The sequence below is a fragment of the Danaus plexippus genome, chromosome 14 (assembly GCF_018135715.1).
Source record: "Danaus plexippus chromosome 14, MEX_DaPlex, whole genome shotgun sequence".
NCBI lineage: Eukaryota > Metazoa > Arthropoda > Insecta > Lepidoptera > Nymphalidae > Danaus > Danaus plexippus.
The window spans coordinates 6,467,397-6,611,575 of record NC_083546.1 but is presented as its reverse complement, the minus strand read 5'-3'; the positions used below and the strand labels follow the sequence as shown (position 1 = coordinate 6,611,575).

At 31.3% G+C, this 144,179-nt stretch overlaps 2 protein-coding genes across 8 annotated transcripts; both read right to left on the bottom strand.

The window, feature by feature from the left end:
• Positions 1-103: 103 nt before the first annotated feature.
• LOC116769659 (uncharacterized) lies at positions 104-4,956 on the bottom strand. 5 transcript variants are annotated; one of them, XM_061522585.1, is made up of 5 exons: positions 4,856-4,956; positions 2,137-2,426; positions 1,339-1,493; positions 1,058-1,135; positions 104-392 (listed from the first exon to the last, which is right to left on the bottom strand). In XM_061522585.1, exons 2-5 carry the CDS (start codon positions 2,303-2,305, stop codon positions 363-365), a joined length of 432 nt encoding a protein of 143 aa, XP_061378569.1. In that variant the 5' UTR covers positions 2,306-2,426; positions 4,856-4,956; the 3' UTR covers positions 104-362. The 5 variants fall into 5 exon arrangements, with proteins under 5 accessions (XP_061378569.1, XP_061378570.1, XP_061378573.1 ...); XM_061522586.1 differs by having other exon boundaries at positions 2,137-2,412; positions 4,856-4,954; XM_061522589.1 differs by having other exon boundaries at positions 2,137-2,324; positions 4,909-4,954.
• Positions 4,957-23,772: 18,816 nt separating this feature from the next.
• Positions 23,773-139,180, bottom strand: LOC116769833 (serum response factor homolog). Of its 3 annotated transcripts, XM_032661029.2 has the most exons (7): positions 138,635-139,180; positions 122,263-122,505; positions 91,362-91,400; positions 26,315-26,439; positions 25,793-26,037; positions 24,512-24,650; positions 23,773-24,333 (listed from the first exon to the last, which is right to left on the bottom strand). In XM_032661029.2, the coding sequence occupies exons 1-6, from the start codon at positions 139,037-139,039 to the stop codon at positions 24,514-24,516; spliced, it is 1,194 nt and encodes a 397-aa protein (XP_032516920.1). In that variant the 5' UTR covers positions 139,040-139,180; the 3' UTR covers positions 23,773-24,333; positions 24,512-24,513. The 3 variants fall into 3 exon arrangements, with proteins under 3 accessions (XP_032516920.1, XP_061378428.1, XP_032516921.1); XM_061522444.1 differs by having other exon boundaries at positions 23,773-24,650; XM_032661030.2 differs by lacking the exon at positions 91,362-91,400 and having other exon boundaries at positions 138,635-139,178.
• Between the last annotated feature and the right edge of the window lie 4,999 nt (positions 139,181-144,179).

Here is a 144,179-nt window from a genome sequence, read left to right as displayed (position 1 = left end):
ATTTTCTTTATAAATTTTATTACATTTTATTGTAATTTATTTAAATATTTAAATAAATATTACTATGTATAAAAATTAAGTGCAAATTTATAAACCTGTTGTTTCAGATAACGGTGTCACAAAGATTTAATTTTGATAGTAAGAGACGATGCAGAAATAAATTAATATTGATTTTTTTTTATTAAAAAACAACTTTAAACTTTTCATAAAAAAATATATGAATTATTAGTAGCATTGTTATTTATGAATGTCCAAGTAAAATAACTGTTAAGGTCTAAGGTGTCATTATTAATTTAATATTTTTTTAATATTTTTTAACTAATTATCTTATCATTACTATCAAATTCCTGGTTCCGTGGAAGTCAAAAGGCTTGCTTCGTATCTTCTTGGTTCTGTAATTTTAATAACACATTTTACTTCCCACATTTTTATGATAAGATGAATTGTCTTGTTAAGTAGGACTTCCCTTTATAATCAACGTAATTATATGAAATTTCACGCATTAATTGACTCAGAATGCCTCGCCTGTGAAAGGCTGAATATTAATGAACTCGTTCTAATAATTTTCTTCGTAATTCCTATTAGATAGATTGAATCTCACATATAAATTAATCTTACGTCTTTTTACCGATAGCTATGAAATAACTATCAAAAAGATTATCAATTGCTGTAAGAGTTAAAACGGTATAAATATATTAATATATCTGTGGCGCCATCTATTGAGGAAACTTGTGAACTCAAATTATCCCTGAACCAACTAAAGTATGGAATAATCTTTAGCAAAACGTGTCAAGCTAGCTTAAAACTCATATGCTGTAAGCGAAATAAAGGGAGAAACGTCTTTTGTAAATAAGAAATAAACGCAAAAGTATGAGATTTTTCACATACATATATCAATTAGTGTTGCCACTTTATATATATAAAACATTATGTACTAATATATGTTTGTCAAAAATTTCTATATATTAAACTTTGAAATTCATAACTGACAGTCATTTCATAATCACAACCAGAAACCTTTTGTTAATTAATATGTAAAGTTAATGATTTAACTTACTCTGTTGTTTCCGTTTTCGAAGGCTTTCATCATCCCCTGGGTCTTTTTCTGTGCGGAGGCAGCCCGTTGTTGCAATATCTGAATTTATATGGACATAACATTTTACAAAGATTTGCGTTAGCCTTCAGAAAGATTTTAATTTTATTTATAGGTATTTATATCAAAAAGGCATTCATGAATCTTACAATAAAATAGAATGAAAATACGTTTCCAAATTAAGGTTTAATTTAAAAGAATTTTATTGTTATTAGACATGAGTAATAAATCAATATGTTCCTCACCATTAATCTCCGTTGTTCTGCTTCAGCCAATTTCTCTTCTATGTCTGGAAGGCTGATGTCAGGCGCCGGATGCTGGAGTAATCTCTGAAGATGCGGCGGTGGACTCAAACGGCGAGCTCCGTCGAATTCCTCTAAAGGTATCTCATAGGCCACAGCTGAATAAAATAACAACTCCTTATATTCTTATTAATAACTGTTTTATACTGATACATATAAAATTCATTTACGTAGGTACGATTTCGAAGCGTTATGCTATTTTAAGAGATTTAATTTCCCTGAAAATAGTTTCGTTTAAATTTTTTCTAAATGTTAACAAACAGCCTCATGTTTAATCCAAATTATAAAGGCAGCTAGCTTTAATTTAAATAGTTTGAACAAGCGCAAACATCGCCGACAGCTCTTTGTAGCGGTCAAAGAGGTTTCAACTTCAGAATTTAGTGTATTTGCTATTTTGGTTGCTTTTACAAATTGACTTCGCCACACAATATGTTTATATCATACTTTTCATTGTTTGATTGCTTCATGAGGATTTTTTTAAATCGGATATGAAATCTGTGAGTATATTTTTGACGATAATTATGACGTACTCAAGTACCTTGTTGCAGCTTTCCTGCTGAAAGACTTAGTTCTCCAATCCGTAGCTTTAATAAGATTAAAATATAATCCCGAGCTATACGAAAGCTATAAGTGGATTGCAACTTGAAAATATTTTAAAGATATATATTACAGTGTATAACGTGTTTATTATAAACGATTTATTAATTTTGCATTGTAAAAAACAATATTAATTACACTCACGTGGTTTAGGTTTGATAGGAGTTTCGGGCAACAGGACGGTGGGAACGTCATCGTTATGATGGTTCAAGCCATTAGTGCCGTGACCGTTAGTGCCATTTCTGGCATTGTCAGTGCCAGTTTTGTCATCTCTCTCCGGTTCAACCACGTGGCCCGATGAACCGCAACCCATTATAAGAACATAGTATTCTCTATGGATACAATATCTCGGTTTTGTTAAATAGATTTAATTTTGATATTAAAACCACCTTAATTTTAACTTCTCCATGTTTAAGAACACTAGAATTATATACCTAAAGAAATTTATGTAAGCGATCGTTTATGAAAATGTGAACATATTTTTATAGGTCATTACGTATATGCAGGGTATTTAAACGAAACTGTGCCTTTAATTTTATTTCCCACGTATTTATTTCATCAGAAGCTCGTTATCTTCGCACGGTTTTGACTTGAATATTATTGATAAAACCTCACACGAAGTCTTGGACCAGGTACTAGATAATAATGGTGAACAGCATACCATATAAATCCTTTTTTTTAATTAATTCAAAACTCCAGATGATATGTACGTTTTTTAAGAGCCTATTAATAATGTCGGCTTTAAATATAGGTATTAAAAATATGTTCTGTGCAGGTTATATTCAGGTAATTTTTTTGTCTAAATTAATGTCAAAAAAATATCTAGAATTAGATGTTAGTGTTATTGTTACTTATCTAGTTCAGACATAAAAAGCCTTAATTGTATGGTACCGTCGTTTGCTGGTACGACCGGCCTACAGACACTTTTCAAAGGACAATGCCTTCAAAAAACCGCTTGTTTGACAGCGAATATTTTTAACATATATGTACACATACATTATCTATTTTAAGTGTGTTTTATTTTTATTTATTATCTTTTCAATGAAACTAAGGTTTACGGACACATAATACCTTACAGCAGCCGTCATCACGGGCAGACGTGATGAAAGTTTAATTATGTAGGTATAAAATAATAAAGAACGCTTAGTGTCCGAGAAACTTAGTTTCATTTAAATGAGTACACGCGAAAATCTAAGATAACTTTTCCCCGCTACATAAATCGCATAAGAGACGAGATTAAAGCTAAGATGCGTTGTCTACCCGCAAGCCTTAGTTATGAAAAGGATATAGTATATATGGGGTTGTACTGAACATATAAAAATATAAGGAATATTTACGGTAATATTAATTATCATAATAAGAACTATAAAGATTAAGTTACGATTCACGTTTATTTAAGGTTATGTTTGACATTCGAAAACCGATGCTTTTAAAACATTTTGTATTATAAATATTATATTTTGATTAAATTTGACAAAAAAATTACCGGTTTTAGTAATGTAGTGTTGATGAAGACACATATGGCAACTTTTTATTTAAAATAATGTTATCGTATTATTATTAATAATATAAATCATTGTATATAAAACTAGTGAATGTTGTTGTCGTGTTTATTCTTCTTTGTGTATGATAACTAACTATCATTATCTTTATATATTTTCGTTACTTTTTATTTCCACAGATGAGTAATATGTTTTTAATTTTTTAAATACAACTGAAATGCATTACATTTTTTTTTATATAATTATTACCATAATTTATTGAGTGCTTTTCCGAAGGCTTATTAGAATTATTGAAGGTTACTTTAGAGTAAACAAATTAAGTTACCTTTGATATTAAGTTTTCTTTATGAAAAGAAAAACTATATAAAGTATAATCAAACTATATGAAATATGAATTTTATATAGTTTGATATAAAAATTTAACATTAGATAATAGTGTGTTCTAACCCTTACATAGTTAGTACACTTAATAATCAATGATAATTAATACTTAATAAATTATTTAATTAAATTCATTTTACATAATACCGGACAGATGTGGTTTTAGTCGTGTATGGATATAAATTTATAATTATTTTTGATCAGAATATTATTTTATATATTGGTACAAAAGCAATTAAATTTATGTACGTTTATACTTTGTTGCGAGTTGTTTATTTAAGGTTACATTGAAGAGACTCAATTAGAATTTTGTTAGTTTAAAAGTTCTATCAATATACCTACATATTCTATTAATGTTTAATTTTTTTAATGTGTTTGTATGTGTCTTAACGAGACAAAAGTACTGAATACTATTGCATATAGTTTTTGTTTTAGAAACGTAGAATTATTGAAAAATACAGACGCGTGTGGATACTATAAGTGTTTGAAATTAAGATTAATATCACTCTAAAGAGATCACATATCGAATGACACTGAGTTTAATGTCTAAGACTTTTGCTAGTATTAGTTAAAATAAAACTAATATTGTCATGTACTAAGAGTTCGTTACTATTTTGAACTACATACTACCGACGTTTCGGTTACTTTGCAACGACCGTGATCACGGTCACGAGATGACAATTTTATTTTCATCAGTCCAGTCACATGGAAATCGAGTCCGGTTATGTTAGGTTACTTTTCAGTTTTAACGAGACAACTCCTTTATTTCAACATAAATGCGATGAGCTGTTAACAAACGTAATGAAGGATTCAAACGAGTTCTAACTAATCGGACATAAATTATGGAATTGATGCAATTAACATTGACTTACAAAATTACAACACTATATATAATTCGTTATTTTTTATCAAAGAGCTAGTATACGAAATTATTAATCGTCTCTATTATTCCAAGTACACACAACATTATTATATATTACCGGGATCTTAGTGTTATGGTAGTTCGTTTTAGCTTTGACTTCAATAGTATTACCAGAAGGTGCTTTTAGCAGTGATTCCACCCGTGCGCTGTGGTTCACATCGGACGCGGTACTATCCCTTCAATTAATATGGGTTTTGTGTTCCACATTCATGTAGAGCGACTTAAGGTTATGGGTTTTGATATTTTACAATAAATATTTTGTTTGTGTTCAACTCAGGTTATAGTATGTGCAAACCATGAACAATTAACTTAAGATTTATATTAATTATACTTTTATTTTATTTTATAATTTCGTTTTTCTTATTAAATTCATAAAATAAAATAAAACGGTGAGTAATTCATCTCTGATTTACATAATTGTGAGTCGCTACTTCTGCGTCTTTGACATATAATTTTCTCTTTACCGTTTCACTTAAAAAAAGGTTTTATATATTCCGTGACAGTTTTTTTTCAGTATATTAAACAAACATCAAGACTATTCCGTCCTACTGCATTCAGGATTAACAATACTTACACAGAAATTACGGTCCGCGCCTGACACCCGAAGGCTTGAAGTGTCACTGGACTGAGTTTTTATAGAGTCGATGTTTGCTATCAAAACATTTATATACATTTACTTAAGAAATACGCATGCTATAATGCATATAAATATTAGGACTCAAAAATATTTCATAAAAAAACAAAGCACATATATATAAAAAAAATAAATAAAACATTTATATCGTTTCACTCAGCTGAATTTAATCGAGAGTGCGTTACATTAAGAATTATTTTATTTAAATAAAAAATATACAAAACAAATGATATTCTTTTCTAATCACATATATAATATTAGTAAAGGATTTTACTTTAATGAAGATAAAATGGTTTGTGGTCTATACTTAGTAGGTAGTTTGAAATAATCAGTCACTTGTATAGGATATATCGAAATTGCTTATATTTGATAATAATGAATATTTATCATCAGATTATTTATCGTGTATAAATCACAATTTGCATGGATTTCACTATTTAGTAATTAATCTGATATAGTTAGTTTAACTTACTAACAAATAAATTTAAATCATAGTTTTTTTTGTGTAGACTATAATTTTTAATTTCTTCTATGTATTTTAAACACATTAAGAGTACTGTACAGATATAATATATTATTTATATTTTAAAAATCTCCATAAGATCCCTGGACCGCACCTACTTCTGTATGCAAAAATTAACTGCTTGCAAATATGCTAAAGCTATTACCCCGTGACTAGCTTGAAATATCCTATAAAACTTTTGCCTCAGACATTTTCTCCGGTTCGAATAAGCAAGGGGAAGTTTTTCATTTTGAAGTATTCAGCAATATACAAGAATGGAGAACTTATGCTATACAAGGTAGTTACTCCTTTGTTAAAGTTGCAGAAGCACAAAAAATAGCTAATTTGAATGTGATTTAAAAAACTTTCATGACTAAATGATGCAGCATATTTTATTTATCTCAGATGATAAGCGGATAAAATGTACTTATAAATTTTTTTTGGAATTATTTTAAATTCTATCCCTTAATGTCGTTCCCTTTTTTTTATGAAATGAGAACTATATCGGTTATTTTCGCTGTCGCGGTGCCATGAAAGAAAGTTAAAATTATTAATTATCCCATTTTCCTGTATAAAATAAGCAAGGTTAAAATACTTTTTCTAATTTAAGTCTACTCCATTGAATAAAACCGTTCAACAATTTGATTGCTGCTATATAATGCATGTCCCCCTGTTTTAATCACGCCTCCCTATAACGCGATGTATCGTCACTCGTACATCGATTTTTATAATTGTCCTAAGCATTGTATTCGTTACCTTTGATATAACTTATACATTATATTTAGTAACAGACTCATTAGCTCCAAAACAACAGGTGCCTGTTAGAATATAATAGCAATTTTTTGTATATACGTCTTGTTATTTGGTAATTATTGAAATATATTTATTTTAAAGGCGGATTCTGTTATATTCCTTAAAAGTGATTGATGAATGTAGCATGCTAGGAATATAAAGCATTTTATCACAAAACAACTTATCAATACGTAGATTTCATATCTCTCGACAGATTCATCGCTAGTTTTACAACAAAGTGTTTATTTTATAGAAAAAAAGATATGACTAAGTCAATATAACTGGTTACGCGACATAGAATACAGTGACGGTATCGCCACAGTAAACAAGCAATATCGTGTGTCTCATCTATTATTGTTCTAATAGCGTATACACATGACATTTTTTTTAAAACTAAATTGTTTCAAACTTATCATAAACACTGATATAGGAAGAATTTGTGATTCATCGTTAGTCATTATTCATCAAAATGTTAATAAATTACGCAGCAAGTAAACAAATTACTTATAATTTTAATTTCAATAAAGCGCCATCTAGCGTTGATTTGCTTGACTAATATAAACTTAAAAATAACTAAGTGTTCCTTAGATGCCGTCTTGCTTGTGATAATCGATTAATGCTCTAATACCAGAAAATCACTAACAGATGTCTCTAGCAGTTTGTATTTGATTTTCACCAACCCCCGAAAACAGCATGAACTTCTTTAAACCAATGTGAAATCTAACTATTGTTTTGGATTTTTCGCCAAACATTAATTTCTCTCAATATATTTTTTTATATGATTGTTTGTTGTCCTTATTTGGAGTTTCTTTAACTTTGCTTAATTTGACCTTTGACTCTTTGTTTCCTGCTTGTCATGCCTGTATTTATTTTTGATATATACACCAAAACTAGCCTAGTTAACTTCAAATGTTTTTCGATTTTTTAATTATTAATTTTAGATATACTAATGGCATATGAAAAGTGTACACTCATTATTTAATTAAAAGAAATGATCCTTAAATTTAGTTTATCAAATAATTTAAATTCAACGAAATATACATAAAGCACAACAAGATTTATTGTCTTTTGATTTTAATTAATTTGTTTATTTGTTAGAACTGCTTAAGATTTACTAATTAAGTATTATATAGTAGGCAAATAAATAATAAAATTTATAGTGGTTGGCCCAAAATTATATATAATTTTAGCTGATTAAAATGGAATATAAAGTGAGAGTATAATAATTTTCGTATCCTGACATAGAAATGGGACATTAATACATTAATACCTTTTACTTTTTATCATTAAACTGATCTTGCTACGACGGAGATATCTTCCAGGACATAAATCATTTAACGTAATCCTGTTAAATGAAAATAAGGCTGATCCCCTCAGAGAATTTTTCTCGTGAGGATATCTCGAGACCTCTTAAGAACTATGGCATTCATCTTATTGCGAACTCTGCTATCCTTTATAGTGATTTACTGTGTTTATTATGAGATATAAAAGAACTAAGTTTTTCAGACAATCCATTAGTCTCTCTTTTAGCAAGTACCTTTTATATTGTTATAATTTACGTTGAGCGTTAGATGAGATTGATGAAAAATGTGAAAAGGGATTAAATTGAGAGACAAGGCTCTATCATTGGAGAATCATATTATTTTTCCAACTCGATCGAAGGCAGTACAGGTTACCGCTGATGCTTGGTATTCCTTTTAAAAGAACTACAAATATTACGATTTTTTTTGTTTCATTTACAAGTTCAAGTAATATTATAAAATCTCACTTGAACTTATGTTTTATATTTGTCATCATGTTTTTTGGACTTAAACAAATAATGTTGTGGTAGTAAAAAATTGACTATATCTATAATAGCATTTTATAAAATAATTTTCTACGAAATCAGCAATTTTACATGAGATAAGATAAAAATTTGATATATTATTTTTTTAGTAAATTTATATCTACAAAATAGTAAAAATAATACTGTCTGTATGTTTATAAAAGATATAATATACAGAAAGGAGATGTTTTATTAAAAAGTTAAAAAAAAATACTCATGATGAATTAAATAACTAGCTAACTAATTTTTTTTAAATTTTATTATAAATATACATTATACATCACAGGTTAAATGTATTGACAAAAACCCGCGTAGGCTGACGGACCACGCTATCTGTAAAAGGCATTTTTAGGGCCAAGACTTTGGCAAGAAGTCGTTGACCGATTAACGGTTTTCGGGGTAATAATGGTATAAAAAATTTTATATATTGAAAAACAAACTCAGCCTGACTAAAATCCTGACAAGCTCTTAGTCACGAATTGTGTTTTTTTTTTTTTAGGGAAATATATTTAATGCTTTAACTGTTAAATGCATATAAACGGAATACTTTTGAAGATTTGCCAAAAATATCTGGCTTTCGTTTCAAATAAAGTACTGGTTATAAGATATTTAAGTTTCACTTTCTATCACTTCTTCAAATGAGTAATAGCAATTAATTTGTTTCGTAAGGATCATAGATTATATAAATGTCCCATACTGTTGGGACGGGATTGAGATGAATGGGATAAGGATCAGAGAAATTTGAATACAATAACAAAACCACTATCTTAAAATCAATATTACTGTCATAGCTTTTCTTTGTTTTAGCAAAGAAACTATGGGATCAAAAATAGAAGAGAAAAAAGTATGGAGATCGCTTTTTCCTTTTATTTCCTGCATATAAAAGAATGTGTTCTTATTAGAATTATATTATCAATAAAACAGACATAAAATTTTCAGATTATTATTATTTTTACAGAAAATCAAAGGTTTAACAGATTTTATTATTTGAGCCAAGCCTTGAATAAAATTCTTCATGATAATATATATATATATATAATTAAAATTATATTTGATTATCTAAATATACCATAAGAATTGTATTAATAAATCAACAAATTAGTTAAATTTCAAATTATTAAAATTAAAGTTAATTTTAAATAAAAAAGAAGAATAACTTTCTCTGTGAAGGTGTTATATACAAAAAAATTACACTAATTATGAAACAGATGTATAAGATTTATGATACAGATATTATTAAAATCATTTGGTTATTTGTTACCGAATAAAAAATACATACAAAACTTTAATTTACTGATTTGAGAAAGCAAACTCTAATAATATAATAGGTTTATTAGAAATTAAGTTCAAACCTAATTCTACAATAGGAGCTGTACTGACGCCAACGGAGTATACCAATAAGGAAATTTACGATCAACACAGTTTTTAGAAAAATAAATAATATATAACGGAACAAAAAGAGGTTTTATTTAACCGTAATGGCGTCGATGAATCGAAAAAGGAAGGACGAGTTAAACGTTCTCAAAATCCTGAAATAAAGCAACGTTGTAATACTTTTCTTTTGAAGCAGGGACGTAAAATGTGTACTTATTGAATCTATTATGAGATTTTTTTTAAATTAATCTTGGCATTGATTCAATCGGCAGTTTACTTTTGATGTGTTTCTTTTTTTAATAACCGAAGTCAAAGTTACCAACTAATATGTGCTATTGTCGGACAGATTTTTTTAAATATTTTAATTAAATTCTAATTTTACAACTTAATAAAGCGTTTAACGCGCGTTAGTTAGGGGCCCCTTAAACCTACACCTGGGTCGCAAGTCCCAGGCACTGTTGAAGCTCCTCTCCCTGCAACGCAATGGACCTGGCACCCGCACGGTGAATCCATTGAATGCTAAGAGGTTTCGTCTGTCTGTAAACTTTTTGCTATAATCACTAAAAAGTGATTACAAAAAGATAATTAAACTACATGGATCATTAATTTATTTATATTGGAATTCCATGATATAACAAAATTTTCTTTCAAAATAACTTAGTTTAAATATTGTTTCTTTTAGTTACCATTATTTATTATAAATTAATGTCAAAAATTTGTGGAATTCCGAATTCAATATCCATTATAGGATAGCAGGATACTATGCTTTAAAAACCTCTACTATATACAGGAAAATATTCTTAAGAAACTTGGACTCCGAGTAGTTTTCATTACTACAAAGTTGAAAGTTATAACAGTTTCAAAGTAATGAAACACATTTTGCATTTTTTTAGCAAAATTTTCTAAGAGATGTATAATATGAGATGTATAATACAGGCACATATTTTTATAAATTTAATAATTTTGGAAACGAAATAAAGAAGAGAGGAATATAATTTTTGGGACGTCACCCTTTCATAATTATCAAACTCAGTCTAGAAACAAATGAAAGCTATTTTTTATATTCTTTCGACTGCCGTTTGTCTATTTAGTTTTCAAATTTTTTCATACTCCTGCAAGGTTCACAAAACAGTGAAAATTTATTTCATTTAGATTTACTTCAATAAAGAATTATCTTCAACACATTATTAGTTATTATAACTCGAAGAAATATGTTTTGAACGAGAAAAATCTCTGTTATTATATAAATTATATTTTATTATTTACATAATAAGAACTCGTGTCTTTGTAAAAATTTTTAACCGTCTGTAGGTATTTTTGGATTGTCTCTACTAATTTAAATAAACAGAAACGGTTTGTAGACTTATAGATGACTTATTTTTCAAGAAATATTTAGATTTTGATCTCTATATTCATAAGGCCCTGAAAGAAAATAAAAATACAACAATATACTTTTATTAATATTGTCAATAATATTCAAAGTAAATTTAAAACAGGCTGTGTGGGCAAAAATAATTGTAGTTGATAACTTGGTTAGCGAAACTAACTATAATACCGCCTCTTATTTTTGAACGTAAACAATAACTTCGTTGTAAAATATTTAACTTATATGTTACGTCATTTAGTTATAACATAATTAGTGAGTTGTCACCAAAAAAAAATAACACCATATAAAGTACTCCTAAATATTATATTTAAACATTGCTTCCCTATTTGGCGTCGAAAATTGGTTTGACAAAATGGTGGCAAGTGTGGTTGACACTTCGTATTTCAAGGAGTTTACCTTGGTCTGTTTAAAAATATAAAATAAATAACATATATACTAATATTAACACTCGAAAGCAAAACACGTAACGGACAGAACATAATTTTTCATTAAACATGTTAAATAATTCAACATTATACATTTAAAGTGATATTTTAATAAAACAAAGTTCACGGAACTACGTGGGTGGCTTCTGTGTAATATAAACAGCACAAAGAGAACAATTGAGGATTAAATGAATATTGATTGATTTAAACACACATATATAGTGTTTTCTTACAGACTTGCTTTTTAATTACCTGTCTCATATACTTTCACACACAAAATAAAAATAATTTTTCTACCATACATTAAAAAAAATAATCAAAAAATTGTAATTAAAACTATTTTCTTAATTAAAACTGGTTAATTTTATATCGTTTACAACTTGTTGGTAAACCAATTAAAAAGTTATTTAATCTCGGTAGCAATACTGGGGTACAGTTAAAATTTAAGTTAGAAGTCTTAAGGTCAACAAGCGAGATATCAAAGTTGGTTTAAAGACAACATTACGGAGCACTCGGAGTTTATAGTAAAATTAAATTAAACCTTTATATGTTTTGATCACGACAAACATTCGTGACGTGATTAAATTTCCTTTCGAATGCCATTAAAAAATTTCAAAATACATGAAAACAAATTGATTTTTAACTCAAAATTATTCATTAGTGAACTGATATTGTCTAAAAGAAATGTATCTCCCATATTCCAGCCCTACTTGATATAAACTTTACTACAAGTAGTTTAACATAAGTAGCGATTAACATATAACTCGTGGGAATACCACGACACCATAATTATCACGTGGAGACGATCCATCGGTTCCTGTCATGATTAGCATGACGTTTACTTGACAATTGTTATTGCCATATCAGAATACGATGAGGCGTAAAAGGCCACGTATTGTATAACACCGCATTTGGGAACGTGACCAAAAAAAGATTATTCCAGCTCTGGTTCTTAAGCCATACGTAGGTAAGCTATTTAAGTGAATGGTGTTTATGGATAGGAGCCAAAATTATGGACGTACTCAGGTAAGGCAGTGCACGTGGTGTCTGCGATCTCCTGTCTTGAATGAAAGTGTTTTATATGGTTTTTGCATGTTTGGGCTGATGGTCTTATAGAGCAGCCAATGTTTATCAACCTAATAAGGGGTGACTCCATTTATACGTTGTGCCCCACCGATTGGTTGCCAAGACTGTGGACTTTGTTTATTACGAGGTAATATATGTTACTTGGGGGTCACGCTTCGACAGTTGTCAAGTTAAGAACTCGTTGCTACTTTATTAATTGTTATTATTAATTTATATCATTATATCGTTTATAATATGTCATAATATCAGTACTGTTTTCTGTGCCCTTTGTACGAGCTTTTTCACTTTATCTGCGATATGTTTATAATTAGCTCCGCAGTTTAAAAATTTTTGTCAAAAATTTGATATTATCGAATATTTATTTTGCATTATACGGAAAATTCTTACGAGTTACGCTCAAAAATAACAAGGATCACAATTAAAAATAAAACCGGCCTGTCTGATTCAGTTCCCTTATATTTCGTCTGAATTTTTACAACTAGAGCGACGTTTCTACGTTTCTACGTTTGCAGAATGTGTTCAACACTGTAGGAAAATATACATTAATAAGCAAGTAATAAACGCTAGTTAATTCCGAAATAAAATTTAATTTAAATGTACATTAATCATGAAAACCATAACCACTAATGGAATCGTTAAAAAATCAAAGACGTCGTCGACCTTATATAAAATATTAACAATTATTTCCTACAAATTTCCTCTCCAATCTGTAATAGTAGTAGATTCGAGTGAAAAATCTCCTCTGTTCCAGATCAATCGCTACAACGGGACCTAAATACATTTGAATTTTCTTTGAGTTCATGCCAAAGCCAAGTGAAGAAAATTTAGTGACGGCGCTTGCATCTTTTAAGATTAAATATTTTATCAGTCTATGTTCTACATTATAAGTATTTTGAAATTACACAAAAGTTATGCAAATTGCCTTTGTTTATGTATTAATATTCTGTCAATTAAATAAGAATATATTTGTGAAAAGTGACTGATATTTTACTAATTTTGAGACTGTGTTATAGTTATCTGACAATATATGTGAAAATTTTCGTAATATTGCTCTTGGCGACGGAAAGGAAAAGTGCGTGTAAGAGTAAGTGAGATTTTATTAAATTATATATATATATATATATATATATATATGAGGTGATTTTGAAGTAAGGATAAATACGCTAGCATTTGATAAGATATGTTTTCAATGTGTGAAAATTTCACAGGGTTTTTGTCGTGTTTGTGTTAAGTTACTATTGAAAAGACGATTTTTTGGGATATCGATTACGAGCAACACACATATATTCAAAATTACGAGCTTATCTACATAATAAAAAATAATTATTAATTGTATTTGATATGATAACTGACTTTATTGGATTTTAATTTATAATAATCAAACAGTGAATGTATAAAATAACGATACTTACCAAAAATAACGTAGGACCAAAACAGGGCTACACTTCATGAAATAATTACATTATGAAAAATAAGAAATTGGGTGGAAATCATTAAAAATATTCCAAAAAATCTGCAAGGAATAGACACTTATCGCTGTAGGTATTTATCGTGTAAATTATTTTCCTAAACACCATGTATAAAGAGATCTAAGATTTTTGCGAGTATTCATTTAAATGAAACTAGTATTATTCGGATTTACTACGTGGGTTTTATTATTTAAAAACTACATAATCCCGACGTTTCGGTTACTTTGCAGCAACCGTGATCACGGGCAGACGAGGTGTGGTGATCATCTCATTATGTGAACCACCCTGTATAAATTCTAAAATCTATACATGTGTTACAATTTTTTTTAATACATTTATATATTGTAGACGTCGGTACTTACCTCTCACTTATACATAACTTTTGTTATAAATAAATTATGTACTACCGACCTTCTTTAACCAGTTAAGGTCCTATTAATTAAATAGAAATATATTATGTATAAATAAGGTCTTAATTATCGCATTACCTATGTCTTCTTATTTTTTATACAATATTTGCTATAATACAAATAAAGAAGTAATTATTTTTTGTGTTAATTTTTCAGTCTGACAACATTAAAAAATATATATTTTTTTATGTGTAAAAGAAATATATTAATTCACATGTGCTGAACATTTCAAATACAATATAGACATGTTATCACCGAATTGTGTTGCCAGTAACATTATTACTAACATAATTCAATGTCAATTACAATTTACATTCAGGCCCCGCGCCCTACGTGATATGTATCCGATATATCACAGACCATTTATTTATTTTCCCTTCCGGTGGCACAGGAAGGACGTGTACAGTTACTTTCGCGCCAATTGCATAACAATAGTTGCCATCTTGTCGACGGATGCGCCACGCTCATATGTCAAAATTTCGTACCCAGCTGGCATACATGCGACCTCCTTACATTGATTAAAACCTAAAGGCATAGTGTTTTAATTATATACATGTATACATATTTTTTAAATGCTTTTCAAATATAATATTTAAAAACAAATTATAAATTTTCTTTATATTAAGAAACAGTGGAAAACAGTATTCTATTAGCAGTTGTAATTAAAATAAAATTAATAACATACTTAAAATAATGAAGAAGGACTGTTCAAAGGAAAAAAAATTTAATCGCCATTAATTTCGTTTATTTGTGTTCAGTCGATGCTTTCTGTTCGCTGAGAAAAACCTTATTGTTTCTAAAAAACGAAGAAGAGCCCGCGGTATTTTTATGTCCTATTTGTCCATTGTAGGATTTTTATGTTGAGAGTAACTTACATGTAAAAATATTTCTAGTACGTGCGAAATATTTTTTGAAAAAGTTTTTCTTATAAATTCACAACAAATAGGATACGTGCAGCTATAAAATGACGCATACAACGAGCAGAGCTGATGACATAAGTTATTATTACCAAGTTTGGTTTGTAGCTATTCTGCAATTAAGTTTAAACTTAAATTTGTTTACAAAAAAATATATAAATCAATTCACTTGTAGTGTATATATTTATGACAAAAGCAATTTTATAAGTAACGATACACAAATTCAAAAAATTAAATCATCGTAATTTATCTCGTTTTTAAATTAACAATAAACATATATTATAATACATTATATTGTTTTGATGTGGGTATGTATATTTAATATTTACCGGTCCCGTTGTAAGTCAATAGGCACGTAGACCTAAACATCCGGCGGTCAGTGGACCAAGTTGATAGCTCCCTTATATAGACGACTTCGACAGCCTTCCGGGTCAAATCAAGATCAATACTTCTTGGATTACACTGTTGTACTTGCTTGTAACAATTCCGGGACGATGGATTTACACAGAACATTATAATTTTTTTGCCTATATTTACCATCAAAAGTGTATTTTTTATCTTAAAATTCTTAAGGTATAAGTTACTTATAAACGGCACAAATTATGCCAGCACTGTGTAAATTATTTCTTAAAACAACAATGCATTGCAATTTAGAAAATGTCACTCTAATTTCCTATCATTAACCGATATAGGTTGTATGCGGGTCGATTCCGGGCGAGTTTGTTTTTATCAGTCCCGTCCTTCAAAGGACACGAAGGTATCCAGAATGTAATTTTCTAACAAGAACTCATCTCAAATGTGTATTCATATTGTTTTATTATAGCACCGAATTAGAAGGACAAAAGGTTACTTCTTGGTAAATTTTATATAAAAAAAAAACTATGCAAATCAGATGTGGGTATCTGTAAATAGTATGATTGCACACATTTCCATAGTAAATCAATTTATTAATATTTGAACATATTAAAGAAAATGCAGTTAATGCATCTTCATACAGATTATATCCCTTGGTTATTAAAAAAGTGTTCTTTATACAAATCACTAGCCGATATCCGTGACTTAGCATGCCTGATAACTAGGTAAAACTACAAAACTAAATGTGTATTGTGTCCTTAGTACTTCTGATATATAAGATAAGTTACCTTAAAGTTAAAGTTTGTTTAAATTGCTTTTAATATTTTTAATAGTAACACATACGTCCTTATATATTATAGTTACTTTTCCGTAAACATTAATTTTATTACGTAGTTACATTTTGAACTGCTGTCATACAACCGCCAAGGCAGAAATATTCTCATAATTATTTACTATGACTTCACGATTCATATATATAAAATTTTAATTAAAAGTCCGTACAAAAACTCATAAATGATAAATAATATTAACTATGTCTAGAGGTGTGTTCGCTCCGCCCTCAACACTAGAAATTTAAAAATTCGTACATGTTTTTTTTTTTAAACATCGGAATCTGCCGTAAATTCCGACGAATGCATTAAAATTGTATAGGATATCGGTTTTTGTGGGGTGTATATATATAATTGCAATTAACATAAACTGTCTCGTAATAACGGCGGAGTGTGCGCGCAACTAAAATGGTCCTGCCAAGTTTTTGTAATGATCGCGTACTCTGAATATCATAAGGTACGTGCGTGTATTGTACACACTACAGCATTTTTCCACATTAAAATTAAAAAAAAAAAATTATCATCAGATAGCCGAATATAATAAACATTACATTAAACTTGTATGCAAGTTTAACTCTATATAACTGATACCCAAAAAAATTTTAAAGAGTGTGTTAATTAACTATTAATAATTGTAAAATGAGAATGATTTTTCATATTGAATAGTATACAAAGTGATATTTTTTTTTATAAAAATATCTATATATATATTACACGAAATGATAGAAACGCATTGTGTGTTCAAGTATTCGTTGAAGGGAGACAGAGTTACGCCCTATATGCCTCTACTCAGGACTATTACAACTTCAGGCTCCTTTTACAACACACGATACGACATCGTCACGACCGCTACACGATTTTTTTCGAATGTCTACTGTTTGTTAGGTTATAAATGTAGTGCAGTATATGTGTAAATGTTATGTTCGTTTGAAATGGGAACTTATTTAAATTTAAATTTCCCGCAGCATCCGATGTATCGTAAGATCTAATTATACATACATCCCGATCCTTACAACTCGACTCGTATTTGTTTTTTTCTGAGCGCGTAACACGATCGATCCATCTCATATTTTTAAAGTTTTTTTTTCACCAGCTCCTTATTAAGGCGGCCAGGCCCTGATTGCGATCGGATCCCGTCTGATTGACATGCTATTGCCATGAAATGTATTGATATTTAAGAATTTCTGACTAATCAACGGCATAAATTATTGTCGTGTGACAAAAAAATTTTTTAATGTCCCAAAGGAGATTTTGATAGTGAACAAAAAGAAAAACATATACCTATCTTGCTATAATATTAATGATAAATGATGATTGTAAAAGGCCGTATTCTCCCATCATCATAAATCATTCCAAATATATAAAACGATGTTACATGTATTTGATATTGATAAATAATATGAAATAGGCTCCGGTAAGTCTGCCACCTTCCGCGTTGAGTGTTTTTGTTCCTTGGATCACATATGGCGTTAGAACATGCCAACCTGTCGCTATGGTCGTGGGATGTGATGGGAACCTCCATTATATTTATGTTTTTGAAATATACTAGACGTAAGAGGACTTCTCGTGAAATGCCAATGAAAAATTGCTTGGCAGTTTTATGGTTGGTAGAGAGATTTTCTATAATTATACCAAATTTTACTATTTACGGTGAAATCTTTATCGTATTCGTTAATTTTTTTATTAATTAATGTAATTTCGGACATATAATGCTTAAATTGCATTTTGCATCTGAACGTTAATAGGGCGAAGTATCCAAAAACAATCTGAAAGTCATTGTCTTTTGTTTTTGTTAGGAAACTGTTATCTAAAGGAAACTATGACTGTAAATAACAATTATGCGATAAAATTTATCAATAATTTAATTATTTTTTACTCTAATATTGTTTTTATATATGTAACTGACGAATGTAAAAAGAATTCGTGGCTTATTAATGAAAATCGTCCTTCAGACAGACAATGTTCACGCCCAAAAGCGGAGCGGACGCGACTCTTATGGGCGAGCGCGTGCGCAGGCATACTTAATAATGTACAGTGTATATAAAGTACTTGATATGTTTCAGTAACATTAAGAATCCTCTATATATTAAAACTTGGGAGTCAAGTCTTTGGATTCCATTTCTAAGACAAACGTGTACATATTTTTTTTAAGCCGATCCAAAGACAGACGTACAGCTTTCTATTATTTTGCATATTGTCGTTTTGTGTAAAATGGAAATCACATTGAATTTAATAAATTTTCGACGTTTTTAATGTCAGCCAGCTGTCAAAAATGATGTTTTTGATTCGGGATTTGTGTCAAAATTCGTCAAAGTGACATGTAGACAATATGAACGTCGAACACTGACTATTACAGTAGTTTTTACTGCCATTTAAGATGTTATTGTTAAGTGATGCATCATAATTGTTGAGGTCAAAACAATACCAAGCAAAATCCATGGTCACCCCATGAAAATTTGACGCGCGAAACCAATTATGGAGCGCATTATTAAAATAATGTGTCCATAGAATGATGCCCGCGAAATGTTTATGTACAAGCCTTGCTGAATATGTAATGCCTGTTTTTCTTGAGGAAAATTTCCAACGAATCCGATTAATGTCGGTATGAGATAACATAATTTTTTACTCCTTAATTTCTTTAATATACGAGCATTTATATGTTTTCGAGAAGTATCCCGATTATTTTATTTTAATGTTTCGCAATTTTGGCGTCACTTATTTATAATTTTAAGAAACTCTTTGTTTATTTCAACTGTAAGTAGTTTGATATGAAATAAGACCGGGTAAACATACAACAGAGGCGCGCAGATTGTGTTGATTAAATTAAACTATTAGTTATTGTGTATATAGAATTCGGAAAACTAATACGAGTTTTTTAACTACGTGGATAATTGATTTGGTGTAAATATACATTTTATACTGCTTTCACAACTTCCTACTAGCGCCATCTTGTAGAATTATCATATAAAGTTATTTCATACACAGCTGAACCTCCGTCGTTGCGTACTACATACGAAGAGACGTTTCATTTATCTTCTATAAATTTTTGGTTATGATATGGGATGACAGGGCTCTCAAGGAAAGCGGATTGAGAAGGGGTCATGAAATTAATAACGTTCCTGTGCTCTATGTATGCATATACGCAACATTTTAAAAACCTTGTGATGTTATAACTCTTACACATTACCGGTTACGGTATTAGGGTTTAGGCATGTAAGTATGTACTACGGTTTAGGTATGTAGGTATGTAATGTTTTCTACATTCAAGTATAAAGTCTGAAATTCGATCCGACATCTCAGGAATTAAAATTGATTAATAAAATTCTTAGAATAAAATTGATTTTGTATCTAGCATCAATTTATAATATCGATATGAGTCTGAAAGTTTCTAAATGTTCCTATCGGGTTGCACAGGCCTTGTTCATTGAGTTGAATACTATGAAATTGTACCAGGAAAGTAGGAAACTATGATTTCCATATCCTTCATTGTTTTAAGTTAATTTTAAATAGATTTAATTTTTTGTAATAACAATATTTGTAATGTTATATTGAAAAAAAAATTAACGTGTTTTGATGTTTTCCTCTCAAGTGAACATAACTATCATTGTATTATTGTAAAAAAGTATGATTAAGTAGCTTATTCATTAGTATATAATATTAAGCATCAGCGTGCGAAGATGCGTATGTATATAATAAATTTGAAAACTTTGCTTGCACACTAAAAATTCCTATTCAAATACAGGACACAAATATGGAGGTTACGAGTGATGCGATTTGAACTATTCCCTAATGATACACATACGGAGATGTGAAAAATATTTTTGCTATTTCAAAAGTTAGATAAATAATTGATTTAATCATACGTAAAAGTTTACATTTAGAATTTCTTTAATATATGTAACTCAGATGTCCTTATTTAACCTGACATGGAGATGGATTAAGCCAATAAGAATAAAGCTCTCCTTCTTCAGGGATAAAATCCTGAAGATGTTAGTTTAAACGGGATTTTAAGTTTCTTTTTTTACTTTATATTCGAGTTTTTCAGTGAATTTTGTTTTTGACATTTGTTATTGATAATTAAAAAACAGTCTTATGGACTGAATTACTCGGTTTGGTTATGTCATTCTAATTTAAATTTAAGTATTGGCTAAGAAGTAATATATATTTTTTTGTCACTGTATACTTGTAGCCATTAGTTAGTAAAAGTTTTCTGAATGATTGTATCTTGACACGACTTCCATTACGACGTTAAAATGCAAAAAACGCAAAGTTTTCCCTGAAATACTAGTACAGAAATTTTCAAGGAAAATAAAAAAAATGAGAGAATAATTTTTCATCAGAAAAAAGCATATCCGTTGGAATAGCCACTTAAATAGCAAAACCAAGATAAACTATGAATCCTTGTTATAAACATCGCAAATGCAATATAACATCTCAGAGCTGGTTCTCATCAAAAAATCGTTGTGAACTGTGATGGTCCCTTATGTATTATGCTATTTTTTAATCAACCGGTTACAAATACTATAAGAAATTATAATTTAAATAAGGTTTCATAAAACTGTTGAGATACACGTTATGCTGTAACGTGTATCGAGACTGATATGGCTCAGCTTATTACAGCCATGTCCTTAATGTAGCATTTTTAATTATGATTCATATATAAAATACATCGATAAACATCTTATCTATGCCCCGTAATATAATTAATCGACGCGTGTTATGGAAAATCTACTTTTTCACTAAAAATACTGTAAATAGATATTTATTAAAATCGTTTTAATGATACTGAGCTTTTTGGATACTATGAGTTTTTTTTCTAACTACGTAATCCCGACGTTTCGATTGCTTTACATAATATTAAGAAAAGCTTCGTTTCAATCAAATGTGTACACGCGGTAATTATAGATAATAATTTTTTTTGTATATCGGTTGAAATTTTAAGAAGCGTAGGTTTATTTATTACTAAAATACATATGTATTATACTTGCATAGTACTATGATATTATTTTAAAAAGAAAATTTTTGCTAGGCGATTGATCGTTTAAGAAAACAATTGCAACGCGAAAATTCCTTGTTAGTGACAAATGTTATCACTTATCAGTAACTTAAGATTCAAGAAGTGCTGGTCGTTAGTCAGCGTCTGTATTTATTGGATGTCTTTAATATTGATGGTGGCGACCTCTGCCGGTTACAAATGTACTAAAATGTTATGAATTACATTTACACAAGTTTCCTTATGCCGGTTGTGCGCTGTTGGAAACCTGTGTACGTTTTTTTACGCGGTTATCTGTGGATTTTTTTACGCGGTTATCTGTGAAAAACTCAAGCTAATGTACAATTGAACAAGGCATGTTTTTAGAAACACCCCTATCTTCTAAAGTTTGACGAAGGCTTAAAATTTTTATAATATGAAGAAGTAATTTGTGTTTTATTTTTTATTGGTATAATTCTGCAACATTTATTTATATATGTACGAGTATATACATATACGTAATAAAGGATTCATTAAAGTAAATACATTCATTAGTAAAGACACAGTTAAAGAAATCAGTCAATTGCATTACAAATAAATAAATAAATAGTTTTAAATGTAACCTCATATTGGTTTATAACTGCCCTTTTCTTCGCAATGTGCTAAGATATGAAAAATACACTTGTTGAACTTTTTCCTCCATTTCCCATGACGCAATTTACGTTCCAATACAACGTGAACCATGAAAAAGGTAAAGATTTTTAGAATTCCTTATTAATTGACTTAATAGAATGCTTTGTGTGAAGTTAGGTGAAGGCTGTGTTTTTTGTGTTTTTTGTCGTCCTCGAGACACGGATCATTTGCAATTCGGAATGTCACTTGTTTGTGTGAGTAATTTATTGACATCAATTGCGTTTTGTCAAAAATTCTTCTTGAAAATCAACAAAATCTTAATAAAGGAAACATTGATATAAAATGAATTTAAAATTGCACTGTGAGAACTATAGTTTAGATTTCGTTATTAATATTCAACTGAAATACAATTATAGATAAAACGTGCTGCTCGTTAAAACATACACATGAAAACAAAATGTCAGCATCGATAAGAAAAAATCATGCCCGTTCAGTTTGCAAATGAATTAAAGACAAATGTTTCATTATATATATATTTTTTTCTCATTTGTAATGCAATACGTTGTAGGTCGATGTAAAAAATAATGATCTTATACGAATAAACGCTTATGTCATTGGCAGAAAAATAAAATTAAAAGAAATTATTCCATTACGACTCCATGCTTACCTAGATATGACTGTAAGGAGGCTTATTGGCTACGAACTGACCAATGAATGGACATCTTAATGAATATCTGCCATCTCGGTTCACCGAATATACTATTAGAAGCACCAGTTTAACGAGACCCGCCAGACATGTTCACTGTTAAATAAACATCGAATAAAATTATCGATCATAAAAAAACTATTCACTCAATCGATATTTATCCTTAACGCTATTAAAATTGAATTAATATTTGCATCACTACATTTCAACGAACAATCGTATGGTTGTGCTGTAGTTTTGTGGTATAGATCTGTTTGTGGTGGCCATTTATCAGACTAGCGGTTGTTATTGCGAGTTTTTTTGATAACTGGTGAGATCATTCCCTAGAGACTCAATTGCGATCTATTACTTTAGGTATGCAGACTTTTTAGATGGCAATTAAATGACTCAGTAAACACTGGCTATCGTGATGGTATATCTTAATTTTCTTACTGTAATTATATAAATTATTTTGAACGACAATAAAAAAAAATTCAAGAATTTTATTGAGATAATAATTGTGTATACGAAATGTTTTAATTCTGTCAGTACGTTGAAACTTTAATAATTCTACATTTTCAATATATATTTTCTATTGAACGAATACTAGTGAGTTTTTCCTCTAAAGTTGAGTTATGATTGCATATAATAGTGTTAAGGGGATGAAATAAAAGAATATAAACACTTTAAAATGTTTTATTAATTTATAGGAAACGAAAAGGAACATTATTGACCTTAATATAAATATGCCTATTGTTGTTGTTATACAAAATTCAGCTAGAATATTCTGTTATACTCGTCTTAAACAGACGATGCCTTTGATTATAATAAACAAAAATGAAAAATCAGCTATTATTATAAGAACAAATAAATGCCTTAGACCAAAAACCTTGACTGACCATTCGTATGTTTATTTTAAAATTAATTTAACTTCCCTTCGCGCCTTCATTACAACGGTACAAAATATTTCAAATTTAATTCGGTACAAAAATATTATCTAATTAATTTACAACAATAAATTACGTATATTTTTTTTACATCGTTTTCAAAACTATTACAACATAGAAAGGCAAGGTTACAAACGTTACAATACAGCCACTAAAATTGCTTCTCACGAGTATAGTACTTATATATAACAGAACAAGAATATCATCCAATACTTGACTTTGGTACAAATATATATTTTAAAAATTATATGCAAAGAAAACTGTTATCGTACCCACCATAATGAAATTGCAAATCTGTGAACAAAAGGCAATTTATATCTCTCGGCTAACATTATAAAGTTTTGTTAAAAATATTCTATCTAAATACTTATTGGAAGAACAACAAAAGGAGTCAAGTAAGTTAGTATATAACATTCTGGTGGCAAATATTTGAATTATTTTTTTAATATAGAACAGCAATCTTATGTCATACCATCACTTTCTGCCGGTGCTCAAATCCTGAAGCTCACTGCTGTCATCGCTAGAGGCGCTGGGGCAACCGTTTGTAGCACCAGAGGCCATCATCGACAATGGTATGGTGATGAATTGAGGCTGACTTGATGATGAAGAAGCTGGAAGGTGATGAAATATATACCAATTCAGATAGACAGATATGAACTGTTGCGATTAGTGCAGCAAATTTTTAGTTGCTTTAATATTTTATCAAATACTAAAAGATGAAGCTGTGTAATAAAACGCATTTTTGCAATTTTGTTGAACGAGGCGGTCCCTTCTTCTCTCTCTTTACTTTCAACACATTTTATTTTAATATTATGTCCGACTTAAAACAGTGTAGATCGAATTTTTCAAATATATGACAGGCAAAAAAAATGAAAATAATCATAGCAGCAAACGTATTTCTAATATTAGATTACTGTTCAAAAATATTTTAATTACCAGTTATATAGGCAAGAAGTATTCGTTTATTAGATTAAAGTTCTTAACTAAACTCAGCAAGACTCCCGTCTTTGGTTGATATGGAAATAAACCTTTGTGACTAAGGTTATAAACATTTTTGAGGTTAAGGTGAAGGTTATATAAATGGAGAAATATGTGTTTGAAATAATGAAGATGAAATTAGCTTCGAAGCAAAGTCTGATTAGGCCTTTAGCATATAATTCCATTTTATTAATCTTATCAATAATTCAATGCTCACAAGTTAGTGAAAGCTATAGAAATTGTTTCGAGACAAACTAAAGTAAATGCTATTTCAGCTGTTTAAGTTATTTTTGAAAGTATACACAAAGTGACTTCGATATAATTTCCCTAAAGTAGGCTACAATCTGAGATATGCCTTTGTTAGTGATTACTGCATTTCACGAAATACGAGGCAGCTTAGAAGAAGTAATAACGATTTATATAATTATTTATGCAATCTTTTTCATATTCTAGAGAAAGTAATGAGTTTTTTTTTTATTCCCAACACACACTCATTCTTCTTAAAATTTCTACATAAAGAAAATACTAATTTATTTAGACGTAACCGTCCAGGGTGAGGCTAAACGGTATAAATATTTTTTGAAGCCGGAAAATAAATACGTTTCAAAAAAATATATATAAAAATTGTTACACAATATATGATATATATGATAAAAAACTTAAATACGAGATATTAATATTTATAAAAGGATTTTTTCGTCATCGCATTCATTCATAAAAAAAAGGATCAAAGGATCGACATGGCAAATTAATTTAATATATCTAATAAAATTACCTCCTTCTTGTCCTTGATTAGCCAAACCCAATATGAAGTTATGAGGATATCCCATAGCCAAGTTCCCTAGACCAAGATTGGTACCGATACCATCCAAGCCTACACCCAGAACTCCGGAGTGGTACAGGATGGCGCCCCCAGGAAGATCTATTTTCGGCAGAATCTTGGGTAACGATGGTTGGCTTGGCTTAGATTCTTCGACGTTCAATGATGACGTTGAAGGCATATTTTCTTGTGAATTTTGTCTGCAATGATATCGGTTTTAGTACTCTATACAAAAAAGGTGTTGCTAAATACACTGAACTTTTTAGGTAATCCTGTTTATTCGACTTATAAATATGTGGGAGTTAGAAACTAAACATAAAAAAATGCAGTAGAAAATACTCAAATAGTCATAAAACGCTAAAAATGGTCGGATATAAACATTAAAAAAAAGTTTGTGTTTGTTTGGAGGTATCAAAAACAACTAAACCTGAAATCGGAAGTTCAGTTTGTGATTGTTTTAAATTTACTCCTTCTTACCTATTGTTAGCATCTTTTTCGCGGTCTGAAGTCCATTCCTTGTGGTTCTGCATCAACTTCTCTCCCGGAGATTCAGGATCACTGCCGCTCTCATCGCCGCTATCCCCGGATGAAGCTGGTTCATCCTAAAACAATATTTGGTTTATATTATATATCATCGGTGTGTCTTAATGCTAAAAGACTTAACGACGAACCACATTTGATAAACATAGCTTGTATATTATTGGTATAGTTTTGTGCTTATTAAATCGTTGTACGAAGATGTCTTTAAAGCTAAATAAAGCTTCTTGCTTATCCATCTCATCCGACAGTATTTCTAACAAGACGCTTTATATAAAAAAGATTGGTCTATGCAATTACATCGGAAGCGTAATGTACCAAGAAATATTCACAATTATTAAGTAAACTATTAGGGACAGAACATTTTTTTTGACAAATTAGAGAGCAAAGTTTCCTATAAGTTTATTAAATTAAACCGTGAATTACATTAAGCATTGAAATATATTTGGAATACAATAAAACGATATCTCTCATGGATGTATTGTGAGAGGAGTGTGGGTGTGCATTGTCTGATCCCACTAAATAATAATTGTTGCTTACTACTGCTTAACGCATTCTATAATATTCATCTGATAAAGAGAAAGAATAGGGAGATATTTAAAAGAATTGTATTTGTGTTTTACGATCGTATTAGTGAGCTGCTGGCTATTTATTTTTGTAAATGCTGTAGCAAATTCATTGAAATCTTTTTGATTCTGAGTTTGAAAAAAATTAAGCCAAATTTTGCAGAATATTGATGTTTATTTTTAGGCATTCTTTATGTTATAGTTGTCCAAAAATGCATGCCAAATTTCATAAATTGAAAGTCGAATGGGCAATTTTAAACTGAGGCAAGTTGCCTCATTATCCATTATGAAACTTATTTTTCAAAACTATACCATTTTCTAAAGTTTTTTTTTTTGTATTTTCCAAAAATTAATTGTTATTTCTTTAAATCATATGAGAAATAAGGTCAAAAATTTATTTTATTCCCTTGTTTAATTAAGAGATTAACTGTCAAAAAAGTAAATATGTCCTTAGAGATCTTAACTTCCTGCATTCTTAACTCAACTATAACCGATTTTGCCGATCTGTACAAATAAATACAGACAGAAAATTATTTTAATAGAATAGTTAATTAATTAAGGAAATTTTTATATATTCTTTGGCGACTGTACAATGGCTGACTACAATCTATCTCAAACCTTTTTTGGGCTACAAGTCGTTTTGTCTGAGACGTCACAATGGCCGATATGAAGTCATTGTTAGTTTTAAATAGCATAGCATTGTTATTTATGAAAAAAATATTCAAACACATCATAATCAGTTTCATATAAAATGCTATTCTGATATTAATATTATATACACTTGTCAAGTGCGATATTTTTTGTCTATTTTCAAATTTTCAAATTTTTCGAACAAGACAAATAATAATTATGCATTAAAAATTTTACCATGTTTCATTACAAGTTAGTTTTCAATTACTGTCAGAGCTTTTGTGTTAAAATTTTATATTTTTGTATTTAAAATATTCTATATATGTTTTTAATATTTTCTAAGAAACTGAAAGAATATCAAACAAGCTTTAAGGTTGTATAGATTACGTGTTAGTCTAATATATTAACTAATGCACCTTTTCATTTCCTACGATTTTTATGAATTTCAGATGACATATTCATATTTATTCTACCGGTATGTATAATAAAAGTATAAATGATACATTTCGTGACAAAATAAGATATAAATCACTGAAAAACAAGGCAATGTTGGTCCAAAATGTCGTCATTACCGTGAAATTCAATACGCAGGTGAGCTGCGCGGGCGCATCTATACACGACGAGGAGTGCTCCTGTTTCGTTAAAATTCAATAACATATTTAAATTATTACTATGTATTATAAAACAGTCTCTTCTTTTAATGAACTTTATTTAAATCTGTTATCACCACGTATTAGAACTAGGTTTAAGTGTTTATTTTAAACATTTTAAAGTATTTTACTGAATAATAACCACTAATATTATTATAATCATTTTAAAAAATTAAAGATTTCATACTTACAAAATATTAATTTATTACGTTTGTAGTATTTACGTAAAACTTAGAATTATTCGAGCAGATATAAAAAATATGTAAATTCTATGTAATTAGAAATAAATAAATAAATAAACTAAGCAATTTATTAAGTATAGCGTCGAGAGGCGGTTATTTCTTTACCTATATAAAATCCCGTAATACGATAACACCGAGGGTACAATCGGGAGATAAGATCGCCGGCGATCGTGTAGGATACCACGGACACGCGTTGTGATATCGCATCAATAATGAGACCGAATTTGTTCGAATAATGGCGAGAAACTACCAAATTACCAGCTCATTGTTCTAAAGTGTAGATCCCTTAATGATCTGATGGCTGATCTTAACCGTTAATGACATAGCAATTTAATATCACAGAAACTAACATTGAATCAACATCACACAGAGCCCTGTATCAAACTCTAATGAGGCCCTATATAATTTCAACAAAGAATTATACTTATTGAAAATCAGCAGTATTTACTAACCTTAATCCTAAATTACAACCGCCTATTAAAACGAGAACCGGGTTTTAAAAGGACTGGTACAAAGGATCTTGAAACCCTATTCACGTATCGTCGCGCCTCTAACAATATAGTTATTTACAGTCCAATTACAAAGCCTTGTAAACGTAATAGTCATTCTATTTGGGCTAGGAAATATTGGGATGCTAAATTCTGTGAGCATTGTTGAACCAACAAGGAGTGACCTCTCACCATCGTTCCTAATTGATAGTATTCATTGTAATCGTTCTTCAAATGAGTTGTTTATTTTCTTCATGTAGAGTATTCATTAAAAATATATATATTGCTAACCTAATTCGAATAAAATACATGAGAATAAATAAAATAAACGCAAAAGCAATCGATTGAACATAAACATGGCTATCATATTCATAAGTAGGCAACAAAATTGAAAAAAAAAAAATCTTAAACACGTGCCTGAAATAAAGCAGGCCGAAAATCTCCCAAAACAAATCTAAGCTGATATTTTCTGTGTAAATCATTATTCGTCCATACAAATGTCTCACACGAACATGTGTATAGTGAATACCTATTATATCGCGAGGAATGCATCTCCTTGATTTTGAATGCCTGCTTATTATGCACCCATTTACACCCGAAGCTCGGGGACGGGGTTAGATCATATGGAAGAGACGTTGCACCGATATCACTAACATTGCACGCAATATTAAATGCACCAAAGTGTTTTAATTGAAAAGTTAAATCGATCTAAATAATATAAAGTAGTTTTTATGGCTTGCTATTTTGTATAACTGATTGTTTCGATCATAATGTAACCACCCACTCCAGATAATGATCAAGATAAAGGCACCATCTAGATAATTTACATCCCTGTTAAGATACGCAAACAGTAGCCTTTGGGCGTACGATACGCATCTCGAGGGCAAGTTAACAAGCGCCTTGTAGCTGTCAATCGTGCTAATGTTTGCTTACAATTGTATAGCCTTCATGCGTGGGCGAGACGATTAGATCCTGTTACAGCGATATTTAGTGTATAATGATTATGCACCGAAATAGTAACATTTTTTTTGCCATTAACAGATAATATATTGAATCATTTTAGGGTCAGCGCATCCTAACCCTCGCTGGTACTTCAACCCCTCACAGCAGATCCATGTTAAGCTACTGGATTTCGTAGCTTACAAATTATAAGACTAAATACAAGGAAATAATGGACATTTTGTTTCAATTCTATTTTTGTAACTTTCCCCCTTTATAATCCCAAAAGCCTTCAGGATGACGTAACTCTCGAAGTGGAATTATGTCCTCGAGTGAAGATCACTCAGCATCAGATGGGCTTTCTTGCTATTCGTAGCTCTATAGCATAAAAAAGGCGAAGATACTATGAATCTTTTTAATAGTAGGAACCCATTGAATCACTAATAGCAAGATCTCGTCATCTTGATATCGTAGTGCCAACACACGTCCATTGTGACGCTGTTTGATCCCCGACTCCGGTGGACACGACATTTGAATTTTAACGTTGGCGAATGTGCCAATTACTCGCGACTTACTGCTTGATTTGAGATATGGAATCTAAAGGTTACACTTGCGATCGGATAAATAAAATAACTGGAACGTAAAGAAATTTATTACAGTAGAAGTATGGGAAAATATGATTAGTCGTTTTATGTTAGATGTAAAGAGAATTAATGTCTGATAGAAGCTAAAAGTCCGATATTCTTTCAATCAAACAGCTACTTTTTTACTGGGATTTCGTTTTAGAAGGTACAAAGCTGGTTAAAAGCTTCCATAGACGAGCAGTCCATTAAAACCTGTCGCTACAATTAGTATAGTAAATAATAAGCCTTTAGACACTAACTATATACATGTTTTAATATAAAGCAATATACAGTTATCCTTATAAAATTCAAGTTGATCTCTATACAGTATCTTCTAGCCATTAATATAACAGAATGTTTTACATCTTATACAGAAGTCCCTTAAAATAAATAACCTTGTGATTCATATTCGCTTAATCTAAATTGTACAATCAGGTATCGGTGATATCACTGGCAATATTACTAATACCAGACAGGTAATCTTAGTATTATACTGGTAATATCAATCATATGTTAACAACGTTGTTATCGCTTAAATAACCATATAAAGTATTATTGATATTATCCATTGATTGTGCTGAATTATTTTGTCTGTTTGTTATAAGCGGGTTACTTTCGTAATGTTCTATGCAATGACAGAACAATAACGTCTCGTAACTTATATTGTAGTCATACTGCGTACTGTATAGTTTTGGGCAAAGTGCAGTCAAAAATGACGTAAATATGGTGGATTAAAGACTTTGCTTATATCAGAATCGGTATAAAACGGGCATAAAATTGATGAGTTTTAATTTATATGCATAAATTATTATATAAAGAAAATAATTTTGATAATATATTAATAGTTTTTCGCAATTCAGAAGCTGTCGAAGGACACGGAAGTGAATACAATGTCGGCGAGATAAAAGCTTTGTTAATATGCGTGACGTAACGCCGCCTATTGGACTATGAATTGTTAAAGGATTTATTTATTGAAAACTTCGGCCCTCGGGATTTAAACCTAATGGATATTAATGGAGGCTTTTATTACGAGATAAAAAGATTGACATATTTATGTGCTATACCATAATTTTATTCAAAATTATTTACGGTGACTACTTAATGAATATAAGGAACAGTTTTGATACAAAGATAAAAAGCTCTCTGTTGCAAAGAGCTTTTTATGGCGAAATACTGTTTGATTAATTTATAAAACTCCTAATTTTATAGCAGTTCGACGTCTGGTGATAAGAGGTATTGCTTTTGGTTAGTTCCTGAAGTTATAGAAACAAATTGGACTGATAACATATCAGTCTGCACAGAATCAATACATCCTACTTGATATCGGATACCTATTTACCAATTATTTCACATACATTCTTGTTTATATGAAAAGATAATATGAAGTATGCTTTCAAACAGGTTGCATCATTTAGATGCAGTTGATAGTGTATTTTAAACACACACATTTATATATATCGAGAAGCAGTTGTACTGGTTAATTCTATAAATATATTATCTTATATATCATATTAAACCAGTCATCTGCTATATAAAAACAGTTGTCACTAACAGCCAATAAATCGGTCAACATCCGCGGCCGGTTCGTGACAGTACAAAATCGATCCAAACAAAGAGCAAACATCGGTCAACCAAACGAAAGCTAAGAAACCGTGTTCGCCGCGGGCTCTGCTGTTGGATTTTATACACTGATTCTAAAGCTCTGCTAATAAAATTTCTCACTTGTCATAATCACATAAATATTAATTCAAATTTACAATCATTTTCAAATGTGACACGTTTATGTGTTATAATTTTCTTAGGTAGATATTAGATCAGACATAAATAGAAAATAAGCAATGTACTCAAAACTAAAACGTGGTTTGATTATCAAAAATATAGGTTTATATTGGGAATCGATCGCCTCTGATTCCTATGTAGTTCACACTCGAATGCTACACGGTAAGTAACTGTTAGCTTGACGATGAGCACGATGACTGACGATGAGTTTTAAGGGTTTTTATTGAATTGCCAATGCTTGTTAGAAAAATATTTATCTGCTTATTTATTTATTGATATATGACTTAAATAACACTCATATATGTATATATATTTTAACGTATATCTCAACTAGCTGTGTAGCGTCGCAGGATAATAATTAGATAATAGTCTTATCTTTGCTTTTAATGTTATAAAAATGTCTTACTATTATAAACGAAGACAGTTACATATGACACGCAGCTACACGTGGGAGAAGCTGCATCGCTTTCGGCGCTCAGACCTCAAATTTGTTGATCACGTTTTAACTTTGAACCCGATTCTAACCTATGCGGATAGAGAACCATGAACTATTACTACGTGCATACATAGATAATAAATCATTTTGACTTAATGTGTTAAAGAATTCCTACAAAAAATTCAATAATTTAACCTTAGTAAAATCTAGAGCAATCACACTAGACTATATTTTATAGTTTTAAACTCATAGAATTTCTTATCTTAAGGTCTATAAGATGAATGTTTTAGCTGAAATTGGCGTAAAGAAAGGATAGATCGTTAAATCTAAGCATCACTCCGGCTCTGAGAACTATAACACAGTGTAAGGTTTTATCACACTGATTATAAAAACGCGCGTTTATTTTTAAACGTACGATATATTTATAAAATAAATGGTTTTACAAATTATATACTTATGTTCAAATTATTTCTGATATGACTCACATTATAATTAAAATATATAGATTTTTGTAACAAATTTCGGCTTTTATTTCTCTGTAAAAATTTTGTTTCTTCTCAATGAAATTCGTAATATGTAAATGTATTTGTAGCGTATTTCATTTCTAAACATATATACTAAAATGTACTATAAAAATTAAGAAAAAATGTGAGGCTGGAATATACTTGCTTATAGAACATTTTTCATTAAATACATGATTTATGACTAAAATTCAATAACACAGTAGAGTGAAGCTTAAACATACAAAATAGTTTTCAAAAACGAGCGAGTAACGTCCACGCTGTGGTGCATACACAAATATCTTACCCGCGGGCTCTTGGCCTATCACGAGTTAAGAGATCTGACAATTGCAGACGCGGATTTAATGCAGATTCAGACCATTTGTCAATACGCCCCGGATTATATGTCGAATATAAATAGATAGCTTCCCCGTAAAAAAATAAAATATGTACTATATAAAACAAAAACAAAAAATTCATTAACAGAGAGGAAAAATTGACACGAATGTTAGAAAAAAACATTAAATTAGACGCTCTTTTTTGTAAATTATTTGATAAACATAATAACTTTGATGTGACAAAATATTAACAAATTAATATTTAATATTATTGGGAGTATACTACGTAAACACCAGCGATACATCACATCGCTGACTTTTTAATGACTATAGCACAAAATTATAAAATTCTATTTCACTTGATACATTTTTATCTTTACATGAACGTATTTTAATCGTCCTTAACACGTTTGGTCATTAAATCATATTTGGTATATAGATTCAGCTGCAGTCATCTGTAATAAACAATATTGATAGTGTTCCAGTATTGTCATGTTTGTATAATGAAGCCTCGGATGTAGTAATGATTGGGCGATATTTAATATAGTGAGGCGTGGTAATGGCTCACATTGCAACATGACGCACTCGTTTCATACAGTTTTTAGTATATTACATGAAGTTATTAACACAGATATTATGAAATTTTCAAAGTATTTAATTTTATGACGTAATTTTAATAGATCTTGTATGTGTTTAGAATGTTAGATTATATATGTATGTTAATATGTATGTGTAAATAATTATTTATAAAAAAAAAATGTAAAATTATATATTTACATATACTTTGAGGCGGACGTTTTTACAAAGCATATTATAAACTTAACATAGCATTTGCAATTCAAATGCTATTTATTGTTTTTTAAACTAATACTTAAACTGAAAAAAAAAACTAACTTTATATATAGGACATTCCAATCAACATTCCACAATACTAAGCCTTCCTAGGCCATTATACTTAATGCTTACACACTATGACCATTTCCTTGATAATTTATATTAATTTAATATTATTTTTAATGTGACTGAACTATCAAAAAGCCGTCAGTCGTGTCATATGAAATGCTATTAAAACAATGGTCACATTTGCAATTCATGTACGACAAGCAAGCTTAGTTATTATATATTTCATAACAAGATACTAATAAGGGCGATCACAAACCAATCACGTCCATATCACAATATAAGCAAAAACTCGTTCAAAAGCAAAACAATTTAAATTAAATCACAACGCAAACCGGTAAACTACTACGATGGAAAAAGCTAATAACTTACCGGTCAACAAAAACCACGATGATATGGCACACCAGTTTCTCACGTGCTACCGGGAATCGAACCCGGAACCGTGCTTGGGAACGGACATTGGAACGTCTGGTTCTTACTCTAGGAACTATAATTGGTTTGTTACAAATGTGACAAGCACGCGACTCTGTTCCAATACGTCTGTACGTACATTGTTGATTTCATAATAAATCTCCTACTATAAACTACGGCGGGTTATCAATAAAAACTCTTTGGACGAATATTGATGAACATTTAAATAAAAATTCATACGAAGCTGAATATGTCGTGCAATCGGAAATTGTGTGAAAAACGAACACATAGAATTCGCCGTTTGACATATCGCAGTGAAAATTGGCAGAGCGGGGTCCGTCCCGGCGGGGTCGCGTCTAACGTAATAGATGTAATAATTCGTCAAACAAAAACCGGTAACAATCGGCACGCACCGGTCGATCGGCTTTCATTTAACCGATAAATAAATAATCGTTTTATTGTACGGACACGTTCCCCCACGGAATCCCGCCTAAGGGTGTCACCTTATAAGGATGAGGAAGCTCGCCAGTACTTTATATTCGAGGCTTGTCTTCCCGCAAAAAAATACGATTCGCGTACTCCAGCGTAAGACAGGGTTGCCGGTTGCGAATTTACTGTTCAGGGTTGCTGCTTCGTGGAATGGCATCAGTTGTAGTACCAAGAAATTTTAATGCCATCAGAATATATATTATTTAATACAAAAAAGACCTTTTCTGGGAAATCTTAAATTCTTATTCATTACCATTTAAATTTAACATACAGCGTGATCAATAAATTTAATTTAATAGTGCATATAATAAGTGATCGAGACGTGATACTAAAAAAAAACATCAAAATGTATTGGGGGTAAGTGACAGCCCTAGAAAAAAATATTTTAAGAAGTAAATCGTCGCGGTGAAGTGAAAACCTAATAAAGAACATTTGTATTTTATTTTGGTGAAATATTTATCACGTACACTCAGCTTCCCTAAAATAAAGACTTGTCTGAACTCTTTTTACTTCAGACAAATCGGAATATTACCTTAACTTAAATAGTATATCGAAAATTTGACATAATTATAAAGTCCCACCTTCCTATAACAGTTCATTTGCTTCATCTTGAAACAAGCAAATACATTCAGATTATATTTAAGATTTTCGTAAGTGAAAACGTGTTTTATTTATAAACATTTTTATCAATTTCCAAAAAACCAAAACATGAAAAATTTCAACGAGAATTTTTCTGTTTTATAATTTCGTTGTCCAAGCTTACAACAACTATAACTTGTATCGAAGCCTCCCGACAATTATCACGCACTACGATGACTTACAACAGACGGCGCAGCGCTCCGAGACGATACAATCGCTTCCCGAAACCGATTTCAAAAGTCAACGCAAAAAGCCTGACAAACCATCACAATACAATTATAAATGATACATTCACCGTACAATTCAGCGGAGCTCACATCAAAAATGTTTATTGCTTTTTGTTCTAAAACAAGCAAAGTTATTCTTAAGTAACGTTACGTTATATATACATATCTTTGAATTATTTTGTACACCTTAATGACGCATCAAGCGATGCGGACTAGGAATTATATTTATTAAGGAATTTATCTACTTCCATATATGTAAGTACGCCCTAACGTAATATATTTATATAATTTAAACGAAATTTATGCCGTGTAATAAGGGAAACATAGCTGCATAAATTACTTCGATTACACATATATGAACGGTCTGGCAACTGATTGGTGGGACATTTTAATCGACTTCAAAATAAAAGTTCTCAATTCAGTATATTCCGTATACGACGTGACTTTTTGTTAATCTTATCCCAATTTTGCTATGATCACAAACAAATCTTTCCAATAATTAAATTGAAGACATAGCATTTCATACAAAGTTTATATATATATTTGTTGAAACTAATAAATCGATAATTAATTTTTCAAATTCTTTCAATAGTAACACTTAAATTTATTTATCAGTGACACTTGTATCACAATTTAAAATGTTGTATAACAACAATAAATTGAATTTTATTAATATTTGAAATATATATTGCGGAACGGACAGTACTAGACTCGATTATTTCAACTTCAATAGTACAATAGAAATGTCATTATGCTTGACATTTAGTGACAGTACATACATTGAGGAAACTTCATGTATTGACGTATAACATTTGTGTGGGCGTATGTCAAAGTTACGGTAGTGTGTGTTATCTCAATTTTTTTTTATATTAATCCTGATGATAAGCTTCTCTAAGAGCAAAATACCATCACAATCAGTTCAGCCGTTTTTGCGGAATTGATAAGCAAATACCATAAGATAGAAATATTATATCCCTTTACAAACTAAATCGTTACTATTTATTTAATAAGGGTTCTAAAATGAAACTGTCATGGGTCTCGTCTGCCCGTGATCACGGTCGATGCAAAGTACCCGAAACGTCGGGAGTATGTTGTTTTAAAAATAATAAGCTAACGCACAGTAATTTAATTAAGATTAAAATACGTTACATTTTTGTCTAATATTGTAATTGAGTTGTTTGTTTGTCTTGGTATTAAACAAGATTTGAATCAATTTTAACTTATTATTTATTATATAAGATTGAATTCAGGCAGTAAACCGTTTTTTAAATCCTTATTGTTTTTTTTATTCATGCAAATCCTGTCATTTGAGGTGTTAGAGCTTAGCTGGGGTCAAGTTACTGCAGCCCGAACATGGGTTGGATCGACTGGGGCAGTACCACTCTCTCTCAGAAGATCGCCTTGAAGTAGTCTTTACTGGCTGCGTTTCGTCATATGAGAGAGAGACCTGGTTGTCCTTTCCCTTTTCGCACCCTTTCCTGTCCTTTCCCTTTTCCTTCCCTTTCCCACCTTTTCCTCCCCCTCATCCCCGATCAAGGGTGGCAACACATCCGCATAACTATGTTGCGGTTGTCCGTGGGCGACAGTACTACCTTCATCAGGTAGGCCGTCTTCGGTTACCCCCTTCACAATAAAAAAAAAACAGTTTTACTTTGATATTTTGTTACTTGAAAGAATATAAATCATACAGATTATTTGCATTGAAAAATTAGTAGTAAATAAAATTTGCTCTAGTTGTTATTTTAAGAGAAAATACAACAATATTATAGAGTTTTGATATTTTACGTTATTGTTTTGCAATGAAAAACAAACTAATTTTTAGTTTGGAATTGTAAAATTAACATATTATATACGTAACAATACGTACTCGAGCAAGTTGACAGTATTCCGTCATTTAGTTTTTTTCTATATATACATATTTACCGTAGGTACATACTTTCTTTTTATTCTTTATAAATAGATAAACATGCATAGAGTTATATTTACAATTCAATTCTTCAATTATATACAGCCTTGCAGGGCTCCCTGTTGCGTATACAGCAAAAAAACTATTTATTACGATAGAACATATAAGGCCTGAATAGTCTATAACAGGCCTAGAACAGTGAAAAGAATCATGTTTTAAACAAAGGAAAATGTCAACATAACTTGAAATAACATCCATTAATTATGATCGGAGTAAATGGAGTTATTGAAGCCATTCAAATATTTTTTAATAATCTTTGTTCTTTAAATATACGGCTTCAAAAACTACGTTACTTTTCACGATTTTCCAGAGCAATGTTTGCATATTATTTGCATGTAAATTACTTCCCCACATTGTACTATCAGTATTATTTACTGAAATAACAGCAAATTGTGCCCGCGTTCGTCCATCGAGAGCCTAAAACAATAATGGAAATTGTACAGTAAAAATAAACAAGAAACATTTGGTTTGTCTTCCACAAACGACCAGCTTCTGAATCGAGGAAACGTCTCTATTTCGGATAATCAGGTCCTAAATATTCCTAATACCTAATTAACATCACCGTTTTGGAATACGCGAACACCCACAGATAAGTCTAAAGCTTTAAAAACTTAAATATCTAAACAATGTTGGCCCCCATCCATATTCATTCGTATCCAGAAAACTAAAGCGGTGGGCTTACGTGGCGGGATTCCATCACCGGTTCAATAAGTTTTTCATTTGTAATTAACCTTTTGTAATGCGGCGACGTTGCCACGCGTTGGACGCGCGTCTGACCTACATGGACACTGCACCTCAACACACCACGGTTTTGAAACCGCTTAAATTATTTAACAGACGCATCTTTGAAAGGACGTATGATGGCACGGGAATAAACGAATCTGTACGCTGAATGATAATAAAATACACATCAGTATAGAGACACGAGTGGGAATATTGTCACACTATGTACATGTGACAGTGAACTTAAGATTGCTGTTGGATGTGAAATTGATCGAAATTCCTCTGGAGCTGTCTTTCTGACGTTTTAGATCTGAGACGGCAGCAAGTCTGAAGGCCACGAATACCGATCCTGAGACACGATTTAGTTGAAAATAGAGCATCATTAAGATAGGTGAGGTGTCGTCGTGACCGAGAAAAAAATTAAGGATCCATCCGCTGCTAGTTAAGATGAATCGGATGTAATGAGTGGTTATGTTCGCGATGGCAGTGGCGATTCAGATGACATTAAACAGTCCACTGTCAAACGTGATGGGCCGTCACGATTGCTTTGATTGAACGTTGATTTGACACCGCTGACACAGCTGACACAACTGACACCGATAAATGTATTTCTGGTGACACTCTAGTGTCACAGACGTTTGTCATCTATGGCGGTGTAATTTACTGTATTTGTAATCAACATTAAAAGACCACCGATGACTTTAATGAGGCTTTGAAGTGAGCGCTAAATGCCAGTATTTTATTAATTGCTTACATTAAAATTATTTGCAAACATCTAACTAATATATATGTAATATTCGATCGGAATAGAATGTATTTGTTATGATACAGAATTTCCTTACAATTCCGAGTTGCATCAACATGACAATGCCTATACGCGGCTCGTTCGGACGGCTTGTAAATACGTTATTGTATCTTATTGTATCCAACGATCGTCCGTCCGTCTTTCTGTCTACTTGATTTGTTTGCCGCTCCTGTATAATGAAGGTGCAAGTCTTTGACAGTGGTTGCGATTCTCGATGATCGATTTCTCGATTAAAAGCGATTGTCGAAAGCACAATCGATTATACTCGATACCGGGTTGCCGGCTTAATTATTTTTGACTTTGATGGCTCGGATTTAGTTGTAACTGCGGTCACTGCAAAGGAATGCAAATTAAAAACAGGACAACTGAATGTATTATAATCAGAGGTAAAGACATTAATATCAACTTTATATAAAGTCAGTATTATTTTATGCGATATCCAAAAATTTCATTGACATTTTGTTAAAATTAGGCCTTTAAATGAGGTTCAAGTTTAAATGTTGTTTTGAGATTTAATTTCGTTACGTTATAAATAGTTACACGAATTTCGGCACTCTCCAACGGTAAAGCTACGTCCAGATGCGCTTGCGCATCCTATTAATCACTCTTGTTAAACTCAAGATTGCGAGATAAGTTCGAAAAATAACACCTTTTGCAATGAGTTATTCGCCACTTTGGTTCATACAAATTAACTGTTTGGCTTATGGCTATTAAGGATATATTTCTTATCGCGATATTATCCGAAAAATAAGTAATGATGGTTATTATATAAATCGGTCGAAAGTAGTGGGGACGTAAAATTTTAAGAGAACTGTTAAATTTAAATTAATCGTTTTCATATTGTTAAAATATTTTAATAAACTGCAACTTAAAAGGCCTTTACAAATATGTCTCTTATGATTATAATTTAAAACAATGCCAAACAAAATGAGAACTTCGTTCACATTTGAAACACATAAATCAACTTACAATTGTTAGGGTTTCGCAATGCCTTAAACGACATAAAAAATTACACCTATACAAACAAAATGCGATCAAATCACCATATTTTTCAATGAAAAGATTTAAAGAGTCGCTTCATTGATCAGTGTCAAGAGTGACATATTTATGTGTTAGATTTGTGTTGGAAAGTCATAATAAATTGGTACTAGAGAAACCGGCGCCTCAAACAATTTGATGGTACCAAAAAATATACATACATTATTATTGTGAACAATAATTATTAAGTTTAAATAAGAGTAATTGAATTTTTTAATGTACCGATTTAATTATATTTGAGTCGCTTTTCAAGGATTATTAATTTTAACATCGAATTTAATATAACGGCCATTTAATGTCGTATATTAAATTGTAAATGATAATGTAAAATGTATAACGCTTTCGTCTGACGTATAATACGTATTTGAGAAACGTGAAAATAGTCGTTAAAAAACCTACGAACTTCGTCTGTGAATTTTATCGCTTAAAGTCCGCTTCACTAAAACTCACTGTCAGATTGCACTAACTTTTATATACGAAAAGTTCAAAATGTTTGAAACTTTCATACCTATGTCAGTTTTTTTATCGCTTTGTAGCACAAAACATATTCATTTTAAATATTAACAGGTTTAAATATTTTTATATCGACTTACCGAAAAACCTAATGAGGGTAACAATGAGTTTCAGCGAATGTTTTCGTTGCTTACCCATCAATCTTGCTAAGGATTTCATCAATTGCAACAACTACAGCTAAGGCTGAGTGCACATTGAAGCATTAAACCACATTGACACTAGAATGTTCAAAGTATTCTTGAAAACTTTATATAAGAAGCTACGAGGTAGAGTGGTGTGAGCGTAAAAATATTTATGAATATTACATATAACAACTGAATTAATACTCTCACTCCAACTTTATATCTAAAGAGGACTTGTTGTTATGCGATTATTGAATTCTTATCTGCTATTTATATTCTGTAGTTTTAAAATGTAACCAAACCTTAATTTGAAATTTATTAACTTGTTTCGAAATGAATCGATGCTGGACTCAAATAAAATCCGTTTTTGCGATCAACTAATTCGCCATTCGAACCCAAAATAAATAAACAATTGCTAATTGTTTGGTTGCAATACAAAGGCGAAATCGATTACGACGCGATTCAAGATAATATAATTCTATGCGAAACAAATGATCGATTAATAGAGATATCGATTACAGATCTAAACTGTAAAATGATGAAAATCACTATTTAAACAAAATACATTAATAGCTCATCGAGCTAATATATCTAGAATAAAAAGACGTAATTCAAAAGAAAAAGAGCAAGACATAAAGAACAAAGATAATTATATATATATATATATATATATATATATATATATTATTACAGCAAACAGAAGAAGATAAATTATATAAATATTATAAGAAATTTCCTTATCTAAAAATCATTCACGGTTAAACATCTAATTCTGTAAAAGTTTTTGCCAAACATATCTCGGTCTAGACAAAGCCGAGTATAATCTTATCAAATTATTTATCGTTTTATTTGACTTATCACAGAGAGCCAACATCAGAGCATCCAGTGACAAAAAATGAAAGAACCTCTCTGATATTCATAACTGATATTCTACTGATGTTATAACAATAATATTAGATCAGTTTTTGTCGTTGCATCTGCGGCTTATTTAATCTGTGATCAATGAAATTTTTCTAGTCCAAACAAAATAAACAGAAAAGACCTAAATAACTTTCAAAAAAGGAACATGCGTATATATTTCTTAATTCATTTCACGAAAATAATTCCGTAAAAAGAAATTTATTCCGTATAAAACTGACGCTATTTTCGGTTGTAACAAAATAAAGATTTCATGCGAACTTTAACACAGACCTCAATGCATACTCGTGTATGTAATGGATTCAATATTCAGTACACAAAAAACAATACTCCGATTACAATACATTATTTCAATAACACACGTTTATGCAAAAAGTCCAACCGCACGCTGGTTATCAGACAATGGACCTCAATACGGGAGCTGTGACCTCTGGCACGACACGACACGATATCGTATAGTGTCATCTCAGCTACCGATCCGACCCGATGACCCTTACAGTGGACATCAGTTTATCGATTGCCGGATATAATCCTAGAAAATGTATGTTCGCTCACCATCTGTCTTCTTCACTCAATGACGTCTTCTTGTAATTCCATCATTGTCTTAGTCTATTTTAACATCAATATTAAAAACACCAAATAAATAACAATAAACTGAAGAACTGTTAACATTATACTTTAGCTTATCCAAAAAGGTAATACCTACATAATAATATGCAAGCTATGTCTTCATTAAAGTGTCGATTTAGATGTCTTGGGAAGCATTTTTTCTGGGTAGAACGAGAAGAATGGAACGAAATTTTTACCACATACCTCGGTTTAAGTAGTTGAGAAAGACGAGTAAGAATTAATGACCGATGTATAGCAAATACAAATCATGGATATACTACTGCAAGCTCTTGTTATTTCAATGCAAGCCATTGTATCCAGCAGTGTGCTGTATTCATAAACATCATGAGGGACCCTTCCGTCACCTAATACATCATGCATTTCATACATTACCGCATCGCTTATGTTATTCTATAAAACATAAAACAGAACGAGCAATGATCATTAAAATAAAAAGACAAAGCTTTTTAAATATTGATGATTGTATTGTATAATAAATGTAGGATCCGATAGATGTATATTATATACGGCTTCTTTGTTTCATCTAAATGAGACAAGTGGCTGAGCCACTGACGTTAAAAGACACGGCACAGGGGTAAAAACTTTGTTTCTGATTGTTATAAATCAAAATTATGACGTTTATATGGACAGACATCTATACTGTAGCTGTAGTACGAGTTCACATCGCAAACTCAAGACTGATAGTTAAACGTTTATCTTAAAGATTTCCAGGTCAAAACTATTATGTACCAAGTTTTGCTTGACAACTCTGAAAAACTCTATGCATAGAAATATAGTGTATTAATTACCGATTTAAAATACTCCTATGTCAGATGAGAACTTTTTAAAATATATGTCATTAAAACTAAGAATGTGAGACATAATTTTAGGAATTAAAAAAAAAATACATATAAAAAACTGTCTCCAAAATCAAAATGCCCGCGATGATTGAGTGACAAGAATCGAAACGATTCATTTTCATATTATTAATTCAGTTCGGTATTATTTAATGTATTGATTATATTTTACCTTTCATTCAACTGACAATGTTTTTTCGCGCAAACGAACACACAAATCATGATTATCTTAGCACTGTGACAAATGATTGATGATAGCAATGCTATTACTAAGAACAAAGCTGAATAACAAATCTGCTCCACGAATATGTACCCTGGACTGTTACGATAAAAGCCTAAGAATTCCCAAAAATATTCCTTATTCCATACAAAAAAATATGAAATATGATTTGGCTCTCTTAAATGACACAAATATTGTCGAAAAAAAATACCCTGCATCGAATTTGATGATAATTGTTCCAAATGGGCACCCGATACTGCGGATACACGATTTATATGTTACATTCATGAAACTTACTGAATTAAAAAAAAAAAGAAAGATATTTAAGGAGGTTTTATTTAAAAGAATGTCGTGATTTTAATTTTCGCTTTCTTTTATAGTTCAACAACAATAAGGTTTGTTTATAATTATTGTTTTTTTATTCACTACTGTTTATTGTATAATGTGCCCTTTCGACTGGTTTGTTACAATCTATGCAAAATTGAGATATTAAATGGCTATGTGGATGAATGAAGGAATCGAGGTAATTGAAATATTTAAACATATTTCAATAGAAAATACTGTATATTTTATTATAAAATTTGTCTTAATAGTTTTATATTTTCTTCTAAATATAATGAGAATAATTACGAAACTTACCAATAAAACTACATATTTTGATATCATCAAAAGCCATTAAGATTCTTAGATTACCAGATTTCATGATCGTTTTGGACTACACCCAAGTCACTGGACTCTTGGGATGTCAGCACCCTGTGTGGTCTCCGGTCCTCACAAAAACCTATCGATTCGCTTTTTACAAACAAACCATCATATATTTGCTGCTCCACATGAAGACCACGCGACGTTTTAAACCTTATAACGTAAACTTAACGTCGGAACAACAACTAATTGGCGCCGTAATGATATTTACAGAGTGCCTAATATATATATATAATTGCTATATAATCTGTCAGACGAATGTCGCAACGGCCATACTAAATTAATTGTCGGTCAAATAAAAGTTTATTTGGAATAATGAATTGCGATGGATTTATTTCTTCGAAGACGACCTCCCTGGTGGTGCCATAGGGTGATGGCTTTTGACGGGATCCGATTAGAAAAATCGGCTACCACAAGACGTGTTCTTAATAAGCCTAAAGGAATCCATTTTCGTCGTTTTAAATTACACATAGTTTTATTTATATTTCTCTACGCATGCAATTTAATATTCGTTTTTTAATTTAATATCATATATAAAGAACATATCACTTTTTAATAAATTTGAATTAAATAACATCAATAAATTTGAACAACCAGCTTGCTGAAATCTCGCATATGATGAAAAAATTAACTGCAATTGATAATAATGAATCAATCGTTCTTGTTATTCGTTATAGCGGCGAACGACATACGTAATACGGTAGGTTGATAGTTTATTTAACACACGTTTTGCCAAACCTCGAGGCGTCGCAGCGTGGGCTGGAAATGTACAAGAAATTTCTTGAATTTTTACAGCAGGCTACTTACAAGCAATTTAAAATTAGGGTTAAATAAATTAGAACACAGTGTGTGTATGACGAATTTATACCTAATTTATTTATTCGGAAGACTAGAATATTAAATATATTATTTTTCTTGACATTACTCGCTATATCTTATAAAAATAAGTCCTATTTTATTTTTTATGTGTTTATAGAACGAAATCTTCTTTTTACGCACATGATATGTTGCTCGTACTAAAAAATTTAACAAACTTCTCTTCTATACGGAATTCTCATTATTTTGGTTGATTGAAGAAAGTTACCAAAACCAAAAACAGCTAGAGATTGAATACATGAACTCAGCAGGGTAATGAATGAGTATTACGAGGCTACTTACAATTATTTTTTTTAACTGAATAAGGAAGTCTTGGACCAAAACGTCATTCCTATGAAAATTCTTCGCTGATTCTGTTGAAATAAAATAAAACAAAAATTTTTCGCTCCGCTAATAAATATTAAATTGAACATAATCAACATTTCCTACATAACCTGATAAAAATTTTATCACGATTCTAAAATTTATTGCAAACGTAGTTATAGTCCTGCGTTGTTTCACTATCAAAAACCTATCAACAGCATACAAATATTCGACTGAACACGACAAACACGGGTGCAGCCGGGATAAAAAGTTATATTAGTGATGTCTAACACGCGGGAACATGTTGCAATTTTTTTAGACCATGTTGGAACATGTCTCATTATACACGAGTGGATTTGTGGTCGATTCTCAAATACGTTCGAGAAAAATTATATCGTTTAGATTATACGATTTTGACTTCCAGTTTTGATCTGGTATTATTAAGTATACATACATATAAATATATTACAGAAAAATAATTATTAACAGCTATTCAATTAAGCTAATTTCATTTTAACATATGAATCTAGTGTAGATACTTAAAAAAAAACTTAATGAAATTTATGTAAAGATATTTTAGTTATGGGTTACGGAATAGCCACCTTCTCCGAATAATTCTATACCCGATCGCCTTAGAGCATCAGTATTACGTCCTAAGCGTCCTTTTTGTCTCTCCGTTTGACAATACCGGTATTAATGTCGACGAATTCTTGTCAAGGGCTACTGTTTCAATTGTTTTTTTTTTTTACTATTTTTAACTCGACGTTTTAAATTTATGTTATTAGACCGAGAATACACACGCAAAAATAGAATTTTAAATTCCTTTGTAATGTCTAAATAAAATAATACTTAAATGAAACTAGTGTTATTCGGATTTACTACGCGGATTTTATTATTTAAAAACTACATAATCCCGACGTTTCGGTTACTTTGCAGCAACCGTGATCACGGGCAGACGAGGTGACGTATTAAATCCGAATAACACTAGTTTCATTTAAATGAATACTCGCGAAAATCTTAGATCTCATTAAAATAATACTCATTGTTATAAGATACATCAAAGAAATGTTGTAAAAAAAAAATAGTCTGCTCGTTCTTATATGATACGTTTGTCTATGAACAAATCCAAACTTCTGTATAACATAGATAAGAAAAATTAAATCTTATTACGTTTCATAACAAAGTATTGACTGTCCCATAAAGTATATGAAAGTATTCAGTAATGTAGATAAGTTAAGGAACAGATTGACTGGGAATAAACTCGGTATGATTACGAAGGCTTCATTAACATCGGTACATGAAGTAGCGGATGAAGGTTATATATAAAATTCAATCAATCCGTCATCGTGTATTAACAATGTGCTGAATGGCTGTTATTAAAATGATTTCACACCGAACACCGCTGACCATCGGAAATATATATCAGTACAGCAATTATCACTGGTCATTAAGATATTATCAGACGAGTGGAACGTATTTGTGTGCCTTTATTTTTATTCCGATATCTAATTACGATGTATTAAGTTTAATAGAGTGGCGTTTTTTTTAAACTGTTGCTATAATCCGACAGTAATTTTTATGTAAATTTATTAGTTTTTACAATACTTGCATGTAAAACGTTCGAGAGTTTTATAAATGTGCTAGAGAGTACGGGAGAATAAACGGATAACGTAGAAACTAAACATAAAATTTCCTATGAGCAGTCATGTGACTATGCTTATATCAATCTAACTAAATTACTGTCGGTACAGTGGCCCAAAAAGTCCAACGTTATTATATAAATCATTAACCGGTTTTTTATTTAAAAATCTCACATTAAACTATTAAAGTCGCTCATTGTATGGGAAAGCGGAGACGCTTTGTATGTAGTGTATGCAAAGTTGGCGTAAGCATAGTGACATATAGCTTGATTGAAATAGAATTAAATGAATGCCATACTGATTTGAATCCTACTTTCAATAGCTGAAATTACATTTTTAAATGCACAAGAATAGAGTCTATCTGATATTTTCCCATCAATATAAAAATTGATTTTAAATGTTTCAGTGCATAAGTCTTATAAGAAACACAGTATCATAACCAATTTTAGGAAATATTTGAGATATAATAACTAATTTAGAATTTTGACCATACATTTATTGTAAGTGGGATTCACATTTTTCTTTACAAAAAGAATATAATATTCATTAAGAAACATACTTATAATGTATAATACATGCAGCGTTAGGACGTATTGCTGTAGTCTTAACTTTGCAGCTTGGTTTTGTGATCATCTGACTGTAAATCATTGGCACACAACGTTTGATCTGTCAAAAATTACATTAGGATATTATTACTAAAAAAACTATAATTATAACGAAAGAAACGATATCAAAAACAGTAACAATAGTATTGCTTAGTAAATTCACGTTTCTTTGATTTTATAAATGTTTAAAGTTTCATTGCAGCACTAGCATTAAAAATGTTTTGAAATTTAAATTACCCCTGTTTCTTATGGAGGCAAATTTGGCACAGCCGTGGTTGCGTTCTCTTATACACCTGTAATTTCGTTTTAAGTGATTTATTTTAAACTTTTTTTTGATTATAATGCTAAATGTTTTAATGAATTACGTAAAATTACAAACATACATTATTATTAGATATTATAAGTCATCAGGTGAAGTAAAAAGGAACATGCTTTATAAAATAAAATGTATCGTATTTTTTTTTTCATTAAAAAAAATACAATATTATAACGTTAACTCCTTCTCTTTTTTTAGAATTAAGTATATAAAAGGTGTTATCATATCGTATCATAAATCTTTAAACAACGAGTTAGTTTGAAGTAGCTTGTACGAAGAACCGACCTTACTTTATGGATGTATTATTAATTAAAGAAAACTTGCTTTATAAAAATGCTATTCTTTTCAACGTATATATTTCAATTTGTATCGCAACTTAAGCTTACTTGACTCTTACTATTGATGTCAGGGAGTGTAAAAGTAACTAGGGATTTATCCCACTTTAGCAAGCGATATAGACTATGATTAGCACTATGAGCGGTTGATTTACAAGTCACACACTCCAACGTAATTCTTTATAATATTTGGAGTAATTTTCAGATTTTTCCAATTTTATTCCGTTTGTAGAACCTAATTTCTTGATCAGATCTTACGCTTGTTTATATAGGACTAACTTAAAGATCGTCAGATTCAATTCAAAAGCTCCGGATTAATTCCAACCAACATTGACAGGTCAAATTTATACCTCACTCCCTCGAAGTTGGTAAATAATTATGAATGTACAAAAAAAACCATCTAATATAAGTTTAATTTACATACACTCTATTAATTCAATTAAAGAAATTCAAAAGTAAAATGGTCTTAATTACCATTTTAATTGCTTAAACGCTTAAGCCTATTAGGATCGTTGAAGACGGAGGTTTAATGAGGAACGGGACCAAGAAAATTGTTTCAGCAATCAAAGTGAATAAAATATACTTTGTTATTAAATGCATTGAAAATTTAGCTTTATGAAATATAGTTGTTTAAATCACGCAAACTCAAATAAAATATCTTCATTCTAATAAGTAAATTATATACAACAGATTGTAATAAGATCTCAGCCTCCTTTTCCTTTTATGGTAACAGACAGAAAACGTATGAGAGAAATAATAAAATAAACTCTACACTGTTATAATTAAAGATTCAAATGGCTCGATGACTGCTAACGTACCGTGTGCAAAACACCAACGCATTCAACTTTATTATGAATAATTACTTAAGGTATAATATTAAAAACAAATTATTATTTTTTTTAAGTTAAGATTTATTCTGGAATAAATTTATTAAAGGATATTATGAATTCTGTAATTACACATATATATACACACAGATATATAAATATTTTCTAGTTTTTTCCCGAGACTTCGTCTGTGTTACTTTCTAAATTAGAAATGTATAGCTGAAGGGGCGAACTGTTCCTCCTTAAAAGCAGTAAATAAGAAGGTTTTAGATTTTATAAATTTTTTTTTTTCGGTCGCATGAGAAGTATCCTAGGTCCTTTATCTGGTACTGAGCTATCTCTCCTCCAATTTTCAGCAAAACACGTGACGCCGTTCTTAAAGTTAGAATTAGTGTAACTAATACGACTTTCTTTTATATACAAATATACTTATATATATATATATGTAAGTAATGGTCTAAGCGTCAAACTATTCCCCAGTTGTTACTTCCTTTGTCAAGAAATTTAATGTTCACAGTTAATCTGTAGTTAGTAAACAGTTCCATTTAACTTTGTACCAACATCTTATAATAAAATAATAATAAATTTGACAAGCCCTTACTTGTTATATAAAATGATTGTATTGGAAATCTCAAATATAATAAAAACAGAAAATCTAAACGTATTACGTGAAAATAAATAATGTCTTTACCTTTTCACGCAAAGTTAAACTTTGGGTAATATACGAAATATTATAATTAATTTAGATCATATGAAAATACGTAAACAACGAAACATAGTATTAAATATAACTTTAACTTAACTACTATAAATTAACTGTAATTATTAATTGTAAATTTAGTACTAAGGCCAGTGATTTGTTTTCATTTATTATAGGCTAAACACGTCTCTGAGTTGATTATAATCTCGTCCTAAAGTTTTTTTCTTTAGTTATGTCAGTCACTATAGTTAGTTCATATCACTAAAAGGTTTTGCCTCTTATACACTTGGAACTACAGTTACTTTGAAATAAATTCTTAAAACCAATTGACAAAAAGGCTACGAATAAATTACCATCAAAGTTGTTCTACTTAATTATGCATGTGTCTCTTTCTATCTAATGAAAGATTGTATACATCCATCTCTGTTAACGGATCTGAAATTCCATTTTCTATGACGAGACGATGGACATTTGCCGTACAAGTACATTACGTCGTTTATGGTTTTGGTATTTGTAATTATATAGAGGGGAAAGTACAGTGCCCTTTATATTAGATCCCATCGGAAATAAGATGTAAGTCATTATTTGTACGTTTTTACTATATTTATTATTCAGGTCAACTTTCCTTCACTAATGTTAATATTATGAGATCTAAGATTTTCGCGAGTATTATTGGGATTTACTACGCGGATTTTATTATTTAAAAACTACATAATCCCGACGTTTCGGTTGCTGCAATGTTAATATTATTGTTTTATATAAAAAGGATGATAAACACTATAGTTTCCTGAATATTCTATTCCAACACTCTTCCATATATAATCATCATCATCATCATCATCAGCCTATCGGAGCCCACGGCTGAGTGAAGGCCTCTTCTCATATGGGGAAGGCTACACGCTTGCTCAAAGCGTATTATAAGGCTCGCTTTCCTCAAGAAGTTTTCCTTCACCGCCTGTCCGTGGTGTCTAAATACTATTAAAATGTACATATGACTCGGAAAAATCACATTGGATCTTACCAGGTTTCGCACCCGCACCCTCACGCACGAGAGGCGAGCCTTTAACCTCTAGGCCGCCACGACTTCACCATATATAAAAAATATATATATTATTTATTGCACAAGTAAATTAAAGTACTGGAGTAATGTAATTACCACCTTGTTAAATTTCACGTCATTGTATCGTCTGGTAATGGAAACAATGGCGTAGTGTCAAAAACCTCGTACAGAATATGTTTATATTAATATTGGTGACAAAGTTTAAACTTCCTTTCGTACCGGAAGTCACGTGTTAGAGATTATCGCCTGCCAAAAATCACCTTTAAAGGTCAACAACTCCTAAGTCAGTATCGCAAATGTATTCTTTTTTATTGACAAATTTATGACGTCTTTGTTAAAAGGGCATACAAATGGCTAGTAAATAATATAAAACTAAAAGCAAGGACTGAATTAAAACTATATAAATACAAAAAGTAAGAAACATTCATTTAAATTGTCCCATAATTTATATTATTGCCAATCAGTAAAAGAATTTCCAATATCACAAAAATTCTTATATATAATGAGATATAAGACTTTAGCGAGTATTCTAGACTTTTAATATAAGATATATATTCTGGACTATTATAGAAGACTATTATATTCTAGACTATTATATTAATTAAGACTTTAGCGAGGATTACTATGCGTTAGCTTATTATTTTTAAAACAACATACTCCCGACGTTTCGGGTACTTTGCATGAACCGTGATCACGGACAGACGAGATCTCGTCTCGTCGAAATAAAATAATACAAGCAGTTTCATTCTGATATTTACATATGTAAAAATCAGTGATCCGGAATAATTGCAATTTCCAGTATTTGAAATCATTTCTCATCTATTTATTTCTACATAAGTATTAACAATGCAACTAAGTTATTAAAATTACTTTCATACATAAAACTTTTTATGCTTTAATTTGATTTTCCATGTAATAGTGAAGACATTTTTGTTCGTATAATTGTAATATTCTCACATAAATTTTCCTATAACCGTTCTGGTCTAACTCAGTGTTAATTTTTCCTAAATTTAATGCAAAATAACTCATCATTCTTGTTTTCCACGTGATAGGCAATCGGGACCATTCACTACCAGATCACATTAGCTTCTGCTGACGTAAGGTAAGTCGATATTATTTATTGCAATTCCAATAAGATGAAGAAGAATAAGCGGAAAGAGTTGTTCAACAAAACCTTGAAGTAACCATTGAAGAATGCGTCATCTAGCTAACGAGCGCAGCTTTTCGACAACGAGGGTCATTTTAAAATGGATTTTATTTTATTTTCCGACAAACAATTCCCATTTCATTATTATAAGCTTTTTCATATAAATAAAGTAAAAAAAAAACTGTCGAAAGAACATCTTCTTCGATAAGAAATCTGCCATGATTGACAAGAGAAAAATGTAGTAAGGCATATATATACAAGGGTCGCTTTTTTTCAACAGCGTTTATATCTTTGTCCAGTTTTTGTATTAAATAAAACGAATAACCACACATACACTAACTTTTACCTATCGCATGTATTGATAATGAAGTTATAAGAAGGTTGTATCAAAATCTTTACGTACAGTACATCTATAAGATACTGTCAATCATCAAACACGATAATTGCATCACCAATAAATATTCAAAGTAGGTCCCTGCCAGACAATAAGTACGAGCGATGACCTAATAGTCTATTTGACTATTATTACCAGACGTATTTTGTATTTGCATCAGGCTCTCAACACAATGCAATATAAGTAATGACTTTGAATAAGTAATTTAAAAAATTAACGTCTTTTTATTAACAAAGCATTATTTTGTTTTTTAATGTCACAATAAATTTATCATTAAAAACTAAATTTCAGTCAGTATTTTATTAAAAGCAGCGATAGCAGTAAACTAGAGATTTAGGATGAAATTGTTTAGAGTTATTTTAAATTATTTCATGATGCATTGTAATGCAGAATGCAACAGGGCAATTAGAATGATACGGGAACGTGACGACTGGACGACGACACGTGACGTGAAATGTAAATAACATTTCGGGGTTGTTGGAGTTATATTGTATTTAAATAGTTTAGTTTCGGATGCGCTCGAATTTATGGAAGTAGTAAGAATTAACAGTATTATAGACAGGTTGAGATGTTGTTCGTTTCGGTCTTGTATTAATAATTTGTAGCAAAATAATATTCTAACATTGATGATCGGTAATCACAATGTTGTATGTGCACCCTTAACACTCAGCCACCAAAACTGTCAGAAAATATAAAAGAATTGAGCGTGACTTTATTAATGAAAAATAATTGTACAGAAAAATTTAAAGATAATTATTTTTGATTAAATAAATTGTTACGATTAAACAGTCATTCTAAGTTTACTTAAAAAAAATATTTCGTATTAAATCTGAACTTTTTTTTTCATAAAATATATTAAATATACCTCCAAACTTTGACAACAAACGCTGAAGCGAATTACATGTGATTATTATTCTAATATCACTATTACATTAGATCGTAACCTGATAAGAGTGACCATGTCAAAATAGTATGAGGAACGCACGTCCGAAAGGCTTCCGTTAAATTTGGTCTGTAGGATGACCATAATTTTTTATTGTTTTTTGTTTATAACTGTGCATATAACAGTTCTTTTATTCGTATAATATATATTAAAAAAAATCCAAAATAAAAGTATCATATGTCATTTCTATTAACATTAGCTAACCGCGAGTAGATGCCCCGTGAAAATCGGTCGTTCCGTTTCAGAGAATAACCGTAAGAAACAGACAGGCAAAGATCGTAACAATAAATTTCGATATACGTATCGTGTATATAGAAAGACGCATTTTTTATAAAGCTTTTATATTTATGTTAAAAAAATGCACTCAAAGTTTTGATTATATCTTTGTAATCGCGTGATAACTCAGTAATATAATTCATATATATACACTTAAGTTGACTTACGATTATATATCTACTTATTTTATTAAATATAAATTATTACTTTCAGGCCACTTATCCGATTATACTATCGAGGAATGGCCACCGTATACCGTGGTAGTTAAATCGTAATTCGGGGTAGGACTTGCATTTAGATTTTTCCCATCCTAAGTCAACGACCGTCTCGTAGCCGGAAGGGACGTCTGCGCGGAAGTGTCCATTGTGCATTTTATTTTATATATTTTTTTATATCTATTTTCGTCATTCGCAGGATATGGTTTCGGTGTATTGACCCAGCCACCGCTTTCCTATTACACGTGGCTCAGAATGCACAATGTGCCACTCAAGTTAAATTCATAAAGTACTACACAAAATTTGTAAACTAATTTTGTTTGTTGCAATGTAACAAATATGAAGAAAAATATTCTTTTGGGCGTAATATATCAATAAGATCAATATTATTTTAGTCATAATCAAACCAAATAGCTTTAGAGGTGTTAATGACAGTTTGATTGGCAGACAAACTCAGAATATTTTAATGTATTATATCCATATAGGATTGTTGTGTCAAATTAAGTCGCTAATTATGAGTAAAAAATTTCGAATGTATTAAATACCGTTATCGGGTATATTTATATATATTTTTTATACATTTCGCAAATTCCTACACAGGTATGAATCATTATATAAATTAATTTAATGAACGTAAGTTACTTGTTTTTTTTTAATATGTTGAGATTATATTCCAGATGAAATCTTAATGATATTAATTAAAAGACCAGCATCGGTCCAGAGCGCAGCATCTCATCGCGACGCTGGCGGCCGCTGTGTTATAATAAAACTTTCACAAACAATTAAAAACGGGCGTGACAGGACATTTACGTCGATCTGTTAAAATGTGGCGCGTATAGACACAGTAGCCACCCCATAAATGGTAAAAGTCGTGTTTATTTTTTGGCCTAAAACCCACTTGTTACTCCCTATTTTGGAAGAACTAAAAACTCTTAAAATAGCGCGTGAGTCAACCGCCTACGCTATAATTTTACACTTGATCAACCTGATGGTACAATCTTTGTTTACATTTGCTTACTAAATACCGTGGCTCCGTCTGAGTTACTAGAACACTGAAAAATATGATCTTTAACTTCTGACCAAGAAATGTATTACAAATTAAATAAAACATTGTAATGATTTTAATGCCGTCTAATAATTATTCAAGTGTATCATTTCCTGGCTAGGACCACCCAGGAAAACCTAGCTGCTAGACTGAAACATCCGGCGGTCATGATCAAAGGCTGTACTTAACAAAACTTGCGCATGCGCATTGTATTCCACAGGCATGAATTAAGATAAAAAATAATATATTTTTTGATTAATTTTTTTTTTAATGTTAATTAACATATAAATCAATAATATTAAGTTAAGAATGTTCGTGTTTTATGGTTTTTGAACTAAATTAAGGCAAATCACGTTTATCATACTACAATAAATATATTTTAACTATATTATTTGCTCTATATTATAGCAATGTAAACATTACCTTCTTTCTCATTTATGAAGATTGCAAAATTTTTAGGTTCAGTGTGAATGTATGAAATTATATAATAATGATATATGTATGTATGTTGCATACATATGTACATGTATATCAAAAACAACACTACATAAATTTATTTGCATATTAATCGAATATAGTGTGACTAATAAATAATAATTTGTTCATATGGATATGAAACTAATATTCAAAATTAATTTTAGATTTTGTTCCCGACTAGTTTGTTTATAGTTGACAAAAAACGAAAAAGATCTGTCCTCGTTTAAATCTTAGAAATCATTATCCTATGAGTCATGTTATGTTTTTGTTTTAGATGCTGTGATGTTTATAAGTTTGTTATTATAAATAGCCGTTCTGTTATGATATCTGCTCTTAATTTGGTTGTAATTTGATATGACGGTACTAATACGTGACCAATGACCGTTACAAAGAGCGACACAGCTTACACACAATATATTGACAAATTGAAATATTTTGACTTGTAGTTTTAACTGTACTCTCCTGAATATATAGAAGTAGGAGTGAGAGTATTTTTTGTTTTATTCAATAATAACGTACTTCGATAATGTGTTAAATTTGTAAGAACTAGTAATTACAGATTAAAATAAGTAGCCAATATTATTCCTTCAGTGTAAAGCAATAACTTCAATTTATTGTTCATACAATGATTATTGTTAAATAAAAACTTACACATTGTTTAAATTACGTAAAATCTATAAAAAACTGAAGGTATTAATGGAATCGATAATCACAAAGGTCGATGTATCGATTAACGTTCAACTATCGAGCTATCGACACCCCACTCCGAAGCCTCAAATTTCCCAGTTTCCCGAGCGAAGTGAAGTCAGCTGCAATGGGCGGGGCAAGGGCGGAGCGCTGTGCCTCTGTGGCCTGTGCTTGTCTGTGTGTCGTTTACTAACTGAACACCTCTCGACATGCAATCATCTCAATAGAGCCTTACATCTAACTCAGACCCGTTCAGACATATCAAAACTTACACCTCACTTGGTACTGGCATAGTAAATTTTATTACAACAAAGCAATGTTAATTCAATATTACAGTACGAATCTATTTCATGTCTATAAATGGTTTGTTTGATATTTACGTTACAGAAGCAATGATTTCGTTCCAGCTGACAAGACTAGTTTTTTTCCACACCCCGCTCGCCAATCGAACGAGAGAGCTCAACGCATCTATAATAAAGTGACTGACCTTTACCCACACTATTTGTCGTTGCTCATGGTTTATTCATTGGAAGCGTTTTACGTTAAATGCGTATACGCCATACTTTAAAATAAATTGCGACAGCAGCCAGGCGACTATCGATCTTATTGGTTCAACATAAGATATCGATACTTTTTTAGTGCTGTTTGAAAATGGCGAATACTGTCAATGTATTGTCTCGTTTGAATTGTGAGCGAATGGTATGCGCACGCGCATAAAAACATCGAGTCGCCGCGTATCGATAGATTATAGTTTTTGTTCTCGTCACTAGTTCAACTGCATTGTTCCGGAGATGTCAATTAGATATAATGAAGCATTAAACATTCGTCTGAATAGAATGACTTAACACTAGATTAAATCAAAATACTTATTCCTCTATTATAATATGCATTTAATATTAAATAAAATTATTGAAATTAAACTAATATTTTCGGATTACTACGCCTATTTTATTATTTTGACCGTGATCACGGTTGCTGCAAAGTAACCGAAACGTCGGGAGTAGGTATGTAGTTTTTCAAAATAATAAAATACGCGTAGTAATCGGAAAAATAAGAGATTCCTTTAAATTAATACTCGCGAAAGCCTTAGCTCTCAAATTGATTAGTTAAAAATTTAAATTAAAATATTTATTTAAATAAAATAGAATTGTTTTATAATTACAAAAAACATCGTTATACAAATTACGAAACAATTAATGTCTCTTCAATTATGAAAATGAATTTATATCAAAACGTTATTTTTTTCAACACCAACTCAATCAGCGTAAATGAAAATTAAAACGAAAATTTTGCTAACAAAACAGTCGTAACCTACTCAACAACTTAATATATTGAATACCGATTACAGCATTGCGAAAGGGATAATTAATTTAAGGTTAAATTATGTGATATTGTGCAGAGCTAATTCACCAGCAATCATGTGATCAATAAAGCACGGTACTTAACAATTGCACGAAATAATTGGCATACGTCTCTATCTAACGAACATTTAATTTATTGTCCGCGATAGTAGACGCCCGTGCAGTAAATTGCGCGTGCGCATCTAATCTTACAGCGCTATCTAGCGGCACCTTTGCAAACTAGATGCTGAGAAGCCGACTGGCTCTATTTGCATTTCTTTTATCAGTAAAAGTGCTAGGTGGTGATAAGGATTTAATTGTGTGTGATCAGCAATCTCGAATGCTGGATTGCAATCACGTTATGCTTTATTGGCTGTGATGTATTGGTTGGTAATTAAACCTTTTGTGGTACTTATGATTTTTACTATTTTGAAATTCATTGTGATTAGCTACTGTGAAACTGTATAGATATATTAAAATATATTTATTATGTTTAAATCTGTATATTGTAATCACATATGTCGAAATTGTCCGCGCTATCCAATCAATTAAACCGCTGTAATTTTGAGAGATATTTATTTGGCTTGCACTCGCTTACATACATAAACAATATATACGAGTGTTTCACAATTACTAACATGAAGATATATAATCTACAAAAGCCTAATAACAAATATGTGAAAGTTTGTAAGACGACTTACAAAAGCTCATTTTACAATGACCACTGCAACAGTCATTCAAGAATATGGAATCGTTTTAGGTGGAATTAAAAATATAGAAATTCATATTTTATAAAAAAAAAAAACTAATATATAGCACATTTTTTATTCTTTTTCGAACCAAATTCTGTAATTTTAAGAACTGAAACAATATTAACCCACTACACTAAACAGTTAGTAATGGATTTATAGAAAAAATCTTATCATTATATTAATACGCTAGCGAAAACTTACTAACTCTTTTTAAGAAAACCGTACGAACTCATGAAATTGGAATTCAACACAGAGACAGTTTTTATTGAAAAAAAGGGCTTCTCTCAAAGCTGTTCCGTATATATATTACTTTATTTTAATTAAATATTACACACACTACCATGACTTTGACACACACATATCAATCCGTGAGCATTCTCCATATGTGTGTATTTTCAATAAATATCAAACATAATAAAATATATATTGTATTGAAGTTGAAATAATTAATTATTTATTGACGAGTATCGACCGTTCGGCAGAATCTAGTTAAAAAACATAAATTGCTATAGAATAACAACGGTATCGCATTTTATGCAATATAAACTATGTACTACTAGGTTTTACATTTAAAACATAATCTTAACCATGCAAAAATATGCTTACGATAAAATGAATTAGTGACGTGCGGCGCATGATTTAAAGTATCGATACAAAACTGTTGCCGATGGTTCCGAACGCGGAGCTTTCATTAGCGTTTCGATTACACTGTTTATTAACGTCTTACAAACAAGTCCCAAATATCGATATCTCTGTACCGCTACTTGATGATTACCGAAGAAAAATAGACTTTAACACGCGAATTTGCATTGAGATGACGTTTTATATATTGCGGTATTAATTTAAGCGATGAAAGCAAAATCGATTTTTTTTTTTTTAATTGTTAACGATAAATCAAACGCGATGTAAATTTCTTTATTATTTTTTGATTAAACAAAAGCCTGCTTCATAACATTGAAATTTGTCAGGTTCGTATAATTTTTATGAGTAATAATTTTTTAAAATCGATTTTTTTATTATATTACATTTCTTTAAATCTCGACAAACGATGGATTATCTTGATAGTTTCTTTACAGTTGTACAGTTTTAAAATACATTAAATGAAGCTGTTTGATTATATTGATATATTTTCCGCACGTTTTATGTTATTGTTTTTTAAAAATAGTTATATTTAATGAACAATGCTACAAAGAAACACGTCCGGTTTTCCTTGAATTGAAACGTGACCCACTGCTTGGCGGGGCTGCTGTCATATAATAATAACATCAGTTACATCTGATGAAATTGCTTTTAGGGTAAATTTGGCACCATCTCAGCGGCGGTTTTGATGTTTATGTAAAGTAAACGTGACGATAGTCGTGTAGTAAATTATATAGTGATGTGATATATCGATAACTTACAGCAGAATAAGATTTATGTTCGATAATAATTTAACGTTCCCAAAACAACTTAGTATTTTATGTAGGCTGTGATTATAATTACTGTACATTCGTAAAACAGATGAAGAGATTTCTTCGAAATATTTTCAAGCACATTACAGAAGTATTACAACAAGACGAGACATTATAACCAATGTGCTATCATATCTGTGATCTTATAGGGTTGGTCCGCAACCGTTAATAAAGACATCACTTATCGATATAATCACATCACTAGTTCGATAATTGAGAGTGCATTTTGTTCCGGCCTCAGGCGTTACTCGTAACCAGTAATTCTTTTCTTCTGACACCACTTTCTTTCGGAACGTCTTCGTGAAAGTTGGTATTCATTAAAAAAATATCACCAGCGTCGGTACATTAATGAGGTTAGCATTTAATTGTGCTTAAGGCCCATGATTATCTTTAAAATGTAGACGCATTGTTGAAGGACAAATAATGTAGAATAATAATGAATGATTTGTATAAATTCTAGTATATTCTAGATGTACGTAAAACTGACGAAGAAAGAGTAAATGACAACTATAAGTGTACTTATTGTTATACATTTGTAAAAAATTAGGAACTTAATGAGATCTAAGACTTTCGCGAGTTTTATTCATTTAAATTAGGAACTTTCAATAATCCTAAAAAAAAACTTTAGTTACGCGAAAGTTAGGTCATAAGGGTGAAAAAACTCCTATTGAATAACCCTTTTGTAAAAAGAGCACATCGATCTATGATGTAGATAAATATATTGAAGGTGGCATCACGACTTCCTTGTGAGGGGTGTTATTAGATAAATTGATACCTTTGGGTTTAATGATACAGCCTCCGCTCCCCCCACCCCTCACCCCACAATACCTTCACCGCTGTTTGTTTAAAACTATCAAGCATCACACTTATGTATGTATCTCAAGTAACAAGTTATAATCCATAAGCAATTGTATTTCTAGAATTCAATAACAAGAAAGTAAGTTAAGACACAGCTGAGTTTTGCATTACCTGTCTAAAATTTTTATATAAAGACAAAATCATACAATATAAATGCTTTGTCTTGAGGCTATCCTTGTTTTATATGTCAATGAAATAACGAGCGAAAAATTATTAATAAGAAAATAATATTCTTAGAATTTAGAATAGGAAGCCTATTACAATTTTGAAACACATTATGTGAGAGCTCTCTGAATTCTTTTTTTTTATAATATGGTCTAATCCGTGCAAAGACGTGCACAGTATATTCTGCCAGTATCATGTAGAATTCTTTACGTACACTTGCAATGAAAAACTTTAGAAAAAAAAAGCCTCTGAACTCTCTTACAACTTGGACCACATCTTGTCAATTTTGACGAATGACAAATAAGAATCTCTGATTGTGGGTTATAGGTTCATTACACTTTAATTGATTCAGCCATCGTCTAAGTTACTTTTTAACTCGAACTTGTAATGTCGATTTATTTGATTGATTTTTTATTGTTTGGTTTCATTAAAATATTATATATTACATTCAAAATTATATGTATTTACTACATTATAGCATTGAATTTGTAAGTAAATATTAATAGAGAAATCGATTACGTATCGATAAACATCGATTATTCATAATAATCTGTTATAGCAAAATCTAAATTTTCTTATACTTTAGGTGACTAAGATACGTTTATTTGATATCTTTAATCTTCACAGAGTGTCTCGATGTAAAGCTCTTTAATACGAAAATTATTAATAAGTTTAGTCTCGGTAGAGATTAATTGGTATCGATTAGCGAAATCTAAACTTGATTGATGTTGTCAGGGCTAGGAGGTATTAACTAGACTCTTATTATACTACTTATATCACAAAACAGTAATCCCATTTAGTTAGAAATTTGTATAAGCGGTGAATAAAAAAAAAATATGACTAAATGTTGCCATATACTAAAACAGATAATGGCTGAAAATATTTCGCTATTGTTGTAACTGTGAAAAAAAAAACAACATATATATTATGATATCCAAATTTTAATTAAATCCATCCATCCGATATAATCCATACAATGTAATACTAAAACAAATATATATATTATGGAACACGGTCGAGGAATCGAGATCATTAAACAGTCAAAGCGTTGCGTCGACGTAAAAACGGCCAAACGAACCGTGTAAGAATGCACACGTCAGTATTTTGTGAAACTGTAAGCGTTTTAAGTAAAAACGAGGATGGATTGAGAATAAATCGCGGGAGCGCCCGCTGGGTTTAACAACTCCGCGAGACGTATTCTGGGAAATCAAATGGATGAAAATGTGTGAGCTTGTGTGAATGTCTGTGAAAGTGCGTGAAGCTGTGGTCCTCGTGAAAAACAAATTTCACGAAAATGATTGCATACGATTTTTTTATGTAATATATTAAAATAAATAAACACTATTATTTATTTTTTTGGTGAAATTATCTTTTTTACAGATAAAAATATAATAAAAAAAAGACGTAATTCTATAATTATAGTGTATTTTATTTAAAACAAAACTAATTTATAATTTTGATAAAAAAAAAATAATTTATTAAAACAATTTAAATGAAAATTTCAAATAATTCTAGAATAAGGCTGTATTCCCGGTGGTCGGCTAACAAGAAAAGCGTTAGCAGATATTGCGCTGTCAACTACTGCTACTAAAACATTTATATTGCTGCTTTAATTATACCAAACGATTATAAAAACATTGTTCGATCACAATAAATAAATAACAGAGTATATGCCACAGGACGGCACATGTATTCGGAAAATTTCAAGCAATCATATATTCATAAAACAAAATTTTTATGTCTGATTGTGGAAATCAAAACTAATAAAGAAAAAAGTAACCAGACAATAGACCTAAAACGTTATTAGTTACAACAGATCATTTCAGAAATCAAAAATGCGTCTAATAAAAACATTATGTTTTTTTTTTCTATATTTTTCTGAAGGTTTCTTTGTTCTCTTAAGTTTCGTAATGTATTCTAAAACTTTAATGGCCTAAATTAAATGACTCATGTCACAATAATAACCATTAAGGCGTGTGACGTCATGTAATCGGCTGCGCAGGCGCATTGTGCGCCCCAATATGGTGCAAGTATCGTTACATGCTAAGTCACTAATTGCTCTTGTTATTGTCTAAACATATCTCCGAAAGGTATGATAAATGTTTAAAATGTGTACTGTTTCAAGTCGACTATATTTTTTTTATACTACATTAGGAATCAAACCTATATAGCAGACAAACTTGAGGTAAACAACTAATGAATTCTAGTAAATAATTTTCTTTAGACCCAAATTTTATTTTGAAACGCAAAATTATTCATTTTATTTTTAGACTATTTTTATATACTGAAGACGTTTGCTGCGATCAGCTCATATATATAAGTATATTTTCGAAACAATATGTTTTTAAATATAAATGAATTAATCATCACAATTTTTTTCATAACTCACAATTTTACGTCTAACAAAGACATGAAAACTGTTACGAAAAATAAGTCTCTAAAAAGCACGAAGTTATGAAAAACAGCTTCGTACCAAATTCCGTGAAATTCGTAAAATTTTGTAATTATTTAGAGAACGCCTTAACATTCAAGCTTCACTAGTTTTTTTGTTCGTTTCAAATGCGACGTCGCACTACGTGTAGTTACAAACTTTCCTACTGTCATTCATATTAAAATTACTTTTGATAGTGAAAATAAATAACTTTTATACGTTTTAATCTATTGTTGTATAATCGTATATTTCCGCAAATAATTACAATGTTGCTGTACGATGTGAATGATAAAGTAAATGTACCCCTGCGTCCGCCCCGGGGACTGTAGACCCCACAAATACTACAGACGGCTTAAGAAACTTTTAATCATTCAGGACTCCAACTGTGTTATAAACCCGCGGTTTTTCTTATTAAGCAGATATATGTTTTGTTTGTACATGTGATATCGATCTAACTGGAATGCGAACCAATTAAAGAAAATTCAAGTTACGTATTCTTTAATCAATTAGAAATAAATTATCTTTTTTTTTCATATTTTCACTAACTATTTAACTTTAAAATGGCTAGTGCATTTTGTTCAGCATTATTACAAACAGAAAAATCCTACTGAAAGACCACTCCAAATAATAAAATACACTATGATTTTTTTATTATAGCCTTTTTTAAGTAAATACTAATCTAAAAGATACTTCTTTAATTAAAATTGAAAAATATTTTCTACAATAATGAAGTCCTTGTAAGCATTTCTCAAACCGAATATCGTGTTTACTGAGATCAAAGTGAATTATAAACAGACAGGAGCTAGCTTTAGCTTTAAGCTTATAGCGAACTTTGTTAAAACGCTTACACTTCAAGAAGCAAAACTTACACAAGATCACTTCAACTAGAAACTTCAGCACCAATTTTAGGCATTAAAACTTTGTAATGCCGTACGTTTTGTTGAGTTGGATTTTAACATGCATTATTTCCTTTGACTTTATATTAATATTCCCCCTTCCCCCCTTTATATTAACATTCCCTCATTTAAGTATAGGCAACATCGATGATTTTTCTGTATTTAATATTTATTAAGTGTTCCTGACATCATTGTATCACTTTAGAAGTGACTTCTGATTATTTACACTTACAAAAAAAAAGGTTCAAAATTATATAGAACCGGTATAATTATTATATATTTATAAATAGTATTTCGATTTAATAACCAAAGTAAAGATAATATCCTAGAAAACTAGCACAGGTATGATTTAAATATTTAGTAGAAAAATTAAATACCGGAAAAAAATATTTTACTTTAAAATCAAATGATAAATATTTTTTACATGTCTTTGGCTTCCTTTCATCAACCCTCTACACTTGTGTAACATTGAACTGTATTTAAATTAAAGTCAAAACTATCTGAGAAACATGAACTGTTAATAAACAATCGTCTTTAAAATTTATTCAAAAATATATTTGCTTTAGATCCTAAGGATTGATAAAACATTCACATGGTAATCATAACGTAAAACCCTTGTGTAATACGTTATCATCCCAAGCGATTAATTTGCTTTATAATGAAATACTGACAAACACAAAAAAATCCCATTTTTATGATTCCCTAATTGACTTTCAGCAAGATTTTTTCTAGGCATTTTATATAGCGTAATCATCGTCAGCTATCAGCCCACAGCTGGGCGTACAACTTTCCATATCACTCCACTGAAGTCAACCTTGAGCTCTTCTCCAATCTCTCACAATCTTATAATAATCATCACCTCACCTATGCAGCTACAGAACGTCCAACATTTCATTCAAATTTTTTAAATCTGACAAATCTAAATCAATCCGATTAAACATTACTATGAAATCTTTATTTTGTTATAATAATATATTTTAAATGATACATAAACAAATTATGGGAGAAAGTATCTTACCCAATTCTTATCACACACGATCGGCTTACGTAAATTAACATTAATTACTGACTTGCATAACAACCTACTGTTTGAAGGCTTTCAGTTTTAATTGTGAACCCTTAATTTAAATCAAGTTATCACGTGAATTGCTCCAGTTTGCTCACTTTTTAGGGTACCCTGAGAATATAGGAAAACCTTAGAAGCATTGTAATAATATAATATAAATGTCTTGTTATACAAAGGCTCAGGAAAACTACGTGCTTCTATCTGTCATCAACTATTAGGCACAATAAAAACAATTTTATAAACAACTCAGAGAGCTATCAAGAAACGAACATGGAGACGGGAAAATTTCGTAATTATTTTATTTTTTACATCTCAAAGTATTAGAATCTTAGAAAAAAATGGGGGTAGAAAAGTTTTTTTTTATTGATTATATAATAACTTAGAAATTTAATTATAGCAATATGGATGAAAAATATTTATACTGAATTCTTATACTAAGTGCAATTCGCTCTTAAAAAATTGTAGGTAAAAGCTGAAACAAAACTCGATACGGTTTAAATGTATTGTCGATTTTAATTACTTCAAAAACGGCATATATTTATATTTTAATTATATTATTGACTCGAGATATAAAGAACTGATAGCGGCTTAAAAATATTTAATCTGTTTTTTTTTTGGATAATGCAGTGTAATGTGTGAATGTTGTTATCATTGTTGAGAAATAATATGTGTTAAATTATGAAAATCTTATTTATGAAATTTTTGTTTATATATATGCTTTTTTTTTCAAAATTAAATCTTGATCAGTCCAATAAGGAAGCTGTAACAAATCAGTGAACTAATTTGTATCTATTAAAATCATTTTAAACATGAAATTAATAAAATTAAATCACTCAAAATTCCGTGTGTAATTTTATTTTATTACAATATGGCGTCGAGTCGAGTGTCGGGAAAGCGAGGTACTGCCACTTTGGACAGGTTTGTTTCGAGTTGACTCTGATTATATTGTATTGGGGCTTTTTTATAAAAAAATAATAAAAAAAAACCTCTTTTAATTAACGGAACATAGATATGAGCAAAGCAGAGAAAATATTTATAAAATTAAATGTTTGAGATAATAAATATAACAACTCAGAATGAAAGTTGAATACAACATTATCATAATTTAATGAATAAAATAATACATTCGGGCCAATTCTCTCAATCAGAACTACAATTTCTCAGTGAATTGCAAAATGTCGATGTCTACCAACTTTTGGCAGCCTAATTGATTATTACGGGGGGCCGAGCGTGAAACAATATCTTCATACGTTCGACACGCAGTTTTTACACAGTACAATTACTATGCTCGTTTCCATTAACAACAAATTCAAAAACGAACCCTGGTTTACCAATACGAATCATTTAGGTGTAGCCTCGCTGTACTCTATTCATAAAGTTATATAAATTTTATATTTCAAGAAGCCAGTTCCTCTAATAACAAAATAGCCCATACTAATTCATACAAAAGATTATAAAAAAGTTTTTTTTTCTCTCAAAACCGCCAGATCCAAACAGATAATTTGCTTACAATATAATCGTACAGAGATTGCGCCGGCTCAACCTAAGGGGCAAAAAGGGAACTGCAGGAAGGGGCTATTATATTCAAATTCGGCCCGGTGGAGGCAATTTATATGGATTTTATTGACAAGACCAAGGACCGCGCGAAATTCCTAAAGAAAATATCTCCAGTGTACCTTAATTGAGCGTGGACAATATCGTTAGGACATTTCTACGTACACCCGCCAATAGACACGGCCGTTTTAAAGCGAGGACGCTCAGAGCGAGGAGTAACGGTTCATTCGATAACCTTTTTATTTTCATTTCTTTTATAAAAGTGCGCGAATGCTAAAAGAAAGTGGCCACAATGCGGGATTTCTTAAGACAGATTACAAAGAGTTGCATTAATATGGTGGCATTTATTCCTCACGATATATAAATATTCATGTTCAAACAAATTCTCGTCTTCGTAGGGTTATTCAAAAATAATTCTTTGGAAAATTTTCTGCTCACTGCCCTAATATAATAGGAAAACAAAAATACTCACACTAATAGTTTAGGCGTTTAAACGATATACGGACAGTTACGAGTTGGTCATTCATAAATCTCATTATATAATAGGATCTACGTAGTTATATTAATTTATTACCGAATGTATGTCTATTGCCTCAACTAGCTCCGCCGTGATGGAGGTATTTATGTATGGACGACACGACAGACAGTCGTACGACAAATCGTATCTGAAAATGTCGTACGTTGTAAATCAACTGATACACGCTCATGTTTCGATAGCAAGATAAGATTGCGATCTTTCGGATATTGCTCGCTATAATCATATGCGGGAGCGTTTATTTTTCGTTCGTAGGTCCCGAGCCGCAGGTAAAAAAACCATTTTAGTCTGTTAGCAATTGTAAGTTTATATAATGCATTATAATCGGACCTTTAAAATATTTTCGTTTAATCTTAAAAATTTCTTAATTCATATCTTGTTTGCTTTAATGACATAATTGCAGTTATTTCGAACCTGATAATTTTAAAGAATATTATATTATAATAGCACTTTTTTAAGTCAATAAATTTTTGCTTAAAACGTAAATATCGCGTGGAACTAGTTGTACCATGTGTTTTTTTTCCATTGAATAAATTTATTTCTGTAATAACTAAAGGAACAATTTTATGGGAATAATTAGGAGAATAGCTCAAATCCAACGATTTGAGACTGATTTATTTGAAAGTTTTTAAGACGTTTATGATTATATATACGTAAAAATATACGTATATGCTATTGATCAAATTTCTAACCTCGATTGAAAAGTAACTCTTGCTCCATAAGCGAACATTGAGGCACATCATTTAATTCCGTTTCAACCAAATATTATTCACTCAATTTGATTTTGAAATAATATATCGAATTAAGGCAACCCTATTCATGATTCCTCTAAAGTCTTGAGTCTAGACTAAGCGCTATAGATAAGTATTTATTTATTAGTAATGTATTTGACATAAATAATACCATTTTTACCAAAACGTAATCTGGTAGATTGGAAGTAAGGTTCTATTGAGAGGGGGGCGAATTATTAGTATCGCCCTAAGGCGCGCACGCGCATCGATTTACGCGCTCCAATATTAGTGATGTACCCCATCTTGTTATGTTTTATGATGCTTCTTATTTGTTCTACACTTCTCATATTAAATATCAGATGTGATGTATGCGAAACATATTTCAGATAAAGCATTATTAATACTCCTCAAAAAAAGTGCCGTTACTAACACTGTTAAATAAATTATTATGTATATTTTTTTAATTAAGTAGGTACATTAACATATATTATATAAGTTAATGAATTTAAGAACAAATAAACTATTAAAAATACCAATTATTATTTTACATATTTATTTCATCGATTCAACAATGCACATCACTAGATCGCCTCTAGCCAGCACGCGTTTTATCGATGCGCTAAAAACAACCGTGACCCCGACACTAACCGAATTATTCTCGCTCCAACATCTCTGATGTCTTATCACGTGACAGACAAATTAACAATCATTCTATAAAGATATCCCGGAACCGCAGAAGGCCAAAACTAACAACTGCCCATCGGATCGAAACACCAAGCTTCACTTGGTTATAAAAAAAAAATTAATAAAAATAAAAAGTGACATTAAAAGAAATACGGATAAAGAACAATAAATATAAAGCCATTAATTAAAGTTACATATTTCATAACGCGAGTGTTTATCTGAATATATAAAAATATCAAACAACGTCGCGAGGCTCGTAATGAACGGCTTTTAACGACACGCGGACGGCCGCCACGCCTCAGTTTTCATTAGCCGCATTTTGATACAGTTTAAATTACATTTTTTTGTTAATTAAAATCATTAATTGTAACAAAAATTGTCTTTTATGTCCAATGTTTGCCGACGTCAGGTGCTTTAGATGTGAGAGGTAGCGGGATTATTGTTCACAAAATAATTAAATTAGGTCATACTTATTATATTAATCAATTGTTTTTCTCAAATATTAATTCGAAAGATTTCGGTGATATATGCATAAATTATAATTGACTGTTTGTTTGTCTATAAGTCTTATTTAGAAAAAAAATCATCATCATTCAATATAACTACAGAACTTTCTGTTTGACAGTGAAATTCAGGACGCCTCTCAAATTAAAATACAAAAATTACTTTTAAAGAAAATATGTAAAAATATGTAAAACTCATTCTACATTATTGTGGAAAAGCAAACAATGCGCTTGTGACTTGTATCGTGCAGGCAAACAACGAGCTTAAGCCAAAGCCTGTAATTAATATTAATATAAAATATTAATCAGTGAATTACATTGTACTTTCACTGGTTATCGAAGTAATGTATTGATATAGCATTAAATAATTTGTTTGTTGTGTCCTTATACGATTGCATTAATCCGATTTAAAGGATTTTAAAATAATACGTTTAAAACGATAACAGAATAAAGACTGAAATCCTGAAACTAAGTGGGTGCATTTCTGATTTCTGATTGGATGTTTAGACAAACCGCGTCACTGAGTCCTTGGATAGCTCCGTCTGTGTCTGTATACAGAAACCCTGGACGAGGATTTATTTAACGCTATGACCGGATATTCATAATAAAATATATTTTTTAACTTTTCCTTTTCAGCTCTTAAACGCGACTACAATTACATGTACTTTGTCCTTAATCTCAGAAAGCAAAGAAAACTGTATACGTAAGCATATTTTCTATATTGTCAGTACATTAATATTTGTATTTACGACGAATAAATAATTACTTTTACAAATATAAGACAGTTTGTTATATCCTATAGAACTACTAAGATGGTTTTCATGAAATTTTTACAATCATTCCTAATACCAAGGAGAAATCAAAAGCAAAATCGCAGAATAAGTACAGACTAAGCACTCAGACTAAGCACAGACCTAAGCATTAACAAAACACGAGCGATATGCAATCAAAGGGAATAGAATCCGGGAGCAGAACATAGTCACATTCAAAATGCTCTGTAAATAAAGAATTCATAACAGAGCTGTGCACGACCGCCTTATGATTATTTTTATTGTCCTTGCATACATTACGATTGTTGCTGTAACCAATGTATAAACATTCATAACTTTACAAAAATGGACAAACCATAGATGGTACCGGTTGATATTATTACTGGAATATTAACAAAAACCATGACTGTTAAATATCATATTAATTTAGAAACAGATTGTAAATTAAATAGTGAGCCACGGCCCTCGCAAAAAGCTACACGTGCGGGAATTCTAGAGGAGGTAAAGGTAGCAGAATTTACGGAACCAATGTTTCATTACCAAATTATAATATATATATAACGTTGACAAGATTTTTACACTTATATTTCACTTTCTTTATAAACGATAGTATTATTGTGATGTAAAGTACACATGCGTATGTAGAGTATCGGCTCATATCGTAAATAATATTTACATATCATATTCACACGCAGGAAATTATGAATAGTTTTGTATGAAGTAGTATACTTTGAGTGACAATTGATTACAGACAATATTGAATTATAAATCATTTCGTTATTACAATGGACATTCGTTATTATATTTAGTACTATTATTTAGTACACGGCGGAAATAACTGAGACAGTTGGCCAAAATCATACAATTATATTTCCCTATAATTTAATCTTCATTTTCGTGCTTAAAATACTGCTGAAATATCAATTTTGTCACATCATTTTTAATGTATCCAATCCACGTGTTTGTATCCTACCTTCTTGTCAAATCTTAAGTAAAATCCTATAATTTTCTATTTCATTTCAAATCCGCCTTAATTATTTTTTCACAAAATCAAAGGTTTAATAATATTTAAGTCTATCACATCAATAGTCTACGTGATGTAAAAAATCCATTCCAACAAGAATATTCTTAACATTAATATATACTTGGATTACAATATGAAAAAAAAATTTTTTTGTAAAACGTTAACAAACAATCATCCCTCAGAACGTTTTTATCTATAATGAATTGAAATTTGGACTTTATTCGTCTTCATATAAATACCATATTAAAAAATTAAATTAAAAAGATGATAACCATATATGTCGCATATTTATTAACATTTTTAAACTCACAAAGTCATTATAAAAACAAACATTAAAATAAACTAAGTCTAAGATAAATTAAAAATAATAACCATTTATATTTTTTATTAGATAGAATCGTCTGAAGTAGTTGGCATTACAGCATTAACTATGTGGCGTTAAGGCGCCCTGTCGTCTAAGACACAACATCCAACCTCCTCAGTCTTGTAGACTTGTAGTACTTTAACAACTACACAATCATAACTATCTTTCCCACGTACAACTAGTACTGAATACAGAATAGTGTAGTATCTATATTAATATTCTAAGTAAATAATCATCAAATTACACAGTAAACTCTGAATATGTATAATCAAAATTCTTGAGAGCACTAAAACTTTTTACTGTCACAAAGTTATTAATATTCAACCCGCCGCGTGCTCAAGAACACTCAAGTAATTAAACGAAATTTAAGGCATAGTTTAATAAAAACAAATATGTAATTAACATACCGTAAAAATGAATGCAATTAAAATAAATTACTCGAAAAATTATTCTATAAAATTAAATTAAAATTCACAAATATGTATATTAAAAATTAAACAATTTTTCTATATGAGATAGATCACATCAGAAATTGCTTTATGAATGATGTATTAATTTTATCATTGAATCGGAACCGGCGATATGAACACGTGCTAATAAAATGCATTAAATAATAAAATATTATGAAAATCAATTAAAATAATTTATTAAATAAAACAAATACAATTATTTACAAACAAAAACGTCCAGATCGCGGTGTGTCGCGAGCTGAATCGCAATGAGATGAACGCGCGTTTTTGTCGCGCGCCGGCGTGGGAGCGTACAACTGTTACGTTGCCTTAACGGTTATTACGTGTTATATTATCTCTTATACATTATTAAATATTAAGCTCCGTTTATACAGAGACTGCGCATACGCTTACATTAACTAAAATAAAATAACCGAGAAACAGCCACGTCTATTGCGTAGAGCGAAGTCGTTATACGTTTAAAACGAAAGATTCCATCAAATGCGAATTTTAATTTGGTCTGTATATTTTTTTTTTCGGTATTTCCTTTTATTTGTGCCGCGTGGATGTGGCGCGTTCGTTTTTTTTATTTGACAAATAACACGTGCCGTTTCGCAGCCCAGTTCGTGCTTTTTTCTGAGCATCTCGCTCAGATTCCAGATTTAGGTGGATTTTACGCTGATTCTAATAAAAGATTTGGGCGGTGTGTTAAAATAACAGAAGTTAGTATAGTTATAATATTGGCATAATTGGTTACATGATATGTTTGTATAACGTAATTGGTGCGTGACATCGAAACAGTTTTGTTTAGGTAAAAGAAATTTAGGTTGTTTTTTTTTATATAGTGTGAATTAAAGTTTAATTATGTTACATTCTAAGCCTGACTGCAGTTAACCCTCGTCCTATTCTGCAGCGGATCACTTTTTCACCAACATCTTTATCTGAATCAATAGGTCGTTTGGCCGCCGTCCTCGACGTGAGGTGTGAACTTTATTACTTTTTAGCCACTTCTAAATGTAGGCCGTTAGGACCTGATGTTATTTTAATTGCTAAAAAACTTCGGAGATAGCAGTTAGCAACAAAGTACGTCGGTTAGAGTGAGTCCCGAAACTTTAATTCTTCTGCCGAAAACGTATTGCATCATTTTAGTTTGTAAATCATTTCATTTGTTTTGTCTTTATAATTATTGCTTCAATACCTGAGCTGTGGGTTTTGCATTATGTATAAAATACAAGAAAGTCACATTGTGCTTTATTTCTAAAATGACACACGTTAACAACTTTTTCTTCCCAATGTAACTTTACGATTTGTGGTCCATTTTACGGAAGCAGCTATAACAGAATGTAGGTAGAATCGTAAAGTTCAGTCGCCAGTCAGATACAATGTCTCGGAAATTGAAGTGTTGTAAACTATGTGATTCGACAGAGGAATAAAGTGGAAATAAAAAGATCATTAACATAGAACTAATATCCTGGAAAATAAGAAAACCTATCCTCCTTAATCCAATAGCTCACAATAGTAAATCAACAAAAGGAAGTTAAATCGTATATGGGTATTGAAGTTTATAATTATTCAAAATAGGATGACCATTAAAGGCGAATAAATAAGAGCATTGAAACCAACCAGGCACAATACAGCGTGTGTCGAGAAGCACACGACGAAGAGAGATAGAACTAATTTGGTTTATATTTTATTATTATCAATTTAAAACTCTACTATAATATATTAATCGAGATATACTTCAATTAATTTCCGTTTTGCGGAATCAGGTTTAAGAGTTACTGAGTTCTAGGACCATTGATGGACATTTTTCTATCTGAACAAAGAAATACATCCACCTGTAGAATCGAAGTAGGTGTATGGCCTAGCCTTAGATGAATATAATTTATCGAATCAAAGCTCCATTGAGCCGAAAAATTATTTGTGTGTCACATCGTGTTTGTATAGTCCTTAGAGCCGTCAGCTGCGAACGGTAACAGCAAGAATGATTTCGTGCCATTACAATATAGCTCCAAGTAATAAATCCAGCAAAAACCGAAACAATCGCCTCTATTCCAGCACCGCTGTAAGGTCTAAGGGGCCGATTCTCGTAAATAGAGCAATGTCACGAGCGTACATTGTACAAGCCACCCCGGGAGTCGCTACTAACTGTTTGAATCACTGCACAACCATATTAAATTATGCCAACCTAAAAACAACCTTATCAATAAACATTACGGTTAAATTTTCTGAATATATTCTGAACAGTTACAACATTTCGACTTTCATCATCGCAGCCGAGATAATCGTATTGTCGGTTTTCTAAGAAAATCCAACGTCCTTATGTCTTTGCGTTAAAGTTTGTTTTCGTACAATATTTCACGATATGAAATAAAGTAATTTAATTGGCATTATGAATGCATTCAGATGAGTCATACGGTATGAGTAGTGTTCATTTTAAATATCAAATATTATGTGGTTTCGAAAAGAGTTATATTACTTCATTTACAAGTAGTATGGGACTTATAATTATTGGATGGTTTAATTTTGGGTCTAAGCCGAATCCAGTACATAATAAAACATACATAATAACATCTATATCATTCAATTTAGCTAACACAGATACTTAATAAGAAATTAATACGCTAACAGATAGCATTGGCACTTATAAAATTATTGGACATCAGGCGAAGTTGTTCCATAATATATTTAATGACCCGCGGTGCTCTTTAGTTATTCGTGATTTAGACCCCTATCTATAGAACCATGTTTATTGCTGACTCTACTCTATGCTCGATAACTGTGGGCTGAGATCGCGAGTAATGTACACAATTCATTGAATTAGATCACATAAGGCCGTACACTGACATTATATTGATAAATCTCAAATACAAATATTTATTTTATGGACGAAAAATCAGTTTATTTTTCATATAAAAAAACATATATCTTTTTAATTTTATTTTGTCTGTTATGTATGATTTTAATTTGAATTAATCGCTGCATGTGTGAAAAGCCTAAGCGGGAGGGTGTCCGATTATAAATCCTGACCCGCTGCCGGGTGGTACCGTCCTAGACCACCTGGTCGTGTTTATTGCTCGTCCATCTTATGTACAACCTTTAGGGTTCGATCTCATTAATCTGTAATATATTATAATTATCGTTACAAATGAGTGGGTGTTTGTTCGTCCGTTTAACAACGATTAGATTTACGATCTATTACAGTGCTCAACGAAGGCTGTGTACACGAGAGCTTTAAAAAGAAACAAACCTATTGTTAGTACCCGTGACAAAAATTAATAACATAAAATTTTTATGGCACTTCTAAATGAATCCACGTACGACGCTGATAAGACGCTCGTGTACTAAATATTCACATGAGCGGTGTCACAGACGGGCGGCTTCTTTGCGATCGCATCGAGATAGCATCGCTTTCCACTGGGGCGCCTTATCCGGCCAGGAAACTGGGAAAATCGTCCGCTCTCTTCTCTTGGATTATTATAAACGTGTTCCCTATTGTTAAAATGAACTTAACCAGCTCATGTTAGGAGTTACAGTAGAATATATATTTTGTGTTTCTTATCGTAGTTATGTATATATTATTTAAAATTTGATAAATAAATTTAGGATGGTTTTTTTAAAACCTTTAATTAATATAAAAATCAAAAGGTTTTTGTTTAACTGAGACCTTTGTGGGCTTATAATTAGTGAAGGAAGTAGTCTTAACAGTAAATTGGCCTGTAATCTGACATTCACGATTGATTATAATGTTGGTAGAAAATAATATAATGTTATCATTTCTTCTATAATTTTGTAATATAAAAACTTTAAAATTTATTTTTTAAGTTTAACGACAAACTGATTCTAATTTTATTACTATATTTGACAAAATTAAGAAAATTATGAAATAAATAATATATTTCTACAAAATAAAAAGCCATTATAATAACTATACTTAAAGCGGGCAACACTTAAGAAAAAAAATAACAAAATGGCGCCAACGTCACCGTAAAACAAAGTGACAAACGCGCCTCGGAGGATGTGTGGCGGGAAAAGACACGGAACTCAAATATTTATCAACGGCGCAGCCGCAAGTCATAATCGGTTTATACATAATTTTAGTCACTTCCTCCATGAACAGACGGAAAACTTTGGACCTAATACACATATACATATTCAAAAAAAAAAAAACCAAAGACATGCCTAGCACAAGTTTACATACCAATCATACCACGTTTTCAATTAATAATATAAGTTGAAATTATAGTTTACGAGGATTTATGAATGAACAACTGCAAACGTTCAGTATATAGTGTGACGATACAAGTTTTCGGTGATAACGCAATTAATTAGAAAGTTATAAATATTATCAAGAGAAAAAAAAAACCGAAAAAGTAATAAATTATTGAAATTTAAATCATAACAAGACTTAAACTCACTTTACGAATCACTAATGACGTTCGATCATAGGAAACAATAAACATTTAATGTATCTTTACATATGAAAAAAATAAAAACATTGTCTCAAGAGAAAAACAAATAACGTTCTCGTAAATAAAGAATTCTCGGGAGTGTAACGAGTGACGAATACTACTTTGATAAATTTTATACCATAAGTATTTGTTATTAAGAGATTTAGAATATATAAATTAAAAAAAACACTCTCACAGAATCCAGGGCAATATAATAATTAAACTTAAAATTGCGACAATTAATAAAACCTTCTTTTACACGAACGTGTATTTTAAAAATAATAATAGAATAGAATAAATTTATAACTTATTCAAATCACCTCGTTAGTGATTTGTTAAATATTTCTAATTTAATTTTTATCATTACCTTATAAGTGCAGATGTAAGCTAAGGTCGAACACAATAACTCAAGTCGATTGATTCGTGACTCATCTAATTATTACGATTACTATAGGTAAATAAATAAAAAATCATTTATATATTTTTAATTTTAACAGGTAATATTTAATATTAAGTATGCAATTTTGAGATTAATCTCCGCGATAGAGTACATTTATGTTTATATCAATTTAGTACCCGGACCTTAAGACCGTCAACGCCCACACTGATGGTATTGTCAAAATACATTTAGTTATACAGTCACTTATATATTTTTTACTGTACTTCGATGAGCTTTGTTATTGTTTATTATTAATACAAAATATTTATAAATCTTAATCCAATAAAATCTTAAATTAAATATTTTATTACATTACATAAATTTAATGAACAAGTGATTTTTATTTAGGTACGTACCCACTAATTGATATAAAAACAGTAGCTAGGCTTACGGGTACATTAAAGACAATGGTATTATAATAAAATCACTATCTATTCGGTCCGGTTATCTCGATGTATGTGTGTATGTTGTCTCGTTTGCCAGAACAGCTGTCGGCACGTCGTCGCCGGTGCATTGTGCTGTCATAATAATTATGTGATTCGAAGCGCTAAATATTAAGCAAATTTGCACCTGGCAATGGTTAGTGCAGCTTAGCTCTTACGGAACACAAGATGAAAATAAACTAACGTAAAAAGCTATAAACTATACACACTAAGCGTTTTTACTAGCCTAACTATCACCCTGGAATCGCTCGTTAAATCGTATGATATAACTTAATTTAATGACTCTATATATATAAGTAAATAAAATAGGTTCATGCAATTCCGCTTATAACACAAACAGTTAGTTGAGGCAATTTAAATTAGAAAATTTAGAATGAAAAATTCGTGTAAACGGCAGGATTCGAACCTGCGACCTCCGGGATACTATTCCAGCGAATCTGAAGATATTGGACGTGGGTAGTAAAAAAAAATATATTAGTTAAGGTTTCAATATAATATATACCTTACTGATCTAACAACAAGTCTAAGTCTTTTTAAACGTTCAATCTATGTCCCAACAACATAGACCTACAGAATATACATACATGCACATTAAATTCATTTCCTTATCTTTATTTTTCATGTCAATAGATTGTCAACATCCTTTGCAATAAATATTCATTGTATGCACTTCCTTGCTGTTAATTAATGACGGTTAATAAGATGTAAATTATTATTAAGCGAGAACAGTATTCTGTTTTGTTTTTTTTTTTTTTTTTAATTTATTATAGGAAACGCAGCTGCTACGTAACTTTAAGAAGCTGAATGGGGATTATGAAAATATTATATAAAAATGCAATCTAATTTTGCCTTGCATAATTTTCTGACCTTTACATTGACAGGCATTTTTTTTTTATTGCATTTGACGTTGGCATTATATCAAACAGCCCGATGGTTTAAAAAGTTTGAGGTTTTAATTCATTTTCACGTCTTAATATTATCTGCGTAAATATTAGTGTTAAATAATATTAAAAACACAGGATGGGTCGTAATTAAGTGACCTTACTCATCAAAAATCTCAGATTAAAGTACAAGTCGTCTTTGACCTAAAATGGGTGACATTTAGTATTTTTCATTTTTCACGCATTTCTTAACGGCCATACATCATCGCTTCACCGGTCAAGGGTGAATTACTTGTGTTACTTATTCAAGATAATCAGTACTCTTTAAAATTATTTAATTATTAAATCGTTTGTATTGAAATTTAAAACTACCGATGTTGAAGTACATATATAAAACCTATCTATTGTTCATACGAACGGAAGGATTCATATTTTATAGGAGTTTATTTTTTTTCTATTTTTTCCTCGTAAAAGGTAATTTTTACACTTAAAATGTCAGAATTGTTCTCTTTCATGACACTCGCACGAAACTTTTGCTTTAAATATAAACAAAAACAAATAATTCCGAGAACAAAAAAAAACTATTTACCCAAAGTCTGTGTACAAAATCATAGGGGGTTTTTTCGAGCAATGAGATTCGATCACACGCAGCTGAACATAAAGTGTAAATTGTAGGTAGTCACAGCACAAGAGTGTTAACAAATTAAGCCGCCGCTAAACGCATAGCAATCCTTTTTAAGAGGCTTTGTTGCACATAAAACAATTAAACATCGTTGCCGAGTTTACTGGACAGAGTATATGGCTGGGCAACAAGTTATGAGAGACAGCGGTTTCTTATTATAGTAATTCAATGATTTCGTAAGAAGAGGAGTGATATTTTTTACACAAAAACCTTTGAATGATTCTCTATGACAGTTAAAGACAGGAGTGTCAAAGTCTAAAATTATGATTAAATGGATTTGTTATAAAAATTATTTATTTTCATTTAAATTCAACATTCAAGATTTTTGTACAAGTTTAGTTGAAGGAAGTTGATAGTTTTATCGAAACCATGGACATAGAAACGTCTCTCGCAGTTCTTACTTGATGACAATTATTTATATAGCGGTTTCCTATTACTTGTATTTTAAAATTTTCCGACTAAAATACTAATTTAGCGTTCACAGTAAGACATTTATTTGTAACACAAAATAAATAGAAAATTCAATTTCTTCATATACCCATGAAAAGATCCGTTTATTTTTTTTTTATAATATTGTCTATTTTAAAATCTCTATCTTCCATGAATTGAAATTAACAAATTTAGTTTATTTAAATACGCCGGTTCTCACACCACACCCACATCACAGATTTGTGTGTGTTTGTTATTACCGATAACTCAGTAACCAATCGGTGTGGACTACTGGTTAACGCGGAACTTCATTACGGAATAAATACGATAACATTACTCCAAATAACTTACTATTTATGTATCTACACTTTAAGGGAAACTTAAATGATTTACATTAACAGACAGTAACTACGACAGAAAATTAAGAAAATATAAATATTTGCACTATATATAAATTAAATGTATATGATTATTGCAGATAAAGTAACAGTATATACAAATACGTTTTAAATATATATGACACAGACAAACGTGCTATATGTGTAAACACTGAGTAAGTTCAGATAAACGAGATCAAGTTACAGCTTCCTAGATGTCTGACGGAAATATTGGAAGCAGCTGCTACTAACAATGCAGCCTGTGTGACGTATTTAATGATCAGACCAAAATATTATACAATAGGACAATAAAATTATAAGCAATTACTTGGTTCGACGTAATATATGAATCTGTATTACGCTTAGCGAGGAATAAACTCTTTATAGCCATCCTCGTTTACCATCATTTCTGTGATAAATCACTTTATTAAACCTACTAGGATATTTTGACTATAAATAAATCTCACCCCGTACCATGATCGTAAATTAATTGCAGTTTTTATAGCAACCATCTCAAACTTAAACCTACCCTCACAAAATCTAACGACTTTAGAGTTTAAAACGGTTTGTGGTACTTAAGTCCGATGTAAGTATTATTATTTGCAATCGAGATTTACATCTTACCCAGCATATGAACAAATCCTTTATGGATTATTTGTACTGGATTATAAAACTTTGTGGTTAAAATATAAAAATATTGTTCAATATAATTCTCAAGATCTATTTTACAGAAAAAGAAATAAGAAATGATTTTTTTGGAATTCTCTCATATTTAATAATATTATCAAAACCGTATACTCGTAAAATCAATTTAAATCGTTGACTCCAACATATTAATCACTTCATTGAAAGAAGTAAATGCAAATTTTTTTGTCACAATTAATTAAATTAATTCTGGCAGGTGTTTAAGACGGACTAATTGATCTGTGAATATTTAATATTGGACACTAATTTATAAATAAATTAAAAAATAAAAAATAAAATAAAAATTAATTACTTTTTTTTTAATCAATCGTTCTAAAATGTATAGAATAAATACAAAAATATACGACATTAATTATTTACTACTTTTTTTTTTATAATGTAATAATAAATGATTTGTAAAAATTATAACAGGTTTTTGAACGGTGTTTACACGTCAGAGTTTAGATTGCGTTAGATATAACAGAAGTGATCTGTGTTGATAATTTCAACATGAAGTAAGTTAAGAAATTTTCGGCGTCGTTTGGTAGCCGGCACCCCGCTGAGGCGCCATTTTAACAAATATTTAATTGGCAATTAAAGTCTTTTTGCTAAAACGGAACCATTCGCCCCAACACTAGTTTTTACTTGTCGCTCGCGCCAATATAATTGTAATCTTAGCAAAAAAAACTTTATAATAAATGTATATATAACATCGTATGTAAACGGTAGCTAGAGGCATTCGTTCAATGAGGCTTTTTATCTCGCGGGGAACAATGCACGCGGTGGGCTAACGACGCAATTAAAGTTTGGGGGCTACTTCGCTCAAGAAAAATGCATTGAAACGTGGTATGGCTTATACATATTCATATACACGATTTCTGCATCTTACAGCGACTGAGAAGATAATGGTCCATTGACGGTTAGAATATAAATTTATTTATTGTTTTTGTTTTATATGAGAAACGGCTATAAGGAGGCCGTATAGAGCCCTCTACATTCAGAACCATCGAAATTTTAACGTATAGACGATTTATATGTATGAGATATATTTTTTTTAATCTTCTAAAATGTAGTCACATTTGCAATTCTATATTTGTACATATAAATTGTTTTGTTATAGGTTATTTATAAAATGTTTCACATATTAATGCAGCTATTTTTATGCTCTTATACTTCTCTTTGTTACGGCACTATAATCATTGCATTATTTACTGAGACAAATCTGCAGTTGATAAATTTATTAAAAAAATTCACAAGCTGTTATTTTTATGAGGACGATCCAACTGACGAGTATGATTAACTGATGTCGATAAGTACCTATATTTTGTTAATAAGTACGGTCGTATAAGTACCGTTGGTAACAATCCCCTAAATTCGAGGACAACATAATACGAGCTAGTATTATCATAAATTGACGGCTATCTTGTCAGGTCGATAGTGCGTAACGAGCGCCGCGGGAGAAAATATTTAAAAATATGCACAGTAACAATATTGTTTTGAGTACAGAATAAAAAAATTACAACACAAAAAGGATTTACATATACGTATGCAAATATGTAAAAAAAAATTAAAACTGAAATAAGTTGAAAAATGACATAGATATTAGAAGCAAATAATCAGGTAAAGTTCTCAAAAAATATATAATAATTATGAACGTAGTGTATCAATATATTTCTATATTACAGTACTGATATTTTTACACTGTGTCAGATTCAATAAACTAAGAGAAAGTGCAGATTTATATATTGTACATCCCGGTTACATAAGTGTGTATGTTGTTTATACGTTGGCTGGTCGATACGTCTCTCGCAACGGGACCACGTTCCACGACCCTCAGTCAGTGAGTTAAGATTCACTCAACAATTCAATAACAGCGTCCATTTTAATAACTCAGTATTTTATGGTGACTGAACATCTATACGTTGATATAAATCCTCGCCGAGGCTTGGGATTTAACTATTTAAGGACTTAACGAGTAGGTAGATAACATTACTATAACTACGTTTTTAATATTAAAAAAACATTTTAAGCTAAATGCTTACATTTATATGTAATAAGTTAAATTTACAATATTTTCACTTTACTCGCCTATTTTATCAATCTTCTAATAGCTACTAGTTTAATTCTAGAATTTATATAATAATTTCAAAAATGATCATCAAACGAGAAAAACATCGATATTGTTTTAAAGTCGTAAACTACAAACTTACTAGATTTCGGATAGGAGACGAATAATTTAGTTTGTCTTTATTTTGGTTACGTAATTAATACATTGAGTTTTAAGGATATTAAATGAAAAATAATGAACAAAGCAAACTCACATTTGTATCAGTGATTCGTTAGCCTTGATTACTTTTTGCTCTACAAATAAGACACTTCAACGTTATTCGATACATCTTTAATAACTTCATCTAACATGGATAATCAACATTTTATTTTAAATGGAAAATATATATAAATGTATATAGATATATATTAACGGCTTCATGAATTATATTATGTATATTGGAGTATTTAATTCAATATTACATTTACAAGTTAAATAAATTTTGCATTAAATTTTAATAAGATTTAAAAATAATAAAATGATATTATTATAGTTCAGTCAAAAGAATGCTTAATTTTGTTTATGTGAATTATTTGTAATAAATACCAACAGTTCACTACTCCTGTTACAGAATCCATGAAGTCATCTTAAGAGAATTTCGTACGAAGTAATTTAACACCAACACAATCATATCACTGATTTATAATATATATATATATATATATATATATATATATATATATATATATATATATTGTTATAGCGTCGTAAATATATCAATTTTAGTAATAATTTTCTTGGGTCAATAAAAAACACTTCCCCGACCTCATAAAAACAATAAGTAGTAATTTAAAAAAATAAAGACGCGTTGATTTTAAAAAAAATTCTCATTTCACGCGAAGGCTTTTAAAAATACAAAGAATTTAATCTTTTTTTCATATGGATGTAATAAATAATTTTGAATATCTTTATTAAAATGAATTTTGTATCCCAAATATTATTAAGGTAATAAATATGTTCGTCTTACAAATTGAATTAAATAAATATTGTTTTAAGCGTATTATTAAACTTTTTTTTTTATAGTAATTAATTTTATCGTTCAATATCACTTACAGTGAAGCGTCGACGTGTGTACATACAATTATTTAAAATTGATATTTATACGGCTTAAGGCATGATAATTCGGGAGTAGTTTAACAAGTGTGTGCTAAATTTATGAAATTTTCAGTCATAAAAATGAATTATTTTATTGGAAGACATTTCAATAAAATTAATCATTTTTTTGTGTACTTGATAGTTGATATTTTTTCTATACTTTATATGAAATGTAACATAATATTGAAAACTAACAAATGTTATATAACTTGAATATTGAATAGAATTATTGGAAAGGTCCTTATGTTTGTGTAACTTTTAAGTTGTTCTTACTTTTAAAAACATATCGTTTTAAACCAATTAGGAACTATTTGTATAAACGACTGTTGGAAATGTTGTTAGTGTCGTCTAAAAAGTTACAGACTTAACCTCATCAGACAAGCGAATAATGGTTTTGTATATAGAAAAAATATTATCAATATTAAAATAGTAAGAGGTCGACTTAAAACCAAAAATTAAAAATCCTAAGTATAGATGTCGCAGTCTCGAATCCTGTACTTCAATAATTATCATTAATTCTAGCAAAAAAAAATATTCTTGTTCATTAAAAATTTGTATAAAGATATCAAAAAATAATATTCCAATAGGTATAGTACATACGAATGGGAATGTACAAGCCTATATAGAGTACGTATACAAGAGAGATGGAACTCAAAACCATTGATAGTAACTATACTAAAAGAGAGAACTGAAATTTTAAGGGCATTAATATTTTAGTCACGAGAATCTAGATCGTCTAGACTAGTCTAGATTCTAGACTGTCTGCGGACTTCCTTTACACCCGTTGAACTCTTTACTACGCCGGCTTCACAAAAAATACACATACATACACACGGGCAAATCTGTATCTTATTTAGAGAGAGCTAAGGTTTAAGATACAAATGAGAAGGTTACAGAGATGACGGAAACGGCGCGGCCTCGACATGGTGTGGTACAAATATATATTATAAATAATATTTTTTAGTACATAAATAAATTTACTTGCATGAATGTATACGATTTACGTTATCCACAACTGAGTCAAGAATTCTCATACTTTATATAAAATAAACATTTTATTATTATTATTATTTTATTTGCGTTTTTCTTACATAGACCAGTTATATAATTAGAAACGAAAACCTTTAAAGATATAAATTGGCTTACGTAAATAATAGTAATTGCAAAGATTCATATAATATTGTATGTTAGGAAATATAATTTTAAGGTGACATCTAATATGATGTATTCAGTGATTATTTATAACCAAATGTCAAACTACCCTCTATCGCGTATGAAATCGCTGACGCCCATGGATTGAACCCAGCACGCGCTGGATGGGCTCGGCTCGGACTAGTTAATCTAGTTATCACATCCGGCTTCGTCTGTATTTGTAGTTTTATGAGAAATAAGAATAATCATTATTATTTTTGTTTTATCATCATTTTATCATTATTTACATTTCAATGATTTAGTCAATTATAATTTGATCTTACCGAACTTTGCTAAAGTTTAAATGAAACCTATTACTTTAAAAAAAAAAAAAAATACTGCTGTTAGAAGAATTAAATTTATAGGTTAAATAAAATAACAGACAAAATCACATGCCTGTAACATATTTTACACGATTTCCTAATGTAAAATGGCGAGCTATTTGTATTCAGGTAGACGATCTTAACCGGACATGTCGCGAGATCATAAACATGTTGGTCTGTGCCTCCCTCGTAACTGGTGAACTTATATTTGAATGAATTTGAATGAATTCTAATGACCGCATGTAACGTACAGATTTAGACAAGCAATACCATTTCCGTCTTTGAATTTAAAGGCTTTTAAGTAACGATTCTTAATATATTTTACTTAAATCGCATCAATAAATAAAGAAAATGTACTTTTACTGTGTTTTTATAAGATAATATATGAGTTATTAGTATGAACTTAAACTCGAATCATATTGGCACAGGCTCATTGAATTGCTGAAACATCAAAGCTACCGCCATCGACATCTGAGACGCCGATTTAACGTAATTATTTTATTGAGAACTTGATTGAGACGTAAATTATATTTTCCACACCTAAAGAAAGAGATGGCTGTCATAACATAATACATTGGAAAGAGATAAACCCATTTCTCTGCATCCGCTTCAAAGTATACTTGTTAGAATTTTTAATTTAGAGTTTTGAGAAATAGACTCTATCATTGTCTTATTGGGTTTAATATCCATTGGCGTATCTTTAAGAGAAATCGACTATCGATTTGAGATCTAAGTAATAAACGCATGAGTAGATTCAAAGATAAGACTCTGTCGGCGCCAACAGCTAAAGGCATATCTACACATGATACAATCTAACAGAAGTCAAATTAATAAACTTTAAGTAATAACTTATATGTAACCTCAAACTTTGAACAAATATCGCACATTTGTATAGAAATAAATCACTATTATCTTCAAATACGCTGCCATATTTAATTTATTTTATCTGTGACGACCATAATTTTTAATCTATAACTAAAACAATAACTCAGAGACTTTAGTGTCGGCGTACGTCAATCCGAGAGTAGTGTGCGAACAGCTTAACATTTAAAACCTCTATTTATTATTTGAGACCCGACAGGCGGGAGATAAAGCGCTGATAATACAAGTTACATACGTTTAATATTATAATGTCGGCGATATCAAAACAACAATGATTAATGGTCAAACAAATAGATAGGCATTAAGAACGAACTATTTTGAGGGAAAAGGAGATCGTGATAGAAGAGTTTTATACATGTATGTCAAAAGTGACATTGACGTTAAGAAGTCACTTTGACATAACAACATGACATGACTGAATTATACATTACAAACCTCTTTGTGCATTATATTCAAAACGTATGTGGCTTATGAAACCACGGTGAAATGTAATTTAAAAAAATGGATTCATGGGACATTAAATCGCTCTTTTACATCATTATTACAAAATGGCAATGATAAGGGAAAATACTAAATGATATCCAAGTTATATATAAAAATATTTCAATGGCAAAATTGAACTATGAATAAAAATAGTACCAGTAAAAGGAATTGAGCGTCGACTATGCTTTGTATGCTATGTCGAGCGCCCTTCCCTCTTAACGTAGTCTACGACCGGCTGTAATCGACATGCGATAGATCTATCAAATAATTTAAAATGACATAATAGTAGTTACATTTTATAAATGGATTGAATTCCAAAATTAAATTATCCTCGAGCGTCGTTCCGCTGTACGCAACCGATGATCAATTACCTCAATATTTTGTTACATATGATCACCCTATTTGGCATCTTGTTTTCACCCTGTTTCTATCCCGCTCTTACGTTTTATATCATCATCTCTCTCATTCTAATGACGTCATCCAACGGTAGTTGCAGGTTGTCCAGTCTAGTGATAACGTGATAATTTTAAGACATCATAACTTTTATGTTTAAAAGAGTCAGCTGTTATCCGAACTTACTAAAACTTTTAAAATAAAATGTACCTATTGACATCGATTTAAATTTAGAATAACAATATTATTTTCAGAATATTCAAATTAAGAACTTTGTTTTAAAACGTGCTACATAACTTATAAGCATTTGCTACCTAAAAGTCCGTTAAACTATCGTCCTATAGTTGTGGCTCACACAAATAACTTTTATTATCCACAGATAAATATCGCGAATTTTAAACAGTAAAGTTTGTTATTAACAGTATAATTCACTGTGTTTAATAGGTATTTGTATTGAGGACTCAAAGATCGATCCCGACGCGTCTTATTCATTCATCTCTGAATATGGTAATGTATTCCAATAGGCACAGCTCGTAAGGCCACTGAGGACGTTATCAAACATCATATCTGTATCAGCGTTTAAGATTTCGCATAAAAAACAATATATTTTATGAAACAGCGGCTTTAATGTCAGAATTCGGTGTTATAACGGTAGCGAGCGACGACTGGCTGAGAGATTCATCTCAACAATTAATCAGAGCTTATCAAGTTAGGCAGATGCGCTTAATGTCACTCGCAGGACGAGATTTGCGGAATGCATTTAAATCGAGTAACAAAATGTCTTTCTTTTATGTTCACACAAAAATTTAAGTTTGAATCACAAGCGCTCTTTTGATGCTCGTTTTGATTTAACAACTAACGTCTCATGTATCAAAGAAAATATTTTTATTATATTCGAAATTAATAGAGACGCGATAGATTTTTAATACTCCCCACCTATTCATTATCCGCCTATTAAGAAAATTTATACAAATATTTAAAATAATTACTATTGATTCCTGGATTTCTAAACCTGAAAGAATCAACAATTTTTTTTTATTAAAGAACTTGAAATGCAGAAGAAAAAGTGGAATCTTCAACGTAACCTTCTTCATAATTACAATTATGTGCTAAAAATCCATTTCTGTTATCAGTCAAAAAAGGACAGAAACCAAAATGAATGTTTAATCTAATTAATAGAAGTGATCATTAAAATTCTCTCACAGTTAGGAAATCAATGACTAATACTACATACAACTGAATTATAGGAACATATATATATATATATATATATATATATGTTAATATTAATCTATATAAATTGTATATGCGAAGGTTGTGATATCGGTTTAAGGCGCATAACAGTTTCCTAAGTAACGTTTTGTAATGTTGTAAATAACTTATCAGTATAGAATTGTAAGCGAGAATCGTTTATAAGACATAGATCATCAGGAAAATGATTTCGGGGTATTACGTCTAGAACGTTTGAACGTAAAAAGTGATCAAGGACATTGTAATGCTACAAAATATGATTTAGAGTTAAGATTGGAATGAAAAAATATGATAATTGGAGAAACAGTGAACAAAATACGATTATAGTAATAAATAAAAAAAATATTTATGACATTTAAAATAGATTCTTCTCAACAGAAATGTACATCAAAGAAGTGATATTTTATTCATATATTTTGAATATCATAATATATACAAATTGGATTAAAGCCTTCTTCAATACTTTATATTTTCTTGTAGAACTTTTCGATACTAATTCTGTCTTTTTACAATTTAATCGCTATTAACTCTACTGATTATTTATTAAATGATACGTAAAATTCGTCTACAAAACAAACACTCCATGCTATATGACGTACCAAAAACTAAATAAGATATATCTTTGACTTGGAAGTTAAGTAATACAGGTCATCAGTACATTATAATATCATATAATTATGTGTTCAAGTGTGTTTGTTTATGGTGGCATTATCTAGTAAATTTATCCGCACACCTTGCTCTCGTGTGCAATTAAATTAAGAATGTCGCTAATATATTGGTTAAGGTGCATTCTGTGGGAATTAATATCAAAAGTAACGTACAGAAATTATAAAGTTTATAAAATATGCCAATGACAGAATTCTTAGATGCACTAATGATGTATACACATGTGTGTGTGCGTATGTCTATATGTGTGCGTATGTGCATGTGTGTAACAAGGTTTTTACTATTGATGCAAGAAAACTTAAATGTGGGATAGCTTGTTTGTCCTGTGTTAGGCGTGCTAGGTATCAAATAGAGTCTGTTACACGCAACAGCAACAATGTCTGGTCTGATCCTACACAAGCCTTTAAAGTCAATTTGACAAGTTACGTCTGAAAGACGAGCACACTCATCCGGATTTCCCATTAGCTCGGAGATATTAAAGGTGAACAATGGTGAAGTGGACTACTTTTTCGTTTATGAATTTTTTACGTACAAATTTGTCCGTAATTAAAATAAATCCTTTTTGGTGCACGTGTATCTTCCAAGAGAGACAGAGATAATTTTGTCATTTATACACATTATATGTCATGGTCATTTCTAAGGAATAGATCGTGTCAAGATATTATTTTATTTTTTATGAAAATAAAAAAAAAAATCTTAAGATGTATATATAATATTTTTAAATGTCAAAATTCATTTATTAGAATATATTTGTTACTTAAACATGTTGTTCCTTTCGATATAAATTGAACACCAGTCTATATTTTCTTGATTAATGTGTTTTACTCATGATTGTATTATTTAAAAAAGTGTTAGACATTTAGCTCTACATTTAATTTGACTAACGTAAGCGAAGCCGCGGTAAAATATGTTGTCTACAATATTGTACAGGACGCCTCAATCGGTTCTTATAAATCTCTGCATTTAGAGGATTTTCATTGTCATATAATTTGTTGCTAGATTAATTCCAATCAGTAACTTATTTCCAACAAACTAGATAGAAAATTTTAACTTAAAGCACAAATGTTATATTCAAGTAAATTTAATACAAATAACAGCCAAGTATTTTATTTTTATATGAAAATCGACGAAATCGTCAGATTCCGTACCCATTAATCAGAGTTAATGCGTAATTCCGTTTAAAACAAATACACCGTCAGGCAAAAACATTTGTGACTTTATCACGACCTGACATAACCGGAAAATACACATTATTAAACACGAAGTAAAAGGGTTCCGTACATTTATTATATTTATAATCAATAAATATAATTTTTTTAAATTACACTAACAATGCTAATGTGAACCGAGCATATAAATTATTTTTTTAAATTCGCTGAGATATAATAATTTACAACGCTCTATATTTCAAAATTATCATGAGAGGTATTCAGTAGTATATGCGTATATTTTTAGTTAATATTAAATTATTTAAAACTGTGTTATTGTTCTAAACCGACGGCGGTTCTGTCGACGCTGGGCGTGCGGTACCCTGGAGCGATGTTCCTCATCTCGCGCCAGCGCGGTTATTGATGACAGCGAGTGACGATTACCGCCGCGTGAATTATTTATGCAATTAGCCGTGCCTTTTTATTTCATGAAAACTGTTATTCCATACAAGAACACGGTCCCGTAATGATATTCTGTAATATTATTGTATGCTGACCTTATTTTAGAAATGACTACCTGAATTATGAATATATTAAGAAATTTGCTACGTCAATTGATATTAAACAATAGATTAGTTATATATTTTTATATATATATTTTCTCTTTGAATGTATCATGAACACGTATCTACAAACATAATATATTCAGAGATTCCAAAGTTAGATTGGTAACATGGTAATATGTGGTGTTCAAAAAGTGGAATTAAACAGGTAGTAAGCGTCCAGTCTGATAAATAAAATCCGATCCCAATATTATCTTCGATACTTTTATCAAATAACATACAGGAGACACTAAGAAAGACATACGTACAATATAAAGATATGATTGATAATTAATACGTGTTTTCAAATACTAGCAATTAATGGTTGACAAAAAAAATCAATGTAAAAATTTCTAACAAAAAAGGCTTTGTATTTGATAAAATACACTTATAGCCACAAGCAGAATACGTAAACACTCTTCATTCTATTAACCAAAATAACAGAAAATTTCCGAATCAACGACATAGGTTCTTAGAAAAAAAAGTATTTTAGTTTTACGACTATCAATGACAAATCATATACAGATTTACTAATTAGTATATTCTATTATATTAATCAATTAGCTTTCAGATTTCATAAACCTAATTTAATTAAAACTATATCTATATATTTTTATATAGCAGTTAGTATCTAAATTCAAATAAATTTATTTCTAATCGACCATAGACTAGAGAGGAAATAGATTAGCCTTATCCAAGTACGTCACTTACCTTATAATTTTCTTTACCGCCGCTACTTTTTTCCACATCCTGTTCATGAAAAGGTTTTTAAATGTTAGTAAGCGATAGTACATTACAAAAAAAAATACGAAAGAAAAGTCAGTTTGCGATCCATCCTCTGTTACAATATAAGTTAGTATAGAATATATCAAGGAAAAAATTAAAAAAACATTTTTAAAAAATAACACAAGAATAAGATTGTTAATATTTAATAACTTTCTCATGCTCCATACATTAGTCTGGGTATGAAAGAAAATAGCACAGTATAGACAAATAACTTTATAATTTAAACCTTAACATAATAAGGAATACAGTATAAAATTTTTGTTATAATCTTAAATTTACATATAACATGCGATAAATATTTATTTTAACATATTTTTTTCATTTCTTCTACTTACGTCAAATCAAAATTATTAAACAGAATTATAAACGGAATATTTCCGAAATGTTTTAATTTACATTATTCTTACTGTAATAAGTAAATTATATGAGAAATGATAACATTAAGTGCATCAATGACACGAGTTTTGGGTCTCTGAGGATAGCTTATCAGTCAAGTGTAACCGGTTCGGACGACCCAGTTCTAGTAATTGCAAACCTTGGCTGGCTTCATTAACTGCGCATTTTAAATGAAACAACCTGCACCTTATTGCTATATACATAAAGGTCATATTTACGAAAACAACTTTCTTGCGAGTTATGTAAGTGAACTGCATAATTGAATCATATAATTTTTTTTTTGTTTTATTTAATAAAAAAAAAATCGTCAATCGCAAAGTTTGTTAATATTACATTCTTATGTTTAAAGCCATAAATCGCAAAACACGAATCCCATAGCCGAGACCATTGTACGTCATAAGAATGCGTGCCTATAAACATTTTGTCTCGTTGTACACCATCCATACATCACGCGAGGGTCAGTTTTCTACGTAACATTTTTCATAATAACATACAAGTGTAACAAATGACATAATTTATCCCAATTCCCGATACAATAGAGCACGTGGGTAGCGAAACGCGAGCCTTCACGAAATTGTGTCAGCGATACGCTTTATATAACAAAGAGTCAAGAAAAATCATTATATTTCTTCATATTTTAAAATTATTTTAGTTACAACACCAAACACATGCATCAACTAACCTCGTATATAATCAGGGATACCCACCTGCAACATTATTACAAATTAATATATAGTACAGTTAAAAATATATATATTGCTAAAGTTTAGTCCTATTAAATTTAATATTCAAAGTCTTTCATCTAACCCAAAGCACATTTAATTCCGCAAATCTGTGAGTAAAATCTAGAATTACTAAGCTAATCAGTTACACATAAGCTATTTAGGTCTCAATTTATATCTAACTAAGGTTGTGTTAAAAATGCAAGGACGGACATGTCCTGATTATTCAAACACGTTTTGTGTTACTTTAAACGGAGTTGACGTTTTAATTGAATGCATCAGGTTTCAAAACGTGGATTTTTGTTGAATATGTGACGAAAATATTAAATAAATGAACAGAATTTGATATACATATTCTACATAATGAGATCTAAGATTTTCGCGAGTTTTATTCATTTAAATGAAACTAACATTTTTCGGATATACTACGCGGATTTTATTATTTTAAAAAACTACATAACGAGATCTGCATCTCGTCTGACCGTGATCGCGGTTGCTGAAAAGTAACCGAAACGTCGGGATTATGTAGTTTTTTAAAATAATAAAATCCGCGTAGTTTATCCGAAAAATATTAGATTCATTTAAATACATATATTATTTCAATGCTTTTGAAATGATTCGAAAATGTAGTGTAACATTCTGCTTAAGTCTATCAAATGAAAGCAATTAATTTATAGGTTTACTGCAATAACTAACTTTTAAAGATACCAGTCGATAATGAGAAGTTAAATTCTGTTACAAATTGCAATTAAACTGCCCAAAAAAAAATATAAAATAGTAAATATAAAAAAAAAAATAATAATAACTTATTAGCACAGTATTTTCTGTTTTGCATCAAAATAATACTTTATTTAATTTTTTTATGTATAGATTACAATTATATTGTGAATATTAACACATGCTCATTTTAAATTACCTTTACTCAGAAATTGATATTTAAATGTGAACGATGTATTCACGAATTCCAAAAAAAAAGTTGAGATGGAAGAACAAAATCCAACTGACAAACGGACAATAAAGACATACTTAAATATATATATATATGGAAAAAAGTTTTCGTTTAAGTGTCCCTTAAAATAACTGTTAAATTTTAAAATCCCTCATGTATAATAATATAAAATTGACGCAAATTTGTCCGTTAATTTATAATACTGCTGTACAGACAGTTGTAATTAACGAATCAATAATATCGGCAGACAAACTTAAATGGGTTCCGTACCCACCCATTGGAAAACCTGTAGAAAATTATTCAGGTAATAGAAAAATAACCGTTTAACGAAAAACAGCTGCGAAGCAAATCATTTTCATAATAACCTCCCGAGCATTCAACGTAATACTACCATTTGCACTTACAGAAAATTTATTAAAGCAGCCTTTAATTGCACTAACAAAAAACATGAAATGACTATGATAGATCTCATTTACGGTTCTGTTTGAATTCAATGGGGGGGAAAAAAAACGATGAAATTTCTTATTCTCTTATTATTATTATTTAACTTCATGAACCACCATTAAAAGTGACATCTCGTTATATGTTGACAAGTTCACAGACACTTTTTTTTTTATAGACACCTGCAAACGTATACACAAAATATTCCTATTAGTAAGTTCGCGACTAATGAGTTCCGATACGCCAATTAAACGACAGCCCAGCAATGTAAATATTATAAAATGAATTCCTTAGGACATCGACGGACAATTAAATTTTTAAGCAACATATAACTTTAAACCGGATCTATATGAAGAGAATTTTTTCATCCTTACTTGTACACTAATATAAATTTTTAATAATATTAAATTACTATAATATTTAATTGTTAGCTATCGCATGCCGTCGTCCTGTGGTGGTGATGCCGGTCAATATGGTCACCTCAGTTACCATACATTACATACCACACATTGTCACTAACCATGCGTAACGACAGACTATCCGTTAACGTCAAACCTACGTTTTTTACATTCAAGCTTACGTTTAGAAATAAATTACAACTGTTTAAAAAAACACGAAACCAATTATTGGAAGTTAAAGTCATCTAAATATATATCCTAGTATACGAATACAAGCAAAAATAGATTTTATCTAACAAGCGAGCGTATTTAATAATGATATTACTAAACTTGTTGCGCCAACCGTACCTCAATGCGACAAAATGCATTTATCATCAGCTGTATACATTGTAGGCAATTGTATTGTCCAGACTCTACCTAATGATATTTTATACACACCAAAATAAACGAAGCAGTATACCTTACTGGACTCTCGGTCATTGTTACTTCACATAACCAGATTTGTTAGCTACTTTTTAATATAAATCTGAGGATATATTAATTATGCTCTCTACATTCACATTTTAAAACAAAATTAATCAATTGAGCGTTTAAAAAAAAATCATTTTATCGATAATTATATTAATTATAATTGTATTAACGAATTTTATTATGTTTTATTTGAACTAAACGATTATATATATATATATATGTCATCTGTTTTTATTTAAAAATAATTATTTCCCCACCCCCACCACCCCCCGTTTTCCCTTGTTAACTAACGCCATACATGCACGCGCATAGCGTTCTTGTAATTGAACAAATTGGCAGTCATCCCCGCTGTAATTATATTTGGACAAAGTGCTGTTTCCTCGCCGTATAGTGATATTTTCTCGCGGATCGTATCATAAAAATTAATGTCACCATTTTGTGCTCGTTCCTTAATGTGTCATCCCTTTTCTTTTTATTGTGATAGAAAGAGTAAGAGTCGCGTAGGTTTGAATATATTTTCTTCAGTAACGTGCCGTTGTTTGAACTACGGTCGATAAAAATTTAGCACTGCGATTTATAATTTCGTACAATTTTAACACAGTAGGTACACTTATATGTCTCTCCAGTTTCAATATCACTATAGTCTCGATATGTTTGAAGTACAAACATCCGTTTATCAAAGAAATTTTAATAAATTTTAATAACTTATTAGAAATCATTTTACTTGAGAAATGAAAACAGGGCCGTTTAATCAATCTCCTTTTTATATGCAACTCTTGTATTCTTTCAAATTATTTCTCAATATCACAGACACATATCGTGTAGGAATAAAGAAAGTAGTTTTCGAGTTCTCGTAACACACAAACTTTGAACATAACAGGTAATTTAACGTCGAATATCATTGAGAAGAAATATTTTAAGGTTTCGGGTTTTTTACGTGAAGGCAGACTGGATTCTTTATCTGTGTGTCTGGATATTTAAAACAATTTGTCATAAAAAAATATTTAATCTTAAAGTCTGAATTTACAAAATAATTATAAGATTTTTATTGTTTATAAATTTCAGTTACAAATTCAATCTTCTACCATAACGAAAATGGATCACAAAATATGATAACAAACAGTTAACTATTTTAGTAAAATAAGATTAAATCTTTGCATGAAATTAAATGAAATAGGCATTATAAGAATATCTATATATATTAAGAACCTATAGAGAAAAAGTACCTACGTAGATTAGGAGCCTTTTATTTTGAAATTGCTTCAATTTTCTCTCAGATCATTCATACTTATGGATTTCTTGCAATTAAAATAATCCGAAATTTTAATCATTAAATAAAACTTTCGTACATAACAAAAAAACTCTCACGTCGAAAAAATTACGTCAAATAGCGTCCCATAATTTGTTTGTATATCACTAATTGACCATTACTGTAGCTAGTGCGATCCGTGTGTGATTCCGTACATCCCAGATATCATCAAGCATCGGTGAGTACACTGACTGACAATTTGCTTGCTTTATCAGTATATAATTACCGAAACACGCTTTAATGAAGCCTCGATACGGCGCCAGTTATAAGCCATTAGCGGATGATAATATTCGAGTGTATATAACTTTCACATCGTTAATGTTTTATAGTTTCTTAATTTTATTTATAAAAGAAATATTTGATGTATCTTTTGTATATTATATATGTATTAAGTTTCTACTTAATATAATTAATATTATAATATATCTTTATAGGTAGATCCTAGCTGTGGTCAAGTTACTATAGCTCAAACATCAGCTGGCTCGACCGGGGAAGTACCACCCCCTCATACAAGATCGGCGTGGAGCAGCCTTTAAAGGCTGCGTTTCGTCTAATGAGTGCGAGTGCCGGTTGCTCTTTCCCTGTTCCCACCCTTTCCTGCCACTTCCTTATTCCCACACCTCCCTTTAATCAACAACCAAGGTTGGCAACGCATCCGCAACATCTACGTTGCGGATGTCCATGGGCGACGGTCACTACTGCCCATGAAGTGGCCATCTGCTCGTTTGCCCCCTTTAATATAATATATGTAAATATATGTGTATATATATACAGCAAAGTCGTGCATCATAAGCGCTATGGGCGTGCAAATTCTGAGTTACGACTTTGACACATACAGGTATAATACAGGAGATAATTACCCAAATTTCATTTCTGAGAATTCATGAAAGTCGCTACTCGCTGCTAGTGCGGCGTGAATTTTGTAAAATGTTCCTCATAATCTGTGAGCGAAGTTATTTATTGATCAGGTATCGATTTGTGTTTCATATGTATCTTAAACGAGGTATTTATTTTGAACGCCTCGTTTATTTTGAATATTCCGATATTCAAAATAAGAATTTTTGATATCAATTTGTTAAAGATCAGTAAATTTGACTGACAGTGTTAAACGATTATAAATATTGCACTAAAAGAGTACATTAAATACATATTAAATCTAAATTAAAATGTTTTATATGAAATTTGAATAATTTTTATGAAATAAAGTTTAAAAGAGTTAAACACTTGTAATATATTCGTCGTAAATTTTTTTAATATATGCAAAAGATACACGAACATTCGAGAAAAGATCTTGTTTTATTACACAGATTGTCTGATAGATTTTTATAGTTCGAAAGCTACTTAACACGCGTTACACAGGTTTACATCAGACTACAAACGAAACGTTACCCGTTTTTCATACAATAACCTACGTTAATGTTACAATGTACGAAAACTATGAATGGAAAAACTATTAACTGGCATACAGATGTCGTGGGAGGGACAAGTCATAATAATTACAAATAGCGGACCTCATAATATCAATAAAATGTTAATAACACTGTTATTAATATAAATATTAATCCGGGTATTACGTGATATTTAAATAAAAATCATATATACAAAACATAATTTTAAATGAATATCAGATGCGATATCACCTGCGCACGGATAGTATGAGGATTCAATAAAATGTCTTAAAAAAGCTCTGTCATTTCAAACTAAGTCCACGTAACCGTTTATATATACATACTACAAATATTATAATAGATAAAATAAATTTATTTCTTATTTTATTATCAGTATTTATCAGTGGCGGGAAACTGGCTGGAAGAGGCTACAGCAAGCCTTGGGATCTAAATAGCCCCAAAAAGTGCTGGAACTGAAGACAAGGGGCAACCACTGCAACTATCTGCTCAAGAAAGTCATCATGTATCACGAATCACTGATACGTGATGACCACGACGAGTCTGCAAAAACTTGCGACGATGATGACGATGATGATGATGATGATGAATTTTGTTTATATAAAAACTATGTGACAATTGCATTCTTCGCGATATTATGTACTCCATAACAACGGGAGTTAATTGCTTATTAAACTTTAATAAATGTTAAATGAAATTAATTAATGTGTAACAATAATATATGTCGTCCTCATGTATTTGTTTTTATGAATACGAAATTCCCATACGTTGTAATATAAAACTCGATGCCAATGACACGTTGAAACACAGACGTTATTTTATTAATGCCTCGCAGGTTTTAAATGTTCGTAAATGTCACATAGAGATATGGGAACATTTTTATAATGAAATCATAAAGACATCACCCTAACATCGTAAATATATTACCTAAAATGATAATGTGGGTGGAAACACAGTTGTTACTTCATAATAATTAAGTAATTAACAATCTGGAAGCATAAAAAATAGATAAAGAAGTGATTTCGAAGAGACGTGGGTTGAATATATAATTTAAAATTGGCATTTTTTTTTTTTTGCCACAGCCCACAAGAAGATTAGTCAGTATTTCGACATTCCCCGCCCACGCGCCGTTATTAACATAAAACTCTACAATTCATTGTGCAATAAACGCTAAATGCGATTTTATCTACAAAAGTAAACAGCCTGTTTTTTCTAGTCCACTGCACAGCGCCTCGCTGACTGTGGCCGACGTTGTGACTGACTCGAGGGTTCAATGGTTATAGCAGCAGAACGAATATTAAATATAAACAGCTTCCTATCCCGTATTATCAATATGACTTGACTTGAAAGAAGTTAAAATTTTATTGAAAACATATCGGTCAAAATGTTGCCAGCAATCCGTACCCGGGTAACAATTTAAGCAAAAAGCGGAACAATATATTTGAGAGGGCGAGTATATTGTACGTTTACGGCGTTCGTTTGTATTTTTTACGAGTTTCTCGTTACATATCTCAGCTAGTGACTGTGCATTGATTTTTTTACTCCCATCCAGATGATACCAGTTCAATACGATCCACACTTTATCGGATGCTGAGGTTTATAAAGTTGCATAACGTCAACTCTTTACGATGTTATCGTTTCACTTACATTGTACGTGATGCAACACTTAACACACGTTTAATATACATTGATATAAAACTTTGATGTTATTGACATTACATGCAGATATAAGCTCTGTACCACAGTCATAGCGGGACAAAAATATCCGAGGATACAGAAATGGTATAATTATTAAATCTGATAAATAAAAGATCGTAAATAAGAGTCATTGCGAGACAACAGCTATAGATAATATATAACATAAAACAAAGCTTACATTTTCGCGGACCGACAAAGCATCGCAAATCTCATTTGCAGACAAACAGATAACTATCTCACTCTTTCAACAATGGACGGCTCATAAGCCGAGCCTAATTAGTAATATTCAAAGTGCATTGTGGTGCTATCTGGAAACGTACAATAAGATGAAAAGCGTTTATCTAGGGCGATACGGTTGCGCCCGCCTGCGACAATTATCGGACCTGGAACGATATTCGCTTTCAGACGTGCCGTCTACCGTCTCGCGTTATCCATCCATTGCTACTTTCATTTGTGATTCGATATCGGGAATGTGAGTGTAGCTGGTAATGTATGCAGTTATGTTTTAGCGTCCATTTCACCGTCCCGCAGGAGATGCGATCGTGTTGGGAATGCGTAATGCGCGGTAGTGCGCTCTCTTGTAGTCGCGTATTGTCTCAGACGAGTACCAACGTAAATCGAATGCGCTGTCCCACCGCTAATTTAGAGAGAATTATTTTGCTGTTGTGAAATTATAGACCGCGTTCGGTTCGATCGTTTTAATGGTTTGCAATTGTAATGGATTTATTGATGGTTTTTATATACCACCGTTTTATTAACGCGACGTTAGAATTAACGCAACACAAAACCTATCATAATAGCAAACCGGTTTAAACCCCTAATAGGTCATGTTTTAGATACTCAAGGGATACGCATCTTAAAAACTTAACCACATCACAGAGACGGTAGTTTGTTGATATCAAAACAAAACCACATCAAAATTCATAGGGATTCTTCTTGAAACGCATGTCACTTAGCTGTAACCGGTCGGTAATGCGGGATAAATTGAAGGCATATAAGACCTCCGACGGTGCGCTATACCACATAGGGCACACGCAAAAAGATTTGAATAAACGAAATTCAATAAATAGCTGTCTGAAAAACAGAAAACCCTCTTTTTATATGAACCCGCTGTTAACGCATTCACATCGCCTTTGTTTATTTCATGAAACATCTTGATGGCTATCACTTTTCGAGAAAATCAATCGGAATTCCTGTGGCATGTCAAATCTCTTAGTGGATATCTTCGCGAATTACAAGAAACGTTTATTTTAATTAGCCTTCACAGAACATACTTATTGCAAAAACATTTAAATCTGGGTCTTAGCGATAATTTAAATTGCCACTTCAACGCGCAACTGGTAATTATTGTTATAAAGAAATATATATATATAAATATGTGTATTCATAAACCGTTGGTCGATGGTTAAGCGATGACTTCAGATGCAACCAGTGCCTTAATTAATCAATACCAATTACGCAGTCCACAAAAACAAACCGCTTGCAATTACGCAATATAATTATGCCCCCCTTGGGGTATGGGGTTGGTATAATCGTATTAAATACATCATTTAAACATACAACCTTTCAAAACGATATGACAACGTCAGTAGGACATTTTTTGGCTGGGCCTTTTTGTGTCGGTTCGCCAAAGCCACGTCATAGTATTTAGGGTATGTTATAAAGTTTTTTTTTCCTTTCTGTGCTGAAAAATTCATGACAACTGTATTAGGTGTGACCAGAAAATTACTTTGATTTATTTAAACGATAAAGTTAAAGATATTGTCGTGATTATTTGATATAAAATGTATTAAAAATCATGTAAGTGTACAGATTCAAATATTTTCAAGTTCCTTAAAAAGATAGTACGACCAAATTGATAAGTTTTCCTATTTTTTGGACATTACTTCTAATTTTTAAGTTTAATCTTAACGAAAATAATATGCAAACAATCTAGACAAAGGCATCTCGAAAAAAATTATTTAATTAAACCATTTTTTCCTGCCGACTACGATACAAAACTAGGAACTTTTATTTGACTCTAGCCTAGTCTGGGATTTAAGTACCCAATGGCCAGTACACACAAACATATATACATTAATATGCTACGTTTTATATTTTTTACGACTCCGTTGATGTCATAACATTATGGTTTATTACGAAAACATGAGGCGAAATATTTATTGATCTTCTGATTTAAGAGCGTATTGGAGAAATGTTTTAATATTGATTTAGTAAGACAATTGTTGTGCACGGCCAAGATCCTCAAATACATCATTGCTTCTTGATTTATTATATATGCTTCATTAACATCAGATATATTACTTACTAATAACAATCTGCTTGTTGATTTAATAAGAATTTTATTAACGCATTCTGCTCCTATTGATATTACTGTAGTTATTTTTTCGTTCGCTAATAACCATTTATACGATACATTCTATATCGATAAAAATTTATAGGTTTGATGTAAATGATTTTAGCAGTAACTTGTTCTTAGAGCAGTTAGTTATTTGAAATTCAGATGTTAGCAAAAAAGCGCGAAACTCCACAATGGGTAATCGATCAGCTATACAGGGGTTCGATTATCGGTAATTTTGTTTACCGATCAAAAAGCTGCCGAATGCTTGAAGCGGTCCGAGCGAATGCTTTAACAATTACAGACAGAACGCTGAGATTCCTGGAGACATTGCGCAACCAGAAATCGGACCCTGAAAAACCACTACTATTGGTTCTTTATCATCGTTAATTTCACATAAAATATCGTGAACCGTTTCGACCATTTTACTATATATTTTCTTTTAAATATTATCATACATGCGTTGGTTGATTATCATTACACAAAGAGTTCATACATAGAATCATAAAAAAGATAGTTATATGTATAATTAGTATAAGTACCACATACTTGCATAATAAACGCTAACAGATAAAAATCACCAGAGCGACGCAATATACATTTATATTCGCTCACATCCTATCACAACAACGTTACGATAAAAATAAAAACAATCGTTTCTAGAAATTAATTAATCGAGATTGCCTAGCAATGCGCGTGCGTTTTACTTTCCACGTGTTTTTTGTGTACAAATTGTCGCGTCCAATGGTAGGGGCGCTCGCGTTTATAGCATTCACGTTCAATTGTTTTATAAATAAAGAACAGCAAAAAATACTATCGATCAATCGTGCGAAAGTCAACCGATGGGAGTCGATAGGGGCGCTGGCGGAACATTCGAAACCTTATTACGATACGAATAAAACTCATAATTTGAGAAAGCATTATAGGCAACCCCGTCGCTGAGTATATTACGAACAGCGACAACCTGAATTCAGCTTCAACCAGACAGAAATAGAGTCCTCCTTACCTTGACATTAAAGATGCGTCATAATCGTGAGGCCTGAAGACGTGAAAGATTCCATACGAGAGCTGTCCAAACATTTTATACTTTCAAATACGCGGTGCCTTATCTATAGTGATGATCTGAAATCTGTTATCGCGGGTTCAACCCGTGGGATGATTTCTAGATCTTTATTACATGCTCTTCAAAATTCACCGAGCGGTCCATCTTATTCTCCGATATGACATTCGGGCCCATTGTTTTCCTGGTAATATCAACCAGGAGACACCGCAAAGGATTTATTGAGGGCAATGACGGAATCATTAAAGCGGTTGATAAGATCAATTTTTCAATTTTTTCCAATCAGACCCACAACACTGATAACGCAGAGCGATCTCATGCGATATTCATACCCGATGTTATCTATCGGAGCCCTAAGCTTCAGACGTAGCGGTCATTTCCATACACTTTATCCATATTTAAAACCGTTCAATTGCGTTTAAGTTTCTATTTCATTGAATTTAATTATTTTTATATACAAATTTATTGCACGAATGCAGTTTTTTACATAGATCAGACGGAGTGGGGAAAACAAACATTCATGTCACTCCTCTCATTTAAATCAATTCATAAATTATGCATGCCCGTTGGACGTGATTAGAGTAACATTTGATTTTATTTCAATTAAAATTAGACGTAAATAATACTCGGATGCTGTGGGTGGGTTTGGGATGATGCGGAACTAGGAAAAACAACTTACGGACATTTTTATTTACATTCAGTATTAAAACCGACAAAAACCGTCTTGTAGCTGAGTATTGATGTCTCAGACATTACACCGTTGATTAAGTTCGTATTATAAATATAATATATTATATATATAATTTATATCTATAATATATTTATATTTGTTTCAAATATTAATATTTAAATATTTCAGTTAAAATTTTATGTTTAACAGACCGTTTACGGTAATGCGTAGTGAGTACTTCTGGAGCTGCGCTGGTGGTAATTTCCGTAATTCACAATAAAACTGTAAATAAAATAGCTTTATAATGTTATTACTTGAATTCACTGAACACTAAAGATATGTTGGAATATTGAGATAATAAAACTAAGAACAATTAATAATAATTAGTTAATAATATTTGAGAATTTTTTTTACAAAATCGTTTAAAGGTAATCTTACTGATGAATAAACATCACATATAATAACTTAAACCACGCGTTGTTAGAACCTTAGTTTTAATAAAAGATGATTTATGCGTGGGCGTTGGTAATTGAGAAAAAAACATGTGACCGAAGGTTGAAAATATAAAGCCGAATAAACAAGATACGTTACCAGTATTTATTATGACGAAATAATTGACAGGTTATGACGATCGTTGTGACATTTAAGGAAATAGGTCAACGTTTTTATTGTACATAGAATAGCAAAAACAAAAATCTGAAATCAATGGCGGTAGATGATAAATAACAGTCAACTGACAGACACTCACATCTCGTCTGCCCGTGACCACGGTTGCTGAAAAGTAGCCGAGACGTCGGGAATACGTAATTCTAACAAAAAAAAAGCACGCGTAGCATATCCGAAAAATATTAGCTTCATTTAAATGAACAAAAATCTGCTTTTAAAATGTATGTCATAAGTGCGGGAGATTCATTGAGGACCGTCGTAACTATCTGTAACACATTACGCACATCTCATTTAAATGTGTTAAATTAAACATGTTTAGAAACAGTTTCCTTTTTCCTCCGTGACCTAACTGCTAACATTACAGTAATTATTCGCAATGTTTGCTTGAAAAGTTAATTAATTATAATAAGAACACTACGTTTTGTGTTCCAACTGCGCTGTTCGACGTATGGAGGTAAGAAAAAAAAAACATATATATATATATATAATATTTTCTTATTTTGCGTAGATAAAAAACTATTGTTCTCGGATTTACTACGCGTTTCCTTATAATTTTTAAATACATACTCCCGATGTTTTGGTCACTGCAACAACCGCTATCAGAGTAACCGAAACGGGAGTATGTTTTTAAAAATAATAAAAAAAACGCGTAGTAAATCCGAATATATTCGTTTTATTGGAATGAATACTCGAAAGTCTTAATTCTTGTTAAGATAATCTCTATACTAGAATTAGGTTAATTCAAAAAAATACAAGTGAACATAATCTAACTTGTCTGATTTTACAGACACAAATTTACTTTAACGGAAACCTATTCATTTATTTTAATACGATTATTTTTTTGTTATTAAAAAAACTATTTTGGTTATAATCGGATGATCAAAATTTTTTTGTTAAACTTTAACTAAAAACGTAAAACAGATTAATTATCAGCGAAGTCAAATATGTTAACTAACAACAAAACAGTGACTTTAATTGATAATACATTACGAGTGTCAAATGTGTGATTCAGATATACGACGGACTTGAGTATAAACGAACCCTAGAGAAAAGATTGCAAAAAAGTATACTCAGACGGAGAGCGACAGATTTATAGTTAGCGATGCCCTCTGAAGCCGCAGAACAACTTCTTTCATGGCCAGCCGAGGTATACAAAGTTTGATGAGTGGCAATTTTATTCAAACGATTAGAAGAATATCGAGAATACTGTATTACCACTGCCCGCTTAACGACTTTAATTCCCCCAAACACTTTAATTGAAATATTTTCTAGAACTAACGCCTAGCTTCAAACTTCAATCGCATCAAATAGTTAAATAAAACAATCTGCAAGAAGATTATTTATCTACAGCCTAGATTCCGCTGTAGAATATTGTATTAAAATATCGGTATTTGCATAAATGTCGTTGAAAACGAGGTGCTGGCTACAAGACGTAGTGATGTTGATATATCTTATAAATTTGTGTTGTGATGTGATTGATGAAAGCCATTTAGAATGATTTAATTTTAATGCATTATGGAAACCACAGTTTGGATAGTGTGGTATCTCACAGAGATTTGAATCCAGGGAATCCAGGGTTGTGAGTTGTCAGAACACACGCAAAATCAATATCTGATTATATATATTTGGGATAATTTGAGAAAACAATGAAATTAAGAACCATAGATGCATAGATTCGGACTGCGTTGCTTGATCAATAGAACTGAATAGAATGAATGGGGATATATGCTTGGTTATAATTTTAATAGTAGGCTTTCCTACTGAATTTTGATTGTGACATTAATTTTAAAGAAAAATACTATATATATATATATATGTTTGTTTGTTTAACTAATACATTTTTTTTATAAGATTAATTCGTTAACATTCATAAAGAATAATCAAATCCATGGATATTAAAGATAGTTCGTGGAAAAAAATAATCTGTCTGAAATTTAATCCCTAAATTTAAATCTTTTAAAAAGACATTAATTTCAGAAATGATAGCGATTTCTAAAGATTAACGAAATATATTGGAAAGGTGATAACGTTATATTTGGAATTAATTTGTTAATTTCATCACAAAGCTTCTGATTTAATGAAGCATGTGGGAGTAAAAAAAAACCGAGATGTTTTTATTAATTTCCCTAATTTAAATTTGTTTGGCAACACTACCAATGATTTGGTCTTTTTATATGATATATAGCAACATTGCAAAACAGTGATATGGGTAAAGTCGTTCAAGGTTTTATTTAAAGTTAGCATTATCGCGAAATCTTTATATTTATAGGAACGTATATATAATGTAGTTTTATATACAATTTGACATTTTTCTTATAATGTTAATATAATCGCTATAAAGATAGAGTGATATATCGATGGCACAGCACCTGCTATCACAGATGACAAGTTGATTACGCGAGGCAAAATTACAAGTACGTTGGAAAATTGTTTTAAGATGCCAGCAATTACAGAATTGATTCACTTTTAACGATTCCAGTAATTTAGCTGAAGTGTTACTAGATGTATTTTATACGTTGACTGTGAGCTTGGCCTCTTAAAATTGACAACTGTGGAACATAGGTCATAATTACATGTAAGTCAGTATAACATTTTTTCTATTTTATATATTAATATTATTAAATTTGTGATTTGTATACTTTATAACTTTTCTATACTAGGTTTTACAACGTTATAGATAATGTCTGCTCGGAATAAACCGAGAATCGTCTAAACCTACGTATTAATAGTATAGTATATTACATTTTGTTTTAGATTATGTTTTGTATGAAACGTATAGTAATTTTTTTATTTAATGTCAAAGTGGTCTCAGATATAATAAGTTATGATAGAAAAATATTATAAGTTACGTTTGATCTTTCATATATTTCATCTCGACCTTCATGTATTTTATTTTAAAAATATTATCCATTGTAATGATATTCTAAAAATTTTACGAAACCCATGTATTGACTGTTGTTAGTAGGGTTGTGTATATAGGGTTAATATTTTAATGTTTTTTAATATCCTTATACAGATAATCTTATATTTAGCCGGCTGTCATTGTGGCAATTAATTCTTTAGGATTTATATTTAGAGACAGACCATATCCACCTCTTAAAATATAGAAGTTTTAGAAATATCTGTTAAGGAATATTATATAATATATGTAAATATATGAGATTAGCTTATCTAAAATGAAATATGAAAATATTTTTTTTTATTAATCCAAAAACGTAATAAATGATTCTGACGGAAGGTTTGTTCGAACGCAAGTGGAACCTTAAAATCTATTTAGCTTAATAATGATTCCTTGTTTTTTACCAGTGCACTAAATTATTTGTCAAAAATAAAATACGGATCGATGATTTTATTGTGACATTGAGTACAACAGACGTGGTTCATTAAATTATTAGGAAATTTATATAATTTACGAAAGAAATATATATATATATATTATAATATAATTGTCTTCTCTAGGTATTATCTAGATAATTACTTAGGTAATTACTTAAATAAACCTAAAGAAATTCATAAATATTACACTACTTATATAAAAAAAATGTACAAATTAAAAGAGAGATATCTTTTAATAATATCTTTTGTCTTTTAATAAAATCGTTTCAACCGTAATCTTAACTGAATAGTTATGGACAAGGTAGATCGGGTTTATCGATTGGTGAGGTCAAGTAACCGCAATAGAAAATCCTTAACTATACAGTTTTATATTTTATTTTGTTTTATATTTAACCGTCTTAATATCTTTGTTAGCATACGCTTATGGTATATTCATATAAAATTTATCATTGATTAAAATTTTGATTGTACTAGATAGTTAATACATTGAGATCAACTGACAAGGACATTTCAACGAATATTTAATATAATATATTGACCAAATTTATAACTCACAGTGATTATGGAATTGTCCTATATTTAGGCACCATTTTAAATATTTAAATATGTTTTAACGAGTGAAATATGCGAGTAACTGGAATCTGAGTTAGGAACGGATCAATGTTTGTCACTATTCCTAAAAGACTAAACTATCTTTATGAAAAATATACAATTTTTATTGTTATATACGGTGATATTTATCTTGAAGGCAACGAGGAATAGGCTACATTAAATTTCTGGTAGCCAAATAAATCTGTGCAATGATTATTGCAGTTAAGGACTAGTGTCTAAGGTTGCAATGGCTAAACCCCCACCACGTGTAGACGAAAGTACAAAAGCAAACAAATATAATTTTGTAGACTATATATTAACAGTTAATAAAAAATGCATTTGATCTAAACTTAACTGTACTGTCATGCAAAAAGAGGTGTATTTATTTAAATGGAACTGATATCTTTCGTATATAAAAGCGTCCTTTATTTAAAAAATATTTATAATAATAAAATAAAATAAAGTACGCGTAGTATATCCGAAAAATATTAGTTTCATTTAAATGAATAAAGCTCGCGAAAGTCTTAGATCTCAAGAGGTGTATTTGTCCAGCAGATAGTAAGGCAGCTCGCCTCAATAATTCAGGCCAACATTAAATCTGACAGAGTTTTTAAAGATTTTCAGAGGCATGTCTTTATACTATTTAAAGTAAAAAAATAAGGTCATAAGAAAAAATGATTCCCTTTTTGGTTTTAGGGACAATGAACAAATTATTAATTCAGTTTCATGGTTTGGTGCCGGAGGGAAACATTCCTGGATTTACAGTGTTCGGACTGACGTTGTATACTGATCAATACTACAAGTCCACATATAGCAACTGCTTTAATGTACTCCAAAGAAACTTCAAACACATTTTGAGGAAAGAATTTGGGATGTCTAATATAACCAAGTTACTGAAGAAATGGATTGAATGCTGCCTCACCAGATCCGAGTGGAAGTAGAGTAACGGTCACCAGAATCTTCAAAAATGAGGAGCATGAGAAGGAAAGAAGTATGTTTAATGTTTATACATAAACAGCATCCTTAAGAATTAAACTTTTTATATATAACGAGTGACTTATTAGCCGTCATTTTTATATAATGCAATATTGTAGGCTTCAGGAAAACCGCTGGCAACTTCTTAAATGTACATATACATGAATTAACATTAAAAAATTTCAAAAAATACTAAGATGAGATAATTATAGCTGCAGTATTACAACGTTACAAAAACCATCTAAGACTTAAGCTATGTTATAACAAAATATATATATATTATTTTATTATACTATCGAACTTTTTCTGGGACCAAGCACCGAGTGTCCATGGTTCAGGAATTCATATAATTATACTTTCAACGAATAACAACATTTACAGAATTTCTTGCATCACAAACTCGTCGATCTCTAACACGGTGGGAAAAATTTTAAATTTACAGTTCCAACGCTTTCTCGGAAACCACGACTGGAAAATGCTCAAGAAAATTATGAGCAATAAAGTTTATTTCACGTGGATTATATGACAAACTTTTGGTATCACTTTGTACTGACCGCAATATTAAGGAATACGCAAAGAACTCCCTGGCCCACCCACAAAACAAGCAAAAATATATTTAGAGTTTTAAATCTTCATTTAGTATTAACCCGATCTCGAAAATAAAGTACATAATTGGAATTGGACGAAAAACCGTTAATTTTCCGAAGACAATTTAGAAAATGAGTTAAAAAAAACCAATCATATAAATTATATTTGTAAAAAAATATTCTACGTGATTGTCACTTGTTTAATATGTGTTTTTACTGTCAGCCAGTGAAAAAAACACATTCTTCAAGAGAGATAATAAAAATCTTTTACACGGCGTAAGGAAGGAACATCGAATTTCATGTTTAAATTACTTCAAAATTAGTACCGAAAGAATGGAAGAGTGCTTAAGTAACTGATTATAACAAAAATATGACTTAAAAAATATTAACTGAGCTGTAACAAAAATTATTTTAGTTGATATTTAGAGTAGAGTAGCTTAATTTGTTTTATTTGGCGATATTTTCGGTATTCACATCAAATAAATAAATACATAGAACTGGACATATAGTCAGAGACCTACATTGCCTTTGTATTTGTTTTCCACAAGTTTGAATCACACTACATACTTTCGTTTTCAATATCTCAATCAAAAACCTACGTAAATATTATAATGTACGCAGAAACCCTTAACGCTCCGTATGTGATTATACCAACTTAGGTAAGCATACAGAATTTAAAAGAAAATTATATGAACCTACAAAAAAATACATTGAATGCCGACCAAACATAAAGTAACCGAAACGTCGGGAGTATATGGTTTTTAAAATTATAAAATACGCGTAGTTAGTATAATTCGAAAAATACTAGTTTCATTTAAATGAATACTCGCGCAAGTCTTGGATCTCATTACGACCAAACGTAAGTTTGCCTTAAACATGTTCTTGTTTAAATATAGGTTAAAAATTACCTAGAATTATATATATATACATATATATATATACTAGTGATCATACATATGTATATTGGTGGTGCTTATCAATGTACTTATTCATTAGTACATAGAAATTGTTGTCTTTCAACAAAACAATTAGAAGAACTTACCAGATAGATATATTACGCTGTACATACTGTGTTATACAAAGTATAATTCTGTATATGATTATGATAAACGATTTGAATAAACATTCGAAGATTGCTTAATACAAACAGACGTATCGTTCATGGGGGAAATATTTAATTTGTGTAATAATATTAACGTCCGGAGGTAAACACGCGAGACGTAGCTAGCTAGCTCGTTCACTAATTCAAATCGCAAATACGGTCAAACTGGAAGACATATATATATTTATTATTTACTATATACATATATATATATATATATATATATATATATATATATATATATATATATATATATTTAATTTCAAGTGATGAAACAAATTGATCCCCATAAATTGTGATAGCATTTAAACCATAGCTTTGGCAGTGTTTTCATTTGAATATTTATTTATATAAAATACTTAACTTATTTCACGTTGTTTTAATTATTCGCTAAGTTAAATAACGTCTTAATAATTACAAGAATTTCATTATACGTGAATACCAATATCAAATGATATATCACATTTGACGTACAATCATAGCACCGCGTAATAATCAGATAAAAATGTTAATTGCAATCAACAACAATATATTTCCGCGTGGATTGACACACTAACGCAACAGATGATAAAAACCAGAAGACAAATCGACTTTTCAATAAGTAAGTCATGATTTTATTGAAGAATTATGAATTACCCGTACCGAGTATAATATATAGCTCATTGTTTATATTGATGGTGACATATTTTCCGTTATTAATCATTGCAACCCATAAGCGGCACGTCGAGCTGTCTGGGACGTTTTGGTATTAGCCGTTGCGTAAAATCTTAATGCCATTATGAATTATTCCATCTGAATGCAAGCGTTGCAACGAAACTTTGGATGCTGAAATGAAGATAGCCAACACATGAACTACTGAGCCACGTTCCACCGTAAATCTGAGCCATTGAAACGACTGTCATTGAGACTATTGCTCGACCAGTTGGTAAAGAACCGCAAAACCGACTGAATTATATCCTACGGCGATACGATCTGCGGATAGAGACGGTCCTTTTATTTCTGGTTCGCATAATATAGTAGGCACACGTAGCAAAGATTACTCATGAGGCATCACCATATTTTAAACGAATACTCACAGCCCCGACCTCCGCTGATAATATTGGTGTCGACTCCAATATACGGTTGAAACGACCGTTTAAAAATATGTACACGGCTCGTGATTTTAATACAAATGCCAGCCATAACATTACATTTCATTTTAAAATACCTGTATTGTGCAGCAACGGTGTACACCGAGCGATGACACGGCCAGTGAAATAAATTTAAATCGTAGTCTATAGACGATACACAGAAACAGCTTGTTACGAATAACACTTAATTGAACGGGAATATGCTTTTAAAACATCAAATAAATTCTGTGTTGCAGGGACATTTGCATTTTTATATACCATAAAAGTTATATATATTTTTTTCTCCTGTCGTAAAATATGCAAATTATCAATGTCGAAATACTTTGAATGTGTATATTATTTTGTTCATTGACATTTCTGTACGTGAATTGATACCTGCACGTAGTAAATCTGAAAAAGCACATCGAAAAACAGGCAACAAAAAGTTTTTAATTTTGTTAGTTGTAAGGAAAATCTCGTTTTATAATAAAAGAACCACTTACCTTCAAGACGTCTTCGATCTTGAATGTTCTATTCACTTTAATTTTCAGGTGAAAAGATTGGCCAATCTTAGTCTATGTATAAAATGCTAACTTCGATACCAAAATCAAACCCGGACCATCACTATACAGTGGTTTTTTTTTTTATCGATAACAGCAACTCATGCTTTTAATACATGACGCAGAAAAGTAAAACTAATTATAGGGATGTGCCGTAAGCTTTTGGTATCGATGTACTTAAAATGCTATTAAATGACCACTCCGAAAATACCCCTCCGAGGGACGTCCCGCCGGCGGTCGAGGCAAATCGAATGGGTCGAGATTTATTGTCGATAAAACCAAACACTATCGGATATAATTTTATATCATGCAATTTATTATTGTGAGCATTGTTAATTTTTTTTTTAATTCGTTAAATTAAAAGGAAAAATATCCTGTATGGTCCATTCGGTGGCATCCGATATTAAAATACACCAAAATTCCATAGGATGCGCCCACAAGACTTTAGGCCTTTAAGTCATGTGATGTATGCCCATGAAATAGAGAGGTATTCTAAATGGGGCCCCCTCGGATACCACCCCTAACCACATATAGCTTGACGGTGCCGTATATCAAGTTTCCACATTTAGTTGTGAATGCCAACAAATTGTTTGTTTTCTTAATATTACTTCACCAGAATCAGTAAATAGAAACTTAATTGACGACACGGGACCGTATATAGAACATTTTCCGTCAAATATCCGATAGCGGTGACCCGCCAAGGTGAGGTGACTTAAAACCTAATCGTAATACAAAATCTCGTCAATTTTTTAACATTTTATTATTTTTTATAATTTCTTTAATGTTTCCCTCCATTTGTCTAAGACATTGTACACATATTATAAATTATTCGAAATGATAAAATAGGTCATTATTAAAAATAGATTAGATTAAATCTTTCATATAAAAAAAAAAAAAAAATATTTAAATAGAAAAATTGTACAACATTGCATCTAGTATTAAAATTATAATCGCCTATGTAGTTATTCTATTGTACATATTTACAAAAAAAAAATATTGTATTTTACAGTAACAAGGATCTAGCTTCTTTAGGTATACCTTCTATCACATTGCCTTTAAAATCACTTCTGAAGTTACGAATTCGACAGTGACTTTTACAAGTTCACTAAAAATTATTAAAAAAAAAAAAATATCATGGACGCAATAATTTATTACAAGCTGGTTCTGGAACCACTTAATGCTATAAAAAAGATATCAAAAAATATTATGCCCAATAGATTCTGTATAGATCTAAAGCTGTCGACGTTTCAATACTTATTGTCTCAAATAACTTACTTCACAAATATTTTATAATTGTCATTTCTTAATACTATGATGTTTTAAGTACATATATTTTTTTTTTTACATGTAAACTGTGTAACAGTAATTGATCTGTTGAAATATGTTTTACTCCAAATGCACTGAGGCCTGTTTGGAAAGGCTGAGCGCGGAGAACGTTTTAAACGAGAATTGAATTATTGCCCGAGCATTTATCAAGTGTCGATGAATAATCTGTTCAAAGCGCAACGATAACCCGTCTGAAACTTAATTTCATGTTTAAATATATGTTTTTAAATGTAAAAAAAGTGACCAAAACAGCACATAATTCTCATTGAAAACATTCTCCAACAACGTATTTACAAATTCGTATACAATGTAAATAAAAAAAAAATAATATAAACAACAATAACATTAAACCTATTTCTTAGGCACATTCTAAATAGTTTCGGGTACGTTGTTCATTTTATATTTCATAAAGCATGAACAATGTATTGGATTGGATACTGTCATGACCTATCAATGTTATCAGACAAAATGAGTTTTGAGTATTCAAAACAGCGCGGACTAGGATGTGGTTAACTAAAGTGCAGTTTAGAACACCGCGTCCGTACAGTTCATGTTTATAATTATTTTTATCTTATTTCTAATATAATCCAATTAATTTAATTGTATAGCGGATATAAAATTTATCGGACGCATATTAAGTACGTAATATCACCCGCCCAGGTGTTCATGTAAGGCACTATGAAGACACTCGTCCAGTCTTTTTATCGACACCGTATTGTTAGGATACATCACTAATTACTTAACATCTACATCATTAATTCATTATTATTGTTTTAAAGTTCAATCTCTTGTTACAAACAACATGATCGATTGACATTTCATTAAAAATTTTATCGATATAAAAATCGATACATAGGCTATAGCACCAATATTATTTATAATGAAACATTAACAAATTGCCAACCGATTCTTTTTTAACTCATCTAATAGAATTTTATGTGTAAGTCGTTCAAAAAACACACACACACACATCATGCCTTAATACTAAACGTCGGATGGATCCCAAACACGGTCATAAAGAATAAGCGCAAACTGGGAATGTTAAGTTACAACAATACAGGTATCAATATAAACAGACCGCTATAATTAACTACAGTATAAAAAATATATTAAGATTTAACATTAAATATATAATATATCAGAAAAAAAATTTATTGTAAAGAGATCACCTAAAATGTACGTTCCGTAACCGCTGCAGCAGCACCGGGTGACATGATTAGTCGTTGGAATGATGTTGAATGTGAGACTGATGATGGGATTGAGACGATACTGATGATAATGATAAACTAAAACTAATCGATGCTCTGAAAACCTCGTTGTACTTACAACTATACAGACGATGGCACTTCATTAATGGCCTGACAATTAACCGAGTAAAATGCATTACAGTAAAACCCTACAGTAAAAATACGCGATATAATAAACAAAAAAAAAAACAAAAAAAAAATTTACATAGCAAAACTTGAAATGCTCTAAACCAGCTAAGCCTCGCGTCTTTTGATTTGGTAAATCGAGTCACGTTTATTTATACAAGATATGTTTGTATTTCCGTCCTTATCCTGGCTACTGTGTATTCCTTTATGATTTTTTTTATTTTAACGAACGTCTCATATACATTAACGGGGATTGGACTGTCCATACTTCAGCTTCGTAGAACAAATTAAAAAAAAAACGATAAGACTAGAACGTATGCATAATATACGTATGTTCAGATGAATGACGAAAACGGGATGAATATGATCTTAAAATTGGTACAATTAAGTAAAATTTATTAAAAGCTTGTGACATCAGATGTTATTGATCCACAAAGTTATTATTGATGGCCCTGACTTTTAAATGTGGACTGCACCGTTATTACAAAAAGATACAGATCCGATATCATCTGGGGACGAGAACATGAAGTCACAACTTAAATAATAAAGAAATGTTTAGTAATGAAATGCAACAAAATATAGATTTCTCTGCACCGCCTACGCATTGATGTCATCTTCGTTACTGTTACATTTTAGGACATCTTTGGTTCTTAACAAATAACCGTTAAAACGAACCGTTTTTTAATCATAATTTTGATGGTTACAATCCTTAACCTACAGGTCGTATAGTGTTAAAACACTATCATAGCTTTACTGGTTATAACAGAATTTGCAACCATAAAATATAATTCGACATACAAATTTCAAATACGATGTTATTTAAATAAATTGTCACGGAATTTTAGCGATATCGCCACACAAAAGACCACGAATTCGCAATTTTTAAGGTACCAGCGTGGGCGGCGTTCGTGCCCCCGTAGGCGGACGGAAGTGAGAGCTCAACGCTGAAGATCTTGCCTCTCTATTTAACATAACAAAACTGCCACAAGCCAAAACGGTATAGACAAACATTACAATGTCACAGATCAACAAATCTTGATATAACATTGCCAAGGCTTTAATTTTATGACCACTTTCGATTCGGCATGACGCAACGGAACATCGAAATCAACGGACGATTATTTATTTATTTTTTTTTATTTAAAAAATAATTCATTCACAAAATATCCGAGATATTTCAAAATTATTTTGCATTTTGATATTCCATTCACGTCTTTTTGTCGAGCATGCGTCGAGGCAATTACGAATTGGACCAAAAATTTTAATTATTACCTATATGATATGCAAGCAATTATCTGAATTTAATTTTTTTATGTAAAAAATATCTATACCGAAAATTTATAAATGTTCTATAATCTTGAGTGAGACAGTTTAGTTGTGTAGTAAATTTCTTAAAATATTACCTTTAGAACTCTACGATCTATGGTAAGGGCCATATTTTCCTACCTAATATATACAATAAACACCATATAAGCCCAAATTATATAAATAATTGTAATATTAAAGTTTCGCAAAAATATCAATCCAATTTATCATCTAGCAAAGGTGCGCGTGGCCATTCGTTAAATCTGCAACAAGATTTACGAGCACTTGCTCATGATTTAACTTGATTTTTAATAGCGTTTCATACCCAGTATACTTAATAAATACCACGTGAATTTGATTATGATTATTATTAATAATTTACTTAAACGAACGAGTTGAACCTCTCCAATCTATCTGCTAATTCTGTGTTTGTTACAATCTAAATTCAATATGTCAATACAAAATAAGCTAGTTTGTCTCTTACAGATAGGAAAAGCATTAGACGATTGGCGCCACCGATTCGGAAGGACGTCACCCACGCGTGTGACGTAATCCAGTTATATCACAAGATGTAGGTGGCCATATAAGGTCAATTGTCTTAAAACAGCATATATAAACTTTCAAAGAAATATATAAAAACAAAAACTAATCGAAGGATTTAAAAATGTTAAAAATTTCAACGAATATATACAGTGTAAATATTGAAAGTGTTATAGGATATTTCCCACGAAGTCTTGCGGAACCAATTCAAGGCACGCTCTAAGGATTACCATTTGAAAGCGCTTTGTTTGTGTAAGCACAAGTAACGATCAATAGAAAAAGTATGATGGATAGACTCGGTACACTGATTTGTTTTCAGTATTGAATGGCCTCGAGTTAGCGATGTACGCACTTCGAATACATTACTTGCAAAGTGATACACGGGTTACAAGAAAGAAAGGAATGAAAAAAGTCTTGTACGAACTATATGAACACAGAGTGACCTCAATAGCTTTCGCATTTAGAAGAAATCTCTCTCCAACGCAGAGATGAAAACGGAAATGTATTTAAATTGTTATTTAGAATTGTCAGTTGACAATACAACGAGGAAAACTGTGCAAGTAACAGTCTAACGAGACGATATAGGCTAATACTGGGCACAACCTCTTTGTAGTGTATGACAATATCATCTAAATAGGCGTGCACACACCGCTTTGTTCCCATAGCTGTCACGGGCAGGCTCTAAGCAAAGCCTATCTCGTCATCTACACCACTGTAGTGGACAATCATCCCAACAAAGCCGCGCAGGCTCACTACAATAATTTCCCACGAGATAACGGTCAAAGCTCAACAAGCATTCAACTTACGCTGGAACTATTTCCACGGTAGATGACGTCCAATACTGGTACGAAGTGAAAAATTAAGACGTTGAAAGCAAACGAGTGCAATGGAAACAGAAAATACAAATGATCGCTGGCACGATAACAAAACGGATGAACCTAAGATAAAACCTGTAGTATTGACAGGAAACCATTGTTTGCACGTGGGCATGGCTAAAGACCTGTCATAGATACTAACTGGAACAATATACATTTTTCCTTTCATACATTTCAAATATTAACCAACAATAGTAATTAACAAAATTTTTATTAAAATGTATTACATTCTCAATTACATGCTCAAATCCGCGTTTAATATTTTTAAAAGACGAAAAGACCACACGAAATTCATTCCTATTCTTTGAGCGGAACACTTTTGTAAAACAGAAATCACGTTTTCTGAATTCGGTTAAAAATACCACAAAATTACATAAATGAGATTTGATTAGATCATGTAACACAATATGCGAGTGAGGTCGGAGCTCGGTGACGAGGCACGCAACCAGCGAACGCTATTCGTGGCGAGCCTAATTTTAACCATGTGCGTCTCCCAGTCTAGTTTTAGGAAGTGGGCCGACACGGTTTCGGAGAATCAAACGTACCGAATTCGCATCTCGTTCATATAAACATGCCCTGCCCTTCCTGACATGGCATTTACTATTACGTAATGAAATAAAAGCTACATAGATTCGATGGAAATGAAAATAAATTCTCGAATAGTTTAACAAATTATCAGGGAATTTATAGCGTTGCTTGGTTTACTCACAAACATAAAATATTAAGACCAAAATATAATCAATAAATTCAGTTATGATACCCAACAGAAATACCCACAAAATCTGCAACGAGTCTGAATTGAGGCAATATTTTAATTGAATAAAATATATATCAATGAATAATCTCATCTATTACAATGACAAAGTTATTCATTAATGTTATATGTTATCGAATTAAGCGTAGGAAGGTAAATCGGGTCGCGTTAGGGAAGGCAGCGAATAAATTTCAATTAGAGCAATCAGGCCGGTCAGTCGCGGAAGTTTCTGGATCCGATGGGCACGGGATAAGGCGGTTGCACCTTGCATACAAAACACGTCATGATGCTCAACGCATACAAAGAAGGACCTCCGTCGCAAATCATTAGAATTGCTGTAACAGAGATGCGAGCGGAATCATGTTTGAGAGAATAACTTGATAATGATGTTAGTATCTCGGATTATTAGATGCTATCCTATAATTGGAGACTTTGTATCTTTAGTTACAAGACTAAGTTTAAAAGATAAATTTAAAAATTAAATAATATAAGTACAGGTATAAAAATTGTGGCATGATCCGTGAAGCACGAAACCCGTTTAGGACAATTTGTAAAAGCGGCATGAGTTGCTGATGTAACGAACCTCCGAACAACAATATAAGCGGTCCCATCAACTGCCGCAAAATATCTCAAGTACTGACAATCCGGCGACCCGAGATGCGAACTCGGACTTTACATTCGCCGACGTAACGAGGAACGCCGGCTCGCCCATTGTATTTGTGGCTACACAATTTATATATTCGAAAAACATTACGAAGACACAAAATCTCGTACATAAATACATGTGAAAGCACATATCAAGTATCGGAATGCAAACGGCGGGGCTCGTGTCTGAATTATGCAACAGTAACTCGAGCGCCGTTCTGCCGTAATAGTACAAGGAGTGGAAGAAAGCTCCTAAAATAATACCGTGTTCAGCGGCTGACCGCGCCTCGAAATAACGCCGATGCGGAATCTCTCATCAAACAGCTCTGGCGCATTTTGCTCTCAATGACCTATATATGGCCTCACCGCGCAATCTAAGCCGAATAGCCGGTTTAAATGTGCCAAAAATTCAAGAGAATTCACTTTTCGACGGTGATGGTAAATTATTTATAATTCTCATTTCCAAACAGACGAAGCTTTTAGGTTTTTTATTCGATCAGTATTTAATTTCATTAAGAACGTTCGCGGAACCATTAACAAGACGTTAATAATTCGCTCACAAGAACCATACAAATTGAGACCAAAATATCTTCATTCGAGGAGCAAATAGCGATATAGCGATGTTTATCGATTATTACTCTTATGTCATATATACTTTACGATACTTAATCTCATGAACATCTTTCATCACAACCGAGAATGGAGAACAGACTGATTTCAACATCGGTTAATTTAGCAAACATTGTATGGTTAAAAGATTTAAAAAATCGCTTTAAAGCGATGGATGATGATTTGGTACGTGAATATAATATATATTTTTTATAAATATAACTTCGGTTAGAGCTGTTTCGTTTAAATCATGAGTGGATTACATGATACAAGTGTACATACAATGTTATATGCAGATATAGAAAAAGTCGAACAATAGCTGATGCTGGGGCTCATCAAGCAGAACAGAGAGTATCATAGGACGCTGAGATATCGTTGATAATCCTTAAACCACACGCGGTGACGATTACAAGGCACCTATTAGTCAAATTAGCTTTATTGTTATATCAAGTCGGAGTTGAGCAATCGGCTTATGCACCGACAATTACGCTACACAATAAGATGAGTCAACAAAAATTGGCTTGGCGTTTATCAAAACAATAGTATTGATAAGTTAATATACGAGTAGGTAGGTGAGATACACATGAGACTATCAGGAACACTTCCTCTAAGACATAATATGAATATTTTATGCAAAACGCTTCTGTGCTGAGTCACATCTTTGAGATTTTTTAGGGCCAAAGTTCCATAAGCAGATGATACAATTTAAAAAAACAAATGTACTAAAAAAGTCCTACAAGTAGAATGAAAGTGAAATCAGAAATTTATTACGAAACGCTGGCAGGTTTAAGAATGCGAGATTAGGAGATCTGTATGAGCGAGGGCGCTGACCGAATTCCATATTTATACCACTAATTTATGCATCTGCATCCTATGAGGCCATCTGAAGAGCTGAACATGGAGAATATACTAATAACATTTATATTCTAAACAGTATGAAGCAGCGCGCCAAGAATACGGAAACATACGAAATTGGTTCAGAACATTGTTATAAAAGGAGAAAATTCACAAAAATAGTATGTGTATAGTACATAAAATACGTCATAAAAACTTGACATGGGACTACAATAGGCAAAAAAAAATCATGGGTGGTATTTTATCTATGGAAATCGTAATTACTATGTGAATATTTCAAACATAGATTTAACAATGAGCATCGATGTTACCACAGACATGTAATTCAGAGACAAGAGGAGTGTTCTTGGTATGAGATTTTTATCAGACTCGGAACAATCTACCCAACAAATCGAAGATGCGAGCAACATTTGAAGCAATGGGAAGTCTCGGTGGGTAACTATTGAGTTAACATAATCGCCATGAAGATATTGACTGATCAAATTGATACAATATTTAACTGGTCGGAACTAAATACTTGCAGGTTTAAACTCCCCATATACAGATTAATATGATATTTATGAACTACGATGGAAACGCCGGTTGTTATGTTTTAGGATTTATGTATGATATAATATGTATTTTATGTTCAATAATGAACCCTTTCGATGTCTTAAAAAAATCTGTTTTTTTAGTATCGTTAAATAATTATTAAGGACTTTATTTAGCGTTTTTGCTTAAATCTTCAAATTCTGATGCTTTTCATGTTCTTAGTTGTACAGCCTTTCAAAAAATTGATATTTTTTTTTATCTTATGTCGTAAATATAATATAACAGGGCATTTTTATATGTATGTACATGTATATACGGTAGCCAATATGTATCGTTTGATTCTCATAAAATCATGTTTAGAGGAACGTTCAGAAGCCGGTATTTATGATCATCGTGAATCGTTTTGATATCCAGAATGAAAGGCTCGATTCATTCATAATAACGAATCAATAGTTACACCGAACGGCTCCCACTTCGGAAGCTTCGTTCGGAAACCTATAACCGGTTTTTGACGTTAATTACAAATGGATTTGAAACGTGATTACTTGCCACTGAACCGATCTATCGCTTTCGACACCGTTTTAACGTCTATCAAATATTCCATTGACGGATACAAAATAAAATGATTTATTACGTTACACGAAAACAACATATTGATTTAGTGCTGTCTTATTATATTTATATTGTAAATAACTATATAATGATGTACATCCGGTAGTTTTGTAATTTATTAAGATGTTATAAATTGATCTATAATATAACTTTACATAAACATATTCAACAATGTTTATTATTCATTGATAAACGGCTCTGCGAACTACATCCATGTAAATCGAGTATCAAGTCCAATCCACGCAAATATAACACGACTACGAAGCTGTTTGTAAGTACATTACAATGTACGGATAATACGTTATAACTTCAATATAATAACTGACTAACTAGAACGCGACTATCCAGATATAAATCCTCTATATAACATAGGGAGATCGATCTATGAACGCCAATCGAGAACGGATATTCTACATCTATCGGAACTACCGCTGCGGGTGATGCGACATATGGGGGTGTGATAAATGAGCGTGGGAGTAGGGCTGTCCCAACGAGCCCAGAGGTATAGGTGACGGGCATGGAGGATGCTGATGGTACTGCTGCAGCGGCGACGGCGCCAACCCTGGGTGGTGCTCTATGGGATATTGCCCGGAGCCCGCGTACGCCAATTGCCTCACCTTCATATCGTCGTCTACAACGTTATACGTGAGCTCGGTCTCTTCGAAGCCGGTGGCTGCCATGCGCTGCTCGCTGGTGGTAGGAGGATCCGGAGAGTTGAGGCAGGTCTGTATTAACCGTTTGCCGGAATCCGATGTGATCATTGGTTGGAGTTTCCGCGTCGCGAATGTGTACACGTGGCCTGTTTCAGACGCGACCAACAGCATTACCTGGGTACCAGTCAGAGTTGATAACTCGTATGCCTGCAACAAACAAAACCTCACTTAGTTTATGATTTCCTCTTAGATTATTTGTGAGCATTTGATCTGATATGTTAATTTTGAATTTACGTTTCAACATTTTGTAATAGCACAATAAAGTTATGTGGGGTAATACATAGTATGAAACATTATTTGAACCGATTGCTCTAGTTTTTGCTATTTTTACCCACATATCGATATATCTCCGACCTTTGAACTCTCCCACGCCGCTTTATAAAGTAAACCTAACATTCGGGAGTAATATCTCTCACGGCTTCTTTATATTTGCCATTAGAATTATCACACCCACTAGCGCGACCTACATGATCCGTAACAATTTAAATACTCATTTGCCACGCTGTATTCGACTTTAAATTTCATGTTATACGAACTATGAGAGTTAAGGCAAGTAGAATTTAAGAGGGCTGAAGATTTTTACGCGGTAGCTTTAGTAATTGGCGCCTAAATTGACGTTAAGAAAACTTTAGCTCTGAGAGTTTACACAGACAGATATACATCTTATTTTAATACGTTTTAATAATATGACGTGTCAAAGCTTAATCTAAATATGTATATATTTTATAATATTAATTTCATTTAATACAGAAATTAATATAAAACACTTTAGTATCCTATAATGATATATATAAACAGTTTTGCATTAAAATAATAAAAAAACAATGAAAGCATTTACATAAATTTAAACAAAATGTCTGAATCTTTGATGGATTGTCTTATAAAACTGTTGAAACAACGATAAAGTTATCGCTAGATAATATATCAATAAAGTCAGAATTAACATTTACCGTATAATAGTGCATTAAATGCGTCGACTGAGGAGTGTAAAACAACAAATTTTAAATATCTATATCATCTTAAATTGCCATCTGGAGGTAATTGAATTCATACTCAAACAAATTTGATCCTAATGATTATGTACTTAAGACTGTCATTACATCGACGGACCGGAGGAGGCTGCGCTCGCCTTGTCACAGATGAATGATTGATGATAACAAGTAATTAGCGGACTATCTTTGAATTCGTGTTACGTATATTTAGTATAAAGACCACCCTAAAATGAACCTTAATATTATTAAAACCGCACATGACATTGTATACTGGACGACAATCCTGAATGTACTCGTACCTTTAATGAGTTTAGTTCTTAATATGATTAACGAGATATCAAGAGAAATTTTCGCACGGAACGTAAGTTAAAAAATTGCAATGTACCTATATCTTATACCGCTGTATGGTATCTCCCTTGATTGAATTCTTGAAATGGCACCCAATTACTGAAGACCTTTTGTAAGACGCATGATCTCACTGACAGAAACGATCTGGAATTATCAACTATAGATTTTACGTCTCCGATGACACTAAGAAAATAATTTTGGAGCGCATAAACGAGTGACGATTTAATCAGCGATTGAGTAGAAATTTAAATGAAAAAGTAAAAATATATTAAGCAATTATCGTTGAATGCTACCGTAATATTAATAATGTGCTTAAAATCCATTACATTACGAGATAAAGGAGAGAATTGTATACGTTTGATTGACATGCCTCCAACATAATAGCTGACGACTGACACGGTGAAAGTTTGCAAAAAAAAATAATCTTGAAAAGTTATAAAATTTTTGCAATTATATAACTACATACTTAAAGAAATATTAAAAATCATTAATGGCTGGGTTGTTAACGATTTTTATTGAGCGTTCGTTATTTTTCGATACGAGAATTATATTTTAAATTCGCGATATTAAATAATTTACAAATTAAACAATTAAGCTTAGAAATAAATATTATAAATAAAGAATAAGTGAGGAAGAATTTCTAAGTATATAACAAACAAACAAACAACGTAAAAGTAAATACTGGAATAATATAAAAATCAAAGGCTAGATTGTCATCTTGGTTCATTTGATAATAATAGATGATAAATTCGGTTCGTATGTATTTTTTTGCGTTGATAAAGATGATATTACAAATCGAGATATAATAAAGAGTCACCGACAGTTAAAATTAGTTAAAAGTAACAAAAATTTTCCCTTGTAATTACTTTCTGTTATTCATTTCAATGAAATTTTGTAACCCAGTCGAGATAAGATTATATAATTCAATATAAAAACCTAATTAAATTGATAATTGATACAGTATTGGTACTTTCTAACTTTTATCCGCGGCGTTACCGAATCAATGTTTAGCTTAATCCTTTAAATTATGACGTAGTTTAATCCGTACAATAAAAAAAAAAACTCAATAATTACGTACGACCTGGTGATTGACAGACGGACTCCTATATTAAATAAAGCCCAGATGCTGTCAATACAATAATATTCCTTATAGCGTGTGTCATAAAACATAGTATTGTCCGCAAACTAATTGATGTCAGATTTAGTTTTCGAGAAATTATCCGACAGGTGATCCAGTTAAGTCAGAAGGTGATTGTATCAGGTGCAAGAAATCACTGGGACCAATTCGGTGTGCCCACCGTCAAGCATTAAATTGAGTAAAAAATTACGTTTGTATTTAAAATTAATATATTATGCATTAAGAAAATACATAAATTTAATGTAAGGACAATGTCCGTTAATAGTCGTTTATCGATGCCAGATATAATGAGTGATGATTATTTGAACTAACTTAACTATTATTTTAAAGAAAGTTTACGATAAAGTTTACATCATTAAAAATAGATTGCAGATTAATATTAAATAGTTTAAAAATATCACTCTTTGTAAAACAAAACTATAGTATTATAAGAAATTAAGGGCTTTTTAAACGAACTATATTATTACGATCTCAAGTCGGTAAAATTTTTATATATGATTCGGGTTACCGTACGGCTTTTACTGTCTTAATCGTCGAAATAAGATTGTCCTTAATAAAAACGACTGTCATAATATATGTTTACAGATTATGTCAAACTCGCTCCAAATTGATTACAGTATATATAATTTTTGTAAACACATTTCTTATTTCACAATTAACAATCTTTGAAGATATATATTGACATATATAAAATCAAACAGTACTTCAGAAATGGATGTAGGAAACGAGATTATTTCTTGCTAACATATAAGTCGTCTTACAAATCGTTACAAGTTATAGTAATAATGAAAAAATATTGAAAAATCAACAACCCTCGGGAGTTATGCGTGGCGCTCGAAACGGCGGGCCGCTGGGATCGTCGGCCAGTGAAAACGGCACTTTTTGCCGAGATGAGATACAGAATCCGATAGTACGATAGCTAATAGCTCTATAAACAAGATAATCATCTAGTTAGCGCTGGGAAAGACGATAACGATGTAACGTTTTAAATAAAAATGTTAAATGTTCTCGCAGCCGCTACGACTTGCAACAATGACGTATAATACACAATTACATAAAACTTATCCGACTTTACGCGTATCAAGAACACATCTATTAATTTTAATTCAATTGATATAACAAAGGTTTATTTTTTAGCTCACTGAACTGTTAATCGGTGAAATTTAAGACACCATCACGTGCTACAACTCAATGTCATCGCCCTTTAAATAAATGCTTTTAACCAGAAAGATGCAATTTAAGACTCACAAATGACGAGGAAAGAACGTCACTCAAATTATTCACGCACAATCACCGATCAATCAGATTGATCATTTAATCGTTTAAATCTCTTGTGTTCATAAATTTTGTAACCCGAAATAAAAAAATAAGCACGATTATTTAATATATATAAATATACAAATTACGGTTGAAGTTCCTCGACATCCGAATCAAGACAAACATATAACAACTCCCAACACGGGCCACCAAAAAATCGCTAATTGCGAGTACAAAGTACAAAGGCGGCCGCTATTCTCACGCAGCCCAAAGATCGTACGTGCCGAACATATTTCGGATGCTCGTCTTTTATTGCCAAAAATTAATGTCCAGTAAACAGTCCTTAATTGCACCTACGTTGAACTTTTGAAACCCGAAGCGGCGCCCAGCGAATTCCCCGTCCGGAGACGACACGAATTTACTTGATTTATAATAATGTATTATTGAATTTGATTGGACCATAACTTTAAACAGATTATGACACAAAAGCCTTCCTTTATAGCACTTTAAAATTTATCTGTAAATGTCACTTTTGTATAAAACACGAAGGCTGTATACATCGCAACTCTTATTTTGATAATAAATATTGCAACTTTAAAATCTTATATTAAATCATTTATGAGCTAAAATTATGTAAAATAAAGATATTAACACTAATGTTTATTTAATTTGAGATCACGAACTAGTATTTATATCAGTACGTACAAGTAGAGTCAGCTAATGTGAGGTGCGCTCAAAGTGTGCTCAGGGCGTTAAAACATAATCGCTCAGCAAAGATCGACAAACGAGAGGCTGGAGCAATTACCCACTGATAGTTGTTCGTATCGCAATTAAACATCTCATTGACAATAATCACCTAGCGAGAGATAAAATAACAGATAATCATTATTTCATATAATTATATTATATTATATATATTTTACTAGTAAAATATTTTCACTATAAGACAACCTATTTCACAGCTCGGGCGAATACAAGATATTTATAAAATTATTATCAAATGTTCTATATAAGGAGATCATTTAATTACGCAGAATATCTCAAGTAAAACCGTTTATATTTTGGTACTATTGAATAAATAAATCAACTTGAAAAAGCAAACTACCGCACTCTATCATTGATCTTATGACAATCGTTTTCAACAAAAATCATAATCGAGTTGAAAATAGACGTAAATTGATCTTTAAAAACGAATCGCATAATTAATTGCTTTTCTATTTACATATAACAATCTACATTGTCCTTCGACTGGGGTAACATTTCCCGTTTCTAGTCACTGTTTATTCATAAAGCGATCTAAATATATTTAACAAAAAAAAAAGTATCACAAACATCGCAATCAGATTAAAAATTACTAATATAATAAATAACGTGCCATTTAGAACAACACAAACATGACATAAACAATTCAAGTCACCCGACTTGTTAAATTAACAAACACTGTAACTCCTCATAAAAGATTCAAATTCACGTGGCACGAGTACCAAACACATTGTAATATGGGACCGAGGAAACCCCGAAAACAGGTTATAAAAGGCCGGGTTGCCATATTTGTGAGCAGTTGACGACTGGATTAATCGTAAATGGTCTAAACGAGGCAGCCAGAAGGCCTGCTGAGGCGTGGGCCACGTGGATCTGTTTGACAGTCCGCTAGGGATACGTCATTGTGTCAAAACAGAATTTGCATGCCGATGAGACATACATTTGTTGAAACGAGTATTCCTCTTTTTGAATAGCACGTTTAATTACCTGATGCATGTAATATATTTTCTGCCTTACCTCACCTAAATACTTAGCAGATGTACAAACTGTATCAACAAACGCGCTCAAAGGTTTTGATGTATAACGACTTCATTAGTCGAGAAACGTACGGCTAATGCTTTCAATTCCACGAAGTATGTCATCAGGTATCCTTTAATAATTAAGTGAGGAATTCCGAGCGTGTCTGTCGAGAGGTCGCCAATCCCTTATTCCCATTAAACCAATCGAGATATTCGTTATGATCAAAAAGTGAAAGCTCTCATCAGGCTTCATTATCTCCCACTGCATGATCTGGAGCCTCACGCTTAATCACTATTAAACGACATAAAAACGTCGGACATCGGAACAAACTCGGTAACTCACTCGGATACCAATCCACCGAAAACTTAAAGTCCATAATGTCAAACTGAACCTGCAAATTTAAAGCGGTCGTAGCACATCTTGTTTGTTTTAAGCTCGTCAGATACAACCAAAAACTTGATTACAGAAAAAAAAAGTCATAATTCAGCTCGGACCAGTCCTCGAATCATACCTTACGTAGCGGTAAAATATGTAAATTACATGGGACAGTCAACCGAAAATCACATGACAGATACAATTTGAACTATTAGAGGAAATGCTTAAAAGTTTTAGAATTCAATCCTTAATAAAGCACTAACGTAAGCGTAAAACACGTAATATCTGATAATTATGTAATCAAATTTCTGAACGATATCTGGCGCCATGATTGTAGCTAGAGGCTGAGCAATGACTGGAGCGATTAATTTAAGCGACACTTAAATAACAATTACGAACCACTGTAACCAGAGCATTCTTGTAACACCGGTGGCAAACGAAATGCGTCCAAGAATAACAACTTTAACGCGTTTAATATAAGTGTTTTGTGAAAGGCACGGACGATTCAGCGGCGTCGTTGAAACACTTTGGGGAAAACATAATTAATACGTTTTTATGATAACTTAATTACATGTAGTTTTTTACTCCGTAACGTATAGAATATATGGCATTAATATATGTTATTAAAAATATTAAAAGCCCGATGTGTAATTAATAATAATAATCATGATTAACTGAAAGGTAACTGTATTTGCTGAAGTCGTATATAAAATACCGATAATGAAATTAAGAGATGTAATATAATAATTTAACAATGAAATCTTAAGCCTACAATGGCCTATCACAGAACAATGGCTAATACAGATTCAATGCCCCAATACCTTCTCAGTGCGAGCTGCGCGGTTAGTATATTAAAGCTAGTGTCACATGCAAATTTAATGTTGATCGGAACGCTATCAATAGCCGCTGCGGCGATAATTGCGCGTTTATATAGCAGTTAGCGTTTCATTCATAAACAAGCGAGATTACTTTATGAATGACTGTTCTGTTATGATATTAATTTACCGTCCCAGCCGATCGGGTTCCATAAGTTAACCGCACGCCTATTACCATTTATCGACTGGCACAGGCTTGACCCTGATTTATGGAGTTCATTGAGATACATTAAGGTGTGCTCAGCGTACGTCCAATTACCGAGACACGACCTTAGGCGAAGATCGAAAAGGCGGCCGCGAGCGACGCGGTGTAGGTAGCGTTACGAGATATAGATTAATATGTGAATTATATTCACATTGAAATCATTGCTGGAACAAAAAAAAAATAAGGATGAATCAACCAGCTACTATCTGATATGAACATAAACATGTCCGACTGTTAATAATTCTCTTCTTAATGGCCGTGGATGAATATATTTTAGTGTTAAATAAACAACTATTATCTGTGATCTCCACAATACAACGGGTCTGGGGGTAACAGAGGCCGACTGCAGCGCCGCAAACCTCGATACTATCACAACCGATATGCATCAAGGAAGACCAGTTGTCAATACATTTCACCTGCAAACCTGATGGGCTGTCTTTGACCAGAACAAGTTCCCATGAATTGTGTTGCTTGGACATTTTATACTTCTGTTCAGCAACGTTTCTCAATACCACATATATGTTAATTTATTTGATTTCAATACATTTTTATAGCTTTAGTACCTTTGTCTCGTTAGAATGATCATCTTACACCTTCAAATGTAGTTGTCACATATATGTACATTTGAGAACTTTGAAAATTTATTTTCGTTTCTTTTGACATGCATAATACTGTAGTTGTATATGCAAATCGCATTATATTAAACTAAGGGCCAGAAGACAGATATTTCGCTAACCTTATTTACTGGACAATTCAGACGTCCGTGCAAATAAACACAAGTGGTTCCAATAAAAGGTCCGGTTGAAACCAAGCGCCTCTAAGAGATGCCGCCATCCCTAAAAGGATAATAATACGTCGTTTCCATGCTCCCGACCCACAGCGATTCCCCAGGACTCCCGGAGAAATGTAAATTGTCCTGGCACCTGACAAATAGCTTAATTAACGACTAACACGCGACATGAGAGTCATTGAGATTTCCCGAATGTTGCGTTACTAAACTTACTAGTAACGCACCGGTTATTATGTACGATCAAAACACGGTTTTGTGGTTGCTCAAGCATCAGTAGGTCATCTAGATTTTTTTTCAAAACCTGTTCATGATTAATACTTTACTGGAAGACTCCATACAAAATATACTGCAGTTAAAATTTGTTAGTAAACTCTGTTATAAAGCGTATGGTCTGAGAGACCCACATGTTCTAATTTAATAGAGCTATTAAATTTCAAGGTCAGTGGAATTATGTAGAGAATTGATATTTTTTTTCGCAACGCAATCGCAATGGTAGGCGTGTGTGGGCGCGCACGTGGTGACTCTGTGCCTGTATAGCTTAAATCCACACAACCGCTCGCGTGGGCGAGCATCACAACACTAACTGGTATACAGCCTACAAAACGAACCGCTCGTTTTGCGTATACTCCCCGAACATCAAAGACACCGAAAAACGAATCTTTACACTTAAATCCGCTGTCAATCGCATAATACGAACAGAACTTACAACTGTCAGGCTTGAGTTATCGATGGAAGTATCTAAAAAAAAGTGGAACATTTGAAAAGTCTGTAGCACGCGACGTCCGTGGCGAATTCCATATCACATCAGAACGACGCCCGTTCCGGGAAACAATGACGGCAAAAAGTCAACGGTGATTCAATTGCATAACTACGCTGACGAAACTCAAGCTTTCCCACCGAAATGTGGATATTTGTTAAAGTTTTTAATTGACGAAAAAACGACGAAGCGACGCTCTGCTCGAGCCGCAATCAAATAAAAACTTACTCGTTAATGTTTTATGTATGATATTCAGGATACATTATGGATGGGGCCCCGCTGGCTACGTTCTGATATTTTGAGGGAACGCAAAATCGAAAGACACTATGGACAGGCCTTCAGAGATCCTTAAAACAGAAGCCGTATCATGCTGCGATTTCGCTTTATAATGTGATCAAGATGATCAAAAATCAAAAAATCCTTTTGCTATAATTAAATAATTAAATAAAATATAATTATCGGAACCCAGTAACGAATATTGCGAAATAAGTGCGTATGGAATGATAAGCAAATTATAGCAATTAGTAGTAGTTATATCTGAATACATTTGCACTTATATCAATTAGCTGGTAATTTTTACTGAACTGTGTTATAAAATAGCATCGCGCCTCGACATCAATATCAACGGGTTTCGCTATCAACCATTTACATTTAAAAGCCCAGACATGTTTTGATCCGACTCTATGGAGCGTTTCGATCGCATTTCAAACTACCCGCAGCTGCCAGTTCTATGGTCCTCGTGATGCTCACATGTAACACGTAAATTATATTACACATTAAGGGATTACAGTAATTATGTACTCTTTCACAGTACGGCGAATAAATTTCCCGTTCTGACATTAAATGTGCGGTTTGGAAGAATTATATACAACTCCAACGCGTACGACTCGACTGAGTTACTTTATTAATATACATACGGAGGAATTATAAAAATATACATCGTTATTTATAGATTAGTGTTAATTTTACATTTGACAATGACGAATCGACATTAATTAATGCTATACCAGTTGTAATTGATTCTATAAAACCTTGTGATGATCCGATGGAATTTAGTTTGTATCAGATACAAGCCAATTGTCTTAGAATGGGAATAAATGCAGAAATCCGGTGAAGAAACATTGTCACAAATTTATTCTATGGAATCGACGTACTTGAAAACCGGCTCCGGACTCGTCATACGCACTTACAAACATTTTGAACATGCACTTTAGCTTTATAAAAATGTGATAAGAACAGAGACGGACAAATTAAATTTATCAATAAAAAGGGCGCTACAGATTAATTGTGATTCCTTCAACATGCCGTCCCTTAGGGTGCATTTTCCGATCCTGGCTGTATTGATGAACTTTCATCCTATATCATTCTGTACTATTAGTATTCTGTATTTGATTTTTTATTCTAAACAACCTCAATAATCCTATAAAAACAATAATCTGCTTCATCTTGTATAAGTTCGCCATTAACGCGAGTACATACATGTAAATTCTTAAAATTCCCCACAACAGAATCCTTAAAACGCTAAGTCTTGCAATATTTCTGACATCATTTACGTCTTAAACCGCTCAGTGCTAATGACTGCATCTATCTACAAGTGTAATGAGTTAATTTTAAAAACATTTTTTACTCGGTCATGTTTCGCGAGCAACATACTCACCATTTCAAACACGATCCCCTTGAATAATCGAGTCACATCAAAAAGTAGGAAATTCAATTAGAAGATTTATAGTTTGTTCTTACAAATACAACTATTTAAGGAATGCTTTAACGAGTTTATCGATTCCCGAATTCATTGTCATTATGATGTACGTGAATTATAACGAAATGTCACTCACAGACGGCTGTCGGGATTGGACTAAATAAATTCTCGTTTTAATTACAGAGTTGATACAAAAAAATTATTTACACTGTTTTAAACATTATTTATGTAACAATTTGGTAAATTATGGGAGCTTATGTAAGAAGATTCGTATTCGAGAGAACAATCGGGCTTGTGTAGCAAATTGGTTCCTATAGCGTTATATATAAGAACGAAAACAGAATGATATTATAAAACAATCGCGTCGCTCACCGTACGCGCCTCCAGGGTAATTACACGGAGATCTTCTTTAATTAAAATTTTCGGATACTTGCAGACTTTAAACTTCAAAGGATATTTTCGTACACTAATTACTCTCAGTATTTTTATATTAAAAAATTGTTTCGAGCACGGAAGAACGAAACTTTCTACTTAGATACGGGTAATATTTCAGTGAGGGCTTTTATTTATATCAAGTCGAAATGATTTCTATGTTATGTGAATTAAAATTCCCTCGTCGTTCCATCAGCATTCGGGAGCAGGTCCTTCATAATCGTGCTCCTTTACGAGCGATTTTCTCGAAAACCAGCTTCGTGAACATTATAGTCGTGATCCCTTGAAGCCTTTGATGTCACCGACGACTAACCAACTAGTGTCCGAACGATAAATTCACTGATTAGCGGACAAACTGTCCATCCTCCTCCCTAATCAGTTCTAAACGTCTATCATTCGTCCATCATCAGTACAGATGTATGAAGCAATTTTTTTTTTAATTTTAAGTTAAAGCCAGATAGATCATTTGTTTGTCCATAGAAATGTCGATTTGGTATCAATCCAGGTAATAAATTGTACGTGATACATAAGCAAAAAAATACTAAAGTTTATTAAATTCAGTGGTTAGTTTGAACTAAAATCCCATAAGTAAAGGAAGGGGTCGCAGTATAAGATTTATCTGAAGCACAGTTAGCTGAGTGGAGGCACGAGTACTAGGAGCGCATAACAACGAGGCGTTCACGCTAGGTGTCGTTGGGAGGCGGGCCGACTCGCCAGGCATTCCCTTCCCAGCCGACCAATCAATCTAAACTCCCCTGTCCCCCGACACGTTACGAGCGTGCACACCAACAAAGAGAAACGGTAGCCTTACCGGAGATCTTGACATACTGGTTGTTTTACTATAACTCCTAAGGAGTCGTGAACTCCTAGTAGATGACTTGTTTAGGCGGTCTCTCTAGCGTTAACTAACATTACATTAATTTTAATAAGGTGCTCAACTTCACTGGAATAGTTTCTGTGAGAAAATCAAGAAAATAATAATAACTCTTAAACCATTCAATAAATTCGATCTGATGGATGTAATGACCAAAATTCATACATACGGCACAGTAAATAAATATAAAGTTATATACGTATATATATTAAATATAAAGTAATTTAACAAAGGCAGTATATTTTTAATAATCCGAATATTATGAGATAATGCGTTGCGTAGACTAATTGTTGAGCGTAGTGGCGTTGTGGCGTAGTGGCTGTGTGGCATTATGGCGACGGTCTGCGACCCATATCTCACGGTCCGTGTTTTGTAATGCTAATGGGTGCGAGCTGTGTGGCGCTACTTATTTCACTTGTAATTATTATCTAATCCCTATCTCGCGATTTGAATATTACACGCAATGCTAATAACAGTCATTATAGAATTAATCCAGTAGACTAAATTAGCCACAGCTGAGACTGATGAGACTGATTTAGCTGTGGTTGTTATTACCGAAAATCGAAAGTTCCAAATATGGACACAAAAGTACCAGGTTGTCAGACAGAGCTAGGAGGTTCTGACGGATGTTCCGCTGTTGGTACATTTATATTAATCAAACGACAATAGTTAGTGAATCTCATGATCTAAACATCCTAGCTCCGTGTGGGAAAATAATCTTAGTCGCAATCTACATCGGGTCTAGTTGCTAATTAATTTAGTAATAGCTCGTGACGACTTATTCCATCCCTAGACCGTACCACGAACTTAACGAAATCACGACTCTCCGAGACAACGATAATAGTTATTTTAAATTTATTAAAATGTCCTCTTTAAGGACTATATCGGGATGCCTGTATCGGACTGTATAATTTATTCCCGGCTGGGACAAAAGCTGTTTAAAATGAAAGCTATCATAGGGTTTTCATTTGAGTATACATTGTTGACTCATTTAGTTCCTGTGACCGGTTCCTGCCGTTCCTAGATCGTGATCGGAGAGCCTTTGACGGTCAATTAAAAATGAACTATCTCCGACAGTTTCTGATAGAAACGAACGCTCATACTTGAATACTTAATACCATCGCGATGACAACCGTAATTGGGAATTTATTATTTATAATAAACAACTATAAATAACTACAAACTACCCGTTGATATATATAGTGGCATAAACGGAGAATTCATTTAATGGAACACATGTAAGTGTCAAATTTATTCGCACTGGATGTACCGGTGACAATAAATCGCGTTCAGTAATCCAGTTGCCATACTCGAGACCATAGTCCTTCTGGAGCTATGTTTGTCGGCGGAACGGCGATTACATGACAGCTACAATGGCCGACAAATGCCGACAACGGATCCCTTTTGTAATTTGTAATCATTCAAATATTTGACACCACTGACGTTAATGCCTCTTACAATTCTTTTTATAGAACAGAGCTATTTTAAACTTAATTTTTAATAGTTTTACAAATATTTCTAATAGAATATTTATTACAATTAAATTATTATGCTCTCCTCTACTTTCCTGTTCATGATCAAGATAATATTTGTATATAGAAACAACAAGCTGTAACAGATACATGAAAACAGCCCGCTGAGTTACAAAGATTGCGTGCGTCGAGATGAAAAAAAAAAACATACTAACGAACGGAATCTTCGTGAAATCAACAATACACGGAGATAACATCGATAAAATTATATACAATCGATTGAATAAGTGTCGAGCGATTATTTTGAATCGATTTCGAAAACATTTGTATTGTCTGCAAGTTATAAATATATTAATTTTTTAAATCAAATCTTTCATTTTCTTTCAGCTAACACCTATGTTGGCGTAAAAGTTATGGACATTTTACTATCTGTGATGACACATTTTTATTGTGTTATTCTGTGGAAAATGTCATAAACATTATTTTTATTTTCAAACCGTTAAAAATTTTATTTTACTTAAAATAGTTACTTTCATCATTGCTATTATAAAGTCGGACCCTCTTTCATGTACATAAGGCTATATCTTTTGTTAATTATTTGTTTAACTATATAAATACGGAGTGATATTAGCCTCGTGTTTTCTTGAATCCTTCTAGGAGTTCGATTTGAATTAACAATTTAAAAAGTTTCGAGTCAGTGTCTAACTATCGTATTGTCCCGTAAAGTTAGACAAACAGATTATTGAAATTGCCCGTGGCGTGACGCTAAACGGAAACGTTAAACTATGACTAGATTTACAAAGAATAATAGATTTAACTGAAAATATTTAAAAAAATAATCTTTTTAATTATCTCTTTACTATTTTTGTTTATTTGAGTTAAATTATTGTTTATATTTCTATACAAATTTGCAAGATTTTATTGTTTTAATTTCTACTTCATTTCAACATATTAAAGCGGCCATTTTAATTTGTTTTTTTTTTATGACAATGACTTTGGTATAGCAACTCCTTCAGACAATCAGATCCACTGGTACATTTCTTATCTACATTAATAGCTCTTTGCTACATTGCAATAGTATTTAATAGATAATAAAAAATATCAAAAATAGTGCTTAATTATTTCTGTTCCTTAATATTCCGAACTTGATTTAACTTATGACGTTAACAATAAAGCGAATTGTGTAACAAAAAAAATGTTACCATTTCAATGTATACGTTATCTAAAAGCGTCTCAATTCACATTATTTCATTGTTATTATAAATAAAGTTTAACTTATTATATTGACAGACATTTATTTAATTTTTTTTTTATATTAAAAAAAACTTTGATCTACGTTTCGTTAGGACGGGAGAACATAATCAATAACTATTTTATCAGACATTTTGGAGGCTGGTAAATATTTAATTTTATATAAATGAAATATAAAATGACTAATATCGTCTATGTCTTTAAGTTTGAAAAAAAATATTTTTATTACTAAGTATCTTTTGATAAATTATATGAAATTAAATTTGGAACGGCGGATTCCGTATAGTTATCCGATTTCACTTCCAGGTGTATTTTTCCAGGTCTATATAATAATGAATTGCATTCTACACCTCAATATCTTGTACGGAATAACAGGATGTGTCACATTCACATTGGCATGGCTATGTAAACGTCAAATGCTTGCCAAATTTGGGCTTAAGCCCTATAACTTAAATGTTATTTTCACCTATTCGTATAAAAAATTATTTCAGTATATCAATATACGCAACTGTCTTAAAACCTTTCTTAATATAATTTTAGGTTATTACAAAAAAATATACAAGGCTTTTTAACCGAAAAAATTTTGTTCTGTGAAATTAAAAAATCCTAAACCTTTAAAACTTTGAATCGGATAATTGATGCAATGTATACATACATCTAAATTAAATTCTAAAAATCGTCGTTTCCACAATAGTTACAGTCTCGTAACTTCTGTTTTTATGTATTAACGTATATTTTAGCAGACTTTAGCGTTATTAAAATTCCTCAGTTGACGGCTAGAAAAAAGCCTGTTTGTAACAGACACCGGCGACGACGTGCGGCTATATTAATTAAAAATACGAGGACTTCTACATAATATCTCACTGCATTGAAATTCAAAATGCGTCTCGATTGCTCTTATATTGAAGAAAGATGTGATTCTTAATTTGATTTTAAACCTATTGAGATATCGTGGATTTATTATCTGTGGACAGTGTGCACGTTCTTTAGAACTTTTATAATTCTGGTAAAATTATTATCTTAAAGTTAATTAGAATTAAGAATATAGTAAAATAATTCATATAAATGAAACCCATACTTATGAATACGGATTTTGAGAATAATTATAATTTTGCATTTGCTACCGACAGCGCCATCTCTGGACCGGTTTTTAAAGCTCCTCCTGACAGCTGATACAAATTGTTTTCCTTGAATACTTTAACATATTATGTTTAATATTTAATTAAATGTAAACTGTTGTATGATTTACGAGACGTAATTGAAATGATTATATTTATTTTTGTTTATATACATTGGTTACGTTATACTCACGAGAGGTCTGTGATCAGATGACATCTGTCAAAACTTTCATCACAAATGTTCACAAAAACACATAAAAATTGTCCAAATAACACATTTTCAACAAGAAAAAACTGAAAATATGCTTGTGTGTGCAAAAAATATACATATCATTGTACTTCCAGCAATATTCCATTTGTTTTACTTGATAACAAACATAACCTAACTTAATGAACATATTTTTCTTTGATATTAAAATATGATTGTGTAAATTATTTATTTTTTAATTTTAATTTATGAGTCAGCTATAATAGAATAATCTTGAAACATTGTAATATTAAAATGTACCTCATTTGTAATATTTCTTTTGTATTTTAATATCACCTGAACCTAATTTCTGTATCAGACAAGTAACTTACTATGTTTGTAACAAAACTCTTAATATTTGTTAATTCAGATACAATATAAAAAAAAATTAACAATTAGAAGTTCATCAAAAAGAATATAATAAGTTCTGTGTAACCACAGTTTTAGTTAACATGACTTCAAACGAGGTACAATTTTCAAGCGTTTATAAAGATTTGGTTCTAAATATTTTATTTACAACTTACTACTTCAATATAATATTATTTATCTAATGACCCTGTCACTCAAGCAATAAATATAAGACACTTTCACATCATAGTACTCGACCATCCTAACTCCTAACACTGAACATGGAATATTGCCAAAAGTTGCCCTCACAACCCACCTTCTTCATGATGCCGGTCTTCCGCTTTGAGAATGTGGTGTATCGCCGGAGTTTGTTATCTATATATTCCATTTTAATTTTAACACGACCCTTGGTTTTCTTGCCATTGGAAGGTGGAGACTTCTTAGGCTGCAGGGAGGCGTAGCCGTCGTCTGCGATGTCGGGGATAGGGCAGTGTTCGAGTCCTAGACTCTGTGATGGTCTCTCGTCGTAACACTGGTCGGAGGGCCGCTTAACACCAGCTCTTGGAACAGGACAGCTTTGCATACCCTGCCGCAGCCCGCCGCCTCCACTCAGAGAGCTGGGCGGCCGGCCGGCTCCGTACATATCCGGTACATCTCCCAGGAGTCCCATACTGTAAGGCGACCCGAAGCGGGGCTCCCGCGCTCCGCCGGGCGCGTCCATTATAACCTCGCAGTACGCCACAGTAACCGGTGCGCACACGCGCTATACACACCTCACCGTTCGAACGTCGAACGGAGACTGACCGAAAACGCGAAAGAACCGAGGGCGGGACTGACGGCTCGGCCGCTCGGACCGCAACTGACTTCGCACGGTTCCGTCCCGCGCACCTCGAGAGCTACACGTCTCGCTCTCGCACTCAACCAGCATACGAAACCCGACAAGGATGGAAATATCGGCTACAGGGTAACCCGACACATCCGTAGGAAACCGGGAAGCCGCGAACGTTTCAGTGCCCGAAATCTGTATCAAAATAGAGCTTTTATTTTGAGTTTATTTCGTAAATAGAAATAATAGAGTCGGAAGCTGTGTCGCGGGCGAAGCGGCAGGCGGTGGGCTGGCCGCGAGCCATATTTAGAACCGAGCCGTGCCAAATATGGCAATGGCGGTCAAATGGGGGCCACTGAAATCCCTCCTACTCGCAGCTGGCGATTTTCACGTCTAATAATTAAAAACTTTGTCACGTAGTTCATGGTGCATTACATACTTATGCGTTGACATATTATGCCTATAGATAGATACCAATATTACAGGTCTGCAGGAGTGTACCAACGACGACTAAACAGACCCATTACAATATATTATAATGTTTTTCTTGTTAATTTTCATTTACTCCAACTTAAATCTTAACAATGATTTTATAAAGAATTATATTAAGTCTTACATTACACTATAAAATATAGACTATGTACAAATTTTATTGTACTAAAAAAAATACTTAAATTCTATCCTTCTTTAAATTTTAATATGTTTTGCTAGTAATAACAATCGATGCTTTTTATTAATATTTGAATGTAGGTAACATTGGCGTTAATGGAATATAGAAAATAAGAAAACTAACTGTAAAACTTAACAAATGTCAAGCGTAGGTCGGACATTAGTAAAGGATATAAAATCTATATGTTTATAACCGATACATTCATCTACAATGTGTTAGTTTCCTTCGAATGTTGTTTCGATGTTCGCCCACAGATTTGTTTTATTTGCTATTTTTCCCATTTTAAGGTAATTTTATTACAATTCAGTTCTTTGAACCGTATTTGCCACAGTTTATATATATTATACCGGACTTTTGCACACGGACCTTTTTACATGTCACAATATTTTGACAATTTCATTGTTAGCAGCATGAATACGTAGCTGTAACTTGTAAGATATTCGTTTTATATCGAGATTATTTAATATAAGATAATAATAGGAATAACAGTCACATACAATTTTTACTTCTGTTTTTCGTATTGTATTTTTTAAATATCATTATTTTTAGTACTATGGTTGAATTTACCTACTAAAAAAAATATTTTAAAAAAGTTACCCCGTTGAAATCATTCAGCCAATCTCAATCCAGTTTTATTTTATCTGTTGTTACAGATAACATCATTGTCTCATTTGATACCTAGGTTATCAAATTATCGCTTATATGCAATAATATAGCTGCTTCATAAATATAGTAGACGTAATATAATATTGCAAATTATAATGTTCCAGAATTGATCTGTATTATATATGATATTACAGATATAATATATTTTTATTGAATATAATTAAATACATATTTCTCATACTATTATTGTGTAACAGTATTTTCTAGTCTCGTTTCACACACACTTAAAACTATTGAAGTTAAACATCGAATGAAATTACTTTTTTAGGTATTTAAATGTGAGAATATCAGTAGGTACAATATTTTTACTTTTTAGATTCTATACTATTTTAAATCCGTCACGATACCGGTTTACAAGAAGAAAAAAATCTTTTATTTAAAAAAAAATGTGTTATTATTAATGAATCAGTGCGCTTTTCATTATTAAAAACATTTTTTTTAAAATACAGATAATAAACGGCTGATTTCTCAATTAGAAGGTTTAAAAAGGTGTAACAAATTTTATTTATTTTTAAATATATTAAATCTTACGTATTATGCAGATTAAGAATGTTCAATCCCTTTATATTTTCCGAGTAATGCGGCCTCTCAACCACGTCGGAAGTAAATTTTAAAATGTTACCATATGGATAACAAAATTTTATGGAGTCATTTTACAATAGTTAATCCTACTGGTATAAACCATTTTAAACAGAGATCAGGCGAGTTCCTGAATGGATAAAATATTTGGTTATTTCAAAATAAAAAATAATTTTGCTAATAAAAGCATATCATACATATCTATTAATTAGATTTGAACCCATTGAAATCAATATACCTATATGTATTTAGTGAAAAATATGTAAGAAAGTGTTAATAAACAATTATAATCTATATATATAGAAAATATAAGAATATTGTGAGAATTACATATCAACTTGTTTTGAAATATGGCATATTGGTGAGAATTCTTGTTTTAAGTAAAAATTACGCTATTGTTCGTTCATTTTAACAGGGAATAATATTATAAACTTAACAAAATCAGTACTAACAAATTTTAACTAAAAATCCATTAATAATTATAAGTATTAAATGTAAGCATTCAAAACATATAACAAAATAAAAAAATAGCTAAATAAATTTATATCTAAAACTATTGATATTAAACGTATAATCGATAAATAATAATAATGTTAATATGATATTAAACATCTAAAAAGCGATTTCCGTGAATGCATCTACTTTCTAAACGCAGCTGGCGCACATTCCGTCGTTCGCGCCAAATGCGGCGTGTGCCGTTGACGGCTGACGCAACGCCAATCGCCATTCAGTGTCACCGGCGAGCACAGGTTTACCACCTTCAGCATTGAATAGGAATTTTTCAGTTATTTGTTAATAAAATTGAATTGATTGCTGTTACAGTCAAAAATATGTAGTTTATATGTGTTCTTAAATATTTATAACGTGTCTTATGATAGATTTACATCATAAATGGATTTCATTGTTTTGTTTGAAGTTAGATATGTTTTTTTTATTTACAATAAGTATATTATAAGTGTTTAGAACAAGATGATTTATTATATTTGATTTCTAAAGAGTTCTGTTTAACTTTTGTGTGCAGCTATTTATCAAGATCCATGAGTAGCTTTGTAGATGAAATCGACAACTATGTACAAATCAGCTTACGTCATCTTAGGTCTAAAAAGTGCGATTAGATCAATGGAAATTTTAACGTAAGGAGGTTTTATGCGACAAATATAGGACTTCGAAGTTTTAGTTTTAAACGGGATTTTTTTCGGTTATAAACGACTTCGTGTACATAGCTTATAAAAGTATAGCTGGAAGCATCAGAAATACTTATATCGTAGAATATTCTCTAAATTACATGTTTTTTGGCTATAAATTTAATGAGTATATAATATAATTGGTGACTAAATAGAAAGTGGAAACGTAAATAGGTCTACAGTTCAGTTGTAAGATTATTTGTATTCTGTTATAATCATTAAGTAAAATAATTACTACTTTCATATTTTTAATAAACCACTTCAATTATTAAGTCCAATTACACCATATTAAATATTGATTCCATTCTATAATAATTAATAAATAATCATAGATATAAAACAAAGAATCTATTACAAAACGCGAGGACGTTAGCATCTTTGTGAGGTATCTATTCTATCAAGCTTGTACATAGTAATTCTATTGCGTATTATTTTTAAAAGATAACATTTGAAAATATATAAAAGGAAGACAGAAGCGGCCATTTTGAATTTTGAATTCTGAAATTAAAAACACTTATAAAAGGACTACCAATTTTACTTGTTGGGTTATTGGTATAAAAATTAAATGAGCACATATTAAGTAAGTTTTATATAGTCGATGGGGGAAATAAATATTTTTTTTTATATTTTACCTGAAGCGTGAATAAACTGAGACAAATGTTGTAAAACTATAGAGATTACAGATATATGTTCAGTTGTTACGTTTATTATTTGGGTATAAAGTAAGGATAGTTTAGTAGTTTTTAGACTGGGCCTTTACTTTTTGTTTAATTTACTTGTATAGCATTGTCTGTTGAATTGTCTCGTAGCATTGTGCTCCAGTTACCGCGAGATTTGTGCAGAAAGGACGCTTTATAAACAAAAGAGCTCTTTAAGCGAGAGTCCTGCATTTTCCTTCACCAAGCCGACAGATATTTTCCACATTTTTTTTACTGTAAGGTAATAAGAACTCGTTAAAATTTACATTTTTTGTCTGAAATTGCAAACTGATACCTTTTTTAAATATGGTTTGTATCACTTTCTTGTTTATATATTATATATACAAAGTGCATATTACATTTAATATAAATATTTTTCTCTTTTTAATAGCTTCTTTTTGTCATCAGCCATCTTTTTTGTGGCGTCCTGAATATAAAATTCATCTTATTTCCTAAGAAAACAAAGGAGCTTAAATGCTTTTTATATATATAATTTATTTTAATTATCTCTATTCATCCGTCATTAAGACGTAGTTAATAAGATTCCGTATAAAATTTACTATTTAACATTTCAATTATTCGTCTTAATTATATCTTTATTAGGACAAAATGCTAATTAAAATATCATTTAAGGAAAACAATTAGTTTTAAATTATATCCAAGTCGTCGACAACTCACGAATTCGTCAATCTGTCGGTTCGATGACCCTTCGCGAGGTGTCAATCGCTGAAAATGGCGAGCACACGTCATCAATTGTAATATTATCTGTGTTTATGAATAAAGATTTTTCGATTCAGCTTTGTTGATACCATAGAATAGTATGTGAATTGAAAATTAATTAGTTTATGTACATTGCGTTTGTTTTATTTTAAACGTCGTATTAAAAGTTAAACGATGAAATTTAGGGACTAAATATTTACTTAGCTCATTAATAAAATCCGGATGTAAATACTTGTACATACTGTAACAAATATAACTAAATGGCAGTATTACGTTACATCTACGAAATATTCCAACTCGGCGCTGTTAGTCATTCGCAATTGTCCGCAATTGTCGAATATACCAAGCGGCGGTTCTGTCACAATGGAAGCAATCTGGAGACAGCGAATTCCCTACATTTCGCAGATATCCTGGTCTAGTCACAATTAAACCGGCACGCCGCAAATCCGCCGAAGATTCCGGAATCCCGCAACATACTTTATGTCTTTATTCATTAAAAGGCCATTCTAATTAAAATT

Excerpts from the sequence above, each read along its gene's own strand:
- LOC116769659 (XM_061522585.1), bottom strand. The coding sequence starts at position 2,305 with ATGGGTTGCGGTTCATCGGGCCACGTGGTTGAACCGGAGAGAGATGAC. Across the intron at positions 1,136-1,338 it reads CAGAACAACGGAGATTAATG|ATATTGCAACAACGGGCTGC; the intron begins GTGAGGAACATA and ends ATATAAATTCAG. Across the intron at positions 393-1,057 it reads TCGAAAACGGAAACAACAGA|AACCAAGAAGATACGAAGCA; the intron begins GTAAGTTAAATC and ends TTAAAATTACAG.
- LOC116769833 (XM_061522444.1), bottom strand. The coding sequence starts at position 139,039 with ATGGACGCGCCCGGCGGAGCGCGGGAGCCCCGCTTCGGGTCGCCTTAC. Across the intron at positions 91,401-122,262 it reads TTGTAGACGACGATATGAAG|GATGTGGAAAAAAGTAGCGG; the intron begins GTGAGGCAATTG and ends TTTCATGAACAG. Across the intron at positions 24,651-25,792 it reads TAATCAAGGACAAGAAGGAG|CTTCTTCATCATCAAGTCAG; the intron begins GTAATTTTATTA and ends ATCACCTTCCAG.